The sequence below is a fragment of the Argentina anserina genome, chromosome 1, assembly GCF_933775445.1.
Source record: "Argentina anserina chromosome 1, drPotAnse1.1, whole genome shotgun sequence".
Taxonomy (NCBI): domain Eukaryota; kingdom Viridiplantae; phylum Streptophyta; class Magnoliopsida; order Rosales; family Rosaceae; genus Argentina; species Argentina anserina.
In genome coordinates, this window is record NC_065872.1 from 15,961,365 (window position 1) to 16,105,543 (window position 144,179).

Consider the following 144,179-nt stretch of genomic DNA (forward strand, 5'->3'; position numbering starts at 1 on the left):
CATTTGAATCATCAAATGATAAAGCTTTAGAGACAGAAGATGGAAAGTTTGAAGTCCAGCTTTGTAAACTAAGATGGTGTCCGAGATGAGCAATTGCATCAGCTGAAAACTTGGCTTCCCTCCATATATGTTAGAATTGCATAGTCAAATGAAGCAGCTAACGATCGAATGTCGTGGACAATAGAGCTAGTCAAATAAGACGTAATTAGGAGAATGAATTTTTGATATCTATTCATCTCACACCAGAGGCTATATATAGAGTTGACATTGTACTACAACCCTATGTACTACATACTACCATATACATAATAGGTAAATACTAACTATATGATGTACATCCCTAAATTGCATTCTATGACTCACGCTGACACCCTCTTTAAGTTAGCGCATACACATCAACCATGCCAAACTTAGAAACGCATTTAGTGAGTATATCTGCAAGCTACTCTTCAGTAGGGACAAACGGGAAGCTAATAATCTGTGCATCTAACTTCTCTTTTATGAAGTGATGATGATCCACCTCTATGTGTTTAGTATGATCCTGTTGTACTGGATTCTATGATATATCAATTGCTGCTTTGTTGTCACAATACAATTACATAACACTTTTCAACTTAACTCAGCCACAACAACTCACACACTCCATGAGCCATACCTCTATACTCAGCCTCAGCACTCGATTGAGCTACAAATTTATGTTTCTTACTCGACTAAATTACCTCCCACAAAGGTAAAGTAACTCGATGTTCACCTTCTGTCCGTAATATTTCCAGCCCAGTCTGCATCTGTAAAGTCACTAATCTCAAGAATGTTGTTGTGTTTAGAGAACATTACTCCTCTCCCTGGTGCTGACTTCAGGTACCTCAAAATTCTCATAACAACATCCATGTGACTCTCACTTGGATTATGCATGAACTGACTCACTATACTCACTTCATAACCAATATCTGGTCTAGTATGAGTCAAATAAATCAAGCGCCTAACTAACCTTTGATAGCGAGTTCAATTAGTTGGTGTCTGGTCTGGATACTCTGCTAGACTGTGGTTTTTTTCAATAGAGGTGTTAATAGGTGAGCAATCTAACATACATGTCTCTGTCAGCAAATCAAGTATGTACTTCCTTTGGTACAATTAAAACCCATCTATCCCCCTTGCTACCTTAATCCCTAAGAAGTACTTAAGATCACCCAAATCCTTCATCTCAAACTTAGATGACAACTGTGTCTACAACCGATCCATCTCTACAGTACCATTGCCAGTAATCACCATATCATCAACATATATAATCAAGGCCACAACTTTCCCTTGCTGGTGCTTAAGAAACAGGGTATGATCCGAATTACTCTATTTGTAACCAATATGTTCCACATAAACTGTGAAAACCTCTCAAACTAGGCACGAGGTGACTGTTTGAGACCATATAGAGACTTTCTGAATTTACACACAAAATCAATAAAAGAGATAGTTACGTACCCTCGAGGAAGACTCATATACACCTCTTCAGCTAACTCTCCATGAAGAAATGCATTATTGACATCAAACTGTTGGAGTGTCCAATTCAAACTAGCAGCAAATGAAAGAAAAATTCGGATAGTATTCATCTTTGCAACATGAGCAAAAGTCTCATCATAATCAATACCATAATTTGAGTAAACACCTTTGCAACAAGCCGTGGTTTATATCGGCTTACTGATTCATCCGCATTATGCTTCATAGTGAACACCCAACGACATCCTACAGTTTTCTTGCCATGTGGTGGAGGCACATGTTCCCAAGTATCATTTTTCTGCAATGCCTCAATCTCTTCCTCCATTGTTTTCCTCCACTTTGGATCCCCTAATACATCATGCACTTTGTTAGGTACTGATACAGTAGATATTTGTTTCACAAAAGATTCATATGACTTTGATTACCTCTTACTAGACATATAATTAACTATTGGATATTTTGATTTGGCATATAAACTAGGTTCATATCTTTTAGGGGGTTGACCTCTAGTATACATGTTTGGTAACACATATTGCCCACTATCAGACTCACTACTAGTACTAGTGGATGGACACACCTTAGATGAGTGATCTTCTCCACCAGAAAGTTGTTGGTCAGGGGTATGAGTAATGGCGGGAGGGGCAGATGTGATCTCAACTATTGGTTCTCCTTCTGAAACTTGAGTGTCGTGCTTCTAACTCTGATGAAGCCTCTGATACTACTGGAATATGATTATTTGGACCTTCTGATACTGGTGGTACCTGATAATCTGAAGTTTCCAGCTCAGAATGAATGTCTGCTACTGGAGTCAAAGTATCTCCCACAATGACTATTTCTGATTCCTCCCCCTCGCCACGATACAACTCTTTAAAAATGAATCATTCCCCTAAATGACTGTATCCGAAGAGGTAAAATAATCATGTCCTAAAAAAAAGTAACATCCATAGTGACATAGTACTTTCTGGTGGGTGGATGATAACACTTGTATTCCTTCTGACTGCTGCCATAACCAACAAACACACACTTGATCGCTTGAGGATCCAACTTAGACTTTATCTGACTTGTAGGAATATGAACAAAAGCCACATAACCAAAAACACAGGTAGGTATATTGTGAAAAGAGGGAATGGGGACATGGGATGCAAGAACCTGAACATGAATGTGTCCTTAAAAAACACTAGATGGAAGACTATTGATAAGATAAACTGAAGCCTCGAAAACATGACCCAGAGATACTTAGGCATATGGGCACTAAAGAGAATGGAACGAGCCATTTCAAGGAGATGGCGGTTTTTTCTTTTGGACACCCCATTTTGCTCTTGTGTTTGTGGACGGTTTGGTGAATAATCCCATGACTTTTACAAAACTGTTGAAAGACACGGTTGACATACTCCTCCCCCCCCCTTATTAGAACTCAGAACTCTAATAGTGCTATTATACTGGGTTTGGACATGAGTATGAAAAGTTTGAAAAGCAGGAAAAACCCCATCTTTGGTTTGAAGGAGAGCAATCCATGACACGCTAGTGCAATCATCAATAAACGACACATAGTATCTCATACCTGTGGTTGTAGGCTCTTTGGAAGGTCCCCAAACATCAGAATGAATTAATTCAAAAAGGACAGAACTCTTAGAATATCTCAGATAATAGGTAGAACGATGACTCTTAGCAATGACACATATTTCATAATACAAAGATGACTCATTCACACCAATAAACAAACACGGCATGCTTTTTTTCATAACATAGAAAGATGAATGCCCCAATCGACGATGCCATGCCCCAATTTCACTTAGCTTATTAGAACTTGCTGTTAAGCGGTAGGTGGCTGTGCTCCTGGTTTTTGTCTTGCATATGTCTGATTTAGGTGAAACAATCTGTTGCTCAAAAATTCCCCCGACCGAGTATCTCCCTAGTGAGAAAATCCTGAAAAATTACATACATGGGGAAAAAGGTTACAGAGCATCGAGACTCAGTGTTCAATTGGGGAACAGATAACAAGTGATGTGATAAAACAGGTACGTATAGAACATTATGAAGTTTTAAAATAGGTGTGCTACGAACTGACCCTCTCCCCAATATTGGAAAAGCCTCACCATTAGAATTAGTGACATAAGGTACTAGCGGAGATGAGATATCAGTAATAAAGTAAAATTTATCGTAAGTCATATAATCAAGGCACCATAATCAATAATCTAAGGTTAGAAACTTTTAAAGCCATACCAATCTTACCACATGTTCGAGGTTTTGCAGTTATAGAAATGTTACCATTTGTGCAGTATTGGCCCAAAACAGGTCTAGTGTCGTGCGAGAACTCAACTCTTAAATCATTCTTGCCATCCACTCTTGAATAGCATTCTCAACATCTCTCATGTGGACAAAATCAATGAAAGCATAACTCGGTGGTCTCATTGCAACCCATAATCTGCTGATCATTTCGAAGTTACGGAACTCAATGTCAAGCTCTCCTTCGGAAACCCAAGAATCCAAATTGGCAACATACACACGAAACATTTTTTCTTGTCGAGTGTATTGATCAAATCTGTAGACAATAAGTTCGGCTGGAAATAAGCTAGGCCGGATCTTACAGATTCGGGTCGAGTCAGATCGGACAGAAGTGGGTTGGATCGATCGATCTGAAGCGGTCGGACATATCTGTGAGATGAAACGACGGGCCACGCTTGGAAGAAGATCTCCAGTGATTTGGATACAGAACCAGACAGAGAGAACGATGAATGGAAGATTTGGCAGAATCGGTCGGACTGGTCTGTGGCAACAACTGGAGGCAGTGGCAACAATTAGACTGATATGTGGGTAAAGATGACAGCAATCGTCGCCGGCCGATAACGAGACAACGACTATGGACGACGCCTGACTATGGTCAATAACTGGAGATCCGGTGGACTGAGAACCGTCGTGTGGGTCAGACAAAAGCATGAGAACGTCGGAGTAGAAGTAGAACGAACTGGAGACAATCTGATTGGGTGCCCAAAGTAAAGTTCTTACTGTAAACCCTAACAATGGGGTTCAATTCCACGAATAAATCGTAGTGGAAAAACAAAGAGATAAAGTCTTTTCGGATCTTTGCTCTGATACCAAGTCAAATAAGACGTAATTAGGAGAATGAATTCCTAATATCTATTCATCTGACACCGAAAACTATATATAGAGTTTACATTGTACTACAACCCTTTGTACTACGTACTAACATATATAGAATATGTAAGTATTAACTATATGATGCACATCCCTAAATTACATTATATGACTCACGCTGACAGAACTGATTCTCCAAAGAATGTTACCATGACCATTAATAGCATCAATAAGAATTTTAGAGTCACCTTCCACCAAAATCTTAGAGCAACCATGATAAGCAGCGGCTACCAAACCAGCTCGCAAGGCAAGAGCTTCTGCACAAATAATTGAAGTTCTACCAAGCCTTTTGGAAGAGGCAATAATCGGATTAATGTTACTCTCTTAAATGAAGTAAAGTAATTAAGGTCATGTAACCAAACACAGTTCATGAAGTCAAAGTGTACCTCCATATATATATTTTTTATAGAATGAAAATATCTTATCTTTTATATTTCACACACTTACATTCTTGTTTGTGTACGAATGCTCCACAAGAGAAAACCTCGCAGACAAATGGTGTTGAAGTATGCTACGTGGAAATGTGTGAGCGTGTGAGAGAAAACGGTGACCGGTGTGAGTCCAATGCTGCAATAACCAAAAGAGTTTTTTTCACCAACAGTCCCTCAACTCTGGTGTACCTACCAATGTGATACCTCAACTCTTAATCGTACCAATGTGATACCCAGACTCTAGTATTGCTATCATTGAAGTACTTCCGTCAGTTTTTTTCAACTTTTCCGTTATCTTGGTGACGTGGCAGGTACGTGAGGCCCACAAAGAGGGTTAAAAGACAAAATTAACCTCATCTGAGAGGAGCAATGTTTTTCCCGCCCTTTACCTTGAGAAAGACACCCAATAATTCCAATTTTGGCGCCAATTTTCACTCCCTACTCCTTAATTTGTGTCTAATATCTAAACTAAAAAACTACCGCCAACTAGTCGACCACAATCTGATAAAACCTAGATCAATCTCATTTTCTATTTTTACCCTAGCACTTGTTAAACTAACAGAATAAATATATAAATTTATATGGAACATCTCATTTCCACAATCTCATAAGAATATAGAAACACATAACTTAACGAAATTCAACTACATGTACCATTAGTTCTTACAAGCAAAAATCATGGCAGATCAACATAAAAGGTGGCAACTAATGGTACTTAAACATGTATTTGAATTTCGTTAAGTTATGTGTTTTTATATTCTTATGAGATTGTGGAAATGAGATGTTCCATATAAATTTATATATTTATTCTGTTAGTTTAACAAGTGCTAGAGTAAAAATAGAAAATGAGATTGATCTAGTTTTTATCAGATTGTGGTCGACTGGTTGGCGGTAGTTCTTTAGTTTAGATAAGAGACACAAATTAAGGAGTATAAAGGGAAAATATTGCGCCAAAATTGGAATTGTTGGGTGTCTTTCTCAAGATAAAGGGCGGGAAAAACATTGCTCCTCTCAGATGAGGTTAATTTTGTCTTTTAACCCTCTTTGTGGGCCTTACGTACCTGCCACGTCACCAAAATAACGGAAAAATTTAAAAAAACTAACGGAAGTACTTCAATGATAGCAATACTAGAGTCTGAGTATCACATTGGTACGATTAAGAGTTGAGGTATCACATTGGTAGGTACACCAGAGTTGAGGGACTGTTGGTGAAAAAAACTCTAACCAAAACTCCCTCTTCTTCTTCTTCTTCTTCTTCTTCTTGGATACGAACACCACATATGGCAGGATTGGCAGCCATGCCCATTCGATTATCATTCTTCTCGGTGAGTCCATTTCGAACATTGTTTTTACATTTGCATTCCTTCCCATCTTCTATGTCCTTGTATTCATTTCTGGGTTTCTCCAATTCCTCGTCATGTTTCAATTCAAATTAGGATTATAATTGGTCATCTAAAACAAAAAAGGAACTGTTAATCTTGTTGGGTAATCATGAAAAATTATAAATCATATAGAAATGAAGTTGAAGGTCAACAATGTGTTGGATGTTATATATGTCAAAGGTTGTTACCAGCACAACGCTACTTCACACTGATACAATTCAGTGTCAAAATTCATGATAGTTTACCTCATTATGAACAAGTTATCAGCAGAATGAGTTAATCTCGAAAAGTTGTGTACTTTACGAATTATGTGGTGGAATGGATTCTTTTTAGTAGCTCTTAATAGCACAAGTTTTGGGCTTTGCTAGAATGATCGTTGAACCGGATTGTATACTTTGACTTACAGGGTCCCAGGACTGCTATAGAAATGAGGAATATCATGACAGGCAAGTCTGCTCTTGTCACACCTAAGTTTGTAGTATCAGTTACTCTGTCTTTTGCTGCACTGCCTGTATGCTCCATTTGAGACTTTGATTAATGCTTTGTTATTGAAGTTTCTGTTGGTTGTGCTATGCAGATGTTATTCAATCAAGTAGCACCAATATGCGATTACCGAGCAGTCAAAGAAGAGTTACTTCTTTTCGTCGCTTGGTGAAGTCTGTCCAAACCTCCACTCATATGTCTGTCCCAGGCACTTCATCAACGAGGGAAGAAAAAGTTCCGTCGAGCTTCTTGAGGGACAAGAAGGTGGCTCCTGATTCAAATCCTCCTAGCATGCAAGATGTCAACCTTTTGTATCAGTTTTTCGATCAGAGGTAAATAATTCGATTCCCCCATTATACATCATTTAAATTCTATATCCGTTGTTGCATAAGAGGTTTCCTTTGGTGCTGACGGTCATCTAGATCTTTTACTACAATGTTTAATACTTCATTAGATATCTTAATATTGATCATTCTATATTGCAGTACCAAGCTAGTGGTATTGACCGGAGCTGGAATTAGCACAGAATGTGGTATTCCCGACTACAGAAGGTTCTTCTCTTCTTTGATATGGTTTATTATGCTTTATGAGGTGCACGGAACTCTGTGTTTGCAACTTCTATCTTTGGGATGATTAATTTCAGAAACATAAGGTTATGGTACTTTCAAGGATAAGTTACCATATCTCACGAAAAGATAATAAGACCCCTTAATTAGTTTAGCAAAGCCTGTATGGATGCTCCTGCAATCACTTTCCCATCAATCTTTTGGAGGTGTATTCCTGATTTAGTCTAGGGAAGTCTTACTGTATGCTCCTGCATCACTTTTCCATCCTATTATTACTTGTTGAATTGACTCTTCTCATGTGATCATAATAGTTCCTTCCTTGTTGTGCTGTATCCAAGCTACTCTATGCTATTAAGTATAATGTTGAGTGATGTTTGACAAAGGATTTAGGTTCCCAGTTGCATTAGTAGTTTGTTATTCAAGTTTCTCATGGATTTGAAAATGTACCCCTTCCATTATATTGAATTTGTTTATCCATGTCCTATGAGAGATGGAGCGCCTTGGACAGGAGATGTTTTATTTCAAGTGACTTGTGTTTAAGGGTCCATGTCTTTGTCATTAGAGTTATGGCTTTGCCAGGAGTCTTACATATGTTTGTACTTCAGAAGAAATCAGCAAAGTTAAGCAGCCAAGTCTTGGTTGCTACTACTTTTATGTCAGTTGGACTTACATATGCTGGTAATTTAGAGGCAGTTTGCAAAGTTAAGCAACCAAGTCTTGGTTGCTACTACTTTATGCTAGTTGGTTTTATATGACATACTTAATTAGTAATGCATATGTATCTGTGTGTGTGTATTTGTAAGAAGCACCAAAAATTTATTATTTTGTTAGGCTGGTTCTTTTGTCAAAGTGTGCATGCTCTCAATGGGTTTATTATTAATGCATCCTTGGATACTTACAAGTTTAGAGATCACGATAACTGTATTAATTTATATCTCACTCAATTTTCTTTGCGACCACACACTTTCTGCTGTGCATAATTTTTTACACTCATATATGATTACAATATTTTCTGTGTTGCAGTCCAAATGGAGCTTACAGTTCTGGTTTCAAACCAATTACCCATCAGGTGATCTGAAGGCATGTGCTATCATACTGACTCCTTCTCTTCTCAAATTAAGGAATGCTACATAATTGTTTTCTTAGGAAGGGTTCTTGTAACTTTTTTCTTATAGTTATAAGTTATAACTTCTGATTTCGTGAGCTAAGATTTAGTCTAAAAATATTACACTTAAGAGCAAATGGAAAAGGTTACAGTAGACTTATCCCCTCCGGTGGTATACAAGTAAAAGCAATGAAAGAGAGGCAGCTTTTGCTGTGCCGACCAAAGACAGATGCTGATTTTAGTGTTATGAATTTAAATTTGCAAAGTGAGGATTTGAGATTATTATTATAATTAATAAGATTTTTTTTCAGGAATTTGTATTGTCATCAGCTGCTAAATCATGTTTACATCTGCGTGTTAACTGTTCATTACTTTCAGCAGCATATGAACCTTCTGATAATGTGTACTTCATCAAAGTATGACTTGGTATATTGCTGCACTGTAGTAACTGAAGAATTGTTTATATATGTCCATAGAAGATTGAGTTTTAAGGATGTTTATAAATGTACAAATGAAAAATGCATCCTTTGGATATATATGTGGTTATTATAAAATTGTATGTTTTATTTATTTATTTATTTTGATTGAACTTCGCCTAATCGCAGAGGCTCAGAGCTTTACTTTTAACTAATTTCTTCCTCTTATTTCATGAACAGGAGTTTCTCCGCTCTACTCGGGCTCGCAGACGTTATTGGGCAAGGAGTTATGCTGGGTGGAGACGGTTTAATGCTGCACAGCCCAGTGCAGCTCATACTGCTTTATCATCTCTGGAAAAAGCTGGTTGGATTGACTTAATGATTACACAGAATGTTGATAGGTACTAGCTGCCTGCCTCTTGATCTGTCTTAGTTTTACAGAACAAATTTTCAATGGTGAAGATATTCAAACTGAAACAAACATAGCCTTTGTGCTCTTCGTAACATCTAGCACAAGTTTAGTGGGGTTAACTCCTCATTTCGGTTCCAGGTTGCATCATCGTGCTGGTAGCAATCCAGTTGAATTGCATGGTACTGTATATAACGTGATTTGTGTAGATTGTGGTTTTTCCTATTGCCGGCATATATTCCAGGATCAACTTAAGGCCCTTAATCCAAAGGTTAGTTTCATGGAGTATATTTTCCCACTCATTTTCTACATGTTTTCTTACCTAGTTAAGTCTTTGTGTAGTTAATCCCGATGGTGGCCTAATGAGCAGTTAAAATATGTTTTCACTGTAGTGGGCAGCGGCAATTGAAAGTTTGGACTATGGAAACCCTGGATCAGACAAGACCTTTGGCATGACACAAAGGCCTGATGGTGACATTGAGATTGATGAAAAATTCTGGGAGGAGGATTTTGACATCCCTACATGCCAAAAGTGCAGTGGAGTGCTGAAGCCTGATGTAAGTCATCTACCAGCTGAATTTTGAATTTTGGCTTTTAAAACAATTGAGTTACTATTTTTTCATGTCAGTAATCTCTAGCTAAATCAGTCACCTTTTTATGCATTTATCAGTGAATGATCAATGTCTATCAGGTGTTTAGAAGCATCAATCCATTCTTGCATTCATATCATTCTAAGAGGCTGGTAAATGTGTCATGACTCAACTCTATGAGAGCTTTAATATTAAGTTTCTGATAGTGGTAGTTAATGAACATGCCTATTCAACTCAGGAAATCGACTGGAGTTACAAGAATACAATTATGACTTCATAATCTTATGCAAGCATTATGCTCGATCTCTCTCTCTTACTACCATACTGCTTTTTATCTACCTCGTCCCATTTTAGGTTAGTTTAAAACACATTTGGATTCAAGAAAGTAGGTTGTTTTGAAATCTAGTGAAATACAGTGCCACTAAAGTATTTATCTTTTAGGCGTTCTGTTGATCTGTTCCATCAAGTTAGTATGGCAGGGTAGTAATGGTGATGCACTGAGAAACTGGATCTCATGGAAATGACAAATTTTCATTTACGCCATTATTTGTAAGGAATGAAATTCATTAAAGAACACCATACATCAGAAACACCCAATATATATCAAAAAGTACGAACAAAAAAATATAGAAGAGATTCTTTAATTCTATTTGCAGTCAGCAATTATGAGTAGTCCCAATTATTTGTATTAGTTGGACTGAGAAAAAAAGTTAATGGCCCTCCATTTGTTGTGATGAATTTGCAGGTTGTCTTTTTCGGCGACAATGTTCCCAAGGACAGAGCTGATAGGGCAATTCAAGCTGCAAAAGAATGTGATGCTTTTCTTGTACTAGGATCATCTGTAATGACGTTTTCTGCCTTTCGGCTTGTCAGGTACACATTATTTTCATTTTCCAATTTACTAGTTTTGAATGAAGTCAGTTTTATATATTTTCAATACACAAGTGACTGCCAGCTAAGAATTGTAGCTTCATTGCAAACTCTGACATGTGCCAAAGCAGCATAAAGGGAAAGTTCTTGATCCTTAATCCTGTATCTGTTCTTAAGGCGCCTAATATTATTTTTATAGGGCTGCACATGAGGCAGGTGCTGCCACTGCAATTGTAAATGTTGGAGCTACTCGAGCTGATGATTTTGTACCGTTGAAAATCAATGCTCGACTAGGAGAGGTATAAACTTCTTTATCAGCTGCTACCTCTGAAAATGGTGTTTGGCTTTGTGGACTGTAACATGATTTGTAGCGTTACAGATTTTGCCAAGAGTGCTTCACATGGGATCCCTCAGCGTCCCTGCTTCCAGGTGACACTATTCGGAAATGGTTTGGATTATCAGAAGCTTTTGGCGCCACAGGAGGTTCAGATGATTGTAATGGTCTATTTTGTCTATTCTTTAAATGTGTTTATAAAGCTCTGCACTAACTGTATTATATTAACAATGAATTCTTATTCGTGGAGAGGTCCAATCTTGAATACAATGCAATTAGTACGTTGGGACTAGAAAGAAACAGTTGAATCGACCATAAGAAGCTCTGATGTATGTGGCGCATTCTTTCTATCATGCATGTATGCATGGTTATGACTTATGAAGATGATCCATCTCTAATTAAAATTATGAACACAAATTGGTTCAATAGGAGAAGAAATGAACACAAATTTCTCCAAATAGAAAAAGGGGAACACAATTGTTTCTGTTATTGTCCAACTAAAAGTGCAAAGCCTCACATGGTTATCATATCTAGTTCAACTTTGTGAACAAGTATTCAAGGGACACTTAGTGGCTAGCTTTTACAACCATAGCACTAATCTTCAGTTCTTTCCTTCAAAATCAAAAATGGTTCATGGGCTACTGATTAATCTACTAGAGTCGGTTGTGTGTCTTATTTTTTGGGAACCACAAGATGAATTTCATAAAGAATGGCATAATTCATTCAACGACTAGAGTCGCCTCATTGAAAAAAGAGAGAGTCCTATCTAAGCTAGTAAAAGGAGCACCACACTCCTAACATCAACCAGACGTATCATTAGTCCTACATCAGTGCCGACCCCAACTTCGTTGCAGACGCCATTGCGACATTAACTTACGGACAGTCGCATTTGGAATAATAGAAATCCAAGCTCGGCTAGAAGAGAATTGCATTTTGATAATGTAAACTCGGGTTGTCCGAAGAGATTTCTCTTTTATAATTTTCCTTTTTGTATAAAAAAAATTCATTAGTCCTACATCATCGAGCCAAGGAGAGGCCCTGCTTCTTTCCAGTAGTAAGTTCCTTCACCATGTAATGCCTTCTTAGTATTGGTTGTGTAAAATGTTATTTGAGGTACTTAATACATCTTTTTTTTCTCTTCTTAAGAATACATCATTACATTATTATTGAGTTCATACATTTGACGAAAGAAATTGGCATGCGAGAGGTCTCCAAAATGAGGACAAGAACATTGGTGGGGTTGTTACGAAAAAACCATCAAAACCATCAAAACCATCATGCTAATCGTCATTCGACACGTTCATGCAAAGTGATTGCAATGTACCCAAGTTTCAGTTATTGCCGATTAATCCACTAATCAATCATACAGAAAAATGGTGAAACATGATCACATAACACCAAGCGCAGATGTCCAGAGGTTTTAGTTTAAGCAAATGTGGTGGAGATTGGTCCTGAAGATATTTTAATCGAAAGGAAGAAGAAGATGGTTGGGTCCATAGGCAATGAATGCAGTTATTTTACTTCAGAGCTTCTTCTCTTCTTCCCTATAACGTCTTAAACCATTGTACTGTGAAGTTGGGTGAGCAAAGCACATGGGCTGTCATTGTCACACTGTAAATACCACACCCACATAGACCCACTCTCGTCCTGGTATCATCTATTTCTGTCAAAGATTTTGACTTTATGTTACAGACACAACCATTCAGGAGTCTTCTGAAGATCTCTCTGTTCGGTTTTGACATCAAAGGCTGATTCTTTTTGGGAGTTTTGAGTTCCCTGAGGTCATTGGTTGTGGAGTACTAGAGTTGCAACTGACAACAATGGCAGAGGAAGAAGTTGCTAGTCCGATCCGCCGCGTCCTTCTCATCTCCGCTGGTGCAAGTCACTCTGTTGCTCTTCTAAGTAAGCTTTTATTCTTCTCAGTTTTCACTGTCTGTATGTCAGGTACCCTTTTGGGAATTTTATTCAGTAGTGCCATTGATTTTCTGGGTGGTGATCAGTTAGTTGGTTCTGGGATTTGGAATAACTAAGGAAACAAGAACTGGGTTCTTATTTGTTTTCTGTTTTCCTGATAGACTTGATTTGCATGTAGGGATATCAATTGAGGGTCTGTTACAGACTTACAGTAATCATTAATGTGCAATTGTGCATAATGCAGATGACTGGTTTTTAGGCCTTTTGGTTTTTAGTCTGATTGCTGTTGAATGTGTAGACTGGAAGATGTGAGATATTGTTGTGATGCTTATAGGATCTTGTTATGATGTACAGCTGGTAATATTGTTTGCTCGTGGGGACGTGGAGAGGATGGGCAATTAGGCCATGCTGATGCCGAAGATCGAAATTCACCTACACATTTGAGTGCATTGGATGGTCATGAGATTGTTTCTCTTACTTGTGGAGCTGATCATACTACTGCTTACTCTGTCTCGCGTTTGGAAGTGTATAGTTGGGGATGGTTAGTTCTTTCTCTTCCAATTGTTATTAATTTCCAATTCTTTCATTACCTTACTACATCTGGAGAACATCCTGGAATATGAATATATTGTTGCTCTCTTTTTTCGACCGCATCATTGTCTATGCATTAGCATTGCATACTTCTTTTTCTTCTCTTTTTAAATGTTTATTTATTCTTTTAATTTGAGCATTATTTGAATGGTTTTGTTCACTAACTTTAGAAATGCAAGAAATTATTTTTATTCATGTTTTTGATATTTATCATTGATAAAATCTTAAGAGGTGCAGGGGAAATTATTGTTAGATATGTACTCAAAATGGCGTCATAGAGTTAAGTGAATTACAACTTCTCAGACCTTTTGTGCTATCTTGTAAGTATGTCTTGCTACTTTCTTAGGGGTGATTTTGGGAGATTAGGTCATGGCAATTCGAGCGACTTGTTTACACCTCAGCCAATAAAGGCATTGCATGGTCTGAGGATACGTCAAATTGCTTGTGGAGACAGCCATTGTTTAGCAGTGACAATGGAAGGTCAGGTACAAAGGTTAGTTGTCTTTCCTTTAATCCTTCCTCTTCATCTTCTTTCTTCTAAGCTACAGTTATTTTAAGCTATTAAATAAATGCCAATATTTTTTTGCTTGATTTTTAATATCAAAGCAATATATCCTTGTCTTTCCCACAATTTTGAGCCCGAGAAAAATCATTTGAGTTACAACTATATCTAATCAGTAGAACAGTGTTGTCAAGAGGCTAGCATGACCAAGACCCCACATGAACACATTGTATTAAAACTTGAACTCCCAATTTCATGAGGCTATTACATTGCCAAGTGCGATACATTTTCCTGTTAACCATTTATATATTATATAAAAGCCAAACATCTATGTAGATATACTTTTATGAGTATAATTTTGTCTGGTATTAGTCTTTGTTTCTCATGTTCTGACAATACTAACTTGAAAACTGGGGATTGTCAGCTAATAAATGTCATTATCTTTTTGTGCAATATTTTTTGAAGCTGGGGGAGGAATCAAAATGGTCAACTTGGTCTTGGCACCACAGAAGACTCCCTTGTACCACAGAAAATTCAAGAGTTTCAGGTATTGTAGCTTAAATTGGTTATTGAATGCATATATTTTAAGGTACTGGAGTCAAATCAACCAATAGAGGGTAGAGACTGGTCATTCTTGCAATCCATCTTTAGTGGTTGGGGCTATTAACAAGCGTTTAACATCTATACAAAGAAAAATACAAATTACTTTACAGCTTGTTCTGCTGTGTAATCGTACCTTGTGATATGTAGATGAAAGTGACGATTTTCATCTTCTTACAGGGAGAGTATATCAAAATGGTTGCTGCTGGTGCTGAACATACAGCTGCTGTTACAGAAGACGGGACATTGTACGGATGGGGATGGGGACGCTATGGTAATCTGGGTTTAGGTGACAGAAATGATCGCTTGATTCCAGAGAAGGTTTCTCTTGCTAATGTATGTCTAGGATCTTGTCTTATAATACTGCAAGTTTTGTTATTTTATGAGAAATCAGATAATGATAACAATACTAAGTAAAAAGAGACTTCACACTAGCTAGTATGTAAAAACTTATCAATTAACGAAACAGAATCTAGGGAAGCTATTGTTCCAAAACTCTGTTAACAAGAAACTTGAATTAATGCAGGGTGAGAAGATGGTTATGGTTGCTTGTGGGTGGCGACATACAATATCAGTTTCCTCATCGGGTCAAATATACACATATGGGTGGAGCAAATATGGTCAACTTGGACATGGAGATTTTGAGGATCACCTTATACCACACAAGCTGGAATCCTTGAGTGACAAATTTATTTCTGAGGTGATCTCTTTGCTTTTTTACACAGTAATGTACTGTTTTCCTTTTCCTCACCAGAAGTCATGCGGCTTTTTACTGTACCGAAAATTATGATTAGGTTTCTGTTCACTTGTGTCCGCGTCAAAATGGAGGCAACTTAGGCTAGTGTTGCACATCAACACTTGTGTTTAAGATGTTGCTTTCAACTAGTCTGTTTACCCTTCATACTTTATTTTGTTGTTTCACCAGAAGTAGATAATTAGTAAGAGGTGACATGCTTTGGTAGAAGTAGATAATTAGTATTGGTCTATGGGCCACTGCACAGGAGGTAATCCTCTCCATCAAATAAATCTCTAAACTTGTTGGAGGGGGGATTCAAGCTTATGTCCTTGTAAGCAGCAAGACAAATATATAGTGACCTTTTTATTGATATAGCCCAAATAGAGTTTACTGCTGGATTGGTCTGGATATGAAGATGGGTAATCACAAGTTTATGGTTTCAATCATAGTAGAATTTTCATCTCTCTGTGTGCATCAAGTGATAAGATGACTTAACTGCTTATCAACATTCTTGACATTAAGCAATTAAGACAAAAAAAAACATTTTGAAGCCATTTTTATTGTAGAAATAGACTATTGGAGGCATTGCCAAAAACAAAAAGGCTCTCTTTTACTAATCTTCACTTGCAAATCCCAGTTATTTGCTCTTCTTCAACAACTTAAATGAAATGTGACCACAAAATTGTCGATTAAACCAAACTGAACTCTTGTAGTCCTGAAATGCTGAGCACCTAACCTCTTCAAACTCAATGCAGATGTAAACTGGAAACCTATTTTACTTCCTTAACCATTAGCCACCGGTCATTATAATTGTTACCAACATAAACATACTAGATTTGTAGTTACATATTAGCCTGAGCGTACATGGATCAACTATCTGGGTTCAGCTGATATATGAAGGATTTATAAAAATAATTGATCCTGTATAGTTTTTCAGTTAGATAAAGCTTGTTGTGGTTCTCTTCTTTTTTTTTTCTTTTTTTTTTCCCTTTTATCATGTTAAAATTTTCTTGGCATGAATATTATCAGGTCACAGGTGGTTGGAGGCATACTATGGCATTAACATCTGATGGAAAACTTTATGGCTGGGGATGGAATAAGGTTGTTATTTACTGTTCCCTTAATTCTACCTTTAACATTTTTTTATTCTTGTTTTGATTATTTTGTTTAGATGAATATGGGCCTTGTAATGCCATTGACGGATTTATATTTCAAATATTCTCTTGCCAAACACTCAAATTTATGTAAAACGGTAGATGTCTTTCCATTGATTATTTTCCCATGTCTTCTGTTGGTCAATGGAGAGCTTTTGACCACTGTTATCTTATGGCTTTGATTTGTTTTTTTTTCAACTTATTAATTTGCCTCAGTTTATGTTGCGTAGTTATTTACCTTTCCTCTTTCATGAGCAGTTTGGACAGGTTGGAGTTGGTGACAATGTGGATCACTGCACCCCTTTGCAAGTCAAATTTCCCAATGAGCAGGTACTTCCTTATTATTTTAGCTCCCAAAAGTTTGATTAAGGCAGGCCATGACTTGATATTCAGTTCTGTAGAGATTTCTTTTGGTTTATATTCTGAGAGCCTTTTTTTTTTTGGTAATGGTAATGATAAGCACCTTGCTCTTGACAGAAAGTAGTAAAAATATCTTGTGGATGGAGACACACACTTGCTGTTACTGAAAGGCAGAATGTATTTTCGTGGGGGAGAGGTACAAATGGACAGCTTGGGCATGGGGAATCTGTTGACCGGTAATTTACATTTAGATGTTTAATTTTCTATCATGTGTATGTTAGATAATTGTTATCATATCCTAGTAGTTAATTCCTTAACCTTCTGGAAAAATGGGTGGTATAGCAAGAAATGTTACCGATAGGATTGTCACTCCGCTCTTTTTTGTTCATACATTTTTAAGATGCAGCGTTTGTGTGAATTTTGTAGAGGTTTAAATAATATTTCCTTTCCTGAACCACCTCCGTATTAACCAGAAGGTTGTTTGAGAAGTCTATTTGTGTATGCCAAAATTGTCAAGGACAATAAGCATTTAAGACATTAGGATTCGTGAAATATATATGTACATGAGAGAAATTGATAATATCTTGTCCCTATTAAGCCTTAAGATGTAAATGAAATCCAGAATATCTTTGGCAGAAATTTCATGCTAGGATAGAGGCTAAAATAAAAGTAGAGGTGCTCTGAATATATATTGGCTCTTAAAAACTTCAGGTAAAGGTTGATTCTAATATATCATGAAATTCTATATAAAGTAGTGTACAGACTTTTATCTTTGTGATAGTAAAACAATACTGTTCTTCGGATTTCTATGTATGGTTTAGATGACGGAATTGTGAAATTTACTTTCAAGTTGCTTGTTAACAAAATTAAGATGAACACTCTCTTAATTGACGATGAACCTTTAGATGGCGGACATTTTAAAAGTACAACTTCTCATATAGCTGTAGGTTTCTTTTTTTGTTTTGGTAAGAACAATAGTTTGCTTAATGACACTAAAGAACCAAACTATGGGAGGGTAATTTATGGACTAGATGTTTCAACTCCTAAGACACTTTACAATACCCACCTTGAAGCTGGTAACAGTGGATGCCTGTTTAATACATGCACTTAATTTGTGTCTCTTCACAACCAAGATACATGAATAAGAGTCTTAACACATGTATACCGTAGCAATATAAAGGAATAGTTGGTGATTATAACACAGTAGCAATATAACTCATGTGGTTTGTAATTAATCGTTCTGTGCCTCACTAGTTGATTCCGGAAAATGTATGACCAGTCTTTTCTGTAGTAAGAATCTTGGTTGTGGCTATGCATATTCTGGTTGTGGCTATGCATATTCTCAGAAAGATAAAATTAAACATGGTTGTTGAAGTCTGTATAATAATTGCACCATACTCTTCTGACTTGGTAATATAGGTTGATGAGCAGCTTGGGTTCTTGCTTTTGCATTAAGATTGCTCTCTTTAGCGGTCATATCTTATACAATGAATTTAACATGAAGAAGTGTTGTAGTAGTTGCATGCCGACTTGCATACATTAAGGGACTACCGTCTGCGGATTTGAAACCACTTATGTTTATGATTGGATTCATTGCTGAAGTTTGAAACTGATGATACATTTTAAACTGAAGGAATATTCCGAAGATTGTCGATTCTTTGAGCGCTGATGGATGTAGTGGGCAAAAGATAGAATCTTCAACAGTTGATCCGTCATCAGGTATTGATTCCTGCCTTTGTTTTTAAGTTTTTTTTTTATGGCGACTTGGGAAGTCTTTGTTGCTAAAGTTAGGTCTTTCCATTTATTTTTCTGTTTCCCTTCAACAGGGAAAACTTGGGTGTCGCCATCAGAGAGATATGCAATTGTTCCTGATGAAACTGTAAGTTTGTGCGATAATCTTCTAAGTGTGTAAGAGATGCACAATATTAAGGAATATGGATATTCAGATTTTATTTTACTACATATAAATGTCTATCCCTTAATCCTTACTGCATGTACAAGCAATTATTGAAATTTCAGCCAATTCCCTACAAGTATGTTAGAGCCTTGTATGTATTTAGTATGAAGTACTTTGACCAAAAAAAAAGCTTTCTTGGGATGTTTCTCTGTTTCTTAGTCCTTTGTGTTTTGCCCTGGTGACTTGTTTGTCCTGTTTCTATTTAAATGGTTTCTGGATGGAATGACTCTAATAGCTGTTGCATATCAAAATATTAGGTGACCAAATTTTATGAGATAATGACATGGTTGGTTCTACAGGTTCGAGGGCAAACATCAGTTCCAGTTAAAGGAAATGGCAATGATGCAAGTGTTCCTGAAACCGACGGGAAGCGCATCCGACTTTAAACTTTTATCAAGTGTACTTAAGAACATGTTCTGGAATTAAGGATATGACCTAACAGAAGTGCCCTTATCTAAACGTTGGTCATAAATTTCATTCGACTTGGAAACACATCACATGTAACTCTTTCCTTGTTTGAATGTAGACATTTTAAACGCTTGTGTTTTGATAAGTTTTACTAGTGACCAAGGTAGAAAAAATTTCAAACTATTGCAACTTGATTTCTGGACCACATTATGATGCAGCTATTTGCATGTTCTTATTTATAGCTCACTTAGTTATCACTTGGCTTTTTCGTTATAGGAAAGATTGGTTAGAGCTCCTGTAATAATTGGTGTGAGTTGCATCACTTGCATGTGGTCTGCCTCATAGTTGTGCATTTTCCAAATGCAGGATCCTCAACTTGAGCATTTCACAAATGAAAGACTGCATTTCGTGAACTCATTCCCTCTTGTGAGCACAAATGTTTACTATCGCAGAACTGCATGACTCGGACCTGAGGCTCACGAGGCGGCTGCCTGAAACCCAAAAACACAGACCAAGACATCAAATAATAAGGAAACTAAAAACTATATTGCTCAACCTATTAAAAAGCCTTTGTGTCAATTGTGTTGCAGATGCACAGAAGTCATGGATGATCGTTTTGTTGGTCTGAGGTTCCCTGTATCCCTCCTGTGTAGCAATGCTAGCAATATTACAGACAAGATGGTCCTTTTTACGTCACAGGTTATAAATGGGATGGGATCGCATTGACAATTTGGGGTATGAACAATTCTTAGGATCATCTCTTGAGTGAATGAGCATGCTAAGATATTGCAAAGGAGTAATTTGGTTATTTGCTTTTTTATTATATATTTTTTAATCTCTGAATAACTCATCATTTAAAATAATGATGAAACGTTATTGATGTATGAGGACCTGAACCATAAATTCTCTAGACATAGTCATTTTCAACTATGGCATTGGTTTATGCAAATTCAGTCGATCTTTTGATGTGAAATGCAAAGTTGGTTTACTCTTGAAATGCATAATTGTAGGGGTGGCACTTAAGACCGAAAAACCGAAAACCGAACCGAAAAAACCGGACCGAAACTGAAAAAACGAACCGAACACAAACCGAACCGAACACAAGAAAAACCGAACCGAACCGAATTAATCAGTTTTCTTTCAGTTTGGGCACATAAGAAACCGAACCGAACTGAAAAACTGAACTATTTATAAAATAATGTCATTTTACATTTATCTTACAGAATATTTGATTTGATTAATGTGATTTTAGGTTTATATTATATATAATTATATGTTTCTCTTTTGTAGTGTTATATATGTATATATAATCATCTATGTTTATATGTATGCCCATATAAGTTTGCTAAAACAAACACACATATATATATACAAGCGGATGTGTAATTACTAAATCCGCCTCAAAATGAAGCAACTATATGAAGGAAACTTCTCAAGATCGATCGACACCAGTCGATATGATTAATATATATATATATATATATAGTCACCTTGTAAAAATTTCATCCAATTCAGACCTCGTTTAACCGTCGGAATTTCCGGTAAACCTAAAACAATACTAATATGCCATAAGGGAAAACACATTACTAAAATACGAACACCAAAAGTTGTTTGCATATCTGAAATCACCTAATTTTTGTCACCCATTGTATGTGGTCGCACCAAAGAAACTCATTTGGCAAAGCCCCGGTCAATGAGGATTTTAATATGTCAAAACGCCTCTTTTTTAATTGACCGTTGGTACGAACGGTCAAATCATGTCCAAAACGGACGAAATTTTTACGGGGTCCCTAAACATATATACATATCACATCTACTAGTGTCGATCGACCATATTTCAAACTGGAGTTGTCGATCGCCGAAGTGTTCACTAATGTATCATAACCTTTATATTAAGGTTATAATAAAACTATCACATTATGAAGCGACTATATGAAAGAAACTTCTCGGAATTGATCGACACCATCCGATGTGATCAGTATATATATTTAGTGATCATTTTAAAATTTCATCCAATTCGGACCTTATTTGACTGTCGGAATTTCCGGTAAACCAAAAACAACACTAATATACCCTAAGGGATGATCTATTACCAAGATGCGAATGAGAAAAGTTGTTTACATATTTGAAATCTCATAAATTTTTGTCATCGATCGTGCGTGGTCGAAACAAGGAAACTCATTTGGCAAAGTCTCGATCAATGGGGATTTTATTATGTGAAAACGCATGTTTTTTGGTTGACCGTATGTACGGACGAAATTTTTACGGGTTCCCTAAATATATATACCGATCACATCTACTAGTGTCGATCGACCATATTTCAAACTGGAGTTGTCGATCGCCGAAGTGTCCACTAATGTATCATAACCTTTATATTAGGGTTATAATAAAACTATCACATTATGAAGCGACTATATGAAGGAAATTTATCAGAATTGATCGATACCATCCGATGTGATCAATATATATATTTAGTGATCATTTTAAAATTTCATCCAATTCGGACCTCGTTTGACCGTCGGAATTTCCGGTAAACCAAAAACAACACTAATATACCCTAAGGGAGGACCCATTACCAAGATGCGAATGAGAAAAGTTGTTTACATATTTGAAATCACATAATTTTTGTCATCGATCGTGCGTGGTCGAAACAAGGAAACTCATTTGGCAAAGCCCCGGTCAATGGGGTTTTATTATGTGAAAACGCCTCTTTTTTGGTTAATCGTTAGTATGGACGGTCAAACTATGTTCAAAATGGATGAAATTTTTACATGATCCCTACATATATATGTCGATCACATCTATTGGTGTCGATTGACAATATTTTGAAACTAGAATTTTTAAAAATAAAAAAAAAATTAAAAAAAAAAACCGAACCGAACCGTTCAGTTCGGTTTTCAGTTTGCCCTATTAGAAAACTGTGAACTGAACCAAACCGAACCGAAGTTCAATTTTAGTTTGGTTTACGGTTTGACCCCAAAACTGAACCGTTTAAACCGAATGTCACCCCTACAGAATTGGTTTGGTTGTGAAATAGGGAGGTTTAGGACTTTAGGGAATGTGTGAAATGCAGAATTGGGTAAAAAAAACCAATTATTTTATTTAAAAAAATCAATTATGGCAACGGAATCAAACCTCTCGTCGCCTAAACTAAGGAAGAAGCGAAAGTTTGTCAATCTAACCTCGTTGCCTAAGCTTTTCACTTTCGTCACTAGAGAGTTGAAGAGACGGAACCAGTGTCGTCACGTAAGCGATGAGGTTTGAATATGTCGTCGCCTAAGATATGAAAGGACTGGATTCAGGCGATGGCACTTAAGAGACGGTATTTCCACCTTAGGCGTGTACATGGCGTTATTTGCGTACTTAACTATCTCATGGCAAATAAAAAATGGAAAAGTATATACATAATTGCATGCGCGACCTGCAGTTGTATCTGACATATATAAAATCATTGATCTCTATACTTCAATAAATACGGGAATGTAGATTCTTCCCCATGGATTTGAGATTTAGAGATTTGATTTATTTAATCAATTTTTATCCCAATACGGGAAACAAAATCTAGCTTGATCGATCAAAAAGGCCCCGTTTGGTTAACATGAAATTATACTATAGAAAACGAATTCATTTCAGTTTTCATTTCTATGTATTGTTTGGTTGTCATTTGATATTGGAATGAAAAAAAAAATTTGACTCGAAATTGACTCCCTCTTAAAGCCTGAAATGAATTCCCTACCTATGGGTGATATTTTATTTTCATTCCAAACGATAAAGACTAATTTCCTTTTAAATTTTATTTTATTTCCTTATAAATGAGTTTTAATGAAAATTTTGATCAAATATTCCATTCTAATGACTTATCAAAATAATTCTAAATTTTAGATTCCATATCTAACAAACACTCATATGGAATTAACAAAACCTTTTCAATTTCCATATGAACTTATAAATGAAATCATATAATTTTCCTTTTCTTACATTTTATTTAAACAAACGGGGCCTTAGATTAAACTCCCTTGGCTAAACGACTATGACTTAAACTAAATTTACAGAGGTGTAAAACCATTGTACGTGGCTAACAAACACATACAGTAACATGTACATGAAACCAGAAAATCACAGAAAATTCACCAACACAGTAGAAAATCACTAGAAGGTTATTTCTCACTGTGCCAGAAAGTGCATCATACCATAACACTTAGACAACATTTGAGAAATTTTCTGTTATCCCAGTTTTTTAAGCAACACAGAAAATTATATGTCGTTTTGTAGGGGTAACGGAAATTGATATTTCATGCTTTTCATTCATACAACACATAAGGGTTGTAAGTGAAAATGAGAAAAGTCACCCAATTGAAGACCAAAAATGGATTTTGTCTTCAGACAATACTTATATGTGGTTCAAGTAAAGTTGCAAGAAATTAGGTTTGACCCTTGCATTAATATTTTGGTTTCCCTCTCTTGAAATAGTCAACCGCGCAATTTTCCCTCTTAAACCTATTGTGAACGTTAAACTACACACAAATGTTGTCTAGCTAGGGGAGAAAAAATCTGACTTAAAACTTTACATGTGAGACAACAAATAAATGTTGTTTATACAAAATACTAAACTTTTTTCCATTTTAACTTGGAGATTTGGATTTCATTGTTGGCTCCAACAATTCCCTCTCAAATTTTGGAGGAGTGCTAGGGTTTAACTAATCTGATTTGAAATGGATCTACACATTTATGTGGTCTAATGCTTTAAAACATATATTTTTTCATTTAAAATAAAAAATTGTCACTTATATTCCTAAAAAAGAGGTTGACTACCCAGATTGACTTAAATTCTTTCAGCTCGCAATGTACTATTGTTAAAACCTAGACTTCGCGCGCATAGCTCTTCTCTTTTCGCATAGCTATTCTCTCTTCCCTAGCTATTCCTCTCTCAGCCCAATTGTTAACTCTAATTCTAAAAACCCTGATTTGCTCCGCCGCTTAATCCATCGCATTCTGCTACACCCACACTGGCGTGATTAAGAGTCTCGTCGGTCACAAATACGTTGACTCTTAGGTAACTCCAACATTGTTTGGTTGTAATTTCAGCTCTGAATGTGAGTCTAAAGTTCAATTTGCGACTGAGATTTCAGCTTGTGTGTGTTGATTTGCTTCTTTGTGTGGCTTTGAATGGATTTTGATTCAGAAACTTAGTAGATATAGGCATGAACTAATATGATATGGTTTATAGATGAAATGAAGTTCTGATTTGTCGTCGAGCTATATGTTGGTGAATTTGTTCTACTGAAGTATATTGGTTTTTGAATTTCCTACTAGTAAATTTGCCGAATCCAAGCAACAAAATCCCAAACCCAATAGCCTTTAATTTCATATACGTAGGATTGTTTATTGTTATGATATCACTTGGCTAATGAATTTGGTGGTTCACTGTCTACTGTCTAGGCTAGCACAGAGATAGAGAGGGAGAGATAGAGAGAATATTCATTGTTCATTGTTCATGGTTTATGTTGTTCAAATTAATGGATACGTACTAAATTGTGAAAATTATTATGTATCCTTGTCGATAATATGTGAAAAGTACTAAGCTGTACTTTCTTCTGCAGGTTTCATCTAACATTGTTTGACATGTTTATCATTGTTCAGTCTGTTATTGGATGATGTAAGTTCTTCTCTAACATGTTTATCGAAGTGTGATATCGATGATATTGATCTGTGTTACTTCTCTAATTCATGAAATATATTGATCTGTGAGGTTGTGGACATTGCTATGTGAGGATAACTAACCTGTGATATAATTTTTTCAATCTTTGTATACACATTCTAGGGTGGAGAGAGTTACTCAAGACTAGCTTTTCGACAAGGCGTTGCTGAGAAAAGGTTGTGCTGAAGACTAGCTTTTGGTATGCTTTTAAACTGTTTGACAAGGCTTTTGCTTGTTGTTTGTTGAGATGGTTGTTGTTATATTGACTATGTTATGTACATGTTAGGTATTGTATGAGATTTGTAGTTAAATATATGTTGCGTGTATTTTCTGGGAATTATCTGAAATTTGGTGCATCTTGTTGTATTGTATGTGTATAGTTGTAGATAGATAATCATGGCTTCATGTCGATAGACATTCTCACAAGTTTTCACAAGGAGTAGTTGAATTCTTAGATTTTGCTTCAGTTAATGCTAGAGATAAAAACAAAATATTGTGTCCTTGTTTGAAATGCAGCAACACAGTTGGATTTTCCATTGGAGTTATTAGGGACCATATTCATTTAAATGGTATTGATGCAAGTTATGTACACTAGAAGTGTTATGGAGATTAATTTGAAACTGTAGATTGGGAAGGTCATATTGGTGTGGGGTATAATGAAGCAAATGGAGGTCATATTGGTCATATTGGTACCACAACAACGAAGTTGAATGCTTTGATTCAACTATTCAATCTAAAAGCAAGGCATGCCATAACTGATGTTTGTTTTAATGACATGTTGTTTATCATTGAGTGTTTGCTTCTAGAAGATAACTTGGTGCCCCAAAGCTTGTATGAGGCTAGGAAGAGTCTAGATGCATTAGGAATGAAGTACGAATGAATTCACGCTTGTCCTAATGACTGCGTGTTGTACAGACAGAAGCATGCCGATGCTAAAGTTTGTCCCATTTGTGGTCTTTTGCGCTAGAAATTAGGGAATGATGATACAAAAAAGGAGATGTTACAGCTGAGGTTTTGTGGTACTTTCCACTACTTCCAAGCCTTAAATGAAATGTACCAGTCAGTAGAGCTGACAAAGCATCTTACATGGCATGGTTATGGAAGGAAAAAAGATGGACTGATGTGGCATCCAGCTGATTCTCCAACTTGGGATTTAGTTGACAAAAAATGGCCAGAATTCGGTAGTGAGCCTAGGAACCTTAGACTAGGCCTAGTAGCTAAATGGATTTAATCCTTTCAGCTCCCAAAGTAGCAGGTATTCTTGCTGCCTTGTTTTATTTGTGACATACAATCTTTCTGCATGGTTGTGTATGAAGAGGAAATATATAATGTTGACGTTATTAATTTCTGGGCCGAAACAGCCTGGTAATGATATAGACGTCTATCTTAAACCTTTAATAGATGATTTAAAGAAGTTGTGGGACGGGGTTGATGGAGTACTTGATGCTTTCAAAGGTAAGTACTTCAAAATGAAAGCAATACTCCTTTGGACTATCAACAAATTTCCCGCTTATGGTAACTTGTCTGGTAGTGTTGTTCATGGCTATAATGCTTGTCCAATATGCATTGATAATACTAAACCGCATCGGTTGAAGCATGGGAGGAAACAAGCTTACATGAGGCACCGAAGGTTCCTTCTAAGACATCATCCTTACCGGAGGCAGAAACAAGCTTTTGACGACACAGTAGAGAAGGAAATGGCTCATGTTCTATTAACTGGAGAGGAGGTATTAGCAAGAGTGGAGAGTCTAAACTGTGAATTTGGGAAAAAAGACAAACCTCCTAAAGTCAAGGGTGCCCTTAGACCTTGTTGGAAGAAGAAGTCTTTTTTTTTTCAACTGCCGTATTAGAAATACCTTCCAAACAGAAATATTATCGATGTGATGCATGTTGAGACGAACTGTGTTGATGCCCTCTATGGTACATTGTTGAATATCCCCAGAAAGACAAAGGATGGAGTTGCTACTCGTTTAGACATGTTTGATATGGGCATTAGGAATGATTTGGTAGCTCAAGCTGGTGCCAAAAGCGGGAAGTTGCCTATGGCAAGTTGGAACTTGCTTCTCAAAGAAAATAAAATTGTGTGCGGCTCTTTCTTCACCATGACTATCCTAACAAACTTTTCATCCAACATTAGAAATCTTGTCTCCATGGATGAATTAAAAATTGTTGGTCTGAAGTCGCACGACTGTCGCACCGTAATGCAAACTCTTCTCTTTGTTGCAGTGCATTCGGTCCTAGATAAGCCGGTGAGGTATGCAATCATACGCTTCTACCTATTTTTCAAGGTAATATGTGCCAAAGTGATTGATCTAATAGTTACAATTTGCTTGCTTGAGAAGTACTTCCTACCTTCATTTTTTTACATCATGATTCGCTTAATGGTTCATCTTGTGAAACAAGTGGAGTTATGTGGTCCAGTTTTTTTCATTTGGATGTACCCTTTTGAAAGATATATAAAAGTATATAAAGGATGGTTGAAATCTTGGTCACATCCTGAGGGTTACATAACAGAATATTACATAGTTGAATGGCTGTTGAATTTTGTACCGAACGCTTGCTTGACAATGTTAGAACTGACGCGATTCCACACAGTGGCAGTTCAGATATCCGCCATGCCACAAAACCCAAGTCAGGAGCGATGTACTTAGCAGTTTATGGCAAGGAGTATGATCAAGCACATCTCTGTGTGTTGCATAATACGGAGGATGCAAGGCCATATTTCACGTAAGTATTCATTCATTTGAAGTTATACGGCTTTTTAAGTGTAAGATTAATTTTTACTTATCCCATAATGCTTACTTGTTTGTATTTATGATAATTCAATGAACACTTGGAGTTGGTGAGATTGAAAAATCCTAATAAATCAGAGAAATGGTTGAAGGATCGACAAAATAAGACATTTGCTGCATGGTTAAAAATAGGGTAAGTAGTATATTTAGGGATGGAATTTCATGAAAAACTTCTAGTTTTTTATGTTCATAATGAATTGAAAGTTGATACATGTATATATAATGTTGTAGGTATCAGATGAACTTCAGATTGCTATAAATAATGTTTCAGAGGCGATGAGGTGGATTTCAAGAGGTCCGAACCATCAAGTGCCTACCTTTAATGCATACATGATTGATGGAGTTGATTTCAGCACCAAGGGGCATGATGACGTTCGGTCTGTTCAAAATAGCTGAGTATTTTTGCTTGCAGATGTAATGCAAGTATCAAGTGCTAAGGATAAAAACCCCATGACAAAGAATATGGGTTTTTACGGTGTGATTATACAAATCTGGGACATGGACTACTACGGCCTTAGTGTACATGTATTTAAATGTGATTGGGTTGACAATGTGAGGGGCATCAAAGATGATGATCTTGGGTTTACTTCAGTCAATCTGAATAGGAAAGGGCATTTAAATGATTCTTTTGTCTTGAGAGCACATGCTCAGCAAATGTTTTACAGAGAAGACCCTTTGAATCATGTATGGTCAGTGGTCATACATTGCCCGGACAGAAACTACCAAGGGGTTGATGAAGATGAGGAACTAGGAGACATAGAAGTGGATCATCAACCTTTTAATGCCATCAGTCGAGACTTTTGATGACATAACTGGTGGTGAACATAGCAGTCTTATGTGACCTAGAGATGAGGAAATATATATTGCTGAGAATGAAACTAATCCCAACAATTGATAGTATTAAGAAAATAGACGAGGGTCATTTGTTTTATCCTATTTCTTTGTAGCCGTTGCTTGATATGCTACCGTGTGAAGATTCTTTTTTTTCATTTAGTACTTTGGTTGATGACTTGTATTATTTTTGTTTAGTTATTGTCTAATACCATAGTTCTACTATTATGGCTTATTCATTATTGCCTAATACATTAGACTTATACTAGTGAACATTGTTTTGACATTATTGGGGTTGATTCAGGTTATTTGTTTAGTGTCAGGTAATGGCTCCGTATAAGAAAGTTGTAGCCAAGGCTATAGCGATCAGTATGAAGGAAATGCAAAATGCCAGAAAGAGAAAGAAAGTGTCGGCACCAGCTAGTGTGCAGCCTCAAGCAAGCATGGATCATGGTTTATGTCGTACTGTTCCAAACCCCAAAAATCTTGAATCAATAATAAAAAAAATGTTGGTTCCAGAAAGGGAAGCAACAAGTCCAAGAATATTGTGGCAACATCCAAGTCTTCAGGATCGACTAGTGCTATCAATGGAAGGAGCCAATTGCATGAGCATGATGGTGGAAATGTAACTGGTAGATTGCAATTGCTGAAGTGAGGAATGGTGACCATGAACCGCATTAACAAGGGAGTTGTTAGGAAAAAGAAATGGAAAGTTCAGTGTAATGCAATGGGTCAACCAATTGGAAAGTATGCATGGTGGATGTAATCCTACATTGGTGTGCTTGCACGCACGATGATCTCAATCTGTTTTGATGATGGAGGCTAGTTTCACTGGCAATTGAAAAGGAAAATATTTGGTCTTGTGTTGAGGTAAAGAAACTAAGAGTTGATCACTCGCATTAAGTTTCATATACTAAAATTTTAACATAAACTTAGACTTGATTACTTGCATTAATTTTTATATATGCAGAAATCATTTGTGGTGCCAATTTAATGGAAGCAACTGGTTTTTGCATCAACAAGGTCTAAATGGAGAGAGTTCAAGAGTAGACTCACCACCAAATACATTATGCCATATGTAGACAGTCCTGAACTACTAGAGTACCCTCCAGATGATTATCGATTCATTTCGGCAGCTGATTAGTATATGTTTGTTACTGAGCGGCTTACACAGTCTTTCATGGTACATTTTCTCTTGTTAATGTCCTTTCTTACATCATAGTTGGCTCAATAATGAAATGACAATGATATAATGTATACAATTGCGTGTAATTTGTAGGAAAAACGCGAGGCATCAATCAAAAAGAGGAAAAAAAATAAGTACCCACATCGGATGGCGCGCAAAGGATATGCTAATCTCTTTCAAGAATTAGTTAGTGTGGTGTTGCTTGAACAACTAAGTGAAATTTAATAATGGCACTAGTTTTGTTAGAATGCATATCAGCAATACGATCATGTTTTTCACTTGAGTGCAGCTGGAAACCATTCCAAAGGAAAAATTATCTCGTAGAATTTTGTGGCTAAAGGCATGCCAAGATAGGAACGACAACTTCAAGGACCCAACTACACAGGTCGATGTCGAAAGAATTGTAAGTCACATGAATTTTGCTATTATAATAAATTTTTGTACTACTGCATGCATTTAGAAGTCACGTTTATTGACTATTAACTTTGTTTGGAGATAAACACACATTTTAGAGTTTGAATTAAGTGATGCTCTGCTTGGTTACCTGCATTGATAAGATTGATAAACACAATCATGGATCTCTTGATCTCATTTATGTACTTTATGGCATTGTAAAGGATTGATATACATAATCATGGACCTAAAGATCAATTATGATATTATCAGGATGCTTTAAATAAAGATATAAAAGAGGGACTAATTGAGGAATCTGGACCTAAAGATGTTCTAACCATGGCTCTGGGGACCCCTGAATATCCCGGGAGGGTACGAGGTGTTGGTGGCTTTGTTAAGCCGGATGCTTTCTTTATTTTACCACTAGGAATTGTCCAAAAGGAACGGTCATCAAAACCAGTGACTCAAGCAGACGTTCGACAGCTTTTGGCAAAGGAAAATGTGAAGTGGGATTTGGAGAAGAAGGAAGAACTTGACAAGCAACAAGCTAGCTTTGATGAGAAGATGAAGGATTTAGAATCCTTGCTTGGTCAGAACGTCAAGGAGCCGGAAGTTTCACCGAAACCAACTCCACAAATTATTCAAGTTGGTTTTGCACAAGGTAGTTGTTCACGACAACACATTGAGAGTATGAAGGTATCTGAGATTGTGTCTGGGGTTATTGCAAAAAAGAAGTTAGATTTGGAAACTATTGAAAAGGAAGCTGAGGCTTTCCAGCATGGAGAGGAAAAAGTTGTAAAACAAGGATCAGAAACATTCATTAAGGAGGAGGTTAAGGCCCCAAAATGAAAACTAATCGAGAACGCATAGTATTGGGAAGAACTTTCGGTAAACACCCTCCTACCCTAATTTCATTTATGATATATAACTTAATAAGCATTGTTAATGCATGCATGATACATTCCATTTTTTGTGCAGGGTAAGGAAGAATCCACTAAGCCTAGTAACAACAAAGATGAGATGGCAGTTGTAGTTGGTTCCATTGATAACGTAGTTGCCTTTGGAACCATCACTAAAGTTGATGTGGATGGCACAAAGCAGACTATCCATGGAGTTCCACTTGAAAAAGAAAATGAACTCGTCTCCATCACCCGAGTTGTTCATCCTGATGCCTTAGTTCCCTTCCCTGTCCCAGATGAGAATGTGCATATATAACCCGATGTGTATATATACTTAATGACTAGATGCTTCTATTTGTACGCGGAATCCCTAATTCGGTTGAAATGTATAATTTGAAATGTACAAAATGGATCATACTTTTTTTAATCTTAAAAAAAAACAAATATGCCACTTTAGGCCATAAATTCTCGAAAAATAGTCATTGAGCGATGCGCTTAACAATACATTTATTGCTTGGCCTAGAAGTTTAATAAGCGGTTTCAGTGCACCCTTGAAAAAGGTAATTCCTGTTCCATTTTCTATTTGTCAAATGTTTCACAAAATTTAATACTCAATTGCCTAATCAAGTTTAGTATTAATTTTCGAAAAAAAAGGTTGGGAGGCCTGCTGTTATGAAGCCTCTGGTCAAGCCGGCTGTGCTCAAGCTCAAGATGAACAAAAAGATTTTGATTAGGATGATGCTTATAACCTCGACAAAGTATCCGCTAAGACGCACCCTGCACTTGAAGGATGGGAACACCATCAACACCTCTTTGGATGAGGAAATATTTGGCGTAACAACAAAGTTTTCTATCTTTATGAGTGATGTATATGCTATGGCAAACATGGTTGAGATATCTAATGTTACGATTGTTTTTTATATGAGGTACACAGCTCTTTAGGTCATTCAGTCTGATAATTCTAAGTGGGAGTATGTTCAACATTCAATTTCTTGTAGTTAATTATTTTATTCCCATTTGCTTTGTAGCTATCTTCATCAACTATTGAAGAAATCTAAGATGACAAACATGATTGGCTTCCTAAACCCTGAATGTACGGGTGCACTTAATGGTGGAAATTTAGCTAAAAGGACTTCTAGTTTGTTCAAGCGGTATAAAACAAGAGAGCCCTAATAAGATATATTTAGTGCCGTATAACTCGGGATACGTTTAGAGATTTTGTTGATATGTACCAATTTGGTTTTCTATGTAAAGTGGTCAATTTAATACTTGATATATACTTTATAGCTGTGGTCTAAATGCTGTTGAATTTTTAATGTTAGTGATTATTGGGCGCTAACGGTTGTAAACCCCACAAAGGAACGTGTATGGTATTTGGATCTAAAAAAAAGAAGAGTGGCGTGTGATGACGAATGGAAAAATATTGTCAACATGTGTGTGCGAATCTGAGTTATTTTTTGAACTCGTGAAGCACTTTGGTGGTTTTTGTAATAGCTATAACTATTCTACATATTAAATCAGTGCTTGGTTTTATATTTATTCCATGATCTCTCTGGACATAATCTGTTAGATGTGAACAATATCAAGCTATAATAGTACAATATTATATATGTTGTATGCTCCTTGTTAAGAATGTGAGGGTTTACCATTATGTAACATTGTACTTTGTAGCTCCATTACAACTTATAACTGAGACAAACGAAAGACAGTGAAAAAGAAGATTCAATGAACTCTTGGTTTGATGTGTATTTGAAAGTTGTGTCATTAAATTTCTTGTCTAAGAATTGGTTATTAATTTCTCTGGTTTACCTAACTTATCTGTATGTTTCAGGGTGTTCTGGAGCAGATAAGTGGTCGCACATGTGGATTGTGGATTATGCGCTACATGAAGGACATTGTGGAGGACAAGAACCAACTTTGATATGCGAATGTAGTAGATGTCCCTTCTCTAGATTAGTTCTGCATGTTGGGATCCTTGCCATGTAAAATAACTTGTCTTTCATATTGTTACAGTGGGGGAAAACTGCAAACAACTACTATACCCAAAATGATATTGATCAGGTTCGAGAGGAGTGGGCTAGGCATGTCTTCATGTTTAAACCTGCCTAAAGTGTACACATGCCTCTTTATGCTATGGAAACTTGCATCTTGAACCCTTTTAGTTACCCTTTCCTATATTGGTGGTGTTGAACACTCATGGTTAATTAATGTTGTGTCTATATGGGTTCAGTTGGTAAGATTATGTAGGTTAAGGATGATATGTGGTTGGATGATGCATTGTAGCATATGTATTTATTTTGATTTGGTATTGAACAACTAGAGAACCAATTATGAATTTCAAATTTTCAGCTTACCATTTGAACAGTGAATGAATGTGATTTGATGTAACAAAACAAAACAAGCACAGAAGTGAACTATGTTATTTGAAGGAAATCAAACAACTGAAACCAACCAGGTTCAAATGTTACTTTGCATATCACACGACACATAAGTATAGACATAGAACAATAAACAAGACATATTGAATAAGAATATGATGTTAGTTAACAAATCAGACAACACATAGATACTGTTTGAAGCAAAATTCGATAACATTATGTTTACATCAGATAGCGTAACTCATATATATAAGTATTATTTGGATATAACTCAGACTGCAAAAGCTAAGCCCAAAAGTTCGACGTCTTAGGTTACATGCACATCATACAACATATGTCTATAATATGGTAAATATTACAGTTACAAATAACTATTGTTAAATTGGCTTTCAAACAACATATACTATCAATATCTCTAGTAAATATAAGAAATACACTACATATAAGTATAATTTTTGTTTCTAGTACTCTACATTTAAATGTTGTATAATGCAAAACCTGGAAATGGTATTATAACATCACACAACAGAGGACTTTTTTTTAATGTTGTTTGATAGTATTTTCAGACAACGGGGGATATTTGTGGTCTAATGTGCAAAGAGACATCATCAAATTAGACAACACATACGCATACTATCAGACAACGAATGATATCTGTTGACTGATGCATTTCGTGCATAGTGTCTCAAGATGTATGAAGGTCTAGTTTGGTACAGCTTCATTTCTAAAAAAAATCAGATTCTAGGTTGACTTTTAAAATTCATAGTTTGATAACTTTAGAAAAATCAGTTTTTTATATAGAATTTATAGGCTACCCACCGCAGCTTTTAGAAACAACCTGAAGGTTGTTTTTAGAAGCTGGTTTCACTCAAAGCTCAATAAATACTAATATTTTTTTTTTGTAAATTCTCAATTAACACTCTTATTTATAATTATTCTCAATATGTTAAAACAAAATCATGTCTTTTTTGTCGTTGACCTTATCTACAACAGTGTTGTTTATAATTTACCAAATAATTTATTTATTGACAACACATGTAAAACACAAACCTATTTTAATTCAAAGCTAATATTTTTTCACAGTACAATAGATCGAATCAGTTTTTCTTTTAAGTCGCAGCAATACCAAACTAGCCCGAAACAGTTACTTCAATGTGTATGCGTGCGTGAATATATAGGGATCGAATCGTAAGTAATATGTATATCATCGAATATAGTTTCATCGGAAAACAATGAGATGATAAAGATGCGAATTGAATCACCATACTATTCAAGTAACTTCAGCATATAGATATGTGTTTAAATCAATATAATCAATATATATGTTTTACGGCTTTAGATTGTCAGTAGTTAACACATATTCATATATAATAAATATAATCATTAAATCAAGTACGTAGGCATGTAATGTCGATCACAAATCGAATCCATGAAGGATAGGGTTTCCTTAGCTACTACATGCAGGGACGAGTAGGCTACTCGATCTATGTAAATTGCATGCCCACATTGATTAAGAACACCAAGATCATGATTCACAGAATGCGTGAAGGATAGGGTTCCCACATGCATGGGAGCTAGCAGGGATGTTCGTCGTACTCTATGTAAATCATGCCCACAGAGATTACGTACAACTCTGATTTAAAGTCACGGAGTCACAATAGATTTTGGCCGACTTGCATCGATATCGGTAAGTTCTTCATCAAGCATATATTGAATAACAATTCTTGATTACAATGGTGGAGTCTGGGGTCCAAGTCCAACAGAGCCGATCGAGGGACCTCGACAAGTTCCTCCTACGACCCGGATATCTGGTCGATCCCAACTTCGAACCAGGCGCAGAACTGAGAGAAGGGCGTAGCTAGAAATTTTACGTAGGAGGGTCAAAGAAAAAATAATTACGACAGTGAAAAAATTACAATTGTTTAATAACAACAGTGTTCCTGTATTCATCTGTACAAACTTGGCTACCGAAATCTTTTTGAAAATAATGATCGTGATTTCCTCTATATTATACTAGAAGTTGAGAGATATTTAGAGTAGTAAATAGTAAAAATGGAAAGAAACACATACCATTATGCATGTAATTGTGTCAAAGGTTCATTTTGATTTCTTAGAAGCAGGGGCGGCCCATGGGGTGTTCGAAATGTGCGGCGGCACAGGGCCTCAACTTCCTGGGGGGCTTCGATAAGTTTTATATTATATAGGATACAATTTTGTTATTAAAAGTTTATATTTTGTTAGCTTCTTGAGACTAAGGGTTCGACTCTTATGGTTCACATTTTCAAATGTGATATCTCGTATCCCTTTCTTGTGTGTCACTTTATTTAATAGTGGATTTATGTTATTTTGTGGTCATAATTTAGTTTTTCTCTGTCTCTCTCATCATCTTGTCATATATATATTTTTTAAAACACCCAATAAAATTACTTAACGAATATAGGGCCTGAAAAAAAATTCGCACTAGGCCTCCAAATATAATGCACCGGCCCTACTTAGGAGGGTCATCATATAAATGGATATAATCTTTTATTTGTATGGGAAGCTCAAAGAAATGAAGATTGAGAACGGTCAACTGACCCCTCTCGCCCCCCTCTCCCTACGCCCATGAAGCCCTGAAATATTACGCGAGAGTATTGGAGGTAGGGGCTGGTGGGCTAAGCAAAGAGTTGCTAAAGGACTTGGCTTTGTCTGGCTTTCGAGAAATCGAAGTCATATCGACATGGATCGCATTGAGGTCACTAACCTCAATCGTCAATTTCTGTTCAGGCTTGAAGATGTTGGCAAGCCAAAGGCTGAGGTTGTTGCCCAACGAGTAATGCAAAGAGTTGTTGGCGTTAACATCAGTCCACACTTCTGCCGGATTGAGGACAAGGAGCTTGACTTTTACAGCAATTTCAACATCATTGTTCTTGGTCTCGATTCGGTTGAAGCTCGTAGCTGCATCAACTCCGTTGCATGTAGCCTTTTGGAGTATGATGCTGATGATCAACCCCAAGAAGATACAATCAAGCCTGTGATAGGTGGTGGGACTGAAGGTTTCCAAGGACATGCTAGGGTTATAAAGCCAGGGATGACTCCATGCTTTGAGTGTACACTCAGGCTTTTTCCCACCTTAAGTGAAGTTCCCTTTATGCACACTTGCAGAAACCCCAAGAATAGCCCCTCTTTGTGTTGAATATGCTCACCTGATTAAATGGGATGAGGTACATAGTGGAGAGGCTTTTGATCCAGATATCCCCGAACATATGAAGTGGGTGTACGATGAGGCTACTAAGAGAGCTGAGCTATTTGGTATTCCAGGATTCACATTATCTCTCACTCAGGGGGTTGTGAAGAACATCATACCGGCTATTGCTTCCACAAACGCAATTATATCAGCTCCCTGTGCACTTAAAACATTGAAGATTGTATCCGGATGCAACACAAGTCTATCCAACTACGTATCGTATAATGGTGCAGAATGTTAGGGAATGCGGAAGAATGAACTGAAGAATGGAAATCAAAATAACTCACAACCACAAGCGAAAATAAAATGAAAGAGAACACCGGGATTTTAACGTGGTTCGGCGAAGTGCCTACGTCCACGGGTAGCAATAATAAAGAACCTCCACTATACGAAGAAAGGTTACACCGAGAGAAACACTACTACAAGACTCACACTTGAAGGGATACACTCACACACACTTTATTTTGCTACACACACAAAACTCTCTACTTGGAGTTTTCTCTCTATTTCTAACTCTTGATCACACACAAGATGATCTCTCCCTTATTGTTCTTCTTTCTTTATTGCACCACATCTCATGCATTTATATAAGCAAACATATGTTGTGTAATTCATGCATTTGCATGCAGTGGCGGATCTTAGATGGGTGTTTCGGGGATGCTTGATATAGACTTGTAATTTATGGAGGATTTGAAATTTGGCCGAAGGTCAAAAAAACTTTTTTGACAATGTACTCAAAATACTATGTGATTCACTTTTGAACTGATTGTTTTACATTATCTGCATCAAAATTCTTCCAAACATATGTAACTGACGGTATATGGAAAGCAAACGTAGAAACCCAGAAATCCCAATTGGGAAAATCCCCAATTCAATCATGACATTCCGTGCTCACTAGAAGAGTGGAGGCCGCGCATAACTTCTTAGTGGAATGGTGGAGTGAGTCCGATCTTAAATGTGATCTATCACTCTAATTTAAGAATTAGGCTTTAGTTTTTAGGGTTAGAGATTTAATTTTATGGAAAAAAAGAAGGGAGAAGACGACACAAGAGATAAAAAGAAAAAAAATTGGTGGTCCGTGTGAGATTAGAGAGCTTAGTGTGGGAGGAGATTAGGTGTGGGGGTGTGTATGTATAGGTGTTGGTGGAGGGATTGAGTGTGGGAGAGAGAGAGTAGGGGATGCTAGTCCTAATTAAAAAAAATTAATACTAATTTTTTTTGTCTTTCTAATTGACTTAGGGATGCTTGAGCATCCCTAACCTTGCAATAAGATCCGCCCCTGTTTGCATGTAACATGCATGGAAGCAAAGTCAATCTTCTTCCTTGATTCATGCTCAATGTTGGCATGCTCATCAATGCATTCTTCTTTATTTGTCAAACAAATCAACCACCTACTACCATAAGGTTGTAGATTTGTTTCTTACCTTCAACAAATGTTGCTCCAAGTTTCAACAAAATCAACTCTATTAATTAATGGGTCACCAAAGCAATAGGTGTGCATGATTTACTCATGTGAACATCACATAGTTTTCACACCTTCATTAAGGAGGGATTGACCCTATCAATCTCCCCCTCCCGACTTAGATGGAGGGATGCACCATTCCAGACGCGCTTCTGCAGAACTCGAACTTCTCATTCGGTAGAGACTTCGTCATCATATCCGAACTGTTCTTGTCTGTATGAATTTTCTTTAGCAGCATTTCCTTAGCTTCCAGCACATCACGTATCCAGTGATACCTCACATCAATGTGCTTTGACCTCGAGTGAAAACTCGAATTTTTGCTCAAGTGAATCGCGCTTTGACTGTCACAATGCAAGACAAACTCTTGTTGTGTATGACCCAATTCCTGTAGGAATCTCTTCAACCACAAAATATCTTTGCACGCTTCCGTAGCTGCAATATACTATGCTTCTGTAGTTGACAAAGCAACACATTTTTGTAGCTTTGATTGACACGAGACAGCTCCCCCTGAAAACGTGATCAGGTATCCGGATGTGGACTTTCTCGTGTCAATATCCCCGGCCATATCTGCATATGTGTAGTCAACTAGTTCAGACTTGCCACTTCCAAAGCATAGACTCATCTTTGAAGTTCCTCGCAAGTATCTTAGAATCCACTTGACAGCATTCTAGTAGTCCTTGCCTGGATTAGATAATCTGCTAACAACACCAACTGCATGTGTTATGTCTGGTCTAGTACAAACTATTACGTACATCAAGCTCCCTACTGCTGAGGCATATGGCACTGTTGCCAATTCTTACTCCTCCCTCTGACTCGTAGGACTCTGCTTTGAGCTGAGCTTCATGTGACTAGCAAGTAGAGTAGCAACTGGTTTTGCTTTCTCCATGTGGAAACGCTCTAGTACCTTCTCAATGTACTTTTCTTGTGATAACCACAATTTCTTGTTCCCACGATCACGGGCAATCTCCATGCCCAAAATTTGCTTGGCTGATCCCCAATCCTTCATATCAAAGGACTTTGATAAATCTGTCTTTAGATGTTGAATCATAGCAGTATCTTTGCCAATAATTAACATATCATCTACATAAAGTAGTAAGATGATAAAATTACCTTCAGCGGGTTGTTGAATATAAACACACGGATCTGCTGACGTTCTTTTGCACCCATGAGTCACCATGAAAGAGTCAAACTTCTTATACCATTGTCTTGGTGCTTGCTTCAATCCGTACAGGCTTTTCTTCAACTTGCAAACCATTTGCTCCTTTCCATTGACTTCAAAGCCTTCTGGTTGTTCCATATATATTTCTTCATCTAAATCACCATGAAGAAATGCAGTCTTCACGTCCATCTGCTCAACCTCTAGATCCATGCTCGCAGCCATGCCCAAAATGACTCTAATCGAAGTCATCTTGACAACAGGTGAGAAAATATCATCAAAATCAATTCCTTCTTTTTGGCTGAATCCTTTGACAACTAAGCGAGCCTTGAATTTTGTCAGTTTCTCATTCTCATCTCGCTTTAACTTGAACACCCACTTGTTCTTGAGTGCTTTTCGGCCCTTAGGAAGCTTCATCAATTCATAGGTGTCGTTCTTTAGTAAAGACTCCATCTCAGACTCCATGGCTAGCCTCCATTTGTCGTGGTCTTGATGAATCTTTGCTTCCCTGTAACTTTCAGGCTCTCCGTCACTGGTCAAAAGGATGTAATTTGCATAAGGATCATCTCCATCATTAGTCACCAAAATATATTGAGATGATGGATACTTGGTGGATGGAATTTGCCTCATGGTGCTTCTACGAACAACTACTTGATTATTCACATGCTGCTCCCCCTGATCAAACTCCCCTTCATCTTCGACTTCAGCATCTCCCGTGTTAGGTACATTTTCAACTCTATCACCTTGCAGCCAAACGTTGTATTCCTGCTGCAATGGTGAATCATAAATGCGACTATTACTTGTTGCATTTGGTAGTACCTCTTTGTCGAAATCTGCAATAGATTGGTCTTCATGGAACACCACATCTCTGCTTCTTATGAATTTCTTCGTCTTTGGATTCCACAACCGGTAGCCAAACTCTTCTTCACCATAGCCGATAAATATGCATAGTGTCGCCTTGTCATCCGGCTTTTTCCTATGCTCCTTGGATACAAGTGCGAATGTTTTACATCCAAATACTCTTAAATGTGAGTAGGATGCATCTTTCCCGGTCCAGACTTCATTTGGAGTCTTAAATTCCAAAGGTACACACGGTGCTCTGTTGATTAGGTAGCACGCAGTCTTCATAACTTCTCCCCAAAATTCTTTTGATAATTTTGCCATCTTCAACATGCATATGACTTTCTCCATAATGGTACGATTCATCCGCTCTGCTACGCCATTATGTTGAGGGGTGCCAGGAACTGTCTTCTCATGTCTGATGCCATGCTTTGCACAATAATCTCTAAATTCGTGCGCTATGTACTCTCCGCCATTATCACTACGAAGACACTTCAATTTTCTTCCAGTCTCCCTTTTCACCATAGTGTGGAAAATTGTAAATGTCTGGAACACCTGGTCTTTGGATTTCAACAAATAAACCCAAACCTTTCGTGAAGCATCATCGATATAAGTAACAAAATACTTATGCATCCCTAATGATTCTTCTTCCATCGGGCCACACACATATGAATGTACAAGATCTAGAATATTTTCTTTCCTAGTGAAAGTCTTTGAAAAACTAATTATCTTATGCTTACCAAATAAATAATAATCACAACAGTCTAGTGAGTTACCTTTGGCAACAGGAATTAGCGACTTCTTTGCCAACAACTGCAATCCTTTCTCACTCATGTGGCCAAGATGTCTATGCCACAAACTTGGAGAAGATTCCTCAACTGCATTCAACTCACTCTTGCATATCTTTCCATAGGTCTTGTAGAGTGTGCAACATATTTTTCCTTTGGCAACTACAAGAGATCCCTTGGTAAGCTTCCACTTTCCATCACCCCCATGATGATGAAAGCCTTGTCGATCAAGTACACCAGTTGACATAAGATTGAGACGTAGACTAGGAACATGTCTCACATCTTTCAACAATAACTGAGAGCCCACATCTGTCTGCAAGCAAATATCTCCAATCCCAGCAATATTGGAGTAGCTGTCATTGCCCATCTTCACTTTACCAAAGTCACCTGCTTTGTACATAGTGAAGAACTCTACGTGAGAAGTGACATGAAACGAGACTCCAGAATCAACGATCCATTGAACTCTAGGATTATCTACTAGTAGACATTCACCTCCAAGTGACAGGAACTCACACTCATCATGAGACACCGCAGCAGCAACATTGTTTGTGTCCTCGTTTTGTTGATGAGTAGCGTTTTCTCTCGCTTCTTTAAATTCCCGCTTCAATTTGTTACAATTTTTCTTCATGTGGCCTGGAAAACCACAATGATGACACTTTCCGTTGAACCTTATTCTGGATTTTCTAATACTCCTTTCGTGACCTCTGGGTCCTTTGCTCTTGCTTATTCCTCTCCTCTTCGCAACGAATAATTGATCATTTTCTGAACTTGATGAAGAATTCATTCTTGTTTCTTCGTTCAACATATTATCTTTAATATTTTCCATAGATAATACACAATTAGGAGCAAAGTTACTTACAGTGACAACAAATGTCTCCCAACTATCTGGTAACGACCCGAGCAGCAGCAACGCTTGTAACTCATCATCAATCTTCATGCTCATCGTGGCTAATTGATTGAGTACACTCTGAAAGTTGTTGAGGTGCTCGGTCACTCGAACGCCTCCCCGATACTTCATGTTGACGAGCTCGTTAATGAGAAAAGCTTTCTTGGCAGTAGTCTTTTTCTCAAATAAGGACTCCAACTTCAACCAAAGCTCATGCGCGCTGGTTTCATTGGCAACATGGTGAAACACACTATCGTCCACCCATTCACGAATATGACCAATGGCTTTCTGTCCAAATTGCTAGTGAAATCTCACTTGGCTTGGCATCGTCTCCCTCGATCGGCTCATGCAAATCTTTGCAAATTTGCAATAGAGAATATCCTCCATTCTCGGCTTCCAGGTAATCCAGTTGGAGTGGTTGAGTCTGATCATGGTACTCCGAGATCCTTCCATTCTAGCAGCTCCCAGTCATAACCAGGAGCTCTGATACCACTGTTAGGGAATGCGGAAGAATGAACTAAAGAATGGAAATCGAAATAACTCACAACCACAAGCGAAAATAAAATGAAAGAGAACACAGGGATTTAACATGGTTCGGCGAAGTGCCTACATCCACGGGTAGCAATAATAAAGAACCTCCACCATACGAAGAAAGGTTACACCGAGAGAAACACTACTACAAGACTCACACTTGAAGGGATATACTCACACACACTTTATTTTGCTACACACACAAAACTCTCTACTTGGAGTTTTCTTTCTATCTCTAACTCTTGATCACACACAAGATGATCTCTCCCTTATTGTTCTTCTTTGTTTATTGCACCACTTCTCATGCCTTTATATAGGCAAACATCTTTGTGTAATTCATGCATTTGCATGTAACATGCATGGAAGTAAAGTCAATCTTCTTCCTTGATTCATGCTCAATGTTGGCATGCTCATCAATGCATTCTTCTTTCTTTATCAAACAAATCAACCACCTACCACCATAAGGTTGTCGATTTGTTTCTTACCTTCAACAAAGGTTGTTCCAAGTTTCAACAAAATCAACTCCATTAATTAATGGGTCACCAAAGCAATAGGTGTGCATGATTTACTCATGTGAACATCACATAGTTTTCACACCTTCATTAAGGAGGGATTGACCCTATCACAGAAGGCCTCCACACGAAAGTGACCAAGTTTGTTAGGGACAAAGACTGTCTTGTATGCAGCCCTGGTGTTCTGATTGAGCTAGACACCTCAGTACGTACGTTACTTTGCAAAAGTTCATTGAGCTACTCGAAGAACACCTTAAATTATTATTGTCAAAAGCAAGCATTGCTCATAGAGGGAAGAATCTGTACATGCAAGCACCACCTCTACTGGAAGAGATGACCAGATCAAACTTAAGCGAGTCTCTGTTTGACCTAATGGGTAAAATTCACAGGGATGTTGTGCATGCTACTAGTACTACCACCAATAATGACAAAAGGACTTCGGTTCTAAGAAAGTTACGAGTTGTTTTAAAGGAAGCTAATGGGATTACAGATGGGATTACGAGATTTATACTGCATTTGATCAAATGCGAGGACTTGTTTAACGTACTCTTGAAGATCATGTATTCTCTAAAACTTGTTTGTGCTCCCATACAATTTGTTTTATGAAAAAAATTAGGCATAAATGTCAATTTGCACCCCAAACTTGCATTTGAGTCAATTTACCTCCTAAACTTGGTAAAAATTGCCGATTTACACCCCGAACTTGTATTTGAGTCAATTTACCTCCTAAACTTGGTAAAAATTGCCGATTTGCACCCCATCCGTTAAATTTAACTGTTTCTATCCAGTTTTGCGTCACATGTCATGCATTTAAGGGGTAATATTGTCATTATATATTTATTCATATTGAATAATAAAATAAATTAATAAAATTACTTAAGAGGAACACTTCCTACAATGTTTGTTTTTTCGAAACATGTTATTGATTTATATATTTATTATTTTATGTGATATGGTATGTTAAAAGATATTAGAAAAAATATAAATAAATAAATACATTGAAAATTAAAAATAAATGTGTGTTCCGAGAGAATTACTATTCTACCATTGTGTGTGTCTTAGTCTTATTAGGTTTTCTGTTAGAGATAGATTCGCATCTCTGTAATAGATTAGGACTCCGAATCCTACGGGATTGTGGTTATGTAATGCCTATATATTGGCCTCATTATCAATCAATAAACGGTTACGTTCTGTTCTATTACGTCGTTATTATTCTCGTTTTGTTCATCCTCCAACAATGTGTACATATAAAAATATATTTATACACAACACAATATATTTGAATGGGTGGGTATATTGAATATATAATTCAAAGTAGGGTTAAGTAAGTAGAAAAAAAAATGTAAATAAATAATTTGATTAACAAAATAATCCTCATTTTAAAGAATATTTTTATTTGTTTTTAAGAAAAATATAAATATATAATGACAATACTACCCCTTAAATGCATGACATGTGACGCAAAATTGGATAGAAACAGTTAAATTTAACGGATGAGGTTCAAATCGGCAATTTTTACCAAGTTTAGGAGGTATATTGACTCAAATACAAGTTCGGGGTGTAAATCGGCAATTTTTACCAAGTTTAGGAAGTAAATTGACTCAAATGCAAATTCGGGGTGCAAATTGACAATTCGGGGTGCAAATCGGCATTTATGCCAAAATATTATTGATCATCTTCTACCAAATCCCAAATGTTAGCGAGTTGTTTCGGCTGCTTTTGAGATTTCTACTCGTAACAATGTAAGGGCAGGGCAAAAAATTGTTAAGATGCGGACAGAAATAAAATAGTCTAGGCTGTCTAACCATTAGGGACAGAAAATGTCCAAATCTAACTCATTTTCGCGGTGAGCTGTTGCAATTCTACTGTCTTGTATTTATATTCAATCATGAATATTCATTCCTTCTTTCTTCTTTGTTGGTCACAATTTTGTTTTTGGTGTGCATTTACGTTACAGTATTGAAAGTTTAAACACATAATTTACTTCTCTAGTTGAATTGAAAAGCAAAGGTCCCATGGTGATGATCAATGACCAACGATGAATATTCATGCTACATCCCTCAGAAACAGCCTTGTAAGTGCTAAAGAGAAAGGTTTTACGAATATACTGTACAAGTGGAATGAAATTCAAAAGCTTTGAATCAACTCTATTAATGTTGTCCTAAAGGTTCGGAGAATTCCTCGTACAACAATGTGCTTCTTCGTCACTTTCACACATCTTCATTAGGAAAATAAATTTTGTACTATATCGATGCTATCGCGAAACTTAAAAAGTTATAAAACATCTCTAATAGTAAGACTACAATTTTCTTGGTGCAATTGTTTAGAGCCATTTCTTATGATTTTGTAAACTCTGGTTGCCTATAGGCCATGGCATATCGTAAGTCACAAGTGTTCATGGTTGGTAATTGCATAATTGATCATGAGCTTTCCAAAGTCCCCCTATCATTAGCAAAGGTAAATAGTGTGTCTAATTAACTAAGTGTAAAAAAAATGATGACCTCAAAAATCATTGTCTCCATGTTTACCAAATTAAAAAAGAAAAACAAAAGACAAAACTTTCACCCAACCATGCTCAAAGAAGAAGAGAATGAAATGAAATAAAGAGAAAGATTCAAAACACCAAACACAAAAAAGAGGAGAGGAGAGGACTCATCTCTCTCTCTCTCATTTCCAGATCCCAAATCAAGTCTTCATCTTCATCTTCAACCATGATCATCACCCTCCATTAATCTTTCCACATAATTCCAAATCTGTCCCAGATCCTCCAATTTCAACAAAGACCAATTCTTTGAGAGGCAGAGACAGAGACCCCAGCACCACCGCCATGAGCGACTTCTCGGGTCTCCTCAGCTCCGATTACGGCTTCAAGCCCTCCGGCAAAGCGGCCCCAATGTCGTCTTCTTCTTCCTCCTCTTCCAAGCCTCCGCCTTTCGATCTCGGATCTACTGCCAGATCAACTCGCACCTCCGCCTCCTTCTCCGACGATCGCGACCCGATCTTCGGCCCCCCGAAAGGTCAAGACTTCGAGAACATCTTCGGCGGCTCCGCCCGATTCTCCGGCAATTCGTCACCCGCCGCCGCCGCTGAGCCTTTCAACTTGGATTCCATCTACGGCGCCGACTCCGGTTCCAGGGCGGCGGATTCCGGCCCGGTTTTTGATAAACCGGTTTACGACGACGACATTTTCGACGGCGTCGCGGGGCTGAAGAGCTCCGCCGCGAGCGATATTTTCTCGTCGGTGACGTCGCCGCCGCCGCGGGCGAGTAGCAGCGGTTTTGATGACCTTCTCGGCGGGTTTGGGAAGGCTGAGGCGGCGGCGGCGACGAACTCACAGAGGGCTGCGAGGAATGTGGCGGCGGATTTCGATGAATTGTTACCTGGATTTGGAGGCCGTAGCAGCAGCCCCCGAACTGAGAGGTATTGCTTGCTTTTTCTCTCATTGAATTTTCGGTATTGGCTTCTTATACATTGTTTTAGCAATTCTTGCTAGTCGAATCAAAATTCGATATTACATGCTTAAACTATCAGTTTTGGTTGAAATTATGGTTAGTTTTATTTAGTTAATTGAATGTAGGACTGTATAATTGGGGTAGATATTCAGTTTGGCAATGTTGTGGTGTGAAGTTCCTGAACCGGAGTCGAATGAAGACTTAAGGCACATAATGTGTTGGATATTATCTAATTTATAGTTGCAAGATTTTTTGAAGGGGAACCGATTCACTCAAGTTCTTGTCCAAAAGACGTAAGGAGAGGACTGTTATTATTTGTTTATACATGATGAACACTGATGAGTTTTCATAAAGTGTGAAGTAACCTACATGCATTAGGTTCATGGAGTCCGACATGCCTTTAGTTTTAGGGGAAAAAGTTTTGGATAGCTTCTCTCGACTGATTAGAAATTTTTTCCACCACCCCACCCATATATTGCCATCACAACAATCTCACCGAGTCTCCCTAAATAATTTTCTCCACAAGGATACATTTGTTAGACAAATTATTGGCTGATAGTTTGAACTTACACCAGCATTTGTACCCTACACACACATAGCGATGGGGAAGAAGCGCCATGCACCCTTTTATCTAGATAGCTTGGGGTAACTTTATGAGCAGCCATAATAGAATGGTCTGTTAATCCTTTTCATAAATACATGCTGTTTGATTGTTTTTTTACTTGCAGTGGTGATGTAACATTCGTTTAGTCGATGCTGCGGATGTGTTAGTCAGTTAGTGTGACTATATGTTCTTGATGTATGCATCTTCTGTATCAGGTCAAACTCAGAAGCCAACTGGCCGCCAGAGACAACTGCCAATGTGAGTAAAACAACAACTTCTAATGTGATTGAAGATCCTTTTGGAGTTTCAGGGCAGTATAGTGACCCCTTGGAGGAAATAAGTAGACTCTCTAATTCTGGAAGCTTGAAGGCTGATAACCCATCTGTTGATAACAGGCGAGTGTTTGATAACATAGATCCCTTTGATGGTCTTGGGAAGTCGGTCCCTGCATTTTCTTCAGGGAGGAGTTTCAGGGGAAATGATAGTGGCAATTTAAAGGCAGATACAACCACAAATAATGGCAGAGGTTCAACTGGTAAAGAATCAACTAAGTCTTCTGTGAGAAGTCCAGACAACCAGTCTCAGAGAAAGGCTCCTGTTGGAAATCAATGGGATTCTCATCAGACCTTGTTTGACGTGCCTTCTGTTTCAACTACTTCTCACAAATCTGCTGGTCAAACTACATCTCCACCTTCATATGTAAATGTCAAGGAAGAAAATGTACAGATGGATAGGTCTTCAAGATCTGAAGAAAACTTGGATTCATTTGATAATATATGGCTAACAGTATCAGAAATCCCTCTAATGACTCAACCTACTAGTGCTCCACCACCTTCAAGACCACCTCCTCCAAGACCTGTGCAGGTTTCAAAGTCTAGAATGAGTTCTCCTGCTTCTACAAATTCAAGAAGGAAAGCTAGTGAATCCTCTACTGATTTCTTTCAGGCTCCGAAATCAACCACTGCTGCTGCTAGGGGCCCTGGTGTTTCTTCCGTTGACAATTTTGACGATTTTGCAATGGGAAAGAGCCAAAGTGATTTTGATGGACATGTAAATGGTCTTTCAGGTGAAGAATTGGAGCGCAACTCAGTTACTGATGCCGTGAAGGACGCTATGGATAGAGCTGAGTTTAAATTCAGGCAGGCAAAAGAGAGAGGAAGTACAAAGTCTACGAGAAGTAAAGAAGCCCAGGAGAAGGAAAAAGAACGGCTGCAGAGGGAGAGTGAAGAGGAGGATATGGAACGACTGGAGAAAGAAAGAGAAACTGAGAGGGTGTTAGAAGACAAAGAAAGAGAGCAAAGGAAAATTGAGAAGGAAAGGGAAAGAGCCAGGGAGATGCAGGAGAACAGACAAGCTGTGGAAAGGGCCACCAGGGAAGCACGTGAGAGAGCGGCATCTGAAGCTCGCTTAAAGGCTGAAAGGGCTAAAGCAGAGAGAGCTGCTGTTGACAGGGCAAATGCTGAAGCTAGAGCACGTGCTGAAAGGGCTGCAGTTCAGAGAGTTCAATCTGAAGCACGGGAAAGGGCCGCAGCAGAAGCAAAAGTAAGAGCAGAAAAGGCTGCTGCAGAAGCCAGAGAAAGAGAGAGGGAAGCAAGGGACAGAGCTGCAGCAAAATCGGAAGCTGAAGTGCGAACAAGATCGGAGCGTGCTGCAGTGGAAAGGGCGGCTGCAGAGGCCCGAGAAAGGGCTAATGCTACTGCGAGAGCGAACCAGGCGAACCAACAAAGAAATGAAAATGATCTTGAGAACTTTTTCAATATGGGTCGGGCTAGCAGTGCACCACGACCTAGGGCTAACTCATCGGTAAGCACAATGTTGCAAAATATTATTATGAGCACTACGAAATCGTGTTCTTGAGAGGTGCTGTATATTTCAGGATCCTTTTGATGCCCATTTCCAGAACAGGCAAGAGCCTGAAGTGCCAAAGACATCAACATCCTCAAACATAAAGAAAGCGTCTTCAACCACAAATATAGTGGATGATCTTTCATCAATTTTCGGAGGTATTTTGGCACTTAAAATTATACTTCAGTGATTTTATAGTGAATGTTTACGTCTTCCTGTGATCTTTCATTTGCTGAACTTTCATCATCATTTTATAGCTGCTCCATCATCTAATGAGTTCCAAGAAGTTGATGGAGAAAGTGAAGAAAGGCGCAGAGCCAGGTTGGAACGCCACCAAAGGACCAAGGAGCGTACGGTATGTGTCTCTAATTTTTGGGCCCCTTTTTAAAATTAGGGAAGTCTATACTTTATGCTTACTTGGAACTGGTTATAGTTCACTGCCAGTCTGACTTGTTAATTTTTCTTATATGGTTTCTGCAAAGTTAATATTGTTTGTATTTTTAGGTGAAAGCACTTGCGGAAAAGAATGAGCGAGACCTTCAAGCTCAAAGAGAACAAGCTGAGAGACATGTTAGTAATTCTTGTTTGCCATCATTTAAGTTTTTTTATTGTTCTTCACTTTGTTGTGTGTGTGTATGTTTTTTTTAAGGTGCCAAATATCTTTTATCTTAGTCAAGTTGCAATTAAACTAGAGCTGGCCAAAGTTTGTGTTCTATCTTTCTGTTTTCCAGGTGTTTGTAAATTTTTTTATTGCTTTTGTGTCTCTTGCTAGTTATTTTGTTTTTATCAATGTATATGTCACTAGGAAAGTGAACATGTATTGTTTGAAAAATTGTTTATGTCTAAATTAAAAGCATCTAATTGTGGTAAGAGAAAGAACAGCATTCTTAACTCTATGATGATCGGTCATATAACGGAGTCAACCCGACGATTGTCCAACAGATTTGTTTGTAATATCTAATTAAGTATTTATGTGCCAATAAGTTGTTCCTGATATCAAACGTTAATGATTCTGGTGATATTATGAAGTTCGATAATGTGCCGAATGTTATACTGATAATGGGGATAATTAAATGTTTTAGTCATCCCTCTTTGTTTGTCTGTATACCGCTGTTTTCTTTTTTAACTTACATTTGTTTCTCTCATATCTGTTAAGTTATACTGAATCTTAAATGATGATTTGGATCAATCACTAATTGTCTTATGTTACACTTATTCAGAGAATTGCTGAAACACTAGATGTTGAGATTAAGCGCTGGGCTGCAGGAAAAGAGGGAAATTTGCGTGCTCTGCTTTCAACTATGCAATATGTACGTCTTCATGATAGATCTGTTGCATTCTCCAATGCTCCATGTTGTTGTTGTTCTTCATGATATAATTATTGTTGTTGTGATGGGTCATTTGCTGCCTGTGTTTGTAAGATTTTTGCCTTTTGATTTTCGCTTTGAATATTTGCTTTTGCAAGAAAATAGACATTGTCTTTTTAATTTGGACATTGTCCAAAGTAGTCCACTGGTTATACTGAAATGCTGATTGGTTTGACAATCTTGCGGAATACTAAAATATATGCTATTTATACTGACCCGGTTTCTGAACGATCATCAGGTGCTGTGGCCTGAATGTGGTTGGCAGACAGTTTCCTTGACTGATATGATTAATGCTGCCCAAGTGAAAAAAGTATATAGGAAGGCAACCTTGTGTATTCATCCGGATAAGGTACAACAGAAAGGTGCCAATCTTCAACAGAAGTATGTAGCAGAGAAGGTGTTTGACCTCCTTAAGGTACATAATATACACTGCATATCAAGATGATGGGTGGTTGTCAAGAACTGAAATATGCATGAAGACAATCCTCATGTATTAAAAAGCATTAATAATTCATTAAATTATGAGGGATAACAATCATTTCTTATAAGAAAAAGGGGGACAAAATCCATCTCTCTCTCTCTCTCTCAAAATTTTATCTGCAGATTGCTTTAGCATAATATTCTTCCTGAAAGCCTTTGTTCTTTCTATGCTGTTGTTATTGTTAGGGAATTAAATTAAAAAATTATAACCAATTGATGTAGCATTGGTGTTACTGCACGTGTCTTGGTAATTTGGCATGAAACCAATATTAGTTCTCTAGAAGTCTGATTACTTTTTGTTTCATCCCTTTTGAATTCATACTCACTGAGCTTTATGGCATGGTAATAGGAAGCTTGGAACAAGTTCAATTCAGAGGAGCTATTTTGATTTCTTCAGTGATCTTCCACTTTGAGCTACTCCATCAGGCAGTCGTATCATTTGTCAAGAAGAATACATTCTGCTTGCTTTCTGGAAGGAAGACAGTACCGGTAGCGGTGATGGTCGAACGATTGTGTTAATCTGGAATATACCGAGAGATGTTTCCATTTGCCATCTGAAGATGCCTGGCGGGTATTCTCCTCTATTTCCCTTTTTTATCCCCATGTTCATTTTCTTTTTCTTTTTTTACCTCTTGTAATAGTTTGTTTAGAGTAAATCCAGGGTTTATAGGATTTCCGAAAGGTGGCTTTTGAAAAATAGAAAAAGCTAGTTGATGTAGCATACCATATTATGGTATCACAATCAACTTTTGTTCAGTGATTCACCCAGATAATATAGCCTGGGCAGATTTTGCCCTGATTTTTCATATTTGTTTGTGATATAGCACATGCTGTTGGATATGTATACAACATTATTTGTATTGATATCAAAACATTAATATATCAGTAATGATTGAGCTCTGAAGTTTATTACTTGATCTGTTCTTTTTTTTAATAATTTTTTGTATTTGGTCTAATCCTCAAGTTTGTTACTTGTAAAATTTCAGCTAATCTTACCATGGTTTAACTTTTATTTTCCACTAGCAACAGCCCCTTTCGATGACCATACCAAACACCGATTCATTAGGCCTCTGAACATCAAAAACAGGCCCTCCCAATACTGGGGCAATCTGATAACCATCTCCTATATCTAAATCTTTTAGTGTGCTAGTGTAACGTTCTTAAATTCTGAATACTAAAATTTTAAATTTAAAAATTTTAACTTTATTTATTATAACTTCAATAAATGAAATTATGTTACAGCAGCTGAATCGTTATCAAGTTTATCAAACTACTTGGATTACAAATTGTAAACATAAACACAATTACACGAATGTCATGCTGCTTAAACCTTCCGTCTCAACTATTGCGTAGTACCTGTTGTACTACCCCTTGCACCAATAATGGTATACCAGGGTTGTAAACACAAACCTGGTCAGCTTCACAGCTGATATGAGTAAACTTAATATAAATACTCAACCTAACAACATCAACGCAACGCATGCATAAACTACCATAACCACACAACTCATGCAGAACAACACCACTCACAACAACACAACACATGCATGACAGGTTTAGGTTAAAGCGACTCTCGAATCGCACCTATAAGAAAACTGACAATAAAGAGTAGACCTCTAGCTAATCATCCCCACATCCGGCCAACGTGTGGTTCCGACACTGCCTACACCACAAAGGTCACCACAAAGGCCGAACATTTAAATCTATTTTGCCACTTGGGCCGCCACTAAGACAAAACAACATATATTACTTTTTTTTGCCAATCTGGCCGCCACAAAGGCAGAACAACATACCCAGAGTCTTTTGTCAAAAGGCCGCCATAAAGGAAAAAAAACACCACACAAGGACAAACAACAACAATCATACCGGAATGTACATTTTCTTCCCTCCCAGCTACAACACAATTATTAATAATCACAATGATGATGGAAGATACATTTTCTTCCCTTTCGGCCACACAACATGTATACAGTTCAACAATCCGTCCACAAACCGCCAATTTATCAAGAGGTACATTTTATTCCTCTCGGTCTCATCTTCCACAATCAATATAAACCAACTAAATATACACAATATATTTCACATTCATAAGAGCAATATATACTTAATGATAAATATATGCATATCCTAATACCATTTAGATATACGTATATAACTCACCAAATATATATACATTTATATACCAATCACACAACATTAACAAAACACAAACATAAGTAAATGTATCTAGTTACCATTAAGGATAACTAGCTTACACATGAGGTTTATTCACCTTTTTGCTCCTGCAAAACCTATAATATCACCACAACAATACCAAGCTTCCAACTCAAAAGCCTAAGTGAAACATTTATAAATTAGTAAATAACCAAAACAATAACACACAATTTGAACCTAACACTCCTCTCTTAACCCCAAAACCCAAAGATTACCAAAGCGGCAACCTCCCTCATTGACCTACCAAGGTCACCAGAGAACCAAGACCCTAACATACTCAAGAATTAACCTAACACGTTCAAATGACATAGTGAAATGCTCGCATTAATGAGTACATCGCAACAGAGTAAACAATTACTCCTAAACCAATCAGATGGGCCACCACAAGTTGCCGGCAATGGCGGCACTGCCACTGTTCCAGTGACCACCACTACTACAAATATGGCTTTTAATGACACTAATTTTATGACATTTGTTGTAAAACGTCATAAAACGTACATTTCAATGACTTTTTTTTATGAAACGTCATTAATGTTAATCTGGGTTTAGTTTTATGACAGTTTGGGAAACGTCATTGTTGTTCTCACTCCTTCTATGACGCTTTCCCAATATCATGAATGTTATGACGGTTTCTGATCGTCATTATAAATATTTTTATGACTATTTTTAAACGTCATGATAAAAATATATTATAACTTTTTGTTAGCCGTCATTAAAAACTTTCCATGACATTTTCAATTCGTCACAAATATTGCAGTGGGCTATGACATTACCTTTCATGATATACTTGTTTTGGCCCAAATTAAAACACACCTCTTCTCTCTCTCTCTCTCTCTCTCTCTCTCTCTCTCTCTCTCTCTCTCTCTCTCTCTCTCTCTCTCTCTCTCTCTCTCTCTCTCTCTTTTCTTCTCCTTTCTCTCATTTTCTCTTCTTTCCTTCGACAAAGAAGCAGAGAGACTGAGCTTTGCAGCCCGGCCACCTCCAACCCACACTGTCATCGTCACTGCGACTCTGACCGGCGCGTTGTCACCAAACTCTTCCTATCTCTTACCTTCGTCAAATCCAGTTCATAGAACTCGCATGAAATCATCCTTGAAGCAGATCGAAGGAGAAGAATTCAGTTCCTTCTCTGCAACTCCGATCGATTAATAGATCTCCAGCCGTCGATTAATTTACAACGGTGAGTTATAGCATTCTATCTTCATTTCCAATCATTCTATGCTTCCAATTTTCTAATTTGGGGGTTTCCCCAATTTTCTGCAAATCTCTCCCTGGACACCATGTTTTCCGTTTTGGCCTTAACAGTGTCAAGACCAACCTCATTGGGGCTCACCTAGTCGAATCTGCTCACCAATCAAACTGATTTCTCTATCTATTTTCGCTTTTATGTTTTAAAATTGATGTATTTTTTTCTTCTAGGGTTTAATTTTCTGGGTTTCAGACGAAGAAGATGGAAGATGAGATTGAGAAGAGAATCTCGGCCAACACTTATGGAAGTGCTTTCCCGATGAGGATGGATTTTGAGAGGCAAATTCTTTCCTGGTATAAAATCTCTTATGTTTATGGATTGATGTGGGCTTTCATTTGTTTTTGTTTATTCAATTAGGGTTTGGTTAGGTAGTAAACTTAATAGTGTCTCTCTTCCTTTCCATTAAGAGCAGGAACTAGTGATTTTTCTTGATTATTTGACTTTGATTGTGATCGTAATTGTGTTTATTAATTGAGTCCGGTGCTTTGATGCGATTGTGTTGTTTTGTATGTTGGCATGTGGCTCTGTTTATGTATGTCTTAGTTGGTTATTTTGGCGCTGCTTGCGGTTTTTATTGATCTGCTTTTTCTAGTTTGGTTGGCTCCACAATTAGGAACATGAATTCAATTTAACATCAATGCATGATAAGACTTATGACTTCAAGTAAAATAGGTGTTGAGCTAGGCGTGTTTTCGCTCAAGAAAAAAAGAGAGAAGCTAGCCTTGTTGGAAATGCCCAACTCTGGTTGCTAATCTGATTTACGTGGATACAATCCTTGCTTCCTTGCAACAAACTTTTGATACTCTTTAAATGAACTATTCTTTGTCTTTGCTGCACTAAAGTATTTACAAGTTATAAAGTACTTACAAGTTATTCTCATTTGATTTTTATTAAAAGAGTGGTGCCATACATTCATCTTTGCTTTTTATCTCTACATCAAGATCTTTGTTGATTATGGATTTGCTATCTTTCAGTTGTGGATGCTTCATTGCTGTGAAGTAAGTTTCTCAACTTGAACATGCAACAATGGCTTTCCTTTTCTTTTTATGTCATGAAAATGTATGTCTCTATCTCCCTGTTATTTTGCCTTAATTGTTGTACCTAGCTGAGATATTCTTCTTCTTATTGTTTGTTTTTGTTTTTCTTCCAGGTGATTGCTCTTCTGAGTCAGTTTGAACATGAGAACATGGTTCAATACTATGGCACACAAAAGGTACCATTATCTTTGAAAATTGTGTAGTCCCACCAATGAGCCATAATTATGAATTGTTTTTTTTTTAATTCTGTTGAGCTTTAGCATGTTCTTCAGTTTGCTATGTATTTGTTTTGTTTCCTCTGTAGCCGAAGTCATAGTGGTGATCCATTGTATCTATCAATTTGACCTTTCGTTTGTCCCAAAACGTAGTATCAAGGTTGGTCTATATGATTGTTTGTCTTTCATGGTTGATTTGGAATGCTAGTTGATCTTATGCTTTTGTGTTCTCTAACTTGGACAGGTATGCAGCTGCACCACATGAACTTAGAACTGATTGAGTGAAGTTTACTAAAGATTACTTCATGTATAGGATACCCTTAAGATGTTTTCAACTTTTGTTTTCTTTAGGATAGTTGTATGATGTAGTGGATTTATATGATGATTCTTGATGGAGTGGAATTATATGATGAAATTTGAATGGAAGTATTAATATTATGTCTCCCTTGTATAAACATAAATATATTTGATTTCTGAATTTAATCAGAAAATCAATTTTTTTTATAATATGTAAAAGATTTAATGACAGTAGAAAAAAATCATCAAAGCAATTTCTTTGGCAGTTTAAAAATGTCATGGAACTGTTTTCTATGACTATGGGAAAACGTCATGGTAAACTCATTTCATGGCGTTTTATAACTGTCATTAAAAGGTTTTTATGACGTTTTCCTGCAGTCATCGAAGGATACCCCTACGATGGCACCCGTATAGATGTCGTTTGGGATGACGTTTGAAAAATGTCATGAAAGCCTTTTCATGATGTTTTCCAAACATCATTGAAAAATTTTATGTAGTAGTGCACCAATGATCACCAAAATTCACCATCACAATCTAAATGATATTTCTAACAACTTTCTAGTTCACAACAAAGTCCAAATCCAAGTCTAAATAGTCAAATTTACGAAGAACATAAATCAGCATTATTCACAAACCCTAGAAATTGAAATTTTCGATTCTCTTTGTGTGTTTCGAAATAGATAAAATTGTTTTAGAAGGTTGATATACATCATACAAACTTCAAACCACAAGAAGAATCACCTTGATTGGTTGCCGGAGGAGGGAGTTCTCCTCACTTTTTAAAACGGGACAACAACATTGATTCTTTATTTCTAGGCTTCAAACAGCTCAAATATCTCCCAACCATTAACTCAGATCGGTAGAGGACGAAGAGACGGTTCCTGGTCTCATTCAATTTAATCGCCGGACGACGAAGATATGACCGGAGAAAGATCCGGCAACCAAGAGGGAAAAAATCGTGTAAACAGTAGCCGAAGATATAAAACTTCTGATTTTTCTGATTTTCTCCCTTTAAATCCCATATTTATACTATTTTCTAAAGTTACCCCTCTTACTTTTTTATTCGTAACGTTTTCATACGAACTCCGATTCAGGCGTGCCGCATGTCTCCAAACTCGTATCAACGAGTTCTACAACTTTCATGAAGAAAGTTTTAGGGAAATATTGACGAGTCAAAAGTCAACTCTTGGGCCTTGACCACTTGATCGTTTTCCAAACTTTTGGCTCTCAAAAAAATTACTCTACTTCGAACAATGACTAATTAAAAACATAGAATAAGAATCTACAATGTTCGCCATTTAAATAATTTCTGAGAAATTACATGATCTTAGAAATGAAAATTTGGGTTATTACAGCTGCATAAACTGCCATTTGATCAAATGCCTAACGACTGACATGATATAATGTTTGTGTATTCTTCGTTAGGAATATAAAATTTATGTACAAAAGGCTGTACGTTGTTCTCTGATTTGTAAACGCTACAAACAGGATACATTGTTTTTAAGATATAAACACCAATGCATACTAACTAGTATAAAGAACAAGACTATATGGAGAAGCAACTTCAAACCATCATATTTAGGTCTGAAAGGGTCATCCATCGAATTCCAAGATCCAAATTATCATGATGTTGTAAACCATGCCATCATCATCGATATTCAACCCTGAACCTAAATCCCATTAATATCATTAGGAAAGTACACCTAAAACATCAATTTCTGGTAAGGGTGCGACTATTGCCATCCTACGAACCACTTGCCGTACTCGTTGTTGATTTATCAAAAGACTAAAATAACATGATCTAAAATTACATTATAGGACAATATGTTGTTATAAATTATATTATATATATGTTTTATTTCACATAGACAAAAACAAGAAAAAGAATGCATAATCATTTTCCTGTGGATATATGAATTCTTATTGTTTATTGCGATTACATTTGAAGCATATACATGAACATCAAATTAACTTTCAAGTTTTGTTATGTACCGTGGCTGAGGAAGAACTAAGAAGTTAACCTAAACATGAAGTATTTCATCTAATGCTTTTCACTAATTCTTCTCATATTCTTAGTTTGATCTCAAGGGTCTGAGAAAGACCCTCCTTTTACCTTTAAACTTCTTCATAATCAAGTAAACTTGTAAATATTTGTTTAGAACTATCCATGTCACTCACGACCTATATATGTTATAATTAAGAGTTTTTTTCACCAACAGTCCCTCAATTCTGGTGTACCTACCAATGTGATACCTCAACTCTTAATCGTACCAATGTGATACCCAGACTCTAGTATTGCTATCATTGAAGTACTTCCGTCAGTTTTTTTCAACTTCTCCGTCATCTTGGTGACGTGGCAAGTACGTGAGGCCCACAAAGAGGGTTAAAAGACAAAATTAACCCCATCTGAGAGGAGCAATGTTTTTCTCGTCCTTTACCTTGAGAAAGACACCCAACAATTCCAATTTTGGCGCCAATTTTCCCTCCATACTCCTTAATTTGTATCTCTTATCTAAACTAAAGAACTACCGCCAACCAGTCGACCACAATCTGATAAAACCTAGATCAATCTCATTTTCTATTTTTACCCTAGCACTTGTTAAACTAACAGAATAAATATAGAAATTTATATGGAACATCTCATTTCCACAATCTCATAAGAATATAGAAACACATAACTTAACGAAATTCAAATACATGTTTAAGTACTATTAGGTGCCACCTTTTATGTTGATCTGCCATGATTTTTGCTTGTAAGAATTAATGGTAGATCATGGCAGATCAACATAAAAGGCGGTAACTAATGGTACTTAAACATGTATTTGAATTTCGTTAAGTTACGTGTTTCTATATTCTTATGAGATTGTGGAAATGAGATGTTCCATATAAATTTCTATATTTATTCTGTTAGTTTAACAAGTGCTAGGGTAAAAATAGAAAATAAGATTGATCTAGGTTTTATCAGATTGTGGTGGACTGGTTGGCGGTAGTTCTTTAGTTTAGATAAGAGACACAAATTAAGGAGTATGGAGGGAAAATTGGCGCCAAAATTGAAATTGTTGGGTGTCTTTCTCAAGGTAAAGGGCGGGAAAAACATTGCTCCTCTCAGATGGGGTTAATTTTGTCTTTTAACCCTCTTTGTGGGCCTCACGTACTTGCCACGTCACCAAGATGACGGAGAAGTTGAAAAAAACTGACGGAAGTACTTCAATGATAGCAATACTAGAGTCTGGGTATCACATTTGTACGATTAAGAGTTGAGGTATCACATTGGTAGGTACACCAGAGTTGAGGGACTGTTGGTGAAAAAAACTCTATAATTAAACTTATTTCACATGTCCTGCTCTTCATTTGTTCCCTAAGATATTCCAAAACCATTTTACAAAAGTGGTCCAATCATATGAGATAAACTCATGTATATGGAAAACATTTGGGTGAAGACCGAAGAGGAATGGGTTCTGAAAGAGAAAGATCAGGAGGAAAAATAGTTGAGTTTCGAAACAAAAGAATAAGATTGATGAGTGATGTCTAGAGAAAGAAACTGGGTATTTAAACGGGTGAACAAAGAAGTACTAGGAAAAGGCTAATTTGGGTATTGTAAATGGATGAATAAAGTAAATTTATAATCAAAAAATTATATGCAGGTTGTAAAGAGAATATAAGGTGAACAAAGTGGATTATAGGGTGGCAATAGCCACACCCTTCTGATAATTGCAGGTGAGACAATTCAATAAGATCTTCCATTGCATCTAATGCAAACTGATCATTTTGCTTGGGATTCCGATCAACTGGTAACCTAAAACATCCATTCCTGGTAATTGTAGGTGAAACAATTCAATAGGATCTTCCATTGCATCTAATGCAAACTGATATTTTTGCTTGGGATTCCAATCGGCTGGTAGTCATTTCACCATACTTTGGTACAAAAGGCATTGCTGGTTTGGGTTGTTCTAATATCTTACCAACATGACCATACCATTTACTGAAACAAATCGTTTTCTGCTTAGGCCGCTCCTCTTTTCATTTCTTTACTAAATCCATGTTGTATAAATCATGATCCTTGATTATAAAAAAGCTATGCAACTAGACCTGGAGCCATGCCATGGATGGGATTAAATAAGCTCTCGATTATGACTTAGAAGCTGAATAATGATATGAAGAGGTGAGAATCCCACCTTATTCAAACAACATATATGGAGATAATAAAATAACATACATATATGAATATGATGGTTTTAACTTGGATAATAGACTTTGGTGATATGAATTTTCTGGGCACAGATGGTTTAAACCATGCCACATGCACCTACCTAGCTAGATCACTTAATAAAGTTGTTTACAATGTACATCATACACTCATACTAAACAAGAGACTGTATCAATACATATAGACCAATTGGTGGGAAACTAGCTAGCTCGAATTTTGGTCAAATTACATAAATTATTTTCAAATAGGGATATGAGGAAACAGATTGTGAAAAAGAAGAAACGCCCTCTTTATGTATAGTAAAATAGTGCCTTATATAGTTTGCAATGATACTGATTAATAGACTGACAAAAAAAAGATACTGATGTGTTACGAGTAACATTGTTGCAAATCCTGGCACTCAGGCAATTCTAGACATAATATATATGATATATTCAACAACATAACTATTCATAACAACAAGAAGATCGAAAAGGTGTAAAACAATGTTAATTCCTCCCACTATATATGCAGCTGTACGAAATCCATTAACTGCAATGGTTGAAGTGACTATACTCAAATATTGGTGCAATCTTTAAAAAGGGTTTGATTTATTGAGGTTATTTTATTAGGTTGTGAAGCTAAGCTTTTGGCCTCAGCAGGAGCCATTTGAAAGCAATCTTACGCATGCAAACATTTTAGAGGATATCATGCAACTAGTTTAGAACGTAATTTACTATTTTATCATTCTCATCTAAAAGTTTAGGGATGGATAATTGTAATTCTCTTGTATTTTTTTGTTTACTTTTTGTACTTCAAAGACAAAACGTAGAAAGAAAGTGTTGGAAAAATGGTTAAATAAACCATTTAAAAACTAAATTTTAATTGATTAATTAAATTAAGTTAAACTTATAATTAATCAAAGATGAACATAGATTTAAGTTCTCCATAATGAGGGCTACAAGATCATATGTTTGTTTGTGTAATTTGGTTTGTGGGTGAATAAGAAATTGTCACTCAAAGATGGCTATTTAGAATGAGGGAAAAATGTTTGTCCCACATTGGAAAAGAGAAGTGTTGAAAAAACTTTATATAGAATCCATTGTGTATGGATTGTAAAGTGTGTAAGCCCCTTTATACCATGTCGCACACACGCAGGGGGGGTGCAAATCTCAGGTTATAAGGGAAACTCGTGTATGTCCGTGCGACCTGCGGACACGAATGCAACACCCAACTGAGGGTCGGAACACAGATTTTTTTTGCATTTCCGAAAATTCGTTTTGGACGTTTCAAATTCTCTTGACTGTTCAAATTCTTCTTTTGTAACAACTGTGTTATTGTGTGTTATAGAGAATTATAACAAATTGAAATCAGTGCTTGTAACATATGTAACTCATATATGTTATGATCTTTTGATTTCTATAACAGCCATCTTATTCATTACTGATTGCAAATCCTCACTGTATAAATAGCCACCATCATTTCTTTGTAAAATCATCCATCGAAAACACAATCTGCTCTCCCACTCTCAAAGTTCTTAGCTGTTCTCTGGTGATAGAAAGAGGTACATTTCGAGTTCGTTGAGGGTTCTAGTTAGTAGTACAACTTTCTAGAATTGTTTAGTTGTTGTATCCTGGGAGACAAGCGTCAAACATCCTTGCACCGGTAAAGGAGGCGTAAACGTCTTAAGGACAGTGTGGTATCACACACGTCTCGACTAGTTCTTCCATCACCAATCGTTCGGTATTTGGGTTGAATTTCTTTTCGTGTTCTTCGTTATTAGAGTTGCATGTTTAACTTCTGCTTTTATAATTATTTATAATTCAGTTTATTAAATTATATATGCAATATATCACTGTTTTTTTTAACAATCGTAAAACATTTATTTTGATAGTACTTTTATAATTTGTATTCGATATTTTTCTACAAATTTTCAAGAAAACTTACATCTTGTGTGTGTGTTTCAGTTTCTGAAAATGAGTAACGGAGAAAATTCTGGAAATGGCAAGGGACCTTTGGTGCCAACTGTGTCTGCTGCTCCCGCTGTACCTGTCTCAGTATCCCATGGGAAAAAGCCTGAGAAGTTCAACGCTTTGCATTTCAAGAGGTGGCAACAAAAGATGATGTTTTATCTAACCACTCTGAATCTGGCAAGATTTCTAACGGAGAATGCTCCTGAGTTGAAGGAAGATGACCAAGGCGATCAAGCAAAGATTGCTGATGTGAATGCATGAAATAATTCTGACTACTTATGTAGGAATTATATCATGAATGGTCTAGCCGACTCATTGTACAATGTGTACATTAGTATGGAAACGGCAAAGGAGCTATGGGAATCCTTGGAGAAAAAAATATAAGACCGAGGATGCCGGCGCTAAGAAGTTTATCGTGTGCCGCTATCTTGATTATAAAATGGTAGATTCCAAGACCGTGATGAGTCAATTCTCTGAGATTCAGCTAATCCTGCATGAGATTCACGCTGAAGGAATGCAACTAGGTGAAAGTTTTCAAGTGACATTTGCTATTGAAAAGTCACCACCTGCTTGGAAGGACTTCAAGAATTATTTGAAGCACAAGCGAAAGGAAATGACCATGGTGGATCTAGAGGTTAGGCTTCGCATTGAGGAAGACAACCGAAGATCCGAAAAGAAAGCATGGATCAATGGCGTCTCTGCCAAGGCAAACATGATGGAACAACGACATTTCGTCACCTAAGATCCTATTTTCGTCGTCTTAAGCCATTAGGCGACGAAATTTTCGTCATCTACGTTCTGTCAACTAAGTGATGTGACCCAAGTACATAGACGGAAAAATTTACATTTTTTGTCACCTCAGTACGACTTAGGCAACGAAAATGTGTTCGTCATTTAAAAACTTACAAAACCAAAATGACCCACTTAGACGACAAAATATTTCGCCACTTAAGTGTTGATAAAACAAAAATAAAATAATTAATTAATTTTTTTGTAATACTATAATGCTTTAAGAATTAACAAATTTTATTATTATTAATCAAAATTATTAATCTTCAACCGGGTCATCAAAACTCATTACATCCGTTTTATTCTTTTTTATTCAGTACAAAATTCTCTTTATTTTTTTTGTCAATCACAAACCACCGTGGCTCTTCCCCACCATCGTATACCATGGCCAAATACCTTTAATTGCATATGTCTACATCTCTTTTTATCGAACTGCAAATAACACCACCATTACCAAAATCATGGATATGAGAATACCACCATTACTAACACCATAGCACAAAACCTGCAATATGAAGATAGATGATACCAAACCAAATTGGAAGCCCCTCGCAGCCCAAATCCAGACCAAACCAAATCGAAAGCACTCAGCAACGCAAATCTTGGAGCTCCTCAATTAGATGCATTTCCTTACCTGGGTATTGAGCTTCTCCGGCAAATACAACAAAAGCGATGAGGAATGGTGGCGGAAGGGAGAAAGATTGGTAGGGTTTTTGGGATCTGAAGAGAGAAAGATCAAGTTAGAAAGAAGGATGAATGAAGAAAAGACATCTGAAAGGGGGAAAGGAAGAGGAAGGTGAAATGTTGAAGAGATATAATTTCAATCGGTATAGATAAAGGAAGGAGAGAAGAATTAGCAGGGTGATTTGGTATATGGGATGATAATAAATTATTAGATCTGATCGAATCTAACGGTGCATGGTTTTGATCCGCGCCATGTTTTTTTATTGGATGTGTGTGATTTCATTTTTTATTCTATTTTAATGAAATGAATTAATATTCATGATATATATGGACAGGGGAACATACGTACGTACCACTTTAATGGAATTCAAAATGTCCATATTTAAAGGATTTTAGTCTTCTATATTTTCCTTAAACATCAATGAAATACATATGTAAAGTTTTTTGTTAAATTGCTAGATCAAAGGAGTAAAGAAAAACATTAGTCATAATGATTTATGTAACAAAATTAACTTTCTGATCGATATTCAATTTAAAATATATCCTACTAATATGAATATGTTCAAAGTTTCTTTATTTATTGATCGGTAGATATTTAGCATCTATATTAATATGCATATATGCTAAATTAAAGTAATTAACTAAAATTTTATATTCTACGTACGGCTTTTATTGGAATGAAATGAAATTAAAGCTCTGGTTTTAAAGGTTCCCATGACGTTTGGGAAGAAATCAATAATCATCATTGTATGAGAGCCATTGATGGAACAAAACAAAATTGAAAAAGCTAAAGATATCGACTAATAAGGAGATTTAGATTCCAAAGTTTGATATAATTATTCATATTCTTAATATGTTATCAATACGTATACACACATTAAAGGCTCTCATAAATAAAACTAAATAGGCTAATATTTCCAAATTAATTAAAACTAATTAACTACGAATCATCCCGCCCGCCTTTATCAAAAAATTAACTATGAATCATAATTAAAAAAAGAACTAAAATTCCTCAATCATAATATATACTCTTAATTAGCTCAAATTAAAAGAAATATATATATATATATATATATTTACACTACCAATACTGTATATGTAATTAGTCTTAGTTTTTTTTTTTCAATTTTGTTTTTTAATTATTTATATATTTAATTTTATCCGTCAAAAATATATATATATATTTCGTCACCTAAGCTAAAACATAGGCAACAAGATAGAAAGGCGTCACTTAACTTCTGTATTAAGACGACAAAAATATTATTCGTTGCCTTAGTCACCATCTTAGACGACAAAAATTAATGTTGTCATCTTAGTTTCACCTAGGTGACGAGCTGGTCCATTTAGTTGACGACATGAATTTCGTCGTCTTATCTCTTCTTGGGTGACGATCGTTTTTAGCTGTTGTCGTCTAAGTTTGTTTTTCTGGTAGTGATGGTCATGGTTCCAAAAACAAGAAAGACAAGTATTAAGGGTCCAAACTGGGGGCCGAAATGAGGCATCTCCAAAAAGCCAAGGTTTGAAGGTAAGTGCTACAACTGTGACAAGACTCGTCACAAGTCTGTTGACTGCAACAAACCGAAGAGGAACAAAAAGAAGGAGGCAAACTTGATTGAAACTGTCACTCAGGATGTTGCAGACATGAACCTCTGTTGCATGATATCTGAGATGAACATGGTGGATTCAAACCCCAAGGAATGGTGGATGGACACTGGAGCTACCAAGCATGTATGTGCTGACAAGAAGATGTTCTCCACCTTCGAACCATCTGAGGAAGGGGAGATTTTGTATATGGGGAACTCTGCTACCTCCGCCATCAAGGGGAAAGGAAAGGTGATTATGAAGATGACCTCTGGAAAGGAGTTGACTCTGAACAATGTCCTTTATGTTCCGGAGATCCGCAAGAACCTGATTTCTGGTGCACTGTTGAACTCTCATGGGTTCCGCATAGTGATAGAGTCTGATAAGCTTGTTTTATCCAAGAATGGAATGTTTGTGGGTAAGGGCTATGTATCGGGTGGGATGATCAAAATGAATGTAATGACTATGATCAAGAAAATGAATGAAGCTTCTACTTCCACCTACATGATTGAGTCTTTCAATTTATGGCATGGTAGACTAGGACATGTTAATTATAATACTTTGCGAAAGTTAATTAACATGGAACACTTACCAAAATTCTAAATTGATTCAAAACATAAGTGTGAAACTTGTGTAGAGGCAAAACTGACTAGATCATCTTTCCAAAGTGTTGAAAGAAACAGTGAACCCCTTGATCTGATTCATACAGATGTGTGTGATTTAAAATCAACGTGAGGCTATAGAGAAGTTCATTCTCTATAAAAATGAGGTTGAGAACCAACTCAACAAGAAAATTAACGCACTAAGAAGTGACCGAGAAGGTGAGTATGAATCGCCATTTGCTGAGATTTGTGCTCAGAATGGGATTATACATCAAAGGACTGCTCCATACTCACCACAATCCAATGGTGTAGCAAAACGCAAAAATCATACTCTAAAGGATATGATGAATGCTATGCTACTTAGTTCTGGGATGCCACCCAACATGTGGGGAGACACGATTCTCACGGAAAATTACTTTTTAAATAAGGTGCCCAAAAAGAAAGAAAAGAAAACTCCATATGAATTATGGAAAGGGAGAAAATCATCCTACAAATACTTAAAAGTATGGGGATGTTTGGCAAAAGTGAAAATTCCTAAACCTAAAAAGGTGAAGAATGGGCCTAAAACGGTTGATTGCATCTTTATTGGATATGCACATAACAGTTTGGCTTATCAATTCCTAGTCCATGATTCGAATATTCCTGAAATCGGAAGGCAATGATATCCATAACCGGAGAATACGTCTCCTCATAGTCAACACAAGGACGTTGGGAGAATGCTTGAGCAACGAGTCGCGCTTTATACCGCAGGACTTCGCCTTTCTCATTCAGCTTGCGAACAAAGACCCATTTATGTCCAACATGCTTAACATTCGGCGGTACTTTAACGACCAGACCGAAAACTTGCCTTTTATTCAGAGAGTCTAGTTCTGTCTGGATTTGCTTCCTTCTATTTCGACCAATCTGCTCTTCGTTGACATTCTTCAACCGAGTGCGGTTCCATGTCGTCATCGGCGATGATTTCCCAAGCGAGGGAATAAGAAAACACATCATCTATCCGCATGGAATTCCTATCCATGACTTCTAGAGCATTTAACTTGCTCAATGAGATTTCTTTGTTCTTTGATATCAAAAATGAGTCTGAAGTGTCCCTCATATTATCAAGTGTTGATTCATGGACATAGCTATAATTAGAAATAATCTCGAAGCTCAGGTTGTCCGAGTCTATGATGAGTGGATCAGTTTGTGCCCTGACTTTAGCTCGTTTTCTTGGCTATGATTCAGTGCAACCTTTCGGCCTCCCCTCTTCTTGGGAGGAGCCGTGACCGTCGCCGTGCCTCCACCTAGGGTAGGCTCGGTCGAGCCTTGCCCCGGTACGGTGGCATCTTGCCCAAAGTTCGGGACTTCTAACCTTGCAGTACAGTTTGCAGCAGATAAACTTGTGCGCGTCAGGCATTGAATCTGCCACCTTATGTAACTGCAAAATACGTTGTAGTTCAATCTCAGGATAAGATGTGCGGGGATCCCAATGAGAATAGTGGGGGTATTCCACGTCAATTTTCGACGTTTATCTTGAACAAATATGTTCTTATCTCCCCCTAAATGCGGAAAGTGTGTCTCATCAAAGTGACAATTTGCAAATCTAGCAGTAAAGAGATCTCATGTCTGAGGGTCAATGTAGCGGATAATCGTTGGAGAGTTATATCCAACATAAATTGCCATTTGGCTTCATTGACCCATTTTCTTACGCAGAGGAGGCGTAATAAGCACATAAATCACGCAACCAAACGTGCGTAAATGTGAAATGTGAAGCTCATATCCACGTACCAACTGGTACACACTAAAAGGTTGTTTGGTGGTGGGTCTAAAACAAATAACTATAGTTGCATGCAAGATTGCATATCTCCAAGAAGTTATGGGTAAGCTACAATGCATAACTAAAGCCCGAGCTATAAGCTGTAACCGCTTAATTGTCGCTTCTGCCAATCCATTTTGTGAATGAACGTGGGGTACATGATGTTCAACATCAATTCCGATGGACATGCAATAATCATCAAATGTCTGCGAAGTGAATTCTCCCAGATTATCCAGTCTAATAGACTTAATTGGATGGTTAGGGTGGTGAGCCTTGTGTTTAAATATCTGAGCAAGGAGCTTCGGAAATGCAGCATTGCATGTCGACAATAGATCGACATCTGACCAGCGTGTCGATGCATCTACCAGAACCATAAAGTATCGAAATGGTCTGCATTATGGATGTATGGGTCCACATATATCACCTTGGATCTTTTGTAAGAATTGAATGTTCTGTGTGAATGCACAAGCTTTACAAAATGATTTATGGGCATTAGAGATCATGGAAAAGGCATCGCATAACTCCGTGGGCTCCATCACGGCCTTAGAGGACCATGGGAAAGCCTTGGCAGGCCGAGAGGCCGAGCCATGGCCGGAAACAAGTGCCAAAGCCGTGCTAGCATCATTCACGGCTTATGGGGTTCCCACATGCTTGTTGGCTTTGAAAAATGGATGATTGTGTTAAGTTTTTAATATACGAATCATCATATCACGTCCAGGACGACCTAGACGATTATGTCATAGCTTATAAGCGTTAGAATCACAGAAAGACTTGCTAACTGCATTGGATTCAATTGCACGTAGTGTGGTAAAGTACAACCCACTACTAACACGTTCAAACATCTCTCGGGTGCGACGATGACATCCATAACAAGAGGTAACACAAAGATACTCTTTTCCATTAACAACTTTGGTGTTCAGGCAATGTTCTAAAAATCGCCGCCTAGGCGCTCGGAGACCCCTGGCCGCCGCGATTTTGGGCTAAACGGCGGTGTTAGGCGGCTGGCCGATTTTTGCCCGCCTAGGCTGCTGAGCAGATCCTGGGCGGCGAGGCTTTTTCTTTTTTTTTTAGTTTTGGATTTTGAGTTTGATTCGGATACAAAAGAAGTACTTAAATGATATGGAGAAAAAGAATTTGATGAGCTCCGAGGGATTATGCTTGCAAAAATGTATTCCCGTTGTTTGAATTGCCAAAGGGTTTGTGAACTGTGTTTCTTATTATTGGTTTTCCTAAGTTCATTGTTGTTGAATTGTATTTCTTTTTTTTTCTAAGAGGCTGAGATCATTAGATCAATATTGTTGAACATTTCTAAGGATTAAGAACATATGTATTTTCAGTATTCTAGACATTATATATATTTTTACATTAATTTGATGCATTATATTCTTATTTTAATTGTCTTTATATAATTATTTGTTATTAAAAATTTAAAATATATACAAAAATACAAATCCGATTAATCCCCGATTAATCCTCTGAGTGCTGGTTTTCAGTTGTCCGCCCGATTAACGCCTAGCGATTTTTAGAACCTTGACAACCTCTGTCACACTACCTGTCACAACCACTATCATACTACCTATTACACTATCTGTCAGACCCACTGTCACACACATTGCCCATGTCATAACCCCTATCACAACCCCTGTCACACTACCTGTCACAACCTCTGTAACAACTTCTATCACATTACCTGTCACAACCACTATCACACCCCTTGTCACAACCTATGTCACAACCAATATCACACTCACAAACCCTATCACACTATATACATGTCACAACCACTGTCTCACTACCTATCACAACCACTATCACAGTTACACTTTCCATCACACTACCTGTCACAGCCGTTGTCACACTATTTTATGTGACTATGTTGTGAAAAGATGAAGAAGAAAAAGAAGAAGAAGAATGACTAAAATTAACAAACGTTGTCACACCTCTTGTCACACTAACTATCACACCCGCTGTCACACATGTTGTCACAATCACTGTCACACCTGCTGAACAGTTCAGGTGATAATCGTTGGCACGAATATCTTGAAAACTAAGCAAGGTTTGGTTCCCCTCTGGTGCATAAAGTGAAACTTTGACTGTGATGTGAGTACCATTAGGTAGCAAGAATTACGCTATACCACGCCCTTGGATCTATTGATCAGTCCCAATGAGACAAGTCACAGAGATTTGTAAGGCACAAATAGTGTAAAGAGTTGCTTATCCTGCAAAAATGTGTGAGTCGTTCCACAATCTACTAAGCATTCTATCTCGCGGGTTGACATCTACAAGTAAATTGTAACGATATCATAGATACTGAATGAAATCACATGAGAAACTTATGTGTGTCAAAGCATAAGCATGTTGCCATTGGATCAAGTAACTATGATAAAAAAAAGACAATAAAGTAGCACTGCAGGGTCCATGGGCGCGGGTGCCTAGGAAGGGCTGCAGTGTCTCCGTGCAGGGAAGCTGCAGGGGCCTTGCAGGGGGAACAACAAGGGGGCCGTGCAGGGCTGCGGGGTGGCTATGTAGGGGTGTTGCAGAGCTGCTGCAAGGGTCATGGGGGGCAGCTTCAGGGGCCATGCGGGGCTATTGTAGGGGGGACCGCAGGGAGGCCGGCTGGGGGATGCAGGGGTACCATGAAGGGGTCGTGCGGGGGTGTGCGGAGGTCGTGCGGAGGGGATACAGGGAGCCGTGCGGAGGGGATGTAGGGGATCTGCAGGGCCGGCAGCAAAGCTGCGGCGGTCCAGCAGGGTTGCACCAGTGGCTCTGGTGGAGGTCCGTCGACTCTCCAGCGACATCTCCGGCAACTTTTCCAGTGACTTTTTCCTGCCAGTTTTCCGGCGACGTTTTAGGCCAATTTCCAGTGACTTTTCAGGCCAAACATTTTCCACCCATAAAGTTTTAAACGTCTTGCGGGGGTAAACCGGGCGGCGAACGGACCATCTTGGTGAATTTCTAAGGCCGTAGCTCGCAAAACTGTTATAGTTTGCCACTCCCCCTAAGTTTCATGTGTAAGTTCAATTGTCGAACTATTAATTCTCAATCATCACAAAAAAAACCGGTGGAATTTAGTTCTATGAATCCTTCAGTTTATAGATTCCAAACCATACATGCTTTAAGGAAGACAAAGTAACGCTTGTACACATTCTTATAACAAACAACCAAAAATGAAATGTTTATCAAGTGCCAAAATAATCGTACATGAACATTGTTCTTGAAAAAGTCTTATTAAGGCAATACTGCCATTACAAATCAAATTTAAAAGCTTAAATAAAATAAGCGATATAACGACAATCAATCAACATGGATCTTATTCAAAATCAGGAGTGGAAAGAGCCTCAGGACCGGCTTTCGCTTTCTCATTTGTCTGAAAGTCTTCAACTTTTAGCTTGATGGTAGCATTAGCATCAAGCATCTCTACATCTTCAACATAGTTGCTTTCATTGGACAAATATTGCTTGCACTGCTTGTGAGCGCTCAATCACCTTAGGAGCATGACATTGCTTATGAAAGTGCTTAGTTGAACCGCACTTGTAGCATGGAAGGTTCAGATTTGGAACCTTGGCTAAGTTGTCGGATTTGGGGGACGAAAGGCACCACGGCCTCGAGGGTTAGGGGGCCGGGGGCGGCGCCATCCCTAGTCCAAGTCATGTTGCAACGAGGCTCTATGTTTCCTCCAGTTTGATACAGTGTAGATCGATCCTTTGATTTTTCTTATGACTTTTTCCTTTACTTGCTTGATGAGATTCCAGAACTTTTTTCATCCCTGCAAGTCTTAGGTTGTTGTTGTTAAGAATGATCTCATGATGACATTCCTTCTTCTTGAGAAGGTTCATCAAATCTGCAAAACTCTTGATTCTTTTGGCATCATAATCAAGGCGATATTGGTGAGCTATTTCACTCGCAGATTTTGGGAAAGTCTCTAGGGTCTTCTCGATCATGTGATCGTCAGTTGTCTCCTTGCCACACACATTTAAGTCTGGTTAGAGACTTAACATCACCTTATGGTAATCATGAACTTGGGCAAAATCCAATAGACGAACAGATCTCCATTTCGCCAAAAGGGTTGGCAACCGTCCGTCATGCACATTATTAAACCGAGGCACTTTTTGTTGAGTAGCTTGTCCATATGGCGCTTGAGAAACATCAGGGCCTGGGCTTTAACCTCATCGGACGCTTGGTCCTCTTTTCTTTTGCAGGGTTGATGACAACAGTAAACTTATTTCCGATGAACGTAATTTGCACGTCGGACACCCATCGATGATACTCAGTTCCACAAGAATCTAGAATGTCAAACTCTGTTCGTGTATTTTCAGGCATATACAAGAAAAGCATTGAAGATGTTTGTTTCGAATTAACGAAACAAGTTTAATTTAATAAAACTATTTCAGAACAATTGTACAGGTCAAATCTATGCGAATTTGCGGCTATGACTGCCACGATTGAAATTTTTATTGTTCTTCCCTTTTTTTCATATGTAGCTATACCAACGGCTACTAATGGTAACATCGGCACTCCCAGAAATAGAAGAATCGGGTTGACAAGCAAAGGGAGTTTGAAAGTCCCCGATGCAAGACAAAAATCACATCAAAGTAAATTTCATTGAAAACAAGAACTTTAATTTATAAATTTACCTTGAATTGCAAAAATCTTGAATTTTCTTCTTCTTCTTCTTCTTCTTCTCTTCTTTTCCTTTCCTTTGCTCGGCAACAATCTTGAAGCTTGGTCTTTAACTTGGTGTGGCAGCAAAGGGGTTGGGCCACCGAGAGGCAGTGGTCAGACATGGGGGTAGGGAGGAGGCGGGCGGCTCTAGGAGAAGGTGCAGCCAGTCGGAGAGAGAACAAATCTAGGTTTGTGGGTTTTTTTTCGGGTTCTAAGCCTAGGGTTTTCAGGGCTAGAGCTACGTGCTGATAACGTGAAATAGTAGAATGAATTCGAGAGAAATAACTGTGATTTTATTGATAGCATAGAGCCTTATATAACTAGGCTATATTAGGTAGGACAAGATACACTAAGTATGAATAGTAGATGAATGTCCTACAACAAAATATATATATATATATATATATATATATATGGAACCGTTCGAAGACGGATGTTCATAAACCAGAAAAGGTGCAGATGTTTTTCCTCCTTGCTGCATCAGGAGCCAACAATTGCGCACGTTTCTTGTGGGATTGAGGCCATTGGAATTCCAAAAGACGTCTTCGTGAAGATAAAAGCCAATTCGATTGACGTCGATGGTCTGGCTTGCAAACTTCATGCAGCATGAAAATCCACCGTAAACTCTTGATCGATGAGTCCACCGACGACGATGAACCTAAAAATTCAAGTATCGCCTCCTTATAGCAATAACAACACCACTATTGGTGCTAAATCAAGGGTAGAAGATGGATTATGGGACGAATCCGCACTATTTTGGGTTTGCAGACGTCCTCTTATGAACGGGCATATATATATATATATATATATATATATATATAAGAAAAAAGTGTTTTCAATTCCACCCACTCCTAAGCAACTTGCAACGACATACACAACATATATGTATATAAATGTAACTTAATTACTATAATCTAAATCTATACATGTATATACATACAAACCATGCATGCTCAAATTTTAAAGCTAAACAAACACCTTTTGGTGGGTATCATCCAATTGCTTCAATTTTGGTTATCCCGGTTGCGATTGAGAGAGTGTGTTTGGAGGGTGAAGTAAGATTTGACCTAAGGCAAACAATCTTTGAATCGTTAACTAATACTCCAGTTTTATTTAAATGACTTGATTTAGATTTATAGTGAATTTTGTCTTGGATTGACCGTTAATCAATTGCTCACATTTAATTAACAAAGAAGCTATACAATATTTATTAAAAAACACTGTTATCAACTTGATTACATATATATGAGATATCAAAAAACGGTCAATGATGTGCTGAAAAACAATATGGTGTGTGTATGAGTATTTGATTATGATTAGAACATTTAATAAATAATTATACAGTGAGAGTTCAAAAATTCAGGTCACATATTCATCTTGTTTCAGCCTGGAATTGGGTGCCAATTTTAGGGTGAAGAATAGATAAACAATATTACAATAACATTGTCGTGATTTTTATGCTTCTCTTGATGACTATAAAAGAGTTCATACTGATTGTACTTAGTTTACATGCAAACATCAATACCTTTATTTATTCTCTCAAATGGCTTCGGCTATAACGTTATAAATATATATAGTTTACTCTTCTTATTGGTCCCGAATAGGGACTTCCAATTATTTTAATGAACTATAGGAACAAAGAGACTTTGGTTGCAAAGTGAATATCCATGCAAACTAGCTATAACAAAATAACAATTCAATGAAAATCCTTGGTATCTATTCAATGCAAAGACTCGTGATTTGTTCAAGGGCGAAAACAATAAAAATATACTTGGCTCCAAACAGGGCGGTGATTGACCTTAATGTTTTTGCTTGTTAATGTTCTTTGATTATACTTTTTTCTCTTGGTGAATGAATTTGATCAAGATGGTATTCTGTTCAAATTGATCACTAGTTGGTATGGTTTATGATAACCTATATTGACCAACTTCTTGGATTAATCTATACGTGTATGATTACTTATGAGACCCGCATTATTACTCTTCCAGTTTCAATGTGTGAATTGAATGATGTCAAATGGCTTTGTAAAGTTCATGGTATCCTCTGAAATGATTTGCATGCATAGGATTGCTTTCAAATGGCTCCTACTGAAGTTAAACTCTTAGATTCACAACCTAATAAAATAATCTCAACAAATCGAACCCTCTTTAAAACGATTGCACCAATATTTGAGTATAGTCACTTCAACCATTGAAGTTAATGGATTTAGTACAGCTGCATGTATGGTGGGAGGAATTAACATTTTTTTTACACCTTTTCGATCTTGTCATTGTTATGAATAGTTTTGTTGTTGAATATATCATATATATCTTGTCTTGAATTGCTTGCGTGCTGGAATTTGCGACAATGTTACTCGTAACACATCAGTATCATTTCTTTGCCAATCTGTTAATCAGTATTATTGTAAACTATACAAGTCACTATTTTACTATACATAAAGAGGGTGTTTCTTCTTTTTCGCAATTTATTTCCTCATATCCCTATTCGAAAATAATGTATATAATTTGGCCAAAATTCGAGCTAGCTTGTTTCCTGCCAATTGGTCCATATGTATTGACATTTATAGTTTCTTGCTTCCCAAATTCCTATTTTGCCCCCATTTGTTTCCAACAGAATACCCAAAACAGCCTTATGCTTTGTTCTTATTGGACAGTCTCACCGCCACGTGGTGCGTTCGCCCCACACAAGAACTTCTTTACATCATCTAACTACCTCTATGCTAAGAAAATTCATATCACCATGTTTAAAACCATCATATTCATATATGTATGTTATTTTATTATCTTCATATATGTTGTTTGAATAAGGTGGGGTTATCACCTCTTCATATCATTATTCAGCTTCCAAGTTGTAATCGAGAGCTAAAATCATCCTATCCATGGCTCCAGGCCTAGTCACATAACTTTTATATAATTGAGGATCATGATTTATACAACATGGATTTAGTAAAGAAATGAAAAGAGGAGTGGCCGAAGCAGAAAATAATATGTTTTAGTAAATGGCATGGCCCCGTTGGTAAGATATCAGAACAACCTAAACCAGCAATATGTTTGCACCAAAGTATGGTGAAATGACTACCAGTCGATCGGAATCTCAAGCATAAGGATCTGTTTGCATTAGGTGCAATGAAATATCCTATTGAATTGTCTCATTAGCAATTACCAAGAATGGATGTTTTAGGTGTATGTTCCTGATGATATTAATGGGATTGAGGTTCATGGTTGAATATCGATGATGATGGCATGGTATACAAATCGAAGATGTAGCGTTTATATTCCTAATTGATGTTAATTATATCTACGAGTCAAAGGAGAAGTCTTCCTGCTTCAACTGGTATATTCTTACTATCGTACATCAAGAGATATGTCGTCTATGCAGTCATGTAATGCTGCTCCAAACCGAGGTTTTTGTTTTTAGAGCTAATTAACATGAAATCATTGAAATGGAATCTGATAATCGGCTGAATCACCGGTACTCTAGCTACTTCAATGTTCCTCGGTGGGAAAGTTGGTGTACGCACGACTGCACCTTCCACTTTCTCAACCAAATCAAAGTGCTCGATCAGTTATGGTAGTTTTCAATTCTAGAGCTGAATTTTTTTGCATTTCAATATTGGTAATTAAACTAACCTTTGACCAAGGTAAGAGTAGTTATCAACCCATCTAGTCTGTCTGTCGCAACCCGGAAATTTGAACAATAAAATTTCAAAGTTGTGAATAATTCTAAAATAACTTCAATTACATTGAAACCACTTTACACTAACAGTGTATCCAAAAACTGAGTTCGAAAAAAATGACTCAGTCAACATGAAAAATACATCAACAATGTTTACAAAATAATAACACAATTTTGATAATGTAAAAGTCACTTGAATCGTGACCAAAACAAAAAGGAGAAACTACTTGGCGATCCTCCAACAAAAGCTCCACAAGATCGCTAATCTCCACCTGCAGGTTTATCCCCTACATCATCAATTGGTGCATCGGGATTATAAACACAAACATGGTAAGCTTTACAACCCGTATCAGTAAATCAAACAAATTAACAGTTTCACAAAAATAAACAAAATCAGTTCACCACATCTTCAAGATCCAAAACATAAACCACAATAATTGGTTCTAGTCCCTCATGGACCCTTGACCCAATAACAACAAGCTAAAAAGAATAACCACACTCACAAAACTCTATTTCTGAGGTTACACCAACCCTTACGTCGCCCCCGAGAATAAATTGGCAAAAAGACTAGAGCTCTAACTAATCATACACACACCTTTCCAAGGTGCGGTTCTGACACTACCTATCACCATTTTGGCAAAACAAATAGAAACTCACAATACGCCACGTTGGCAAAATCAATAGAAAATTACAAATAACACCACTTCTACCGGAAGGTACATTTTCTTTTCTTCTAGCCCAACACCACAATAATTCACAACAAATAATCCAATTTACCGGAAGGTAAAATTTTCTTTTCTTCCAGTCCCTTCCGGCAACAATAAACCACACTCAATAAATCAATTTACCGGAAGATATATTTTCTTCCCTTCCAGTCCCTTCCGCCACAATATACAATTACACACAAATAACATCACTATTTTCCATATAAATTAGAATGAGATTGATAGCATTATATAATATAGCAATATATATTTATATATATTACGATTACTATCAAATACACATATATAGATCACTATATTATATCAATAACCAAAATATAACTCCAACATTGTGAGATTTACTCACCTTATTTCTTGTTCGCGACTTCTACAACGTTAAGTAAGGCACCCTCACTCGTTCTGTCGAAAACCTAGTGACACAACGTAACCGTCACTTAGTAACAAAAGACAAAAGTAACATTATCTTAACCCGAAACTCAAAAGCTAACCTAAGGTGCTCAGTGCCCTCTGACTAACCAGACCGACACCCATAACGATAAACCATAGCATGTCATAGTCTTGGTATTAGAATTCCACCCAATAGGATGTATACCGAACACATCAATACCACTATAATGCATAACAAATGACTAGCATATAATCATAGGTCACTAAAACCACCAACATGAACACAACTCTCATGTTCACGCACCGTGCACCAAAACAATTTTGCACATCAACAACAACACTTCATCAAATTCGAAGGTCTAGTGCAGGGAAGGGGTTTGTACCTTCAAGGACTGTCAAATTTGGCCAAAAAACTGCTAGAGAAGCAGCTACAAGTCCCCATCGATGCAGTAGTTGTCGATTGAGTTGTGGCCCCGAATGCGTGCGTAGACGTGATCTAAGGCAAGCTTACGGTTGATTGAAGGTGGCCTCGGCTCTAAGCTCACCGGCGATGAAGCTTGCGACGAAACTTGCAACGACGATGAATTTGCAAAATCTTCATATCGTCGATGAGGCTTCTAGGTGTCTATGGATGGTGTGCCACCTCCACAGAACTGAAGCAGCCAACCGTGTTGTTCCAAAGAGACTGGCGGTGAAGACCACGGTGGCCGGAAGTGAGAGATCGGCGGAGGTGCAGTCAACACTGAAAAGGGTAAGGGTCGGGGTTGGGGTCGTGCGGGCTGTTTGCAAATATTGGTTTCTGATTTTTAGGTTTTCCCAAAATTGTCCTTTTATACAATTTCCAAAATCGGAAACTTTCTGTTAGTAACAACTTTCGCATACGATACCGATTTAAGTGTGTCCCATGTCTACGAATGCGTATCGACGAGCTCTACGACTTTTGTGAAGAAAGTTTTCAGAGATGAGGGACAGATTAAAAGTCAATTTTTGAGTCAAATGAACTTAACGTTTTTCGACTTTGAAATTCTGAAAACACTTCCGTTTCGCAATGTCAACTATCGAGAAGGCGTAGAATGTGAATTTATTGAAAACACCAATTGTAATAAATTACAATACTTTACAAAAATATGGATATCAAAAATTCGAGTTATTACATAGTCTATCTAGTCCCCTAAACTTAGGGGTGGGCATAAAAAACGAAAATCCCGATCCCATCCCGAAATTCATAGGGACGGGACGGGACGGGACGGAGGTCTAAAAACATTCGTCCCGTCCCGATCACGTCCTGCTTCATAATAGTGGGATGGGGCGTGGGACGAATAATTTCTATCCTGCTTTGTCCCGTCTCGTCCCACCTTTAATGAAAACTTAAAAATTCTTATATATTTGTATCAAAATGAACTAATTTATGTTCTTAATAACTCCAAAATTATATTAACTCAAATAATAATGGTAAATTATAATATTTTGAACATAATATGTTTTTGTTTTTGTTAAAATTTCATTATTGAATGTTATTTTGTTATGAAAAAATAAAAATATAGGTTTTTATTTGAGGGCTTCTTATAAAAAAGTCACTTTTGACACTTGAAATTAGAAAAAAGTCAAGTAAGATTTAAAAATTAGAAAAAAAATCAGTTTCTTAAATTACTTATACCGTTGCCCCTATTTTTTGCCAAAATTACAAAGAATGCCACTGCCATTTATTTTTTTCACAGAAGTCTTAACACCACCTTCATCTCCGACCCGCACCTTTTGACTAAATCAATATTGGGGTTGACCTCGTCGGCATCATTGATGGCAAGGTCGATTCTAGGGTGCTCGTCGACGATAGAGAGAGAGATCTTGAAGTTGCAGGCTTGGTCCTAGGTTTGCTTTGAGGCCAGGACGCCGAGAAGGTTGGTGTTGCTGCAGATGCAGCTAGCCGGAAAAAGAAACCCAGATATGGGTTTAAGGGAGAAGATGATTAAGGGGTGCCCATAGCAGTTCATGGGTGCCCACAACAGTTTATTCGTCTTCTTCTTCTTCTTCTTGTGCTTCTCCTCCTCCTCCTCCTCATCACAACAGTTATATAAAACAATGTGACAATGGGTGGATGTGACAGGTAGTGTGACAGCGGGTGTGACAGCAGTATGCGGGTGTGACAGGTCGTGTAACAGGTAGTGTGACAGGAGGTGTGACAGCAGCTGTGATAGGTAGTGTGACAGCGGGTGTGACAGCAGCTGTGACAGCATCTGTGACAGCATTTGTGACAGCATCTGTGATAGGATCTGTGACAACATCTGTGATAGGTAGTGTGACAGCGGGTGTGATAGGTAGTGTGACAGTATCTGTGACAGCATCTGTGATAGGTAGTGTGACAACATCTGTGAGAGGTAGTGTGACAGCGGGTGTGACAGCATCTGTGACAGGATATGTGACAGTATCTTTGTAAATAAATAGTGTCACAGCTTCTATGACAGTGGGTGTGATGACGGTTGTGACAGTAGGTGTGACAGTTAAGAGATAGTGTGATAGTGTTTGTGACAGTGGTTTTGATAGGAGGTGTGACATGCCTAGAAGAATGTGGAAATATGCGAAATTTTGTTAAAATTCAAATGAAATTGGTATAAGTATGCTCAGAATGAAGAGAATAGTTAGAATTAGGGAACCTTAAGCTTCGGTTTCGCCAGAATTTCTTGAAGCACCGTCATTGATGGCGGCAACCCTTTGCGATGGTTATTGCACCTTGTACGGTTGGTCGATTCGGAGTGGATAGTATATCAAATGAAAGAGGAGAGCAAGATCTTTCTAACGGTGCCAATTTGTCAAAATCTATCGCCCGACGAGAAAGTTATGGCCGAAATTAGAAAAAGAAGGAAAAAAAAGAAGAAAAATAGTAAGAAAGGGCAAATTAGTCTATAAAATATTTTTAAAGTGATTTTTTCTAATTTTGTTGACCTTTTTATAATTTCCACTTAAATGTGATGATTTTTTTATAATTAATTTATAAGTAATGACTTTTTTCTAATATATGTTAGGAGATGGTACATTTTTATAATTTGCCCTTTATTTAACTTCATAAGAAGGTGGGATTTGTCCCGTCCCGTCCTTATTCCGTCCCGTCCGAACCGGGATTAATCCCGAGTGGGATGCATTCTTAAAAACCCTCGTCCCGTCCCGATCCCGTCCCGATTCAAAAGAGTGGGACGGGACGTGGGATGAGCCCCGTCCCGTCCCGTCCCATCCCGTGCCCACCCCTACCTAAACTTCCCTATCCTTAAACAGTCTGTAAGGCCGTTCTAGCTAGTCTTTCCATGGAATAGTCTCAGGGTCTTGCTAGTATACCACCTGTGTGTGTTGTCATAGAAGTCGAAGATCAATGTGCATAGGTTGCATGGGATTTTCGAAGTTTGACAAAGAGATTCCAGATGAAGTCTTTGGATTAACTTAACATTCAGCAATCTGCATCGATTCATCTGGGACGATCCTGATTGACTTGGTGCTGGTGCTTGTAACTTGACCAACGAAACTCAAGGTATATATATCAATAATATCATCAACAAGCAAAGGGAGAGGGTTTTCGGATCACTTGAAGTCTTGAACCCTTGGGGTGGTGGATGGTTTACTCCCAATATAACCAAATTTATAAAATCAGAGCCATCTACGTACCAATCTTAACCTTACTCATTAATGGAAGTCACAACTCATATTTCAAACGTTTGCCAACTTCTATGTGAGCTTCTATTCTGCAGCCATGATAAGAGACATTCAAATACTTGAAAAGTTCATTATAGTCACTTGAATCAACAGGAGTTGATCTAAACATGAAGAAAGTAGGACTGCTATTTTCTGCAAGAAATCATGTCATTCCCTTGCGTTTGGAGATCTATCAGTTTTCGCATCTCTGCGTCTGCATCTTATAGAAGAGCCAGCTGGGAACGTAGAGTTGACACTCTCCTTACCTTGAAAGGCCATGTCAAAGGAGCTCTTGCACTCGGTTTTACTAGACACTCGCAGGACATGGGATTTAAGGTAAAAGAATTCGAAATGTTTTTTCCCGGCACAAGTCTCATGTCAAAGGTCGGGCTTATGAGAAAGCACAACCAACAAAATGACACTATCATGGAGACTCTGGATCATGTATAAGCATTTAACTGCAAATGTATAGTAAATTAACATTTTCCTCCAATGTTACTAGTCTAAATAAATATCTCATGTTCAACCCAAAAAGAAGAGTCCATTGACCTGAGATTAGTGCAAGAGATGTAAGAAATCAACCGCTGGTTTCTAAAATATTTTGATGACCCAATCTTCTGCTATCCGGACATTAGGTTTTCGAATCGTCAACACTGTTGGTCCTTGCCTTGAATGAAGGAGAAGTGGCCCCTGTTCAATTTCAGCCTTTTCATTTGCCGGTTCAATTAGCACTCTCCTGTTACCAGTAGACAGTCCTTGAAGAATAATTCGCTCAATAAAACATTCTGAAGAAAATTGGGTGTTTTCAGGTGCCAGGTTAACAGATGTTAGCTTCCCATCTGCGAAAACAAAGCGACGATGGATATATGACCCTTGCTGAAACTCGAAGCTTTTGCCATCATCCACATAAAGTTCACCTTCAGCTGCCTGTGAACTATTCAGTGCTATCACCTACAACAAGCAAAAAAGAAAATTACAACCATACATCCAACCTGATTTCTGTTTTTCACACACAGACAAGCATTCACACGAGCATAACATGGCTGCGGCAACAAAGAACTAAAAAAAAAAGTTTTGGAACTTCAACAATTTTCTTGTCATTTCTGTTCACGCATCATCACAATTCTTACACAATACAAATCTGAAAATATAATAATAAAATGAACTGCTAACACTAGGATGACAATGACAAATCTAGACTATGAAAATTGAAATGCATATTCTCAATGGAAATAGATTCTCCAAGGATTTACAATAAGCCTAGGTAGCCAAGTCACAGTCTTACTAAACCATACACTTCAAAATAAATTTTTTTTTTAAGATACAATATTAATCGACAGTTAGTCTGCCCCAACTTAATATTGGGCCCAAAATTTCTTTGCAAAATTTCTCAACTTGTGTAAAGCAAGACATTGCTTCTAGGTCTGTATATCAAATGAAAATAGACCTTTAGAATTGCAATCTTCTTTATCTTTTGGTGTAATGGGAATGCAATCTTCAAGCATGTTTGCATATGCATTGAGCCTATGTGGCTTAGTCAGCAATCGGGAAAAACAACCAAAACAGAATTAGGACTATCTGACTTAGAAGTTATGCCTTCTCAATTATTCTTGCTAAATTAGCGCATTGAAAGTCTTGATACATATCGGCAGACAACAAAAACCTTGGCTTTTAATTCTCTTTTTATTTTTGAATGGCATTCACAGGTCCAGTTTGAATAATCAAGGTCTAATGCAAGTTGGACGAGTTTGCCCACATTTAAATGTAACATTGCCAAAAACCTTTCTTCTTTTACAAGTATTCATGATGGATGAAAACCTTTGATGAGGCATACTTGAGACAGGCTTGGATATAGACAATCATTAATCAGAGCCTTCTCAAAGCTTAAAGTGTATTAACAAAGAAATTAGAGAGAAAATCACACCAAAAATTTTGAATTGTATTTTTTAAGTTCTAAGCATGTCCAGACTGACTTTATGTATTATTAGGAAACTTCACTGAACTAGTTTAAAGGCATACCAGAGTGTATGGATCGTTCACCATCTGGGTGGAACTCCGACGAAATCGGTCTTTCCTTGGAATGATAGTCCCAGCCCTCTGGAATGCAGGAACACCCTCTTCATTAACATCCAGCTTATGGGTCTTACCTCCCCTGTAAGCTGCTCCCGTTTTCACCTCATACCATAATTCTTTTCCAGGCAAATAAACTGAAGCATGTTTTGCATGCTGGTACAAGGGAAAAAAAATCAGAAGTATCAGAGATAAATGAAAGAACATTAGGAAAAGGGAAACTAAACATAAAAGGATCCTAACTTTTAGGCTATAGTGATACCTCTGTATAGATCCCTTGAACCAAAAGGCTGTTTCCAATCATGAGAGCTTCATCATTTGTGAAAGTACCTTCCTCGGAAGGAAACTCCATCCACAATGGACGAGCTACTGGAACACCACTGGTGTTTGCGTCTCTGAACAATGTGTAAAAGTATGGAAGCAACATATAACGCATGTGTATAGCATCCCTTATACGTTCAGTATTTTTATCTCTGCAAGAAGACAAGGTAAAGAATGATGATGTAAGACATGGATAGAAGACAAGTACAAAAAGTAACTTCTAATATTGAACTATTGACTACATGAGGTAAAATATGGATTTTGTGCATCTAAACATTTGAAATTTCATACTTTCACAAGTTTCCAATTATCAAAGGAGAACATAGATTTTGTTCTTCATGTTCTTTTTTCTCTATATTTTCAACAAATAGATATTTCATGATTAAAGTTTCTATAAAACAACCTAATCCAAGCAATGGAAGTAACCACTTTTGAAACATCAACACTAATTTATTACTCAAAATGATGGAATGCAATACAACCATGTAATTTGGATAGACCACAATGAAAATCATCTGTACTCCAGCTAGCAGGTTTTGATCATATTGCATCACTATCACACTACCTACTCTTTATTATAGCTCCCATAACCATCTCAGAATTCTTGCCTAAAAGTTCTAACATTCCATTTGTTTTCCCTTTCCAAGGAAACATCAAATCAAAATAAGTTAAAACCCCTTGCAGAAATTTTGTTATGTATATAAATAAGAGATATAAGACACATTCCCTTGGCACCATTTGTAATAATTAAAGCTGGGAAGAACAAAATTGAATAGAACCATAACAAAGCATAGATTTAAAGCCATCTCAACTACTTGGGGACAGTATCAATTTTGAAAACTGTATGATGCAAATCAAACCTCGCAATGAACCTAAACAGTATGCTCGACTATAATAATTAAATTGGTGTATGAAGATTGTGAATGCAGATATGTGGCAGCATTCTGAAGTATATAGCAAACATACATACTCAAACAGTCGAGGAAGTCTTACCCAAACAACCATGGTTCTCGTCTTTTGGTGTCATGATGAGCATGAGCTCTAAAGAAAGGATAGTATGCTCCTAATTGATACCAACGAACTAATAACTCAGGTTCTGGATTGCCAAAAAACCCACCCACATCAGCACCTGTACAAACAATACATCCATTAGTACCTACAAAAAGACAAGCTTTGTATCAATAGGAGGTATATATCTTCTTACCAGAGAATGATACCCCGGTAAGACCAAGAGTCAAAACCATTGGAACTGAAACCCTAAGGTGTTCCCATTCAGCTGTATTATCTCCCGTCCATACTGCTCCATGTCTTTGACTTCCAGCAAATACTGCTCTTGATAATACAAACGGTCTATCCCTACCATCACCACGGTTAACAAGCCCATCTGCTGTGGCCATGTGAAAGTAGTAACCATAGGCGTTATGTACCTCCCGGTGTTCTGCATCTCCTCGATGTACAGCATCTCTAGGCATTGTGACCTGGTTATGGGAAATATTCATGAGATATTGAGATGTAGAGATGGTATGCAACAATAAAACAGAACATAAAGACAAAGCAAACCAAAAGGCACACACTCAGCCATCATGATTTTTCTTAACATTCAGCATCAGAAAAATGCAGTGCAGCACAGCACAAACTGAAAATTTCTTCTATTCTGTAAGGTTGAATCCCTTGTCAAGTGCTGAATTTCACTAATGATTTAAATAGGGAAAAAAGTCTAGCAGTTAAACCCTGAAATCAAGATGAATTAGAAGTAAATTACTGATTTACATTTTACAGTATCTGTATTAAGTCATGCTAAGTGTCGCATTTAGGTTGTGTAACAGTTTTACTTGAAAAGCTTTGGGTTGACTCCAAACTTTTCAGCCACCCAACCTGCCTGCATTTACCACCATAGGATATGTTGCTTTGGACTATTTGGCCAAGAGTATTTATTTAGACATACAGTGACCAGTTCCTGACAATTATAAGCGGTCTTGATTCATTATAACGCAAAATAGACCATAACTACATAGTAATGAGTGGGCAAGTCTTCCACCACTTCAGCCCAACTTAAGCAGATACTAAGAACAGGGTCTAAAGAATAAGCATATGCAAAATGAAAATAACTCGCAGGCGTGGTACTCATCACCATTTTCTATTGCAGGTTGCGGAGGCGTGGAGCTGGACTGCTATAGTAACATGTAAATGAGAACACACTATTACAGATAGACAGTAGTAAAACATGAAATAGTTTGGAAGAACAGAACGCAAGTCCATGAGTAATCCAGAATCCATGCTTTTTCTGCCTATGCCCACAATACTCAAAGTCGTAATAGATTTAAAAAAAAAACATTGTTTCTGCAAGTTAAATCCCTTCAAGATTAATTTTAATAAACTAGCTTAAATAAAGGAGTATCAATGCAAGCAGACTGACGTCTTGTCCATCCCACTCTCATGCAAGTTTACTGAATTTAGTTTGATCTTTAGATGCAAATCTTTATATAGACTTTTGACGGGAGAAAAATGTCCCTTGATTGACATTCAATCAAAGGGTACATACGCACACAAACATTTGCACATTTCCTGTTGTCACTATTGATAGATTTTAATGAAGAGTATAAGATCCTCTCTGGGAAAACAATGTTGGATGGAGTTATTTTTCTAATTGTTGACTCCACACATATCGACAATCATCCAAAACATCTCTGCACCAATACACTTGATTGGTATCATTTGCTTGACCCTTATTCACAGAAAGATTTTTTTTGATATAATAGAAAAAAAATTAACCTATCCTATATGATATACATTTAGTTGACTCATACTCTACATTCTGTCACGGGATAACTCAGGCGTTTATGACAGCCAGCTCTCAATATTCTTTGGTCAACTCATTCACTATCTTGACATTCCACCTCTGGTAAAAACAAAGAAAAGCCCTTCAATCTCTCTTTTTCAAAAGAAAATAGCAAACAAGGTTTTGATGTTTGTGTGAATGAAATCAAGGATATGCTAGTATTTTCTTGGATTTTCTTCCACTCAGGAAATGATGCTAAATCAAGAGTGACAAGTATGTCCTCTTCTCCTAACCATATTTGCAAAAATTCATGGGAAGATTCTTTGGCTTTCATATTGCAGTAGAGGGGATACAATTGAGAAAAAGAAAGATTTCACATCTAGTGTCTATATAAAAAAGCATTAATCTTCCCCATTAGCAACAAGACATAGGCATAGGAAGGTTCTTTGGCTTTCAATATTGCAGTAGAGGGGAGATATTTGAGTAAAAAAAAACAGGGTTGTAAAACAAGTGTCTATAGTAAAAGTTGCAAACAAAGTTCCCTGAAGATTCTAGCACCGTCTTTTCCTATAGGCCTAGATGATGCCAGCACCACACTAGTTAATTAAGCTGACAAGAACAGGAAATCTGATGGAGAAATAGAAGAATTGTAGAACTAGTGTCTAAGATTCCAACTGTAATCTACATCAAGGTCCTTGCAATTGTAATCTTGATGTCCTTGACTTCATGATCGCTCAAGTTCCTCCAAAACCCGAAGTCTTAAGGCTACAAGGAAGGCTGGAAGAAATAGCACCTCATTTTAGCATATATTTTGGTTCTCTATATATAGTTCATAACCCTCATATATCACCAGAGCTCAAAACTTATTCTAATGAGTTGATATAACAAACTTTGCACAATTTTATGCCACATAAATTAGGCTAGTAGTAGCAGAGATACTGAGATACCCTAACCTTTTCTTTACAAGGGTAATCTGAAATCTCAGTCAGTTTTCATGATGCTACAGAAAGAAATTTAAAATAAATAAATAAAATAAAGCAAAAGACAAGAATAAACAAAGAAGACATTAATTGAACTAATTATATGTGTCTTTACATTATGTTCACCCACATTTTCCTAATCATATGTAATATATAATACATGTGCATACAAACAACTGACATAAGATGTACATACATTGCAGACTGGAATCACTGTTTTCACTCATTGCAAAAATACATAATAAGTAATCAAAAACTGGTTAAAACCAACTTAGATTTCTTCTTAAACAAATTGACGAGTATGTCTATTAAAAAAAGCAAAATAAATTTTTCACAAAGAATTCTACTGTCAACAAAAGAGAAAAAGATAAGTGATTTAGTAACATACCTCAGGACCATTGAAGACGGAAGGCTCATTCATATCATTCCAGATGTACAAGGAAGGAGTTGACCCAACATAATTCTGAGTAGTGAACTTTGTAGCCCACCAGGACCTAACCTCAGGCCTCAACATATCCAAATACGATGATGAACCAGGCCAGCACCACCCATCATAATCATTCCCATTGGCATCCTTAACATAATAACCTTTTTCTGTGGCTTCCTTGTGCACAAAGTACAAGTCATCTCGCTTAATATGGGGGTCCACAATGGTAACCATATGCCTACCCTTAGCAGCCAACTTCCTCTGCATCTCCTCCGGGTGCGGGAAAAGCATCCGGTCCCACGTCAAATACCTCTTCCCATCCGTATGCTCAATATCAAGCCACAAAACATCATACGGAATATCATGCTCATCAAACTTGGCATCAACTTGCTCCACATCCTCCTCATCCCTATAATTCCACCTACATTGGTGATACGCCACCGCAAACAACTGCGGCATCGCTGGCGTGCCGGTCACGCTCGTGTACTGCCTCGCCACATCCTTCGGCCCTGGCCCCACAAAAAAGAAAGCATCCACCACGCCAGCCTCACTCATCCAAAACGTGTCGATCCTCCCCTCCTTGACAATGCCAGCCTCGCCGTCCCACCCATCGGCGAGCACATCAATCTGCATTTCGGCAGCATTCAGCCAAAAGAATCCCGAAGTCCCCCGGGCCTTGCCGTGGGAGATCATAAACGGGATCGAGCCGTAAAGCCCGAACGGCGAGTCATGAACGTACTCAAACACATCCAAGTTAAACAGCCTATAAGGCTCCGATTCCTCAACTCCAGGGCCTCTAGTAGGCTTCAATGCAAAGCTAGTAGCACGCTCAGGGATCCCATAGACATGATCAGCCCCGAAAAACGACACGTCGAAACTAATGGACTGAGGGCCGTATGGCCTCCGATCAGTATGACCTCTAAACCTCTCCTCCCAATCCTCACCTTCTCTCTTATTCTCTCTCAATTGCTCAAAATCAAACAAGCCATTAGAATTAACGGAAATTACACGATTACCCTTCGTCTCCCGGACGTAGACCTCGAACGGATCGTGCCTCAGCACAACCTCGTATCCGTCGGACAAGAACACGACCGAGGACGCGGCGCCGTCGATCGTCTCCGTCGAGAGCCGCTGCAGCCAGAGCTTCTTGGCGTCGAACTCGGGGAGAACGACGTCGGGGACCTCGAAGCGCTTCCGCGGCGGATCGAGCTCGTCGATCTTGAGGCGGAGGATCCCGCCGTGGTAGGCGGAGAGAGTGAGGATAAGGGGTTTGATCGGGTCGTCGTTATCTTGTTCTTCTGCGATTGGTTTGGCGACGAGCTTGGCGGTGAGGTCGCCATCGGAGATGGAGACGTCGTGGGCGGCGAGGGAGGAGGAGGAGGGCTTGCGGGAACGGGCGCGCTTGCAGAAAGGGGTTTGGTTACAGTTGCGGAACTCGTCTTTCTTCCATGAGAGGACTTGGGAGAGGTGACAGGTGAGGAGGAAGAGAAGGAGGAGAAGAGTGAGGTTCTTCATCTGGATCGTCATGGATTAGAGAAGGTCATAGTAGGGAAATGAGAGAGAAGAAGAAGCAGAAGGAGGAGGAGGAGACGACCCTGAAATGAAGAAGAGTCACAGTGTTGAAGTGTTTCTACTAAACTTTGTGGAATTCGGATCTAATCATTTGAGTCGGGTTTTCTTACCCGATCGAGAGGCAAAATACAAAAATAGTACTATACTAGCGGTTACACCCTCACTAATGCTATAGGCAGGGGTGCGCAGGGCATGGTTTCACCTTGCACCTTGTCCATGCGTGGGAAGCTTAAAGCAGGGAGTATGAGCGTAGGAACAAGACGGAGAACAAGTGCAGACCCGTGCGGAGCTATTAGCCTCGCTAGCAGTGAGGCTAGCCTCGGTGGCAGACAGGCAGATTAGCCTCGCTAGCATGCAGGGATATTAGCCTCACCAGAAACAGCGCAGGCAAACTGACTCGAAGGCAATACAAACTCAAGCAGGGATGACCCGAAGGCAACGCTGATCTATGCAGAAATATTAGCCTCGCCAGCAGCAGCAGTGGCGGAGGGCAGTGCAGGCAGATTAGTCTCACCAGGCAGTTGCAGACCGTGCAAGCAGTTAGCCTTGTCAGCAGGCGGTTGCGGGGATATTAGCCTCGTCAGCAGAGGCAGTTGCAGAGCAAGGATAATGGCAGTTACCTAGGCAGTTACATGGGCTTTATGGGAGGTTACTTGGCTGCTTAGTGGGCAGTTATCAAGGGCAGTTGGCGTATGATCAGAGGGAGGTTATCAGGGGCAGTTGGTGCACAATTTAAGGGGCAGTTGCATGCCTTGGCAAAGCATGCAAGCAGCCACATCGTCTTGACAGTTAATAAACCTAGTAGTGGGGGCTGTCCACTACACCTAGAATAATGGCATGCATGACATGTGTCCTAGGGAAGTTGGGAATGTCAACTTCCATGTTGATTAGTATGTTTAAATAGCTTGTAGGTTACTACATGAGACTTGAGGAGAAAGACTTGTAAAGGTCCATGCTAGAATTGTAGGATTGTACTTTGAATTCATCAATGAAAACGGAGCAATAGTTCAACAAATCGAGTGTGTGTGTTTGCATGATCCTAACTCCCGCACAATTGGGAAACACTTGTGTGTAGAGTGAGTTGGGAGTTAATCGCTCATAAAGGTAATTAGAACGTAGAGATTCCGCTGCGTAGAAGGAATGCTGGCTGCGATTGATCACCCTATCACCATCATAGGTAGAAAGCAGGCGAGAAAAATTAACTTGCGCACGGTGGGCATATATTGCACGTGATACCTGTGACACTAGCCTTTGCCTTATCAGAACTTGTTCTCAAAACTTGTATTCATTCCTTGTGTCCATGCTTCAAGCTGTTCAAAAACTAAAAAAGTAAATTTAGGAGATCCCTTTTTTATGCGGAAACCTACGTCTTTTTCGAAGTGATCTCAAGGAGTGAAACCTAGGTTTCGATGGCTAGCGACAGTGGCGTTATAGGGCCCAGATTGTGTCGATGAAGTGGCACCAGCAAGGGTGATGGGCTTCAGGGTTGTTCCCTGGTCTGGTGACCGCCTATCCTAATTTGGCGATTTTGATCGCAAAGGCTGTTTGTTGGTTCAGCGAGGACCTCGTTTGGGTGTGAATCAGTGCTAGAAAGAGATCGAGCAACCACCTGGCTTAAACTCGTCGACTTCGGTTGGGCAGCTAGCTTCTGGGGCAGTTTGTTGCCAGTGAGCATTGCAAATGCCAACCTTGGTTGGAAGATGTGGTCCTTTGTGGTGACAGATGCTAGTAAAGGTATGGTGCCGGAGGTGGCTTCCTTGGGGCATTTTTGGGGCCACTAGGGATGGCATTATTTGGGGAAGTATGGCTCTTTTGGGTTGAAATTTGGTGATGTGGGGCTACTAGGCCCAATGCTTGTGATATGGTGGCTTGCCCAAGGGACAAGAACAATTTAGATTAGTTTTCTAGACTAGTGTTGTGCTTCTATAAGTCGTATATTATTATTATTTTTATTTTATATTTTCTTTTCAAAATATAGTTCTTAAAAAAAATTGTCTTATGCTATGTACTAAGTATGGGTTTCGGCTCAAGATCTATTATCTGTTACACGACAACAACAAAGGAGTATGTAATGGTTATTCAGGCTTTAGTCTATAAAATCAAGTGATTTGCTATAAAAAATGGTCATGCTAGTATTAACAAATTGAAATCCTCTCATGCATGGTTCTCTCCTAATACTACCTCATGAATGGATCTTGCCCATCCAATTCTGATGCATCATTATGCATAGTCACGACATATTTTAAGTTAAAAATATTAAATATCACATCCGGTCTATTAATAATCTATCTATCTATCTCTCTCTCTCTAATGCCCAACTAAGATATTAAAAATCAAAACCAAACTTTGTCTTGTTTTTAAAACTAAAAATGTCAAAAGCTCGTAATCTAGTTCTCGTAACATTACAAAAACCGACCAGTCTTTCTCACAAAACATAAACCCAATACATTTACTGCTTGTTTATTTTCAATGTAAACTCTTTCCTCTGATCCTCATTACAAATTCATATTCTTATAAATCATTCATTTCTTCGTTTGAATTAATAGAATTCTTCATTCCATCTTAATGTTCTCCTTGAGTCCTTGTATTTTTTAACTTCAACTCAACTCTCTTTGGTGAAAAAGAAATTAACATGAAAACTTTGTGCAGTAAGGCACTCGTCAAGCAAATTCAACTCCAACCAAATCTGATTGAACTACAACCAAGCAAAGATTTCACTAATCCGGTCACATTCAAGACTATCATTTTTAGAAATTTTGCACCACCCCAACGTCTTGAGCCCTTTTATTCAACATGTGAAATAAAGATTAAGTTTGTGGAAATAAGGGCTGCTGAGATTCCCTGAAATCCAGCCAGAACACCAAGAAGAGGGAGCTGAAGTATAAGAACCAAGATTTGTGAAGTGTGTAACTTAAACTCTAGCCTCCATATCTCAGGAAATAAGAAAATAACTTTGAGGTGTGTGTGCTTCAGAAGGTTGACTTTAGGCATATAGCCATTATAGCCTTAGTACGAAGGTTCTTTTGCTTCGATATTTAATATCTTTATTCTTATGTTTATCTGATTTCAGAGCTAATCTTCAAATGTATTGAGGATCCCGATAAAATTGTAGTTGATGGCATCATCAATGCCGGATGACGAAACTTTGCAGAGCATCCAGTTTTGCATAATCATCTTCATCAAAGAACTACTGTCTCTAACACACTCCAGTGTTGGCCCCTCTACTTCCTATACTTCCTTTCAAATAATCAAAGGAACCATCGAGCTTTCTTTGATGAAGAATGTGTTCTATGCAAGATTGGATGAGAATATGGTTCAACACGTCCACCTAAAGACCAACCAGTTTAAAAAGCAAAATATCATTGATGAGAGATATAAAAAAAGTACCTCTAGGTCAATCCCAACTATTACACCAAATCCAATATTGTATCAACCCCAAAATCACATATTCAATAGTTTGTTAAGTCTAATTACAATTATGATTCAATACCCAATACTCTAATATTATAGAAAGAAGCAAAATTGGGATTTTTGCCTCCATTTTTTTAAGAATAAAATAGTTACATTAACCGACCAGAAAAGCATATACATCATAAGTTGTCTTGAACCTAAGTAATATAGGTGCTAATAATGCCACCCAGAACAAGTATCAATCCAATGACATGTATCCTTCATTATAAATTACGCACAAATAAACCTAAAGTACCAATGATGAACCGAACAGTCTATTAAACCCCAATAGAAGATACTACCATCACCTAGGACCTCAATTGGTGTGCAACAAATAGTATCCAGAGTAAATTAAAGAGACTCACCCCCGCATAGCTTAGGTGAGGGACACTAAGATCTAAACGACCCCCTTGCTCTTGTTAGGACTAACCTTCTTGCAATTAGACCCGGAGGAGAGCTTCATCCACGGAGCCAAAGGGTCCAGCTTCTTACTTGGTTTGGGCACTTTTTTCTTACTCCCCAACAAACGCCCGCCTTTCTTCTTCTTCGCTTGTCTTTCTTCTTCTTCTTCTTCTGGAAAGCTATCGGTGATTCCAAATCAGATTATGAAAAACCTAAAGCCTCCAGCCGCAAAACTGGGACACGACCACCCAATATGGTCTTGATCTTTTTGGGTGATGGAGAAGCTATCCCCGCTCTGCCTCTCTTTTGAGACTACTTCTCTGGTGACTCCACCGTACCCTGAGCACCACCAAAATCATTACCAGAAAACAACAATGCCAATATTAGCTAGAGCAGGTGAACCTCCATGCTCCCCATCACCAACCAGAGTACTATGATTCCCCATAACTGGACTATCAACTGCATCCAAATCCCTATCTAATTTTCGAGCAATCCAGCGTGTCTTCCTCACAGAAAGCCCTGATGGTGAAACCCTAGATGATGTAGGTGTCGTCCTACAAACGAAGAAATTCAAATTGCAGCAACAACTCCACCCTTGGTTCCAAAACAATCTAACATTCCAATTGGATGGTCTTTTCGAATGTAGTGCTTTATCAGCAAGCAATTGCAACCCCTACGAAACTCTTTCTTGTGATAATCCAAAAAATCACCAAGAAAATTTCCAATCAATGTGAAGTTTCCCGGACCTTCACCCAAACCGGGAACTGATCCAATGGGACGGCCGGGATCCGAGTAATATCATCATACGGAACCCAAACCACCAGCGCCCTTTCATAGCACCAGACACCACCCTTCAAAACCTTGCTCCGATCAGTGGCGACATCAAAGGAAGCCATAAAGACGTTTTCACCTCTTTCTTGAACCCTAAACGCACGGGAAACAAGTTAAGTGCGATGAAAGTTGTTGAGTCAATAATACGATGAGTGAGAGGATGACCAAGGAGGAATAACTGATTTGCCCAGCGAACAGAGCCACCGCCGAGCTTTCCCAGATCTGGTTTTGGACCGCCGCTTGCCTTAGAAGCAAGGGCTAAGGTCCAAGCAAAACTTGCAGCCATAGCATCGATGGATGACCTGATGAGGGCGCCTGTGAAAAGAATTTGATAAATGAAGAGGGTAGGGGACTGAGCAGATTGTGAAGGAGGCAAAAAAGCCATGGCTAGTATCCTACAGTTGTGATTAAACCTCAAACACCATAACTAATAGGTTTTTTTTAAGAACGGATAATTATTGTTTCTAAACACAACTAACCTGAAAAACCCCATGAAAAACCCAAAAGCCCTTAGAGCATCTGCACCCATAAATTGCATTTGCTCAAGCAAATGGTAGGGCCAGAAGCCAATTTTGCTTCAAGCAAATCGATTTCATATTTTGCTCAAGCAAATCGATTTTTTCACACACTCATTTACAATTTGCTTGAGCAATACAATAATTAATTTTTTTTACCAGATATATTTACAACCAATAATAATGTGCCACGTGTCATTATCGACTCGATATTATTCAAAATTTCCGATAAGATTTTCGACTAGTAGAGAATTGACACGTGTCACTGTCAGCAAAATAATTGGACCAAATTTCTGATAAGATTTTCGACCAATTTGCTATAAAAACGTCTAATATCACTCATTATAACTCATCCTTCAATCTAAACACTTAGCAACATTTCCTTGTTCATCACTCTGATGAATCCTTTCAGCTTCCATAATTTTTTCAGGCGGAGACAACGTCAACAAGAAGAGGATGACGATATGGAGCAATCATTCGTGAATCAGGTGGTCATGGCGGAAGCACAACACGATGATGAATCAACACGACCAAGCAGTTCACGTCGCGGTAAAAAACCGAATAAGCCACGTCAAAGGCTATCTAGGGGACACAATCTCATGGAAGATTACTTCATCGAACGTCCAATTTTCGACGCTCAAGACTTTCGTCGGAGGTACAGGATGAGCAGAGACCGATTCAACATTATCATGACGGACCTCTGCAACCACGACATGTCTTGGCATCAAAGAGAAGACGCCACTGGTTTGCTAGGGCTACTTCCCCAACAAAAGATGACCGGGGCTCTACGAATGCTAGCGTACAGGTCAGCCGCAGATCAGTGTACTGAAATTACAAGGATGGGGGAATCGACTACCCTGAAATGTATGAAGGAGTTTTGCAGCCAAGTTGTTCATCTTTATGGTCCAAGATACCTCCGCAATCCAACACCGGCAGACCTCACGCGACTACTAGCTAAAGCAGAACGCCGAGGTTTTTCAGGTATGATTGGAAGCATCAACTGCATGCATTGGGAGTGGAAGAACTGCCCAACCGCCTATCAAGGGGCATACTCAGGCCGAAAGGGTCGCCCAACGGTTATCCTAGAGGCAGTGGCCTCGTATGATACGTGGATATGGCACAGTTTTTTTGGCTGTCCTGGAGCTAAAAATGACATTAATGTGCTCCACCTATCGAATGTGTTCTCAGAGATCCTTGCCGGAAGAGGCCCAACTGTCGTCTACGAAGTCCACGGACAGAGGTACACCACAGCTTATTATCTGGCTGACGGAATATATCCAAGGTACTCTACATTTGTCAAAACAATTTCCAATCCCCAGACGCCGCAAGATAAGCTCTTTGAAAAGAAACAAGAGGCATACCGGAAAGATGTGGAGAGGGCATTTGGCATCTTGCAATCTCGATGGGCAATTATACGTCATAGTTGTACATTGCACCACAAATCGGTAATGACTACCATCATGTTAGCTTGCATTATATTGCATAACATGATTGTTGAGGAAGAGTATGTGGATGATGAGGATGATGATGAGGAAGAAGAAGAAGAAGACTTGCAAAACCCATCGAGGGCTTTCCGGGTTTATGATGGGCCGGTGAATGCACAAGGGAATCGAGTTCTTTTTGAGCCAATCAGTAGAGATGGAGCTAATATACAACGGTTTCACGACCGTGTTGCCGATCTCGAATCCGCTTACATCCATCGAGAGCTCCAGAAAGACTTGGTGAAACACATTTGGAGAGTGGAAACCGGTGAAATACTTTAAATATGTTTTATTGTGTGTTTTCATGATGTTTGTGTTTAATTATTAAGCTTGTGTTTAATTTCAGTATGTGTTTTAATTTAATGTGTATTTCAATTTCAACTTAATAAATAAATTGCATTTTATTTCTCGAAAAATTTAAATTACATAAAATGACGAGCCAAGCCCAGATTTATTCTTAGTACAATACTATAACTACTATGGAAAAAGCACGCGATTTGGGTGATAACAATCCGAATACGTTTCATCGGTAGGTTGATCTTGACTAGCTTCTCCTTCATTAAGGATTGCTAGTTTCCTCTTGGTAAAATACCTTTTCGAGATTGGGGTCATAGCCTCCAAATCCATTGTCATGATCATTGTGTCATTCTCTTGTTTCTTCAATCGTAACTCTTCTTCCGCCCTTGCTTCTTTTCGCTTTTGAATGTCTATGTACTCCGCATAATAATTAAGCTCACTTTCATTATGGGCTAGCCTCTTAGTATGCCATGATGCTTGGTCACTTGCAATGGTATGCAAAACCTCCACCCGTTGCTCAATAGGAGTCTTACCCTGTTTCTTTTGGCGCCTAGCTTCCTTTGCCGCCTTGGTTCCCATTGGTCTAGGTGGACTCGATGGAGCTGCCGTGTGGCTTTGAGGTGTCTCATTCAATTGGTCGTCATCCAAATTGATGGTTGGAGATGATTCAGTTGCGGAAGGAGTACCGTGGTAACTACTTGCATATGGAGATGGAGTAGTAGGTAGCACCGCAACGAAAGATGGATGATCTTTAACCACTTCCCAACATTCAAAGTGTGTAAACTTTTTCTTCTTGGTATTATAGTAACATGATTGAGCTTGTCGCTCCTGATGTAAAAAACTTATATTAGGTATTTATTTAATTACATAATTTAAATAAATTAGCTAAAACAAATAATGTAACAAATTAGATATATTAAAACAAATAATGTAAACAATGCTACATATTTAAACAAATTAAATAAAACAAATAATGTAAACAAAATTAGATATATTAAAATAATTAAATATGTAAACAATGCTACATATTTAAATAAATTAGATATAAATTACATAATTTAATTCATATAATCAAATAAAAATTATAATATATGATAACACAATGTACTTACTTCCTCCATTAGCGAAGTGCCGCTAGCTATACGTTGTCGTGATGCCGCCAAACATTCGCCCCATTTTTGCAAGAGTAGCTTGAACTTGTTGTAGTGAGAAGCGAGCGCGATTCGGGTCCTTGGCTCCTTCGGAGGTTTCTCACCCGGTGCTAGCACCCAATTTTGCATATAATCGCCATGAATTGTCTCCCACAATTTGTCCCTCTTTTGTTTGTTACCGTCATATTCATCAATGCTATGACGGACAAAAGTAATGCACATTTGTAAATCTTCGGAATGAAGCCAATGGGTGCCCATTGTTTTGGAAAAAAATGCTAAACGAAAAGAGAGAGGAGATGGAGGAAGATGTGAAATTTGTTGTGCACAAATTGGTGTGAGTTCATAACAAATTGAAGTAGTATTTATAGGCAATTTTTTAGGAGAATTTTGAAATTTTGGGGATTTTTTTACAATTTTTTGGGTTTATTTCTGTTATGATCAGCTGTAGAAAAAGCACATTCTTTTGCATTCGATCAGCAGGTTAAAAATTAACAGAATGCAGTTACTGAGCTACTATCACAAGTTGATGGTCTAATGTATACAAAAGTTGAGTTCAACAACCAATGAGTTGTGCAATCCATTGAATACAATGCTGTCACTATGAAATCAGTCTCCATGGATAGTGTAACGCTCCCATTTCTTCGTCGGATCATATATCTGTCATTACAAAAAGAAATTAACGAATGATTACCCACATCAGCAAAAAGATGTTTGCTCGATCAGTTATATCTATTTTTATATATAAAGAAATCTGATTCAGCAACTAAGCCTAAGATATGTACTATGAACAAAGAAGTAGCTGAGAAGACTAACAATCAAATTAAAGTGAGAGGTTGGGGAAGTGCCAAAAGCAGTCAATTGCATATTTTCAAGAAACAGTGACGAGCATCATGCTACTTGTATCAAGCCTGACTCATTACTATCAAGCAAAGTTTTCAAACCCTTGATTTCAATCTCTCAAGCCTATCAATTCACTTCTCTCCAATTTTCTTGCCATATTAATCTTAAGCTCCTAAATTACTGCCATAATTTAATGTCTGTTTATCTGGTTTAGTTAATTAATTTAGATGGATATGTTGAAGTAGCACAGATAGTGCAGAAACACACACGCCAAGTCATTACAGTACTGAACATTCAAAAGCACTAAGTGCACTTGTCAGGGAAATTTGTACTCTGTAGAACGATAAGCAGCATGCAGCTATATAAAGCCTAACTCTTGAATTTCCACACACACATATATGTAACATACATACACACGTACCTCCCATCTAGAAGCAGGGAAGATATGCTTATTCTTGTCATACCAATGCCTCTCAACAACCTTCCCAGCATGAGACTGCCAAAAAGAAGAAATCATATGTAAGATAAGAGTAAGCATGTAAATTACAAACACAAGTTGTACAATTGTTTTTCTGACGGAATTTAGTACATATCCGCTCATAAAATCTGTGCTAAGTGGCGAATTATTGCATTCAATCTGTGTGCAGAATTATGGACCAACGCATTCTACATTCCTGACATGACAATGTGGATTTTTGGCAAAGTGAGCCCTAAGAGGTGATTAATATGTAACAATAGTTTCCTCCTGTGGGTCTTTGTTAATTAGCAACCATTTTCCCTATGGGTAAACACTTTGTTAGTTTGCAACCATTTGCTATTTGGGGTGAGAATGAATGAAAACTTATGGAATTCAAGAATGTAATCCAAGTCTTCAGTGGTCGATCTGGTCAGAGATGATCACTTAAATTGTTTAGGTCAGGCGATGGAAGCGACATGTTTAGGGGAAAAAATGAGGGCATGACATTTACTGGAGAATCAGAGTACATCTTTTGTAGCTACAAATGACTAGAACTACGGTAACTTGCCTGACCATATAATCAAGAATTAGAATCAATGTACATAATCATTTGTAGATACATACAACTAGGACTATGGTCACTTGCCTGACAATATAAACAAGCAGTAGCTTAATGGAATCTAGCAGAATCCCTCATAGAAGAAACACTAAACCCTTTTCTATCCCACATATATGTTATAGCACATCTGGTAGCATAAAGAAAATGGCTTCACAGAAAAGTAACTTTAAAAGAATAAAGGAGCTGACCAACACGTACAGTGTTCATATCAGATGTTTCATTTACAATATAATTGGGTAGATGCAGCCAAGATCAGATCAAAGATCCATTACCAGAGCTGGAACGCTAACTAGCATCCAAAATTGCTTAGATACCCATCATGATATAAAGCAATAACTTTATTTTAAGGCATGGAAGTTATAATAATCACTTCCAATTCCAGAAAATTGTTTAATTATGATCTAGGATTGGGGAAACACAAAAAACAAAGACCAGGTCCAGGTTAAACCTAACAGACCCATTCTTCAAATTGACCGACTATCATCCAACATTGCCCAGGTTCCCAGCATATATTCCACATTGACATATGGGAAGCAGAGAAAGATTTCAAGTCCACAGTACATTAACAGAAATTTAGGGAACTACAGTATACCATGACATTAACTTCAGCTGGTTTATGCTTGTGGTTCATTCTCAATATGGAAATTTAATAAATGATACAGTATTACAGATTAATAAAGTAAAAAAAAAATACCTCATCCTTCTCTATCGTAGCATCAGCAATTGTTCGCACATCCTCATGCACATCAAAATGAAAAAGCTATGCAAAACACAACAATATTATATTCAGTAAGACTTATAATGAATAAAAATAAAATTAACACAACAAGAACTTTTTATTATTACCGGTCCACTTTTGCCCCTTGCCTTGTTTACAATTAGCTCATAAAAACTATGCTGCTGTACTTCCAAATTCATGAAAGAAATTATGTGCAATTAGTTAGCAATTATTCAGCAAATCTGACCATAACTCGTAGTAGATACTCTATCAAAATTGTCTTACATGTGGAATGATAAGATCTTCTTTTACATATAGCAAATTCTCCACTGATGTAGTTCGAACTTCTCGAAACTCAGGAGCAAGTTGCTGCTGAACAGAGCGAAGAAACTCTCCTATTTTATCCCCCTTTCGTACCTGAAAGAGTGACCAAGAGACATGAAAATTGATCCCATGCATCCATATTTCAAAGTGATAGGGGACCCAAAAAAGAAACTATGTAACTTGAGGATGATTTACTTGCCTGGATCGTCCGCCTATGCCCTGCTCCATCCCAGTAACTGTACGTAATTTGAAGCGGCTCATCTGAATGACAGAAAAAGAAAAAAGAACATAACAAGAGTTTGTCAGAAAACTTTTACATGGAAAGTGGAGAGAAAGAACAAGACAAGCTAGACTTCAGAATTACTTCGTATCTTCTCCTGCTCCAGAAACCACTGTTTTCTCAACCTTTCACGCTCAGCTTGTTCCTCCGCCTCCCGCTCACTGAAGAAAATTCATAGCTTAAACACATAATAAACTGAGGAAGAGCCAGATGTGCTTGACTGTGAGTGAGAGTAAACCTATCGGGCAGGAAGCTAGTTTCCACAGTAGGATCTTTGCCAAATCTACCAGACCATAATTTTTTATTCTCTGTACTGTCTGCAGAAATCATAATTATATATAAAAAAAAACAGCAATAAGTTTTCAATGCGCATCCATAAACTATAAGGTAAGATTTCCAGCAAAATGAATCCCCTTCCGACTTGCACATCCGATTAACTTATTTATACATCATGTCATTCATGCATGCAACAGAGTCTAGTCCATATTTACTGATAACCACCAGCAACTAAAAGTGCCTAATCAATCTATAAACTTCCACGTCGGTAAGTTCTACAACAGCTATATGGTAGGCTACTATCTGTACTGATATTTTCTAATCTTAGAGAAAAACGCTCACTCTTTTCACCATCTTCATCCTCACTGCCATCCTCAATGTCATCCGCAAACGACAACCGATTCAACCCCTTAACCTTCCTCTTCTTCCTCTTCTGTAGCTGAAGCTCCTCCTCTCTAAACACAACAACAACATTCCACAATCAAAATAAAAACACATACACTCGAAAATGGAAAACTAACAAAACATAAGCACACTTTCAGAATCTAATAGTAAAAAACCAGTCTACGAATAGCGAACTCACTCTTGTTGAAGCTTCTGGAGCTTCTCCTTCTCCTCCTCCTCGAGTTTGTTCCGAATATTCACTCTCTGCAAATCCAAATCCACACAGCTTCCATTAGCATCACCTACTCCTCACAAACCAAAAAATCAACACCACCGCGAGATCAGAACCCTCACCTTCTCGACGTATTGCTCCCTCGTGACCAAACCGACGGTCTCTTTCTTGAACGCCGTCTCAAGAATCTGAAAAGCTCAATCGAATTAGAATCCACAATTGAAAGTAGAGCAAGGCAAAACAAACCCTAGGATGAAGAAGAAGCGGTGCCTCAGAAGTGCTGGAGCCGAATTGGAGGAGGCCGGGCTGGCCTTTATCGGAGGCGGACTTGTGTTTGAGCTCTTGGATTTTCTGGCGCTCGGCTTCTCTTTGCTTCTCCAACCGTCGGATCCTCACGGCGTCTTGGGCCGTGCCGACGTACCCGTCTCCCATACCCGACATCGCTCCTCTTCTTCTTTCTCTCTCTCTCTCTCTCTCTCTCTCTCTCAAATTCGCAGACTACTGAAATCCGAGTCGGTTCAAAGTAGCGCAGTGAGTCCTATTGCACCGAAATTTTAGATGGAAAAAAAAAACAATTACTACCTGACTGACGAAATTTTAAGACCTAAACCTACTATTCTTTATCCACCCAATCCGGCGTTGTTGTCGAGTCAATTAGACATATAAACGATTCATCCCATTTGTTTATACAAAGAGACGACTGTTGAAGAGGAAGAGGGTTAATTAGGGAAAAGGGTTTCTCCAACATTCTTTCTCGACGTTCGGTCTCTCTTTGTGTAAAAAAATGTATTGAATCTGTTAATGCACTGTTTGTTTTTGAAAGCTCGTATGTTTGAGCCTTGATTGTGGTATCAATCAGGTTGAATTTGATCGACTTAGTTTTATAGTATTTTCCTTTGTCCGGTTTTAGATTTGTGTTTCTGGTGCTAGATCTAATACACCTAATTAGTTATGCGGTACATGTGTTTGCAGTTTCCAACCATCCTAATTTGTTCGTAAACTATCGACGTGTTGGTACAGTCTCGTGTTGGATTGTTCGTGGATGATCGAAGCTGAAATGTCATAACATATCTTACACAGAGATACCAAGCCAGGTGTTTCTGATCCACCGTCAACAATATTCGTAGAATTGTTTCGTGAACATGTATATTTGCCTCCTTGTGTTTTATTGTTTAAATTGTTATATGTACGCTGTGTGACGGATGAGTGAATCACCCCCCAAGTAAACCAGGGTCTGTGTTCAGGATTACTTCAGCTAATTTATTAAGTTATAGTTGACGATTATACATATCATGTTGTATTACTTGTATATATGTTTTGTTGCACCCAACCATGCTATTAAAGACATGCCATACAGTCCCATTAGTTCCACTTTCTTTTTTGGCCAAGTACATCACAACTATAGCGATCGCGAGCTGCGAGGATGATTTAGTCGAGGCCTGGATTGTAAAAGAACGATCACTTGTCACTCACCGGTTCGGATTTGGGTCCATAAACATGGCACTGTCACCGGCCAGGGTTCTTACAGTTGTCTGAGTTTTGGGTTTACATGGCTGTAGTTTGCCCAACTTAAATAAATAAGGAGATGCACGTATGATCTCTCCATGCTTTGTACTTACAGAATAAGAATGTAAATTAACTTGATGTTCTTCAGTTCTGGTGTCATTCAATCATTAAAAAAAAAGGGTCGAATGCAATACACTTAATTTTACAATATGTTTGTTCTTCTTCAGTTTCAGTTCTAATTCGATTGAATCATGAAACATATATATACCTATCTCACCGGTTTGTGAAAGTTAATTAATTTAATGAATTATTAGACTTCATTTTCTAGTCTAGCTGTTAGTTGTAGCTAGTAACTTAGTAAGTTTAACCTTCGGCCTTTTATAAGTACTAACAGATGGTTGCACACAGCTAGCTTTCATTTTCTTTTCTCATGTCAAGTGGTAATTCAGGCCAGCTTTATGTCACATCACGCCAAACTTAGCCAAATTTTACCTTGAGCATTCTAGTCGGATCCGGAATACGGCGGAACTCTTTGAAAGATCCTAAAAGGCGCTAGAAGTCTCAAGAAGCTTTGAGACATTTCCGGATTTCTCTAGAACCATGGAGAGGCTAAGGGAACTAGATTACTCCAGAATTCTCTAGAATACTCAAGGATCATCTTAGAGTTATGTAGACATGTGTAGACTTGTATAGAGTTCTCTAGAACTCTCCACATTGTACATAGTCCTAAAAATCTCTAGAACTAGTGAAGTAGGATGAGGAGGCCTATAAATAGCAAGGCACCCCTCTCATTTCATCAATCAATCAAGTAAGCAAGCAATCAAGCTATCAAGCATACTTGTAAGTTTTCTTGTTCAATATAAGTTCTCTTTCGAGATATTCTTGTTTGCCTTTCAATTGTTCTAGCAGAGCGTTTGCGAGAGTAAAGCTGACTTAGCATAAGAGAGTTGCTAAGGCCGCACGAGTTACATAGCGAAAGAAGTAAGCTCGTGACACTTGGTATCAGAGCCGAAGTTCGATCAAGAGGCTAGCCCGACACAATGGCAAAGAATGACAATCATGTTGGTAGTGTTTCCGATGACACACAAGAGAAGGATCATGAAGAACTTGTCAACCCGACGGTTCCAAAGAAGGAACGAGTGAAGGACATGTTAGCTGCAATCGACTCACGACAAACTCAAGTGGAAGAGAGCGTGAGTGGCATGGGAGCCCAGGTGGAAGACTTGGAGGCGGAGGACGCCGCAATCCACACTGCGATCAAGGGAATGATGCTCAAGCTAGAGGAGTTCTTGTGGGGTGAGATAGACAAAGTTCGCGAGGAGTTCATGGGAGAACTCGCCCGGATGCGTGAAGTGCAAGAAAGGGAGCACAATAGCATGTTTGCATGCATGGAAGAGATGCAGGCAGATTCTGCACGCATGGAGGCAATGCAAGCAGATCTTACCCTATGCAAGTGCGCATTAGCCGCGGGGGCTAGCACCAACAGCAGCGTAGAAGCCAAGTGGATCGAGGTGCCAAAGCCAAAGAGCTTCGGAGGCATGCGCAACGCTCAAGAAGTAGACAACTTCTTATGGGGGCTAGACCAATACTTTGGGGCCGTAGGCATCAAGGAGGAGGATGCCAAGATAAAGACTGCGACTCTTTATCTCACCGACACCGCCATGTTCTGGTGGAGGAGAAGGTGAGGAGATGTCGAAAGAGCTATGTGCACCATCTCTACCTTTGATGACTTTGTTAAAGAGCTCAAGAAGCAATTTTATCCTGAGAATGCCGAGGATGAGGCAAGAGCTCGCTTGCGAAGGCTCAAGCACATGGGGTCTATTAGTGAATACATTAGAGATTTCACTAACTTGGTGCTTGAGATTCCCGACCTATCCGACAAGGATGCTCTCTTCAATTTCATGGATGGTCTCCAATCATGGGCCAAGACGAAGCTTAGGCGACATGGAGTGCAAGACCTTGCCACCGCCATAGGAAGCAAATCCAAGAGAGTCTAACAAGCCCAAGGAGAAGAAGAGCAGCTATGCCAAAGGTGGGGGAGATAAAATCTAATGCAAGGAGAAGCCCCGCCGTGAGACTTACTCGGCAAGGTTCAAGGATAAAGGCAAGTCAAGGGACATGCGGAGCTTGGACAAGCCAAATGACAACAAGTGATTCCTATGCGATGGTCCGCATTAGGCTAGGCATTGCCCACAAAGGAGAGCACTAAGCGCACTCTTAGGAAGTCATCAAGGCGAGAGTGAAGCCGAGGGTGGCAATGGAGGTGCACACTTGGGGTCTTTACAGGTGCTCAATGCAATCCGCTCAACACCCAAGGTCCAAGCCAAAGGTTTGCTCCACACAGACATCACCATATGTGGGAAGCCAACAACGGCGATGCTCGACACGGGAGAAACTCACAACTTCATTTTCGTTGAAGAGACACGCAAGCTTGGACTCAAGGCAACAAATGAAGGAGGCTCCATTAATGCGGTTAAGTCACTTGCCCGCCCAATACAAGGAGTAACTCGAGGAGTCAAGACAAGCGCGGGAACTTGGTATGGGAACCTAGACTTCTCGATAGTTCCGATGGATGACTACAAGGTAGTCTTGGGGTTGGAATCCATGATCAAGTCAGGCATTCCCGGTGCCATTCGCCAATAGCTTATGCATAATGGATGGCAAAAGATCATGCGTGGTGCCAACAACCCGAAGAGCAAAGCAAGACATCAAGGTATTGTCGGCATTGCAATTAAAGAAAGTCATTAAGAGGGAAGAGGAGAGCTACTTGGCCATCCTTAGTGAGTTTGATGATGAGGAGCCAAGGCCGCAAGATGCCATGCCCAAGGAGGTAGCTGCAGTTCTTGAGGAGTTCAAGGATGTATCACCCGCGGAGCTGCCTAAGAGACTACCCTAAGGAGAGAGATCGACCATGAGATCGAGTTGGAACCAGGGACAAACCCACCCGCCATGGGTGCATACTGCATGACACCTCCCGAGTTAGCGGAGCTAAGGAGGCAATTGAAAGAGCTTTTAGACGCGGGATTCATTAGACCTTCAAAAGCCCCATTCGGTGCCCCGGTATTGTTCCAAAAGAAGAAGGACGGATCTCTTCGCTTGTGTATTGACTATAAGGCACTCAATAAGGTGACGGTAAAGAACAAGTACCCTATTCCTCTTATTGCCGATCTCTTTGATCAATTGGGTCATGCACGCTACTTCTCAAAGTTAGACCTTCGTACGAGATACTACCAAGTGCGCATTGCGGAAGGAGATGAGCCGAAGACCGCATGCATCACAAGGTATGGTTCTTATGAATTTTTTGTCATGCCTTTCGGTCTAACTAATGCACCAGCGACATTTTGCACCTTGATGAACAAATTGTTCCACCCCTACCTTGATCGGTTTGTGGTCGTCTACTTGGATGACATAGTGGTGTATAGCAAGACCATGCAAGAGCATGTGGAGCATGTGGAGCATGTGGAGCACTTGCGGGAAGTGCTTAAGGTTTTACGAGAAAACCAGCTATACATCAAGATGGAAAAGTGCTCATTTGTGAAGCCGGAGGTGTCGTTCTTGGGGCACAAAATCAAGGACGGCAAGCGTATGATGGAGGATTGCAAGGTGCATTCCATCCAAGAATGGGAGCCACCCACCAAGATACATGACTTAAGATCTTTTCTCGGGCTAGTTAACTATTATCGCCGCTTTATCAAGGGATATTCGGCAAGGGCTGCACCTTTAACCTACCTTCTCAAGAAGAACAAGGCATGGGAGTGGACATCAGAATGTCAAGAAGCCTTTGAAGACTTGAACAAGGCAATATGCGAAGAGCTCGTACTTAGCCTACCGGATCACTCCAAGCTATATGAAATGCACACCAATGCTTCCGACTTTGCCATCGGCGGAATACTCATGCAAGAGGGGCATCCAATTGCCTATGAGAGTCGGAAGCTTAATGATACGGAGCGGCGCTACACCGTGCAAGAGAAAGAGATGACTGCTATCATCCATTGCCTTCGAGTGTGGCGACATTACTTGCTTGGGACAAAGTTCGTGATCATGACAGATAATGTAGCAACAAGCTACTTCCAAACTCAAAAGAAGCTAAGTCCAAAGCAAGCAAGGTGGCAAGTCTTCTTGGCAGAATTTGACTACACCATAGAGTACAAGCCCGGGAAGGCAAACGTGGTTGCAGATGCACTAAGCCGCAAGGCGGAGTTTGCAAGAATTTCGCAAGTCACTAGCCCATTGCTAAGCAAGATCAAGGAAGGACTAAGGGTAGACCCTCAAGCACAACACGTCATCACCTTAGTGAAGGAAGGAAAACCCGGAGGTTTTGGCTAGACGACGACCTTCTCTACACGAGAGGCCGCCGTATCTATGTACTAAAGTGGGGAAGCTTACGAAGAGAGCTAACCAAGGAATGCCACGATTCCAAATGGGTCGGCCACCCAGGTATGAAACGCACACTTGCCTTGCAAAAGTCCATGTATTATTGGCCTAGGATGCGAGACGGGGTCAAAGAGTATGTGCGGACATGTCTATTTTGCCAATAAGACAAAGTAGTCCAGCAGCAGCCGGGGGGCTTGCTAGACCCCTTGTCCATTCCCGAAAGACCATGGAGAGTGTCTCTATGGACTTCATCACTTGCCTGCCGAAGTCCGAGCAGTTTGGGAGCATCATAGTGGTAGTGGACAGATTCAGCAAGTATGCAACCTTCATGGCCGCATCAGCCGACTGCATCGCGGAAGAGACAACAAGGCTATTGCACGCAATGTAGTCAAGCTTTGGGGAGTTCAAAGGAGCATTGTCAGTGACAGAGACCCGCGATTCACGGGGAGATTTTGGACGGAGCTGTTCAAGGTGCTAGGGACAGACTTCAACTTTTCAACAAGCTTCCATCCACAAAGCGACGGTCAGACGGAACGCGTCAATGCTCTCTTGAAGCTATACTTGCGGCACTACGTGAGTGCCAATCAAAAGGATTGGGCCAAGCTTCTAGATGTGGCGCTGTTTTCCTACAACCTGCAACAAAGTGAGGCCACCAACAAAAGTCCTTTTGAGATTGTATTGGGACAGCAGCCTACAACCCCTCTATCCCTTGCCACTCGCTATGAAGGGAAGAGTCCAGCCACGTTCAAGTTTGCCAAGTCATGGCATGAGCAAGCGGAGCTAGTTCGAGCGGCATTGCACAACGCTGCCAAGAGGATGAAGAAGTGGGCGGACAAGAAAAGGAGGCATATCGAGTTCAAGGAAGGCGACCTTGTACTTGTGAAACTCTTGCCACAGCAGTTCAAGGCCTTTAGGAAGGTGCACAAGGGCTTGATCCGCAGATATGAAGGGCCGTTTGAAGTTATCAAGTGCATAGGTAAAGCTTCATACAAGCTCAACCTCCCGCCCAAGTTGAAGATACATCCGGTCTTCCACGTGAGTATGTTGAAGCCATACAATGAGGACAAGGAAGACCCATCAAGAGGAATATCGCATCGGGCACTTACGGTGGTAATCACCAACTTCGACAAGGAAGTCGATGAAGTACTCGCAGATCGGGTCATACGACGTCGAGGCGTACCAAGTTACAAAGAGTACCCCATCAAGTGGAGAGGTCTGCCTGATACGGAAGCAAGCTGGGAGTCCGAGGATACGCTTTGGCAGTTCAAGGACATGATCCAGCAGTACAATTAAGTCGATGAGGGCATTGCAGGATTTGGTGGGGGAGAATGTCACATCCGCCAAACTTAGCCAAATTTTACCCTGAGCATTCTAGTCAGATCCGGAATACAGCGAAACTCTTTGGAAGATCCTACCATGTGGGATCTCAAACAACAATTAAACATGGATGACACATCTTCCAGTTACTGCTTCCATTGCTGCAAGCTAGAGAAAAGCGAGGGGTATATATATATAGAGGATGAGAGGCGATCGATCGAGAGTGGACGTCCGTAGTGCACCAAAAGTGCGGATATCAATGCTTTCATTAGAATCCAACGCTAACAATGCTGCTTCTGTTGCCGGATAAAGAGCAGGACCATCTCCGACGACATCACCAAGAAGATGAGGGCCAAACAGGTCGAGATCGAAGGTTTGTACAGCAATCTTGCCGAAAAACTCATGCCTGATCAATGTCGACTGCAAACCAGCAACCGGTGACTCCATCAATATGCAGAAGCTCCAAATCGTGGCTCAGGTTTCGTCCGGCAACAGAAGACTCATTGTTGGTGCTGGATTCCGATAAAAGTATCAACGTCCGCACTTTTAGTACACTGGGGACATCCGCTCTCGATTGCCCCTATATATATATATATATGTATATGTATACATGGCTAACCTGAGCCACATCTCCCCCGTTGGAGATTTCCAAAGTATAATCAGATAGAAATTGCCACATCGAGTGCGAGTGATGCCTTTTTGTGGTGTCGCCCAGAGTTTTGTTCGAAAAGGTTTCGTATGGAGAATTGAATTTCTTTTCGACGGTTTCTACCAATCTGCAATATGCACTTCTTGATCTGACCAAATGGGAGTTCTTCTAACCCAAAAATAAAGTCAAATCTAAACATATCAACTAATGAATGAGAAATAAACAAATTCATAGTACGTTGGCTAATTATATATCCAATAAGTGAAATATTACAGTTAGCAAGCTGCCAATTCTTTTGAACAAAACCTATCAGTAAAACAGTCAGGTTTGTTCATAAGCTTCAATGAAACCGAACACATTTTCTTTTATTCCTAATTGGCCAGGTATATTAATTCTTCTCCATTTCTCATACCACCGAAAACTTCCTAGCTGTTCGTCATTTTGCTTCTACGTACGTACGTCGTTAAGACAAAGATTTCCATCTCTAGCTAGAAGTGAACCTCTACATGCACCTTATTATACGTACGATCGATCCGAATAGTCAAAATCAGTAAATCACCAGCCACAATTTGTACAATGATCCACTATATATATGTCTGAATTTCTCCTGCACTGCATCTCCAAGGCTCCAACCAATTAAAGACAAACATATAACAAGGGAATCATCATCAGAGAGTTAAAGTTCAGATTGAACTTAAAAAAAAGCAAAGATGGCTGGTCATCAGCTAGTGCGAAGGTAACATTCATGCAATATTTGCTTCCCGATGAGTTTTCGAATTCGCAAATAATTAGTAAGTAATCGATGCGAGTACTAATTTTTTAGAGTTCATGTTAAAACTTTGCTGGAAAGGATAGATGGCCTGATCAAACTTTTGGAGCTCAGGGGACGGATCCAAAGGCAACAATTGAGAGAACGAAAAACTATCTAGCAGAGATTGTGCTAAAAGAAACAATTGTCCCTGTTGATTTTGTGACAGTGTACGTGTTAGCGTGAATCACGGGCGCGATTCACGGAGGGAATCAATAAATGATTTGTTGTTAAAGTGTACTTTTGTTAGATTATATATAGGACAATTCTGTGTATAGAGAAATTAAGGGTGATATACAATTCTACTTGATATCAGAGCAAATTTTTCGTGCTCTGTTTTTTCTGGGTTTTTTTTTCTGTCTTTCTTCGCAGATTTTAGTGCAAGCTCGTCTCCCTATCACCCTCCCTCGGAGCACAGCCCTTCACCAGCTTCGCCCTCCTTGTTTCCACAGGCGGCAAAATTTGGGTCTTCCGGCAGTCTTCTTCCATAGGTGCGGGGCCTCTCTAACGGTCTTCTTCCATGGTGCAGGGTCTCTCCGACAGTCTCAATCTCGGTGACTCCACGACGAGCTCATCTCCGATCTCCTGACGCGCTCCTCCTCGAGGGATTGCATCGCCGCCTTGTTCTGCAGCCGGTCTTGAGAGGGACTGCTCCTCTCCTCCTCGATGAGCGCCGGCGACATCTTGCTCTCCACCATTGCCCTTTAGTTTCCGCCGCTGCCGCCACATCGAGCTCTCCACCACGCCGTTGGAATCGCCGCTGCCAAGCTCCGAATTTCAAAGTCACCGAGCTCTAAATTCGACCCGACACGGACCGGATTCGACCCGCCCGGCCTGGCCCAAATTCGACTCGACCCAAACCAGATTCGACCTGACCCGGCCCAGAATTGATAGTCTTGGTTGTCAGTGCAGGTTCACCGACAGTGCATGTGCATCCAAGACAAGTTCATATCAGTTTTTTGATGTTTCCACTGTATAATTCCTGATTTTTAATTTGTTTTTCAATGGGTTCTGGAGACGAAGCTGATGTTCCAAAATTTTGAAGTATCTGTCAAGAGTTCTGACAGTGGTTCCTTTGAGGGAACCAAACTCAATGGGACCAATTTCCGTAAATGGAAGCGAATTATGGCAGCTCATCTTCGAGGAATGCACAAGATGGGGCATGTAACCGAAGTAACTAAGGCTCCTAGTGCAGATGATATTATTGCCTACACTAAGTGGGACGAGGATGATGGTCTTGTGATGTCAGTCTTGTGGAAAGCTATGAATAAAGAGATAGTTGATCTGGTGGAGGCATGTGCGCAGGCAATATGGCAGACACTTGAAGACTTATATACTAATGACTCTGATTTCATACAGGTTCATGAGTTAATGTGCACCACTTTGGCAATGCAACAGCATGGGCAACCTGTGGCGCAATATTTCACCAAACTAAAAAAATATTTGGGCTGAGATTGATGTGAAACGTCCTTGCATGATCAAGAATCAGGAGGATATTGTTTGGTACCAACACGAGAAGGAGCTTGAGCGAGTTCACCATTTCCTGAAAGGTCTTGATGCAAAGCATAATAGTGCAAAATGGGAATTGCTCCGAAAGACCGAACCCCCTAGCCTAATTACAACTTTCAGAAGAGTCTTCATCAGACACAAGTTGAAGTATCCAGCCTTATTGTTCGTGCTAGATCTCCAGCACCACCCCTTCAGCAGGCCACTCCAGCTCCACTTCATCAGCAAGGACCACCACTAGGCCACTCCCCGCCCTCCTTGTTCTTATTGTTATGATACTAACCATGCTCGTGCGACTTGTTGGAAACTGTATCCACACCTTCGACCTAAGAGACCTAATTATCGTCCCAATGTGAAAGCATCCATTCAATTCGTCTAGGACCCCGATATCTATGGTGTGGTTGGACATAATCATCATACAACAAGAGGAGCAATACATACCACATCTATAGCTGGTCGTGGCAAAATCGGTATGGCTTTAAATATTTCTAACTTTGTTCGTTTTGATACATGGATTATTGATTCTAGTGCGTCTGATTATATGACTTATGAAAAATCTTATTTTACCGTATTGTCTCCTCCACCAGTACCATATGTTACTAATGCTAATGGTGAGGTATTCCCCGTATTAGGGAAATGGCCAGTTCGTATTACTCCCACAATAGAGCTTCACAATGTGCCATATGTACCTGCTTTTTATCTCATCATTTGATATTTGTCCCCCAATTGAACACTGACGCTAAGTGCTCTGTGACATTTTTTCCTATGTATGTGATATTTCAAGATCTTCTCATAAGGGAGTTAATTGGTCGGGGGTATCTGATGGGCCAGTTGTTTCATCTGGATCAGACATATGCGGGGGAGAAACTAGGGGCACAATCTCGGACCGTTTTAATCTCCACTTCTGACAAGCTAAGTGAAGTTTGGTTATGGCATCGTCGCTTAGGGCATCCATCTTTTAGTGTTATGAAAAAATATATGCCTACTTTGTTCATTAGTGTGGATAAGTCACTTTTACGTTGTGAGACATGTGTTTTGGGCAAGAGTCATCGATCTACTTATTCTCATAATACTTCTAATAAACGTCTTCTTCCTTTCGAAATAATTTACTATGATGTTTGGGGACCCTCCAAAGAGTCTACTGTGTCAGGGATGCGGTATTATGTGTCATTTATTGATGATTGCACCCGTCTTTCATGGATTGTTCTTCTCAAAACTAAATATGAGGTTTTTCCACCTTTTCAAGCCTTCTATACCACTGTCCAAACACAATATAATGCCACATTTAGAGTTATTCGTTCTGATAATGGGGGGGAGATATGTGAATCATGTCTTTCAGGAGTTCTTTAACACACACAGAATTGTTCATCAAATAACGTGTCCTTACACACTTGAGCAGAATGGAGTTTCTGAAAGGAAAAATCATCATTTACTTGATATGGCTCGGTGTATTCTTTTTAGTGCCCATATGCCTAAGTACCTTTGGGGTGATGTTGTCATAACTTCCGCCCACCTCATTAGTCGTCCTCTCTCTCGTGTCATTTAGGGAAAAGTTTCATATGAAGTGCTTGTATCTCATGTCTCCTCACCCTCTTTTCATAATCTTCTTGCCGTGTTTTCGGTTGTGTTACTTTTGTCTATCTTCCAAAACACCAGAGGTCTAAGTTGGATGCCTGTGTCGTTAAATGTGTGTTTGTTGGGTATGGAGGATATCTGAAAGGGTACCGGTGCTATCATCCACCTACCAGGAAGTACTATATCACTATGGATGTTACTTTCTTTGAGGACATGAGCTTTCCCTCTTCCGATACTGCTCTTCAGGGGGAGAATTCATATTTTGAAGAGTTGTATCATGGAGAGGAGGAGACAAGTAAGCCAGTAGATATGGTGATAGGTTCAATTGAGATTACCAATGTGTCAGCTACAAAGGCACCACCGGATAATTCCGGTGTAGTCACTCCAGAGATTTAGGTACCATAAGATGACAACACAACTGCCCCTCATGTCTCCCGTACTACTGTTTATACACATGACCAATGCTCTCCTGGTACGGAAGATCACTCATCTGAGGTTAGTCATTCTATTAGGGCTAATACTAGTGAGGCTAATAGTAGACAATATGTCTTGAAAAATAGGTATACTCGGGGTCAGCCAACAAAAAAAAATATAAACTTACCTTTCAGGCTAAAGCTAAGTATCATGTGGCAAATTTTATGTCTACCAAAAGATTGTCTAAGTCATATGAATCATTTGTGAATCAAATATCTATTGTATCAATACCTAACAAAGTGCAAGATGCATTGGAAGATCCAAAATAAAGGAAAGCAATGGAGGAAGAGATGGAAGCATTACTAAAAAAATACGTGGGAGCTTGTATCTCCACCACATGGCAAGAAGACTGTGGGATGTCGTTGAGTGTTTACAGTGAAGCATAATCCAGATGGGTCAGTGAGCCGGTATAAAGCACGCCTAGTAGCAAAGGGGTTCACCCACACATATGGTATAGACTATGATGAGACATTTGCGACTATTGCAAAGATAAACACTATTCGGGTATTGCTCTCTTGTGCTGCTAGCTTAAACTGGCCACTTAGATAATTTGATGTTAAGAATGCATTCCTCCATGGAGAACTTACAGAAGAAGTGTACATGGATCTTCCGCCTGGATATGCGGCCGCTTCTCCAATTAACTTTGTATGCAGATTGAGAAAGTCTTTGTATGGTCTTAAACAGTCACCTCGTGCTTTGTTTGGAAGATTCTCACAATTCATGAGGAAAATTGGCTACAGACAGAGTAATTCAGACCACACATTATTTCTCAGACATCAACAAGGGAATGTAACAGCCCTAATTATATATGTTGATGATATGGTAGTTACTGAGAATGATACTGTTGAGGTAGATAGATTACATAAACAACTAGCCACAGAGTTTGAGATGAATGACCTAGGTACACTCAAGTACTTCTTGGGCATTGAGGTAGCCTGGAGAAGTGATGGTATCTATCAATGTCAGAGGAAGTACATCATTGATCTACTAACAGAGACCAGTATGTTGGATTGCACTCCCATTGATACTCCTATTGAGCAGAACCATCAGTTAGCAGAATATCCAGATCAAGTGCCTACGGAAAACCCTCGTTATCAGAGGCTAGTTGGACGCTTGATTTATTTATCACATATCAGACCAGATGTTGCGTATGCAGTAAGTGTAGTGAGTCAGTTCATGCATAATCCCAGTGTGGACCACATGGATGCTGTTGTAAGGATTTTGAGGTACTTGAAGTCAGCTCCAAGGAGAGGAATAATGTTCTCTAATCACAATAATATCCTTGAGGTTTGTGGCTTCACAGATGCAGACTGGGCTGGAAATATTACAGATCGGAGATCCACATCAGGGTACTTTATCTTTGTTGGGGGTAATTTTGTTACCTGGAAGAGTAAGAAACAAAAAGTGGTAGCTCGATCTAGTGCTGAAGCAGAATACATAGGTATGGCTCAGGGAGTGTGCGAATTGTTATGACTTAGAAATTTGCTACAAGATTTGGGTATTAAGCCTAAGTGTGCTATGCAACTGTACTGTGACAATAAGGCAGCTATTGATATTTCACATAATCATGTGCAACATGATTGTACAAAACATGTGGAGGTTGATCGTCACTTTATAAAGGAGAAGTTAGACGCGAAGATCATTACAAAAGAGCAACTTGCCGATATGCTCACAAAATAAGTGTTTAAGAATGCCTTTTATGACTCACTTAGCAAGTTTGACACGATTGATGTGTATGCGTCAACTTGAGAGGGAATCAATGAATGATTTGTTGTTAAAGTGTATTTTTGTTAGATTATATATAGGACAATTCTTTGTATAGAGAAATTTATGGTGATATACAATCTACTGTACGTGATCGGGTTCGTGCTTGGTCGACAGGTCACCCGCAGGGTCCCTGCCATTGGCTAATTGATTCGATCATCGTCACTGCTTTCAAACATTTGAAAAAAAAAATCATACGAACGAAGTAATAGTAAAATAACATGGGATTGCATGGAAATACAATACCAAACCCTAATGCCCATGCAATACTAATTAACTGTAGAAATTTGTACGTAGTTTGTTTCTCTTTCGTTGTACTCTCACAATCTATCTGTACAAATAAAGACTTCTTGCCTTTTCTTCTCTTCTGAATATTTCATTGTCTGATCAACTACAAATGTGACTTAGTCTTCTTTCGTATTCACCATGCATAGGATCCTATGTACGTACTAGGCTTTCAACGAATGTTATCAAACATTCAAACAGATTAAGATTTATTTAGTCACGGATTAGTTAATTAATTCTTTTTAAAAGTAAATTCATATATAGAATTAATCTGGAGTACAGAACGTACTATATATATGTGGCTAAATCAAAAAAGTTTGATCCAGAGTATATTAATGAAAAGGAAGACTGTATTTGATTTTACCATTGAAAAATCTCTCAAACAACGTCAACTTATTTGAAATGAAAGATTATTTCATTCCTCTTCTTCGTGCTCATTTCCCATAGCTTGTCCGATCGTGTTTTCGGTTTAAGAAGTAGAGCAATTGAGAAAATGCAAGCTCAAACTGCAGTTCCAAATGATATGCCAGGGCACTCTTACCAGCTCCAAATGGAAGTACGTAGTTCAAAGTTAGTTTTTCTAAAATCAATGGTAGCTAGAACCTTCGATCAAGCCTTCAGGCTCAAAACAATCAGCATTAGTGCTCCAATTTTTTGGGTATCTTTCGATCGATTACCAAGCAGGCAAGCATTGACCAACACTTTGTGGCTCCTGTCGGTACATCATAGCCCCTTATTCAATCTTTGCATACCGTTGTTTCTTATCTTGGGACTGAGGCAAGAAGAGGGGGTGTAACCTAGAGTTTCTTTTATGAGTGATCTCAAGTAGTCTAGCTAGTTTCTTTTATGAGTGATCACCCTCTATTATCTTACTCTTTCCTGCAAGAAGTTGTCGTACTTTTGACTGAGCTTTCTCCATAGCCCTTGCATTTCTCAGAAGTTATGACGTACATTGCGCACTCTATGGTAATTGCTGATGTCTCATATCCAGCCCAATACATATATATCCTGAAAAATGAAATTGTATGATCAGCTTAGTTACATGATGCAAATGACTGCACAGGCTTTGCACTTAAGAGCTCCAAGTTTCCAACACCTAAGTCTTTCGGATCTCTCTCTCTCTCTCTCTCTCCAGTAATCGTTGCAAGGACTCGAGATCGATTAGGCCTGAATAGTTATAAGACACGATACGTACAACTGCTGGTGTAGATGTTTTCGAGTAATATATGGATGATCCCGCAGCCAAAAACGATCAAACGATTCCAACAATAGAGGACCGACCGAATCATAAGTTTGAAAAGTCGACATGCATGAAAGTCTAGCCATACCCATGAAACAGCGGAAGTACGACAACTTCTTCCAGGAAAGAGTGAGATTCATGGATGACTTCAATCCTCACCATTTGGAGATGCGAATTGAAATGGCTGTTTGTCTACTTCACAATGATATCTGGTGTGGTCTTCCTCGCACTTAATTCATAGAGCTTATATTTGCCTCATGGCGGAAGGCAACTCACTAAAGGGCTAGGTTGTTGTTCATTGAGATGGCATGCATTTGGGTCTGGTACGTAGGGATTCATATAATGTTCTACTGCTGTTGTTTATTATTTATAAGCTTTCTATTTGCATGCTACCTTCAGCCTGTTCCTCACGGCATACTCCTGACAATATGCATGGGCATCCTCTCATTTTTATAGGTTATGTGTGATAATCTGTGAACTATGTATTTATAAGAGGGTTACCTGATTGCTGAAGTATAGAATAAATTAATACTGTAGATTCTCCCACACAAATCATTGTGTGAATTATTGAGATTGAGATATTAGAGGATGTTAAAAATATGTTATTTTTATGTGCAAATTTCGCTTTTATTTTCTTATGATTTTATATTTTATCCAAACCATCAATAGGCGGCGTACTTGAAAAACAAATGCAGCTAATGAAGTTCAAGATAGAATAACACCTAACTCAACAGGCCCAGCTCATTGCTTCACAACTAATATGACAAAATAAGTCAAGTTCAGGCAATTGTATTGCACAACTTGATTAGAACTATAAAAAGGAGGTCAAGTACAAATAAGATTTCAAACTTAGACCATATCCTTGAGGCAAGTTTATTGTATCAAGGACATTTTGATTTTATATTGCTTCGTTACTCTTTATGTTAGTAATCCTTTGTCGCCTGTAATCGGATATAAAAAAAATCATTTGTTGCCTAGATATTCTACAATATGTGATGCATTTTTCCTTTATCTGAATGCTAACTTATGCTCATTGACAAATTGGAATAATAATTTGTTAATAAGCATAAGTTAGCATTCGGAGAAAGGAAAGATGCATATGCTAACTCATGCTTATTAACAATAGAAAATGATAATAACAAATCGGACTATTCCATCGGAAAAAAAAACAAATTGGACTAGTTTCTTGGTATTGTTTGGTACAATAGCAGATTGTTTGTTTTTTTATTGTGAAACTGCAATATAAAGGATGTGGATTCGAAGAGTCGAGGTCATGTGTTCAGCCTAAGTTCCATCATATGCAACTCATGCAGTTTTTTTTTTTAAAAAATCAACTTTAGGAGTTTAGACGGATTTGTGCCCGGCAGTTACTCAACACTCCTGTATATTGATACGAGCAGGAGTCAATATTGTGAAAGGGCCTCGCTCTGTTTCAAAATTGACGGAAAATTATGCTACTCTAACCTGAGCTACAAAAAAGATTTTATACATGCATTACAAAAGAGAATTATTTACAGAGCAAGAATAGGTCATCAAAGTAAATTGTCAAATTTTCGGGACAGAAACACCCCGGTTGATACTTGACCGGCAGCACATGCTATTCTTTTCCTAGCAATGAATCAAGAAGAGCTGCTTCTTCCTCCTGCAAAAATGACAGAAAAACAGAAAACCCTGAGCAAACCACTTACCTCATTTCAACAATTAGACAATAGTATGAGCAAAGTGCAGTCACATACCACCAAAGCATTAAACTCGGTCTCCTCATCTATAACGCTAATGATAGCAGGGTCCTCCAACAGATCCTGTTTCCAATATCACAACACAATTCCTTAATTTCCTATATAAATTTATAACAATCGACGGCCTATGACCCATTAGGCCATTACTAAAAACAAAGATTAACAATTTTGGTTCTAATACTAAGTTGCTAAGTTGTCGTTGCTAGTTATTCTATAATGCTATACTGACATTTGCCTGCAGAACATCTGATATATTATATTTACATGTGGCCAAGCTGAAAACCCTATAACAGAACAGTAAAGAACACAAGTTTCAAGTTTAAAAAATACCGGAACTCTTTCCAATTCATCAGGGATAAAAAGGGGGTCATCAAAAAAATGCTAAATGGATGATGTACTTGAGCACTAATGAGTACTCTTAACACTCAGACCTAAAATCTAACAATCTTTAAGCAGAGCACATACAGTCAGATGGTAATGAAGTGGAAAATGACATTATGTAAACTACAAATGAGTACATTGCTTACATCATCAGCAATTTGCAATAGACCATCATTGTCCTGCACAATCGAATTCAAATTAGTTATATTCTCTTTCCAAATCATGGAAACAGTTTTAGCTAAACTAAGGAACTCTTATTGACACTACTAGGATTTGAAAACCATTGCATATTGGAGGTGCAGACAGCATAACAGATCCTGAACAGTACCTTTACAACAACAAAGAGAAGTGGGTCTGATGGTGTATAAATCATGTAATGTGCACCATCCTGCGGCAAAGAACCACCAGTTAACACAGTAGTGGGGCCAAAAAAGATCCTTATAAGTTATTTATCATATCTTGTTAATACCTAAATGATAAAGCACATACAACATATACAATTCTTGTACTTGATCTCCTGAAATGGAACTTAAAAACTGCTGACATTCAAATTACCCACTCCAGAGGACTACTAAAATGACAGGATGTAAGAGGCTATAGCATCTAAGTGAAAAAGAAGACCAGACGATCTAATTCTCTAGACTATAAGACAATAACCTTAAATCAATATCAATTTATTAAGCTGGAAGCCTGGAACAACCACTCCAAAAATGACAACACCTCTGGTTTGAAAAGACGTTTACTGACTTTTTTTTTGTTACAGTAGAAGTCCAAAACAGCTCACCGATTATGATACAACTGGAAAAGAGAAAAGACTAATTTATATTCAAAGAACAAGGGTAATTGGGAATAAATAAACTTGTGCTTATCTTCACTCAGACAGACACACGCCTGTGTCCTGCAACCTTTTCCCATTCACATCATAAGTAAGAGATTATACTGATTATATATATGGTCATCACATACCAAATGGAAACATGTGATCTCAACACCCTCAGTTGGCAAGCCATCTACATCTTCACCATCATCTGCAAATAGTTAGCACCGTAATATATATAAGAAAGGAAGAGAATAAAATAGAAAGGCACATATGAAATATAGATAGCATAGCGCCCAAGATTTCAGAAAGCATATAATAGTTTAAAGATAAGAAGGAAGAGAACTATTGCCTGTGCGAAAATCAAAAATGTCATCTTCTGAGTAACAAAACCCTCCTCTTGCTGTATAACAGAATCTGATAGGAACACACAAATTTGAAGAAAAATATATCATATTAATAGGGTTATAAAAACTAAAATCAAGACAATAGGGAGAACCAAGATACCAGATTTGTGAATATAATAAAGCATGTGGATACGTAGCGTCATACCCGCTATGTACAAGATGCATATGTATCTTAGCGAGGGCATAAGCAGCAGCGGGAAGGATAGCTTCAACCTCTTCATCGGTGACCTAAAACAAACCGGCGTAGATTTATTGACAAGTGAATGAAGTTAACAGTAAGAACACTAAGACTTCTCAATGATCTCTGACATATTGATTGAAAAGCCTCGAATTTTGTGAAAGAATCTATCATGTCTGTATGGACCTCTTTCTAACATCATCTATAAGAGATCCAGGATTCTAATACAGTTTTACTTTTTCGATGGTGCGCACCTCATTCCCCTCAAATAAGACTTTGTATGACCAAACAATTTCAAATTCCAGCAATGTCTAAAATCATCAGGACTATTTTATACAGTACCCAAATTTTCATATGATGTCAACACATAACTATGAGTAAACACTAAACTAGATTTGACCAGAAAACATACCGCTGACCAACCATCTATATTGGTGCTCTTTAATATCTGAACAGGCCTGCAGAATATATATATATATATATATATATATATATAATATCAGAATCAATTAAACTTGAAAATATTTCTGGATAAAGTGTTCAGCAACAATGAAAGTAATATTACTTACGTGTCAACAGGGCAAAGCAGCATACATTCATCTCCTTGTGAGCTTCTGAACACTCTCCTTATCACGCACTCTAATGGGAAATTATTGGTAGGATCAATCTGTCCAAGACTGCTTCAGAATTTTATTTTTAACTTTTAATTTTAAGACGCAATGAAATGACAAATAAAGAAATTTAAGATGATATTTGCTGACAAAAAATAGGAATTTGTACAATGATAAAAAGTACACAGAAAATGCAACAATCCCAGCAGAATGAATCAATAAGCACCAAAAACATCGAAACTAACTTCCACATTCCAATCTAATTGAAAAGCAGAAACGGAGCTATTCCAAGAAATCAAATAAAACACTGATTTCCTTCATCATGCTCAGACTTACAAACACCACCTTCATAGCAGATCTGCCCCACACCAGTACCTTCTTTCCAAACAAAGATGAAGTTTCACATAATGAAGACACACAATCCTGGAATGTACAAGCTCAAATTAATGTCCTAAATAACACCCTTCTCTAAGGAGCTAAAGCAACTAGAGAGCGCAAACCAGATGCTTTGCACACTGACTCCTTTGCACATGATACACAACTGTGGGGAGGGAAGAAAAAACATCTGCTTATTTGGACCATATCCCAGGTATGTACCTTCCCTTAGAAATAAAACAAACTAAAACTCAAACCTACGAAAGCGTAATCGCCGTAATGAACTAAGGTAAGGAAGATTTTCCAACAAATGCTTTAAATAAGGTTTAGGGAGTGAACTGGATTTACAAGAACCGCCAAAGCCTCCAACTTCCACCTTCACTCATCTTGTCTAGATGAGACCGGCACAGGCTGAGATAACAAGGACAAAGGCCCCCAACTTTCACGTCACTCAAACTCACTTTGAATCCAAAATCTGAACCCAAAGCAAGGATAGAAGCATTATTACTGGCCTTCTCAGCGGAGGTGGTTTTCAACAACTTAGGAAAGAATTCATATACTCCCTGGTTTTTGTACGAGCTTAAAACAACTATTCTGAATATCTCTATTTTGTCAATGAATCAATCATTCGTTGCCCTAAAAAAAAATAAGGTGGCATGTGGCCCAATTATCTTGAAAAACTTCCAACTGTAAATCTGCTACAAAACTGCCTTGCTTTACCATGTTTGGCAAATTGTTCTTTAAAATTTTCTTCCCACTTGCACATTAACATGCCATGAGCATCCCTCAGAGATCATTTTGTCCCAACCCAGTTATCTTTAGGGTTGGCCGGTTGGAGACGAAGGTACCCTATATCGTCTCCCTCAAAAACTCAACTTGTATTTTTAGCTTCCAGGTTTTGGAAAGCATATTCTCATCTATCATAACTCACTATGTTCAAGCTTCAACATGTGTAAGAAATTATTTATTAAGGCTCAATTGAGTAAACTTCTGTCATCCTTCCCCAGCCTGACAAACCAGCATTCCACATATCACTAGTCAAACACACAGTCCCAACTTGATTTTAGGGCCTGAGCATTCCCAACTTTAACAATCCCCAGTTCATTCCAGCCCAAACCTGTCACAGCTTTACCACAGTCCAGAGAATAATCATTCTCATTCTAGTCCTCATGACCTGAGTTTAAAATCCAAATCTCTTTTTGCCTAAAAAAAACACCTCTCTGTCCTCCAAAATCATTTTTTGATCTGTTTGCTAAAAACAAAAACTCGTACATTAACTTTACATTGTCAGGGATTACTTTCTTTACAAAACCCTTGTCCTCCGCTCTTTCTTAATGCTCCAGAACACTCACTTTCATTGCTATATGATTCCACCTACACTTGAAAATGGCTACCCATGTCCTTCAAAGAAAAGAACTATCAGACGGTTTTCTTGTTTCACAAACCACACGTGGATCTATCATCCACAATATCTCTTCCGGGTCCACGGAACTCCTTTTCTCATGGATTCAAAACATAATCGTATTCTCAAAGTCAAACAAGTAAAGATAAAATGTAACCTGATAACTTCCAAACACGATTTTTCCTGTAATCTTTCCTTATCACAGCTCAAACACAACGCTGAATTACCACGAGCATAGTTATTCTCCTTCAAATTTTCAAATCTCTGCTCAAACATTTCGAAAGAGTATATCTTCCTTCCCTATAAACAAATGTAAAACTCGAACTCTTCATCTCACACATTTCAAGTTCCAAACTTTACTACAGCATTGACTACTGACCTTGAAACTAAACCCAGAGATTAAAGAAAAACAAAGCAAAAAAAACAAAAACTCACAATAGAGGCGATTCGCTTCGACGAAGCCATGACCACTCTGCCGTGGTCATCCACCACAAACCCCGCCGGCGGCTTCGGCAGCGGCGTCGGATGGTAACCCACCGCCGACCCGGTATCCTCACCACCGTCCACGACTTCGACCTCACTAAAGCCACTACCTTTTCCCTTCCGCTTCTTCTTGCTTTTGTTGCTGTTCGCGGCGGGGGAGGAGGAGGAGGGAGGAGAGCGCTTGGTCTTCTTGACGGCGGCGCAGCAGGAGATGAGGGGTGTGGGGGTTGGGAGGGAGAGTGGGAATAGGCGGTTGGGGTGAGAAGAGAAGATTCGGAAATGGCAAGTGGGTGTGGAGACTGAGAGAGCCATACTACTTTAGAGAGGAGAGTCGGAATATCAGGGAGGCTTTATAGGAGAGAGAGAGAGAGAGAGAGAGAGAGAGAGAGAGAGAGAGAGAGAGAGTCTGCCTTTCCTTCATGGAAAGTTGGGATGTTGGGGAGTCATAAAAAGTCCACTCTTTGTGACATGTACAAACCTTTGAATGGCATTCACCTCGCTCTAAAAATAATCAATCAGAAGCTCGAAACCTTTAAACTGTTGAAGTAATATTATTGAAATTTAGTAATCCAATGTTAATTTAGTATTTTACTCAAGCTACATTCTTCTATAGCAAAACTAAAAGAGGATAGTGTAATCTCTGCGTCTTCCTTGCATTCTACTTCCTTATTCAAATCTGCTCTTCAATGGGAGAATTGCACACTACTTCAACTGCAAGCTTCTTCGTTACACTCGGACACAGACCCTTGCTAAAATTCTCTTCTCTCAATTCTATGGCACATTTGTTTTGGTTTAAGCATAGCTGCAGCAAGTAGAAAGCATGTTAGGAAACTGACAACATAATATTGATATACAGACGAAAGAGAATCACTGTCCACAGGATAGCAACAATTGAATTCCTTGAGATGATGAAAGGTGAGGTTTTTGTGCACAACTAGAAAACGCTGGAAAGGTGTGCTATTACTAGACAGCATTAGCATCTGGTTTGTTTTTCATAACGGAAAGTTGCAGGTGGTTACCTTTTCGACCACAGAAGTGGACTTGGGATCGTGGCAGTCACCTTTGGTGTAGGATCCACAGGAGCCTGTAGGATTTCCAAAGCTGGCGAATTTTACAGTAGATATATGCATGTTCTCAGGGCACTTTAAGTTGATAGTTGAAATGCTTTTGTTACTTCCATTTTCCTTATGCCAAGATGCAAGGTCAACAGAGGGGTAATCTACTGCAGCAAGAGCACAGGCACCTGATATTTTCCGTCTTGAAAACTCAATTTTGACTGGATCTCCACCTTTCTCCTCATAAATCACTAGAACGTTTCCAGATGGTTTGAACCAAGACCGTGGAACATGGTACCTGTTCCAATGAGAATCAGTGAAGTTCTCATCGCAACAATAAAGATACCTTTTACTAGAGCAGTTTGCTCTAATAAACTTTTGGACAAAAGAAATAGAGAGCTCCATGAAAATGAAAACTGCTATTCTAAAAGAAATTTGATAAATTAGATAGCATAAAGAAGCACAACTTATCAATAACTCCTAGTGTGCTTGAAAAAGTAAAGAAAACTCTGTATACAGTGTGTGTGTGTCTGTGAGCGCGCGAGCCTGTGCTTGATGGTTGCGTTCTGATAACAGTGCAACACTTAATACACTACAGTGAAATACCGACTCTAGCCGAATTATTCTTACTCTCTTTAAAAAAGCTTTTGTGATGAATCTGGATATTGGAAATCAACTACAGTTGATTTTGTGATGACTTTATTTACGGTTATTTAAAATATTGGAAACTCTCTAAACTCTAAACTCTAAACTCTAATATTGGAAAGTGATTGAAATGTTAATTGCAAAAGACAATGAGCTCTATATTCATTTTGAAAATAAAATTGCAGTTAGTTTTCCTTTTACCATCTCTGTGTTGGTTCTCCACATCCTGTGTTGCATTTGTCTGGATCAAACTTGCCTCTGTAGTTGCATTCTTGAACGCATCCATGTGTGGGGCTATTCCTAGGCCAGTATCTTCCAATTTCTTCCCCATTCAACCAAGCCAGACCTTTTCCCATGTGAATCATATCCAGTCCAATAGGTTCATCACCTGGGGGAGGGTCCACAATAGCCTACAATACTCAAAGTAATTGATTGTTCTCTGTTACCCAAGGCAATTAGCAACATCCAATCAAAAAAAAAAAAAAGGCAATTAGCAACAAATAACTAGCCTTTCAGGCATATGAAAGACAGGAAAAAAGTAATCACCTTATACCACGTCAAAGGTTGTTTCTTTGGCGGTTCTGAGGTTGAAACCCAAGTTACATTACTTAAGCCATCTCCCTTGTAAAGTCCCAGGTGCTCTCCTTGCACCCCAATCTAGGAAATGGAAGAAAACGATACAGGTCAGCTTGAAAATAAAAGTTTTGAGTTAAAGTTCACTATGTATTCATCGTTCTCTTGTTTTCCACTAGAGAAAGTGGGTATATATATATATACAAAATTTCTCAGCTGTGGATGTCCGCACCATCTGTACGGTGAGGGGCGATTCCGGCCACTGGCGATGCGCAACAACCAGCACAGCTGTTTGTGCCGGCCGGAGCTGCAGCACTGGCCAGAATCTCGAAATCTCCACACGGTGCCAAGAAATTTGAAATTTCGGCCGGCCCACGCCGACGCTGCAGCTCCGACCGGCACAGACAATAGCACCTGGAAGAGGGGAGTGCGGCTGCGCTGGTGGGGAGTGTGGCTGCGCTGGTTAGCGCCGTCGTTGCACGTAGCCGGAATCGTCGAATCCACACCGTGCGGAAGTCCGCAGCCGAGAAGCCCAGAATATATATATATATATATATATATACACAGATTTTCTCAAATAAGGAGGTTCACACCAATGGTTTTGGTGCGGATTTCCATTTTTGAACCACTTTTCGGTGGAATTTGCTCATCTCCACCGTCTAGTATCTATATAATATTGTGTAGATCATCTCTGCAAAATTTTAGCCAATTTGGTGATCGTTAAGGTCCTCAAAATCGAAAAACAAATGGATTTACTGAATTCTGTCAAATATGAACCGTTCATGTTTTTAACATAAAAACGCATTGTGGAGGGTCTTAACGATCACCAAATTGGCAGAAATTTTGCAGAGATGATCTACACAATATTATCTAGATACTAGACGGTGGAAATGTGGCAATTCGATCGAAAAGTGGTGCAAAATGGTGTTTTGGTGCGGACCTCCGCAGCCAAGAAGGGTTATATATATATATATATATATATATATATAGAGAGAGAGAGAGCACAGGGAATACCTTGTAGGTCCAATTATGCGCAGACAAATCAACTGTACCATTGTTGAAACCCTTAATTTTGACACTAGTTACACCTGCCCCAACCCACTCATAAAATGATCCAGCATTCTAAAAGTGCAAAGAAAAGAGCAATAAATTACTGAAACAGGAATAAGATGAAAGAATTGACTACTGCTCTGCCAACTAGAATATGTATTAAATGCCACTAAACTTTGCTAATGATGATATCTTCTTTTTTGAAGTAAAAAAGATCATATTGTAGAGAATACCCATCAATGTGGTCGCATGCTTTTCAGCTTACCCACTAGAAACATCCCTTATAACAAATAACAAGGATTTTGTGTCCACTAGTACCTAATTAAAAGGTTTGGAGGTAATAAAACTCGGCAATCAGGAGAAGCGAAATGTACCTGCAGACCAACTGTCATGCTGAGTAGAGCAATTTCATTCTTCCCTGCCTTCAGAGAGATGGGACTTTTTAAACTGAAGGGTGGATGTGTGCCATTTCCAGATGCACTATCTGAAGATTAAGCAGATATGAGATTTACCAGTTAGAGGTGTCTAAAAAGGATTTAATTATGAAATAATCTAGAATATTAACTCATCAATGAGTAAATAAAAGAATGGACAGTATTCTATGGATGAAATCTCATCTCTTTTACTGTATTAAGGTCAATATTATCCAACACAATACCAATCCAATATACAACCTGGGAAATTGCACATCGAATGTAACATGTGAAATTTCGTATCTGCTAATGTAATGTATGGGTAAATGTATTGGTCTGTATGCAATATAAAACAAGTCAAATAATGAGAGGTCTTTACATGTAAAAGAAGAGGCTACAAACACGTCTTCAAGATAGCCACAAGTTATCTGTAAGAGATATGCTTATATCTAGAAGTGCTGAAGAAAAATATATTATTTTCACAGAAGAAGAAAATACTTTGCCATATGATTACACAACTGAGTGTTAGCAAGAAAAGAAATATGAAGCCAAAACTCTTTTGCATGAGAAAATAACCTTGAAGTTCATCATTGACAAAAGCATGGAGAGCATGGCCTTTAGATTCAATTAGAAGAACTGGCGAGCTTCCTTTCTTCAAGAAGTCTTCATTTTCATCAACAAATATGCTGCCATTTGGTAATCTTGGGAGTCAGAGAGATTACTTTGCTTTTAGTTAGAATTGACTTAAAGTTAAAACCAACAAGCAGTGTAAAATAGAATATAAAGCTCCAGAAAAATATCAAAATAAAGCAAATGAAACCCATGCAATGCTTTTATTCACATACTTTTCAATTCAAAATGAACAGCTAGCGTAAAGTCCAGAACAAATAAAGGTACAGTTTTTCCATCTTTGAGGGATTTGTTTTGTCTATTCTGGTATTAGTTTGTCTTTGAAATAGTTTTTAGTGGTACTAACCTTGCCAGGAAATAAGTTCATTAACTAGTAATATTAAAACACAACTATTCTGGAAGCTAATACCGCTGGATACTCGTATAAAGGTTAAGATTAAAAGTGTACTGGTAAGATGGCAAAGGAGGAGGAAATCTAAACTACTTTGTTTGCAATTTTAGTGGGGAATCAAAGATGTGCCCATCATGTGTGACCTAGTGGAAACATACAATTCTATTTTTAGAAGTATAGTGAGTCTATTCTGGCAATTTTATATTGGTGTGAAGCTAACATTCAAAACCTAAATCGATGGATTTCCCTGGCATCCTCCTTTTTGAGAATAAATTGATCAAATGACAGTTTAGATGGTAAATCAAAAGGATAGACAAACCTTGTTGTATACCACAGATAGTCAGTTGTAAATTTTGTGGTATTAATGTGGTCTACAAATCCAGATTTAACAAAGTCCGCTTCACCCCAGATCCCAGCTTTTTCCACAAATACCTCCCACTTAAGACTTTTCAAGCCTTTATTTTCAGACGCCATCTCAACTACAGAGGTCTGGGATGCTACCTATTGGAAAAATTTATATCCAACTGTAAATCTTACTTGGAGAGAATAAAAAACAAAATTAGGGATAAGCATAGATCAATTCTCATAATTACTTCATCAGTACTTGTAGAAGCACAAATCACAATGAAGTACTGTAAATTGTCAAGCCAAGTTCAAGAGAGTTTTCATTCAAACTCTACCAAAGTCATATACAACAAAAACATGGTCCAGAGTTCTCTTATACTGTTCGCGTCAAAATCGACTTGAGTTGAAAATTCACAGTACTTCATCAGGAATTCAAACTCTACCAGTCATACACAAAAAAAAAAAAACTTGATTCAGAGTTCAAATGCGGCTTGCTGAAGAACCGGACTGTCAAAACTATTAAATGTCTGTGTGTGAACCACACATACATACATTCATCTAGATAAGATGAGCAAAATATTTTAACAATCTGGAGTAAATTATCTTGGCAGGAAGGAGATTCGGATTCATAATGTTTGAAAAAATGCATGCAAAAGAAACTGAGTAGTAGTGTTTACCTTTGCTGTGTTAAATACTAAAGTCTTGCAGTCAGGCAGTATGCTAACTGACCATGCTGGTAGATGATATGACATATTACGAAATACTACTGTTTTGTCATTTTTGTCGTCCATGTTAGAAATAAAGGCAGCACATGCTCCAGATGAGTTGGTGAAAACATCGGCCTGCAATAAAGGTACTGTTCATTAATATTACCCAAGTAGTACAACAGATTAAAATCATATTAGAATGCAATTGACAGAACTAATGTTACAAGGGTTAAGCAGCAGCAGATATGGTATTACAGCACAATCAAATATAAATATCCCTTCACAGATATCAGATTCTTATTCTATGTTCAGTATCATCATGTCACAATTAGGTTGAACTTTCAAAGGTTCTTGAAGACAGAAAGTGCCCCCGAGTTACAGATCCAATGTTTTAAACTTGGGTTATATGGAAAACAAAACATCTATGGACGCTAAAGCCAAACTAACAGAAAACATATATACCTCTTCAGAAGGACCCAACGATACATGAGTAGGCTCACCGGTTAGCAAAACATGCTCACATAACTTAATTGCTAGGTGAAGTTGCTTAAGATGTGCCCATTTCGGAAGCCTTGGTAATCCTAAAAACAGTAAATAAATCAATGTTTACCACAAGTTGTTGACTTACACAACATTCATATAGCATGTTAAAAAAATAACATTGCCTTATAAGTGAAACAGCTTACCATATTCATCAATTGGTGCCTCATAGTCATAACTTGTGGTTATAAATGGTCCACCTGAAGTGCGGCCAAAATTTGTTCCTCCGTGATACTAACCACCAGAAAGAAAAGTCAGATCGAAATGACATCATGAACAACTTCGCCAATAATCATATTGCCAACAATAATACCAAACTTATAAACTTGATGAAGCTGCAACGAGAAAAAATTACACGAATAAGTAAATTACCATGTAATAGTTCTGTACACTGCCACCTTTTTGGAAAAAACGAGCTACAGAAAAAGCAATATCTTCAGCTGGTCTGTGAGGATTTCTGGCCCCAAATGTTTTAAACCTTAAATAATCGGGAGAATAGTCCAACATAAGCAGAGAGGAAGATATTATTCAGAAAGACACATTGCAAGCAGCCAATAGCCTTTGCATGTATTTACAGAAGAATAGAGGTAAGAGAACGGATGTTATTTTGAGAGAGGACTAGAATAGTTACTAGCATCAAATATTCCAAATTTTCTCAGACTACGCTCTCTGAAGAGCTGTAAATTCTTAAGAAGTAACACAATCTATAGAAGATACGACTTTTCAAAAGTAATTCAATATACTATGGAGCTCTTTACCCATCTTCAACCCAAATCAGTGGGCAAGGGCAGAGAGGTCCATGCTTTGAACATTGCAATGCAAAGACCAATGTGAAATGTACTTTCATCAAATCAATGGCATCCTTGGCTCACAAGTCACAATACATATCCTCGGTATATTCATTTATTTTCAGACTAGGATAGTTAACTCTTCATATATGGCATACTTCCTAGCAGAAGCATGGAATTTGACACCCAAAATATAGATACTGAATCAAATGTGGAATCTGGAGCGTTAATCTAGAGACGATCAACTCTATCCTAATAACCATCTTAGAGGCATGTTCGGCACATCTGTACTTCTCCTGAATCTATCATTATATAGTCAAAAAGCAAAGCAGATATAATCACATAATTCAAAAGCCACTGCGTGGACTTTCCCTACAAAGCTCTGCCATAAGTATTTGAAATGTCGAAATTCTGTTCATCTCAAAATTATGGATCCCTCAGTTAACAGAGATGTTTGGCATCAAAGGAAGCTATTGCACAACAAGGTTGGCCAGGTATAATCAGAAGATAGATGTATATATCATTCTGATTGCACACTATCCAAGGACAGTTCAAGGCACCATCCACAACCATACACGTCCAAAACTACATATGGTGCACTTGATTGCATGAAATATATCCGCGTACATAAATCGTATCGAGCAAGGTTGAACAAGTAGATTTTGCACACCATATGAAGCAAAGATCGATGAAATTAGTTTTTGCCTTGCACATATGAACCTTTAGAGCCCATTCAAAAAAACAAAGAACCTTTAAGGAGCAACAGGAAAGTTTCGATGAATATCATAAATCGAGTGGCTGTATTCTTCTAAATTTTCCAAATTTCCTCAGTTGTCGAGATTTACCAAAACAGAGACACAGATGTGTCTCAGCTTAAAAACATGGAAATTATAAATGGAACTTTAGGAGTCTAACAAATAAATCATTTTAAACTACTGCTATGAATTTTATTTGACGGAGTTGACGGATGATGATACAATACAGAGGCATATCAAAGTGTAACAAATGATAAAAAACAGAGAGACGAAAAAGATATACTATATTACCAGCCAGGCCAATTCTCTGTCCAAATTTTAGGTTTGTCCGGAAAAATAGGTGTAAATTGGTCACAGTAGAAGGAGTTGCACGTATTTATCTGCAAAAGAAACACGTGGAAATTATATATTATGCAAAATGTCAAGTCTTAATTTCTCAGTCCTTCCCAATTTTATATCGTTTTCCGAAGTTAATATCCAACATGGGTCAAGTAAACGATGATATTCCAGGAAGTTATGCATCAAGAGCCAACGCCCATAGACCCAAACGTACCAGCATTACAATGTGGAATAAAAAGACTTACCCAAAGTACCATTCTGCTGCGACGAATGGACCAATTCGAAGAATCAAATACATTCCAGCATCCTCCACGATCTTTGCAAACTTCACCAGATCATATCGTCCTCCAAAATAATACTACAATCATATCAGTAATATGCATTGAGATAAACTACCCCTTAGAGAATGTCAGAAAGCTTTTCTTTATCCTTAAACTAGACTCACATTGCCTGGAGACGGTTCGTGACCATTCCAAAACACATATGTCTCAATCGCATCAACCCCTCCTTCTTTCGCCGTCTGCACTAGCCCCGGCCACATCTACACATACACCACACTCTTGCTTTAAATCAAGTACCAGGCATTAAGTAACACAATTAGAAATCTTTACCAAATCTACTTCTTAACAACGTACAACTCCAGTTCCAATTCCACAAAGACAACAAAAAGTAACAAATGAAGCAACTGGGTCTTGCTAATCTACCAAGCAAAACCACAATCCAAGAGATTTAACAACCGACAAACACATCCATTTCGACTTTTTACGAGAAGAGTAAAGTGGGTCTGCAAAGTTACCGCGGGAACACTACGAGGGTAGTGAATGGCAGCAGAAATGAGCAGCTTTCTTTGGCCATTGATAATCAAAGAGCGGCTGTCGTAGCTTACATTGTATCCCAAACACAACGCAAAACACAGCAGCAGAGAAAGCACCCAGGTTAGAAACGACACCTTCATCTCTCTTCTTCTTGCTTACGCAACATTAACTAATGCAGCAGCAGCGGCATTAAGAATCAAAGGAGCTCGCTTTGGGACTCTGGGTCTAGTTGGGTCGTAAAAAACAGAAGCAAGAGTGAAGCTTTGGGTTGTGTTCTACAGTTTAAGTGAGGAAATGAGAGAACAGAACATGTGGAGTTGTGTAATATCTATTTATCTAATTTATGGCGAAAAGTTGGGCAATCTCAGTGGGACAGGTGGTGCCTAATACTGTCGAACCCAGTAGTTAGATTTGCCAGATATTATATTTCAGCTTTATATATATTTTGGGGTTCACAGGGTTTAGGGATTCGAGCAGATGAGATCTTAAAACTTGGGGTAGAAGATAGAATCCTACAGATTCATGTCGGACATGAGTCATAGATATCTCTTCTTTAGTGATGAACATACGTCAATCATTATTATTTTTTTACATTGAAATTACCAACTAACGATGGCGGTTCGCCAGGTAAGAAATTTTATCACCACCATATTGAGTATGGTCCAGTGGTTGAGCATTATGAAGCAAGCACAGACACGCTCTCAGGTCGTATATCGGGTGCCGACGGACACAAACACGTTTCAATATGGTTTGACACACGAATTAAATTTATACACAGGTCAGACACACTATAAGACGTAATAGAGACTGAGTATTTATTTTAAACACACAATTAAGAATGATACGGTAGGTATTTTTGTCTTTACAAAAATCTTTAGGTCTAAAAGTCGCCGACCCCTCACCCCTCTCTCTCATTTACTCTACGCAACTCCAGCCCCGAAGGGTTCCACCTCTGAGGCTCCGACCACTTCTTCTTCTTCTTCTTCTTATTATGTTGATTGAATTAAAAAAACTAACATGGTTTTGATTTGTTATGGGTTATGGACTTATGGTTGAATTGAAGGAGTTATGAGTCATCATAATCAGAGAATGAGGGTTTTAGCTTTTGGGTGTTTCAATTCATTCTTTTCAATATGTGGAACTGTGACCGGTTTGCCCAAATTTATTTGCTTGTTTTCTAAGATTGGCTTCAGTTATGTTTATAATCATCTTTTGCATGAATGATGCAAAATATACAATATATTTCTATAATTGATTTGGACGTTTGGAATTGATATGGATATATATTTAAGAAGCAATAGTATATCTGATTCAATTATGACCACATTGGTGTTTGCACTTTTGCAGATGATTTACTCCACATTTGATGCTGGTTTTTTTGTGTTATTCCTAGTTCTCCTACTGGAGTTTGCAAAGCAGAATCTATTGTGGTTTTAGACAAAGATCATATGCGGGGCACTGCTGGTAATGAGGCCGAAGACATTGTAATTACAATTGTGGGCAACCAATTTATATACACAGGCTTGTGGCTAGAGCATTTTATTGTTCTATGGGCTTTACTAGTGCTTCTCAAGGACTTTTTGTTGAATGATGATTCCCCTCGTCTCAAAGTCATTGTTTTGAGCAGAGACTCAACAAGTAATTATAGTTCTTTTTGTTGAGGTGTGTATTCAAGCTATCACTCAATTGATTTTTTTGGGGTTTTTAAATGTTTAGGCCGTTTAATGTGATGGATGCTTATTGGTTGATGCGGTCTCAGGTCATTGCTTACAACGTAAAGTACCTGAGTGACATTGTGAAGCATGTAGCGATTGATGTGGATGCTGACAATGTACTAAGTACATCCATCTTTACTTGAAGAGCAATCATTTGCAGACATTTTAATCAAAGTCATGTGCCTTGGGATACCAATTGTTGCCCTAGATCTCTCCATGATCAGCAAATATGTATGCCACTAATAACTAAATCTCAAACCACTTGTTGATTTTTCTTGAAGATTCCAAATCTCTCCAGTGATATATGTGTCCATTCTAGATTTTTCAGATTCCCAATGACAATCCCTCTTCTTCTCTTGCTCTATATCCCAGTGAGTCAATGACTAAGTTCTAATTTGCTTATAATCTGTAAATTATGTGTAGATCACAGTGAACTTTTGATTCAAATTAGTTGATAAACCACAATTAGAGGTGTACTTATTTGATGATGTTGATGATGATAATGCTATTGAAAATAGAGAACATTGTGGATGATGATATTGGAGTTTGAGTGAAGTTATTAGGTATTTGTATTTGAATTTTGTTATGTATTTTGTTTGGAGTTTGAAACTTTGTTGGACTTGTATTTATATTTGAATTTTGAGATGATCTTGTTCTAATTTAAGAAACTATATTATTTTTTTTTCTTAATTAGGTATATATTTAGAAAAATATTTAATTAACGTGTCTGTATTCAACAAAAAATTGCATTTGGTATATACGCGTATCGAATTGTGTCAATTACGGACACTCATGTATGTATTCATGCTTCATATGTTGATCATCAAGGTTTAAATTTTTGGATTTCTCTCATCGACATAATGAAAATGCAAGATGAAGTTTTCAAATAATTTGTCCTTATTAGACCAATATATACAATAATAAAAAAAGATGGAGTGACTCATAGTTTTTTCACTATAATAAAAACATTCAACATCAAAGTAAACTCTACTAGGATGTAACAAAAAAAAGTAAACTCCACTACGAGACTTTAACATATTCTAAACGAAAACTCACTAATGAAATATTTTGATTACAAACTCTTCAAGCAATGTTGTATATTCACAAACACTTAATATAAAAACAATATATATTTGTTCTTTTGAGTTTGACAATCCTAGACATAACATGCATTAACAACAAGGGTATCCCTAGTCTATATTTGTTCTTTTGAGTTTGACAATCCTAGACATAACATGCATTAACAACAAGGGTATCCCTAGTCTACCTTCACTTCATTCAATAATTGAATCATTGATATGTCATTGTGTGATATATAAGCACACAAAATCAGTTTAGCACAATTGAATGAATTCAAATTGAAAGTCAATCTGAATAAACACTAAGGTAAAGAAAATACTTTTACAGAAAATCCACACCAACAAATTTAACTCTAATCTCTTTGCATTTAGCTCTCTCCCATAATCACTGAAGAAATTTGATTTGAAAGATATAAATCTAATAGGATTAACCAAGCAACAATTTCCTGAACAAGGTTTTCCATATTAGAATAATAAGTAGCATATGTAAAAGGTAAGATTTCCACATACAATGAGTTGTACATAGAAAACAAACATGTAAATTTTCATATAAGTACATAGATATAAAATTCAAACTTTATTTTATTCCTGAATAATAAAATCATGCATGAATGCATGTAGATTTTACCTTTCAATAAACCAGTTATTCAATCAAGACGTCCAGATTTCCTCCTTGATACAAGCAACATGATTTCTAATTGATTCGATGATGTTAATCCAGACACATATGATTTTAACAATGGTTTCCTAGGTTGAATGGGAAACCCATATACCTTCACATATATAGCTAATACTTATAAAAGCATTTTCGGAAAGGTATAGTGACTCTTAAGGCCTATGCCTAAATCCAACAGGGTTCAGTACAGTGAGTCTTATAGATCTCGTTGTTCCCATTCCGGAAATGTATTATGTGTCTCAAATGGATATTCTGGCTTACAAGTTGCTCCAAATATGATTCACCATTAAAATATTATATTTTATTCAAGAATCCCTATACATCAAAATTAGTAATTTATGATTAATTAGTTCCATCATTAAGAAGCCCTTTTTAAATACCAATTTCAAAAATTAAAATCATTATTCTTAATGTGACAACGCTTATTTCTTTATGAGATTCTTTGTAGAGATTGGTTGAAATCTCGTCCTACATCAAGTTTGGACCAATATGTCATAGTTGATTGAACAAGCTCCATAAATCATGCATGTGAGATATGTGTACTAGATTTAATACAGGGATACGCGATGAAGAGGTTCGTGGTGATTTTCCAACCGGAGTTGCATTGATGGTGGTGTTGCATCTAGGAAGATATTGAGACTGAGTCACTAACGACTCAATCTCTCTCTTTGTGTCACATTCAATCTATGCCGAGAAGGCGTTGAGATGAATTTATATAATAAATATGCCTAAGATAGAGAGAGATGACGAAAACATATTAGAGAGAACAAAGAGATGTAGTAATAGTGAGAAGTTAAAGAAATGACAATTAGGCCACTTGTTAACATCAGTTGAACACAATTTTGAGATCCGATGTGAGTTTTGAAATTAAATGTAGTGTCCTCTTAGATGTTATACAACACAAAATAAAATTTCAACAATGAGTTGTTTAAAAAAGCATTTAAAACAAATTTTCAATGATGAGTTGTGTAGAAAAGCATTTATTTATGCATTGTGATTCCTATCAATGCATATGCATGAATTCAATATGTGTGCCTCCATATGCATATACATATATATGAATCCAATAAAAGAATCTATCTCTACAACGGTGAGAATCATATCCCCGGTGATAAGGAACGGACTCGCCCCAACTTAATTTCCATATACGATCCACATAAAAGATGCTATAAGGCTAAAGCTCCACTTGAGGAAGTTTATATACAGTGCCATTCGCCTGGTTCAAGAGATTGTCAAATTCACTCAGGTTCCCAAAATGAAAAAATGTTGGATTTTCCATATAAAAAAAAAAGACATGTTGTCATCCCAACGAGCTTTTACTCTGATGAGTACCATCAGAGAAATGCAGAGAATGAGCACACCGTTTGAGCCAGAGACTTGCTCATCAATTTTTCTTGTAAAGTGTAAATTTGGACACAAAAAACTAGTCATGTTGATAACTTATTGCATGCTAGCATCATCTTAAGAAATTATATTTCAACACATTTCTACTTACAACAGTATAGATTGGGCTAATTGTGAAACACGCTTATGTGTAACTTGAGTAAGGAGCTACTATGAGTGGGAATTTAATAATTATATAATGCTATAAATTTATGACTGTGTACATAAGTGATCATTCCGATATAATATGGCTAACTCAATTTCAAAAGCTACAATAAAAAAAATTAGTGATCACTCTAAACTTATTGATGTAATTTGATGGTACAAAGTACTTTCATATATAGTTGAAAGTAAAATAGTATTTAAAGAAATTTGAAGAGGGTTTCCACCAAATTCTTCAAATAAAATTAAAAGGTTGTCACAATTTTTTAAGAATGACCGAGGAACGTGGTACCTGAGAGACATAAGAGTAGTAGCGAGATAAGGTTGGTATAACTCAAATAAATGAATATTGTCGTATTAGGTCATGAACGAACTTTAATTGTCTTTCAAATATAGTAGTTTTGATAGTAAAATTAATCACTAGTATTGGCAACTTACATTGTTTGTGATGGCTCGCCTTTTGAAGTAAGGAATGAAACCCAATATCGGCCAATACTTTGTCCATTAATCCAAACTTCGCCCTTCGCCATTGAGCTAAGGTTTAAGACAATTGGATTGTTTCCCATAGGTGCATCAAAAAATATCTGAATATAATTATTAATCTCATATTAATTGGATATAGTAACAATGAACTGAAGGAAAATGGCTAGAGTTTCTTTTTGTTGATAAATTTTTCTAACATTTACCTTGTACCAAGTTATTAGTTGATTAAAAGATCCTTCAATGTTACTCCATTAAATGTCGTTTAAATTTTCTTCTCTATATGTTTGCAACCTTTGTCCAACTAATCCAACCTGTTTCATTATAATTTTCTTTATATACAAATGATAATAATTGAATTTTACATGATATGATATGATTTTGCGTACTTGGTTTCCCCATGCATAATTAGTAAAATTGTAGAATTGATCAGTTTTGTTGCAATGTATTTCAACTGTTTTCAATCCAGCAAATTTGCTTTCAAGAAAAGCACCAGAATCCTTAAAACATTTACAAAATGTAACAAATCAATCTTTATCTAGTGAAATATGTCGTTGATAAATAATCCAGAGAATAAGATTTACAAACCTGTAGTCCAACCATAACGCTTAGCAAAGAAATGTTATTAGTTCCATTATTTAATTCAACATAATTCTCCATAATGTGTTGTTTAGTATCATGACTACCATGTGCATTTCCTGAATAATTGATGATGTAAAAGAACCAAAAGTTATTATTTGTTGATCATAATCATCATCAGAATATATTTTTACATAATATACTAACTAAATGATTAAACGTTTTTATTGTTACTACCTTATTTTAATTATACAAAAAGATCTTTGTGTAAGAGAATATGAGATTTTAGTGTGTGGCTAATTCTAGGAAGAGTGTAATATTTTAGTGAATAAGTAAAATATATTACCATATATGATGCTTCAATTTAGTGATGGTATCTCCTATTGTATCAGATGTAATAGTTGTAAGCTTTTATATGTAGATACCTATATTCATCTATAAAATACGACATGAATATAATCATTCTCTAAAACGTCAAACCCTAGATATCATTTTTCTCAAACACTTTGCACAGTTGAACGTGATTATGAACACTAAACCGTTAATAACATGAAAAAAATGATAATGTTAATAAAAGATTATGTTCTAAGATGTTAACTCTAAGTTGACAGTTTTTATTTATGTACACCTGTAACATGTATATCCAGATGTGTCACTTTATTTACCATATCTTTGTTTGGTTTTCAAATAATGAAAGAAATTTTATAAACATCTTTGTAAAAGGAATATGTCCAAGAGTGTGTATTAACGTCTTACCTCTATATACGTCATTCACAAAAGCATGTGTTACATGTCCAAGAGACTCTACTTGCAGTATTGGTGTGTAGCAAGAAATGTTGTGTTGAAATCTGTTATTCCACAACTATATATATCACACTATGTGATATTTTATATATAAAGGAAATAAAAACTCAAATAGAAATCAATATACCTCATAGTATACCAAAGATAATCAGATTTGTCTTTAGTCACATTCATCTACTCAAGTAGTGTATCCGATTGTAGAGATATTGTAGGTTCAAAGTTTTGGATGATATCTTTAGACCCTTCCCATTTATCCACTGAATCAAAGATTTAGACAGCTTTTGCAATTTTTTTGTTGTATATTGTGTTCACCTATCCAACAATATTATGTAATTATATACAACATACAAGCTTTTATATTATTTTGGATTAACTCGACAATCACTATAAACTATAAGAGAATATTTTCAAAAGATACTCAGAAGTTTTAACAGTGATAAAATTAATTGATTGTAAAATCAAGTTCCTTAGTGTTTGGTAAAATAGATAGTTAAAACTTTTATATCTAAAATTTATTGTGAATGTGTTTCATATATTATAATATATGTGACTATGTAAATGATTTCACTAGAACTTAAAACGATTATTTTAGCAAAGTACTAAAATATATACTTAAAAAAATCTTTCAACCTCATGTCTATGAAATATACATGAATGTTCAGTATACTTCGATTCATTTTTCAATTATATACAATGTTATATTATTTCAGTAATTACGATGTCAAAGTAAGTGCACTTATAACTGGATATATTGAATAGTAAAAAAGAAGCAAAATTATAACTTACCTCTGCAGTTTTGAAAATCACTTTTTCACAGTCGTGTAGAATGCTGATTGACCTTGGCATCATGTAATATGATATATTTCGAAATTGTACAGTGGAATTAGCTTTTACATCGTTATTTATTAGAAATGCAACGCATCTTCTAGCACTTTGTTCTTGAAAGACATAGGCCTATAAATATAGTTGGCAAACATTTGGTTATATATATTGTTATTAGAAGCGTTTTTATATCATAATCAACCATGGAAATGATGAATCTAATCGAGCTGGATAATACCTCTTGAAATTGGCCTAAAGAAGTATAGTTCGTGTTCCATGCAGTATAGTGGTTGAGCAATTTCTGATTGAAGCATGCAATTGCTTAAGATGACCCCATTTGGGTTGCCTTAACAAGCCTAGTATTAGAAAGCAAAGCTAATAAGTGATTTTTTAATTAAAAAATTAATTAGTAGCTGGTTAATTACTTTATTAAATCATATTTAAATTTAAGGAATCACTAATTCAAATGATTTTTATTAATGATTATGGAAGTACTCACCATATTCATCTAGAGGAGCCTGATCATAATAACCTGTTATGACATATGCTGAGCTTGTTCGTCCAAAGTTAGTTCCACCATGATACTATATAGGTTAATTCCTCAAAAGAAAAATACTATATAGGTTAACTGAGTCATATCAAGTCAATCTAAGTTATATAATAAACACGAATATATGATCAAAACTCATACGTGCATACCATATAGTAGTTTACATAGCTTCCATTCATTCTAGCTAAAAAGAGTGCAACATGAAATGCAATGTCTTCAGCAGACCTTATGTACGGTTCTCCGCCGTACACTTGATAGCTACATATAAAAAAGAACTAAGGTTTAATAGTATATAAAAGATCATAAGAGTGCAAGCTCCTTCGGTATCGACTAGCTAGTGTGTGAGTAGTGCGTATATGTGATGAAATTTAGCCACTTGATATTCATGGCTACCGTATAGATTAATGAAAGCAAAAGAGATGTATTCATGGAGAAATGAAGAAGCATACAATGATGTCCAATTCTCTGTCCACATAGAAGGTTTATTAGGTGCATTTGGTCCTCCAAAAGTTTTTCCACATTGCATTCCATTGCAGGTGTTGATCTATATGGAATTAGGTGGGAAAATAATGTTAGCCTGTTAATTATATACTGTAAATAATTAAACTTAGTGAAATTAATTAATTAGAAATGAACTTACTTACCACTGGATCAGGGGCATCAGTTTGCTTGCACATCACCCATGGAACACCAGTTTGGAGGTCGACTGCCATTTTTGCGGCCCACCGAACGTAGGCAGGTCCTTTTTCGTGGAATGCTGCTTCCACGTTTTGATATTCATTCTCGATCTATGATTTTATTTAATTGATTAGGACATCGCATTATATATATGCCCGTAAACGTACATGCATGCAGAGCTGGCACCAATTTGTTAAAATGATGGTCGAAATTTTGTGCAATACAATCATATACACAAAGATTAGATACCTGCGAGAGTATGATTGGACCTCCTTGTGATGCGTATAAACCCTCTGATATCATCAAGTTCACTATTTTTGTAGTAAAATTCTGCATGTAAAACTATAACAATAGGGAGAACTTAACCCTTATTACGATCTTATTAATTAGAAATGCATGTATTAACATCATTTACATGGATATCTCATATTGTTCACCGTAACAATAGGAGATATGCATGTATGTACTAAATTGAAACACCTAACCCTTATTACGATCTTATCTGTACATGGTGCTTCTGAAATTAAGTGTATGGAACCTAATAACAGTAAAAATATGATCGGCCAATATTTATGTCTAATCCATTAGATGCATTATTATTTATCACATTCGCAGAGTAACCTCTCTATATATTCTCTACTTTAAATCGCAACATACAGAGATTACGAACGTATATGTTGATTCCTAGCAATGTAGAAGATTTGGGTTGTGAACTTGTGATTAATGATTCTCTAGATAATAGCGCGGCTAATGATCTAAGTACTAGCTCGCTCGTGTACTTAAATCCGTATGCTTATAACTTGTATCTGTTAAAATGTGAATTGATCTTGTGACTTTATATCTATCTGAACTTGCATAACTACAAAAAGACTAATTAGAAACAACCAAGTAATATTATCACTCTAAAATTAGTTATCAGAAGAACGAGTTCATGCCTTAAATGGTTCATTATCTGTGCGGTACACTATGCCTGGGACATCATGCAGCCAAAATGGAAATCCCCTGAGAAAATTGAAATGAAAATGAAAAGGCTGCAGAAACTAACCCGCGAGCTAATTTACTATATATTATTTGTTGATTCACTGTTTATAAGGGCATCATGAGGATGCCCCCGTTGTTCTGCGTTTTTGCTTGGCTGCCACGGGCCTGAGAAATGACGCATTTGGCCTTTTCACCAGGTGGCGAGTGTGCTGATGTACCACACCAAAAGAACTTCTAGAGGCTTCTTCAAACGTCACAAAACGGACTAGCAGAGGAAGAGAGCAAAAGAGAGGGAGTGATTGTTCGTTCTCTCAAGATGTTTTTCTTTTTTTCAGATGGTTAATGAGTTCGGCAAGGTTTTTTTCTTTCTCGCTTTCCTCCCATCCAATTTCTGCAAATGATGGATCGATATGGATTCAGTTTTGTGTATGCTGAATTTGGGGGTTTTTTGAGTTTGTGATTTGTTTTCAAAAGATATATGAAATGAAGGTGGTAAAATGTTTGGTAGTTATTAATAAGAGTTTCACTAGATTTGCTACAAATCCTACAACACTACCAAGTTTTTGGAAGATATTGGTAGATCACCATTAGGTTTTGCTCTTCTTGATTAGAATCAAGCTCACTTCTCCCTCTCTACCCGGTATCCTTAGTAGACCAGAGATCAATATCAGAAATACCAAAAGCAGAAACCAGTAAGTAGCAAGAAGGGATTTTAGGGTCAGACTTTTTGAAGTGGTATCATTTATTTCCTCAATTATTTCAAATTGGTAGTTCATAGTTTTAAATCGTGTTGCTTCATTTATCATATTTCACAATGTGATGCGGCTATTAGCATAATTCCTTGCCTTCATTGCATCCTACCAACAACCACCTTAACTAAGTGATGCGATGATTGTGCTCTACTTATTATTTTTTTCTTCAGATTGCAGTTTAATAGAACACTTACAATATTGAAGCTCAACTTGGCAACCAGCAATCCCTAATTCTGTTGGTTATAAAATTACTCATGTTGACAAAGCACCAATGTCTGCTTCCTTTTAGACATAGTTAGTTGTTGATCTTTGTTACATGGCTTTATAGATATAGGAACCCAGATATAAAACCATGTATTTGGCCAAGCATAAAGTCTTGAAATCTCATAATATTTATCCTACAGAAGAACCGACTATATACACAGAAACATATGCATGCATTGTACGTACGTACCCATATGTCCATTCACTCTCAATGAATGGTCCGATCCTTAGACAAACATAGAGCCCTTGTGCTTGGATTTCCTTTATGAACTTGACTAGATCATATCTTCCACTGAAATCGTACTGTGAAATATTTCATTTCTGTGAATTGCTATAAGAATTATGAGAGCAGAAATGGATCAAGTATGAGATGATATGTCATGTATTTTCGTACCTGACCTAGTTGAGGCTCGTGAAGGTTCCAAAATACATAGGTTTGAATGACATCAAGTCCTCCTTCCTTGGCTTTACCGATCAGAGATGGCCACATCTACAGAAATCATTTTATTCTCTTTCACATTCTAACAAGGAAAATATCTACAATACGAGCTTGCTGTCTTCGAGAATATATAATGTACAAAGGTAAAGCTTTTCTTGTTTGATATTAATGAGCAAAAGGTCGATATTAATCAAGAAATTGCATGTGAACCAAAGTGAAAAGGACCTAGCCGTTCGTTATTGCTGCTACCCGTGATCTATTAATTGTTGGTATTTTGGAAATGAAGAAGTAGCTAAAGTGATATTACAAACATCATTGTACATGAGAGAAGAGGATCACATATTGAAATAACGATCGATAAATAAGAACAAACCAAAAATAAACAACTAAACAACAGAGAAAAGGAAACTAATTAAGAACAGCTATAATGGAGAACATTGCATGCTGCAAGCCGATCATAAATAAACCGGAAACTACATTACCGCAGGTGTACTCCGAGGATAGTGAATAGAACCTGAAAAGAGAAGCCTTCTTTGGCCGTCGATGATGAGAGATCTTCCGTCATAGGTCACATTTCCTCCGGTCACAGAAACAGCTCCCTCATCAGCAATCAGAACCACCAGCACTGTAACCCAAAACCGTACTCGCTGCTGTTCCATCTCTCTCTCTCTCTCTCTCTCTCTCTCTCAACTGAAGCAGCAGCTGGTACTCAACTGCATGCAGAACCTTAAGGATATATATACTCGTTACAGTTTGGTAACCGAAAGCGAGTGTTAATTACTTGGGAATGTATGTATGGGATTGTATTGATGTAAAAGGAAACCTTCTCATTCTACCACGCAAATATCTTTCATCACTACCAAACAAGTATGGGGTTAATATCTTGGTGATGGGATCTCTAAGGGTCACATGCACCGTTGGTATATATGTCTTCAGTTTTGCTAA

The 144,179-nt window shown here is 37.9% G+C and overlaps 8 protein-coding genes and 1 pseudogene across 11 annotated transcripts; 4 read left to right on the forward strand and 5 right to left on the reverse strand.

Moving 5' to 3' along the window:
- The first annotated feature begins 6,302 nt into the window (after positions 1–6,302).
- On the forward strand, positions 6,303–11,473 carry LOC126787631 (NAD-dependent protein deacylase SRT2). 3 transcript variants are annotated; one of them, XM_050513524.1, is made up of 11 exons: positions 6,303–6,400; positions 6,864–6,903; positions 7,035–7,272; positions 7,426–7,491; positions 8,530–8,575; positions 9,268–9,428; positions 9,578–9,707; positions 9,829–9,993; positions 10,772–10,899; positions 11,096–11,195; positions 11,268–11,473. In XM_050513524.1, exons 1-11 carry the CDS (start codon positions 6,356–6,358, stop codon positions 11,442–11,444), a joined length of 1,296 nt encoding a protein of 431 aa, XP_050369481.1. In that variant the 5' UTR covers positions 6,303–6,355; the 3' UTR covers positions 11,445–11,473. The 3 variants fall into 3 exon arrangements, with proteins under 3 accessions (XP_050369481.1, XP_050369466.1, XP_050369475.1); XM_050513509.1 differs by having other exon boundaries at positions 11,276–11,473; XM_050513518.1 differs by lacking the exons at positions 6,303–6,400; positions 6,864–6,903 and having other exon boundaries at positions 7,126–7,272; positions 8,530–8,586; positions 11,276–11,473.
- Positions 11,474–12,765: 1,292 nt separating this feature from the next.
- LOC126783010 (ultraviolet-B receptor UVR8) lies at positions 12,766–19,646 on the forward strand. Its single transcript, XM_050508392.1, has 12 exons — positions 12,766–13,132; positions 13,499–13,685; positions 14,082–14,228; positions 14,703–14,784; positions 15,018–15,173; positions 15,364–15,537; positions 16,603–16,674; positions 16,986–17,057; positions 17,205–17,323; positions 18,721–18,806; positions 18,914–18,966; positions 19,344–19,646. The coding sequence occupies exons 1-12, from the start codon at positions 13,051–13,053 to the stop codon at positions 19,428–19,430; spliced, it is 1,317 nt and encodes a 438-aa protein (XP_050364349.1). The 5' UTR covers positions 12,766–13,050; the 3' UTR covers positions 19,431–19,646.
- A 15,716-nt stretch (positions 19,647–35,362) lies between these two features.
- On the forward strand, positions 35,363–43,636 carry LOC126802804 (NEDD8-activating enzyme E1 catalytic subunit-like; annotated as a pseudogene).
- Positions 43,637–45,641: 2,005 nt separating this feature from the next.
- Positions 45,642–51,684, forward strand: LOC126785272 (auxilin-related protein 2-like). Of its 2 annotated transcripts, none has more exons than XM_050510908.1 (8): positions 45,642–46,450; positions 47,302–48,889; positions 48,963–49,089; positions 49,189–49,286; positions 49,436–49,501; positions 50,152–50,241; positions 50,537–50,713; positions 51,128–51,684. In XM_050510908.1, the coding sequence occupies exons 1-8, from the start codon at positions 45,858–45,860 to the stop codon at positions 51,164–51,166; spliced, it is 2,778 nt and encodes a 925-aa protein (XP_050366865.1). In that variant the 5' UTR covers positions 45,642–45,857; the 3' UTR covers positions 51,167–51,684. The 2 variants fall into 2 exon arrangements, with proteins under 2 accessions (XP_050366865.1, XP_050366872.1); XM_050510915.1 differs by having other exon boundaries at positions 48,987–49,089.
- A 29,270-nt stretch (positions 51,685–80,954) lies between these two features.
- LOC126788753 (probable glucan 1,3-alpha-glucosidase) lies at positions 80,955–88,687 on the reverse strand. The gene is made up of 6 exons (XM_050514768.1): positions 87,066–88,687; positions 84,123–84,396; positions 83,912–84,047; positions 82,860–83,070; positions 82,547–82,753; positions 80,955–81,478 (listed from the first exon to the last, which is right to left on the reverse strand). Exons 1-6 carry the CDS (start codon positions 88,629–88,631, stop codon positions 81,119–81,121), a joined length of 2,754 nt encoding a protein of 917 aa, XP_050370725.1. The 5' UTR covers positions 88,632–88,687; the 3' UTR covers positions 80,955–81,118.
- An 8,555-nt stretch (positions 88,688–97,242) lies between these two features.
- Positions 97,243–101,429, reverse strand: LOC126799883 (protein XAP5 CIRCADIAN TIMEKEEPER). Its single transcript, XM_050527177.1, has 12 exons — positions 101,204–101,429; positions 101,056–101,121; positions 100,901–100,965; positions 100,660–100,772; positions 100,280–100,358; positions 100,126–100,202; positions 99,961–100,022; positions 99,723–99,854; positions 99,566–99,619; positions 99,414–99,479; positions 98,065–98,139; positions 97,243–97,460 (listed from the first exon to the last, which is right to left on the reverse strand). The coding sequence occupies exons 1-12, from the start codon at positions 101,372–101,374 to the stop codon at positions 97,410–97,412; spliced, it is 1,011 nt and encodes a 336-aa protein (XP_050383134.1). The 5' UTR covers positions 101,375–101,429; the 3' UTR covers positions 97,243–97,409.
- A 16,347-nt stretch (positions 101,430–117,776) lies between these two features.
- On the reverse strand, positions 117,777–123,172 carry LOC126800074 (uncharacterized). Its single transcript, XM_050527394.1, has 10 exons — positions 122,777–123,172; positions 120,523–120,620; positions 120,366–120,411; positions 119,921–120,003; positions 119,721–119,785; positions 119,518–119,579; positions 118,880–118,939; positions 118,698–118,730; positions 118,168–118,233; positions 117,777–118,073 (listed from the first exon to the last, which is right to left on the reverse strand). Exons 1-10 carry the CDS (start codon positions 123,134–123,136, stop codon positions 118,029–118,031), a joined length of 918 nt encoding a protein of 305 aa, XP_050383351.1. The 5' UTR covers positions 123,137–123,172; the 3' UTR covers positions 117,777–118,028.
- Positions 123,173–123,344: 172 nt separating this feature from the next.
- Positions 123,345–132,151, reverse strand: LOC126802815 (beta-galactosidase 3). The gene is made up of 16 exons (XM_050530526.1): positions 131,852–132,151; positions 131,501–131,596; positions 131,309–131,413; positions 131,008–131,096; positions 129,546–129,651; positions 129,320–129,407; positions 129,096–129,214; positions 128,604–128,768; positions 127,901–128,082; positions 127,137–127,246; positions 126,522–126,631; positions 126,112–126,219; positions 125,071–125,181; positions 124,726–124,934; positions 123,844–124,177; positions 123,345–123,626 (listed from the first exon to the last, which is right to left on the reverse strand). The coding sequence occupies exons 1-16, from the start codon at positions 132,008–132,010 to the stop codon at positions 123,495–123,497; spliced, it is 2,223 nt and encodes a 740-aa protein (XP_050386483.1). The 5' UTR covers positions 132,011–132,151; the 3' UTR covers positions 123,345–123,494.
- A 4,863-nt stretch (positions 132,152–137,014) lies between these two features.
- Positions 137,015–143,893, reverse strand: LOC126800774 (beta-galactosidase 6). The gene is given in 19 exon segments (XM_050528220.1): positions 137,015–137,177; positions 137,324–137,469; positions 137,572–137,679; positions 137,755–137,865; positions 137,954–138,063; positions 138,701–138,792; positions 138,876–139,060; positions 139,535–139,702; positions 139,809–139,834; positions 139,837–139,926; positions 140,070–140,154; positions 140,270–140,378; positions 140,570–140,664; positions 140,765–140,908; positions 141,048–141,140; positions 141,734–141,800; positions 142,986–143,098; positions 143,190–143,285; positions 143,717–143,893. Coding segments are annotated over 19 exon segments (2,178 nt in total).
- Between the last annotated feature and the right edge of the window lie 286 nt (positions 143,894–144,179).

Excerpts from the sequence above, each read along its gene's own strand:
- LOC126783010 (XM_050508392.1), top strand. The coding sequence starts at position 13,051 with ATGGCAGAGGAAGAAGTTGCTAGTCCGATCCGCCGCGTCCTTCTCATC. Across the intron at positions 14,229-14,702 it reads ATGGAAGGTCAGGTACAAAG|CTGGGGGAGGAATCAAAATG; the intron begins GTTAGTTGTCTT and ends TATTTTTTGAAG. Across the intron at positions 16,675-16,985 it reads ATGGCTGGGGATGGAATAAG|TTTGGACAGGTTGGAGTTGG; the intron begins GTTGTTATTTAC and ends TTTCATGAGCAG.
- LOC126800074 (XM_050527394.1), bottom strand. The coding sequence starts at position 123,136 with ATGGCTCTCTCAGTCTCCACACCCACTTGCCATTTCCGAATCTTCTCT. Across the intron at positions 119,580-119,720 it reads CATTTTTGATTTTCGCACAG|ATGATGGTGAAGATGTAGAT; the intron begins GCAATAGTTCTC and ends AACTATTTGCAG. Across the intron at positions 118,940-119,517 it reads AGATCACATGTTTCCATTTG|GATGGTGCACATTACATGAT; the intron begins GTATGTGATGAC and ends TCTTTGCCGCAG.
- LOC126787631 (XM_050513524.1), top strand. The coding sequence starts at position 6,356 with ATGGCAGGATTGGCAGCCATGCCCATTCGATTATCATTCTTCTCG. Across the intron at positions 6,904-7,034 it reads AATGAGGAATATCATGACAG|ATGTTATTCAATCAAGTAGC; the intron begins GCAAGTCTGCTC and ends TGTGCTATGCAG. Across the intron at positions 10,900-11,095 it reads TCTGCCTTTCGGCTTGTCAG|GGCTGCACATGAGGCAGGTG; the intron begins GTACACATTATT and ends TTATTTTTATAG.
- LOC126802815 (XM_050530526.1), bottom strand. The coding sequence starts at position 132,010 with ATGAAGGTGTCGTTTCTAACCTGGGTGCTTTCTCTGCTGCTGTGTTTT. Across the intron at positions 131,097-131,308 it reads CATTCGTCGCAGCAGAATGG|ATAAATACGTGCAACTCCTT; the intron begins TACTTTGGGTAA and ends TTTCTTTTGCAG. Across the intron at positions 124,935-125,070 it reads AACCTTTGACGTGGTATAAG|GCTATTGTGGACCCTCCCCC; the intron begins GTGATTACTTTT and ends TGAGTATTGTAG.
- LOC126799883 (XM_050527177.1), bottom strand. The coding sequence starts at position 101,374 with ATGTCGGGTATGGGAGACGGGTACGTCGGCACGGCCCAAGACGCCGTG. Across the intron at positions 100,203-100,279 it reads ACTAGCTTCCTGCCCGATAG|TGAGCGGGAGGCGGAGGAAC; the intron begins GTTTACTCTCAC and ends AATTTTCTTCAG. Across the intron at positions 97,461-98,064 it reads TCCCTGCTTCTAGATGGGAG|ATATATGATCCGACGAAGAA; the intron begins GTACGTGTGTAT and ends TTGTAATGACAG.
- LOC126785272 (XM_050510908.1), top strand. The coding sequence starts at position 45,858 with ATGAGCGACTTCTCGGGTCTCCTCAGCTCCGATTACGGCTTCAAGCCC. Across the intron at positions 46,451-47,301 it reads AGCAGCCCCCGAACTGAGAG|GTCAAACTCAGAAGCCAACT; the intron begins GTATTGCTTGCT and ends CTTCTGTATCAG. Across the intron at positions 49,502-50,151 it reads GAGAACAAGCTGAGAGACAT|AGAATTGCTGAAACACTAGA; the intron begins GTTAGTAATTCT and ends ACACTTATTCAG.
- LOC126788753 (XM_050514768.1), bottom strand. The coding sequence starts at position 88,631 with ATGACGATCCAGATGAAGAACCTCACTCTTCTCCTCCTTCTCTTCCTC. Across the intron at positions 82,754-82,859 it reads TTCAAGGGATCTATACAGAG|CATGCAAAACATGCTTCAGT; the intron begins GTATCACTATAG and ends CCCTTGTACCAG. Across the intron at positions 81,479-82,546 it reads TGAACGATCCATACACTCTG|GTGATAGCACTGAATAGTTC; the intron begins GTATGCCTTTAA and ends TGCTTGTTGTAG.